The following is a 142,623-nucleotide window of genomic DNA, read 5'->3' on the forward strand; positions in this document are numbered from 1 at the left end:
AATCAGTGTCTCCTCTCTCCATTTTGAATGATAACAAATGCAAAAGATGAAAAGAATGCATACATTGGTAAAGGGAAAAAACTGCACAATGAAAATATAAGAAAGTGGCTCTTTACAGTCTATGCTCCCAACCTGGGGGTCTGGGGCCTCCAAAAGGTCACATGATCAATCTCATTGGTCACAAATTCAGTAACGATGGTAAAAGCACAGAAAAACTAATTCCTGCAATAAATCTTGGGATATTTTGCTTTAGTCTTTTTTTTGTATTTTGTGTGCATCATTTCATAATCTAACACACACTCACACACACACAGACTCTAAAAACTTTAAGACGTCACGACATTACATACATAACATACAATACAACATGAATAAAATGTAATTTGCTGAACATGCAGACAAGAATTTATTATATATATTATACACACACATAGTATGTGAGAATAAAACGGTATGGACAATGACCTCCAATTATGTTCAAATGTCGCTTTCTTGTTCCTGCTTTACAGCCGGTTGTCCTGTTTAGCCTCTTTTCCCGCTGTGCAAAGATTAGTGTCGCTTGTCATGTCTTGCTGACCTTGTCATCTGAATATCCTTGAAGTTACAACTGGGGCTCCTCCCCTTGTAATTCTTTATGCATGTGAGAGTGGGGGGATTGATAAGAACTCGAAGGCCATCCAGCTCTCAACCTCTTCCTCCAATGACAAGCCCATTCGTGATTAATATCCCCCTCATATCTCTCCCTGTCACATTTAAATCTTGTGGGAATATTTGACCACATCGACATGTACCCTCATTCATCTGCCGCTGCTACTTTTGCTGCTGTTGCTTTCACTGGGACATTTCACCCGGGGTTCCATGGCCATGTCAATGTTTTATGTATGATATGCGTGCAATGTGTTCTCCATGTTCCATCACTTAGCCCTGGATCACCAGGAGACCAGATTAAAGATGAATCCCGAAATCAAAGCGTTCATTCATTTGTCCAGGGATCTCTTAATGTCACAACGGGTCAGTTGTTTGACATATGACTCATATTTAATGGGATACTATGAAGATATTACTTTTTTTTTAAATCTAAGCTTGGCAGTCAATTTGTTCTTCGGGAGTCAGACTGGTTCAGTTGTCTCCATCTTGTCCAATGATTTAAGATTTTACCACAGTGGCCATGGGGCTTTCTGGGATGGTAGCATGGTCTTTCTGTCTGCAGCATTTTCATGATCTTGGCATGAAAACTGTTGTAGCCATTAAAAAAAAGAGGTTTCGATCAGTTTTAAGGTGACCTTCCTCTCTTCATCTGTGTGATGTATCACAGTGCCAAGCCTCACTCATCCACAATTTATTGCACTATCAAGAGCGTGGCCTTTGCAGAGGCAGCCACGTATTATCAACCATGGAATCTAATGCCTTTGACTTGGAAAGATGAAAAAGATCTAGATCTGTATTGCAACAGTGTTTATACCATTCAATCATTATTGACAATAATGTACATAAAATGACAATAGTGTATTTTTTTATCATAGGTTTAGATTAATTTAGAGCCATGGACATTATCTGTTCTAATGAGAATGGCACAAACTGGAGCTGTATGGAGGCCATGAGATTAAATGAGTAAAATAAATAATCACAGAGATAAATTGAATAAAACATAAAGATGAATCAACAATTTGTGAAACATTTGACGCTATTAAAACTCATTAGGAAATATAATTTTGTTATTCACATTAACAATAATTCATAAATTTATAATAATTATTGCAACTGGTATTATTTATCTTGCACTATGGCAGCATATAAGACAATAAGATTTAATAAAGAAGGATGAGTCTTATATTAAATGTTGAGTGGGTTGTTTTGTTGTGTTGTTGCAAAGAGAAACAGACTGAGGGTATTCGAAAGTGAAGCCAAGTGTAAGTCTCCCCAGCCATTTATTTTATTCTTCTACAAGACTAGAACACTCTGTGCCTTTACTTGCATCACTCACACCTTGCCCAGGTAAACCAACTCTATCCCTTCTTGGTTAAAATTGTTCAAACATTACTTGCTAGTTATTGCTGCTGCTGCTGCCGGGGACATCTACCCTGAGGAAAGAAAATGTGCTTTTCTTCTGAATGCGCTTTGCACAGAGAGAAAAAGACACAGCTACTACCTGTGGGGGATATAACTGAAAAATAACTTTCTCTCCCTAAGTTAACGTGATTGCAGAAGGTCACATATTAAGTTAGAGAGCACCAGCGCAACATACAGTAAGTAGCTGTCACACAAATTCAGTGACATGGAGGAGCAAATGCTAGCTGATCAACAGTTGTCAATACATTGTTTACGAGTTGGACTCTAGTTAGATTAAGAGTTGGCCCTGCTATCGTGGCTTTCAAGATCAAAACTGACCCTTTGAATTGAGGGCAACAACATTGTATCTACTATGGACTGCTACCGCTCATTCCGGTTTTACTGAGACAGCCACAAGTTGTCTACCTGTGAGACCTCTGTCATCTCTAACTATGGACTGGGGAGTGTACTTACCCAAAGTCACTTGGACAACGCTGTGAGGAATAGCTCTGGACACGTTCTCCTGCTGAGAGAAGCTACGTACCATCAAGTGCTTATGACCCTACTCATATCAAAGGACACTGGTCACGCTGGAGCACAAATCACAAGATCCTTCTGTATGTTACTCACCATCCCGTGACACCTGTTCAGGCTTCCACTGTCTACCACAGGACATGCTTCAGAGGTACTCGTGGTGACTATTGTGTTTATGGTGTTCTTGCATGGCATGTGCCAGAGGTCACCACTGCCTGTGAGACCTGTCCTGGACTGATGCAACCACAACATGAGATACCGAAAGGTCGGCAAGCTGCAGAAAAGAAGGTGCTTTGTACTTTTGTGTTCAAGATGACATATCTGTAGAAACCTCTAAGTTCTGGGTTGTTCCCCCAATCTGTTGTCCATAGTGGTAGACTTAGTACATGAGGAGCACCAGGGAATGGTGCGTACAAAGCACGGAATTAATGAGTTATATTGGTGGCTTGAAATGAACGTGTCATAACAATACAATGACAAAATGGCAAAGATTGCACCTACAGTATACCACTTGACCCATTGGAAATGGACTGTGGGGAAGAGTTAACAACACAGTTAACAAGACAGGTATTTTTGTGTGTGCCACATGGGAATACAATACACTATTGCTCTCATTGACTATTGCAGTTAAGTGGACAGAAGGGTCATTTGCCTGTACTGTCACTACAGAGGTAAATTATTTGTTTTAAGTTTCCATGTGCAGCAGTTTAACAAGAATCACATTCAGGTAGGAGCCTCAAACTGCCAGTGAGTAAAAATCCTCCCACATTAAACTTTAACTGTGTCCAATTCATTATAAGCCCACTGCTTCGTGTGTATCAATGCCACTAGACAAAGATTCCTAACTCGAAGCATGCAGTTAAGATCTTCTCTGTGCAAATACACAGATTTTTGTAAGTGCAATAAAATAAATGCATCCGTGTACAGATTGGAGGAGTTAGATTTTTAGACACAGCCTCTGTGATATCTTTTTCATCCTTGTTACATAGCAGCTTCTTGAAGACTTGGAAACCTCACGATATCAAAGCTGCGTTATGTCTGGCTTCACAGGAGCCACTGTGCTCGCTCATTAGACAGATGCTGTTGCCAGAGGGGACTGTGGTATCTGGGGTAAACTGTTAGTGGCGTCCTTGCTTTAACTTCACAAGAATAGATGTCAAAGGGAGAGAGACTTCCTTGTCATTCCACCTGAGGTTTCCATCCTTTCATTTTCTGGCGTATTAATATTATATTGTTTTTGTGTTGAGTAACCTTGCCTACAAGACGGAATCATGTGTCGCAAAAAAGCTGTGCTGGGTTAATAAATAAATCAAAACATGCATGTTGCATTGGCTTGTCATTAGCTGAGTAAGTCATTACTGAGCTAACAATTGTGTCAATATTCGGATAAATAATAATATCCCTATGCATGCAATTTATTTTGAATAGCTGGAAGGGATTTTGGATCATTATGAGTAGAGCCTCGTGTTTTACTTGCTCATTACTTGAACGAAAGGAAGTTTAAACACGGAGATAAGTAAAAGGAATTTTGTAAAAGTTACTCAAAGACAACCAATTTAAATTGGTGGAGCGGGTAGAAGCACACCCAGGATAATTGTTTCCTTTTTCTTTCACTTCTCTATGTAAATACCTGATTTGATCCCTCTCTCATGCAGCTGCTCTCTATCTTTATCTTTTTTTTTTAATCACATACATTAAAGGCTACACATAACCAGGAAAGATTGGAAATTCTTATTGGACAGAAAGAGATTCCAGGCATATTCAGACTGGGCAGCGAGAAATATAAATATTTCCTATAAATAGATCCATCTACACGGAGGACTTTCTTTTCTTTTTCCCCAGAGCCGGATTGGTGACTAAGGACCATTGTGCTTTTACAGTACGAGCCCCCGAACTCTAAATGACTCTCCAACTGAGATTAGACATGCTACATCTGTTACTGCTTTTAAATCCCTTCTTAAAATGTTTTTGAAAAACTGTCATAAATTTTTTATCCATATTTCCTTTTTAATAAAATCATTTGTTTGTTGTTTTTTAACCTCTTGTGAAGCACTTTGTGACTTTGTCAGTGGTATACAAATCAAGCTTATTATTATTATCATTTATTTCCAAAGTTTAATGTCATTTTTGTCAAAATAGTCTTCATATTACATCACCAAGTCTGTCAGCTTGTGTTTGACAGACTAGATTTTATCTTCAACCCTAAAGTGTCACAAATATAAAATCCATCAACTCATAACAACACATCACTGTTTGTTTGAAAAACATAAACAATATTTTTTACTTTGCAGACACTGAAGTAAATAAAAACCTATAAAAGACGAGAACTCTTTCTCTCTAGTTCACCACGAGATGCACAGGTACAAATGATTCATGGCTCTCAACTAGTGTGTCCTCAGTTGGCAGAGTGATAGCAGCTCGGTTGTTCCTCAAGGTTAGAGATTTCATCTCTGTGGACATGTCGAAGCAAATGTAATTCTGTTTGATGCGATTCCATTTGAGGATTATGCTCCTCTCTGGGCTCTGGTGTTGACATTGCTTAAGAATGCATTGGAAATGGCTGAGCATGATTTTCAGCTCAGGCTCTGCTTTGCCCAAGTTTTATTTTCCTCATGCTCAGCTTACAAACCTTATGCTATAATAACTACTTTATCCGCATCAACTCTGCTGCATTTGGTTTGCTTCATCGTGCAACATGTTTTTTCTGGGAAGAGATGTGCAAAGAAGTGCATTGCAGATGGCAAAAAAAAAGACTTTGACTTTTTAGTTTGGTTCATGTCCCATCCACTAATATGGAGGAGGTGGTGTTTATGACCTTTACTGCAGCCAGCCACCAGAGGGTGATTGAGATGCCTTGGCTTCACTTTAAGGGAACTTTCATGTCGTCCATCTTTATATACAACAATCTACAATCCAGTGGAGGCTCCTGCCAAATTTCTAAGGGGAGGGCAATTGTTGCAATGATGCCTGAGGTTACCTGTTTAATTTGTAAATAAATGTATCCGTGTTGCTCTGGTCACTTTAACACTGAGTCCTGCTGTTCACATTTCCTGTCTGGTAGCGCGCACGTGCACACACACACACCGCTCCTGGTATTTCACATGATGGCCTGATACGATGATGATTTAAAAAATCTACGTGAACGTGAGCGACGTTCACTCTCGCTAGAGTCGCTCACATTCAATCAACGCCGTTCATGCAATACACTGCTCTTCCCGTTAGCCATGTTGATCTTGAATGTGACAGTGGCGAGATCATAGGCACGGCGTGATTGGACCACCAAGGTGCAAGTGCAACAATTTACGTATGACGAAAGTACGTTAGGGCGTGCCCTCCCAGGAGCCATAGATTATCCATTACCTTCACTTCCTAGGAACAAGAACTAGAAAAGTGCTCAGCCAACAGTCCCCCTTTTCAATAAAGCTGCACCAAATTGCACACACTCATAGAAATCAGTCCCCTAAATATGCCAGATTTTTTTCATCAAGATCAATGCATTATACCCAATTGTTCAAAACAAAAAAGAAGAAAAAAATCGCCCTATCTCGCAATGTTAAAGAGAGTGGACAAAAATCCTGGATCCGCACCAAAATGTTATGGGTTTGTTCCCATTCCGCATCCTTCTGCCAAGTTTGGTGGTAATTCATCCAATAATTTAATGTAATCCTGTTTACTAACAGACAAACCAACCAACCAACAAACAGACAGGGGTGACAACATAACCCCCTTAACAGAGGTAATAAAGAGCAGGGAGAGTAACAACATAATATGGCCCTGACACTGCCCATGTATCACTTGTACTGCAGATTACTTCAACATGTGGAGAAAAACCAACCTTGACAGTTCACAAAAACCTGCCCACAATTCTATTTAAATCACACAGGTTTTAGACTTTAAATATCAAATCTATTATTTTATCACTTCAGAAGAAGAAAGAGTGCGGCGACAGCCTCACAGGCAGACTCAGGCCAGAGTAAACCACTTACATATGCACCACTGGGACATTTAAGAGGCAGAAATACAAATTGACATGATGACAAATTGCTTCCCTCAGACAGTCTGGCAATTCTCTTCAGTTTTAAATGACATTGAAGTAAAAAGTTAATTTGAATCAGATTAAACAAGATTTGCTTAACGTCTGTGTTGCTATTGATAGAACTTGATTATTTCTGCACTGATGCATCTGATTAATTTAGTGCTTAGATAGTAGCTGCTCTGCTTGTATTAAGAGGAAGGAAAACATAAATGCCTTAACATTGGCTAATTTTCTAAATTACACAATTTAATTAGCTAATAATAGCTATAGTTGGTGAATTCATAGTCCATCTCCACTCATTAACGCAAACTTCTATTTTCTTTTCTTCGTAGGGGATCTCTTGTCCTCGTTATGAACTGCGTCAAGAAAATCCTAGTTTATATAAAAAAGACGCATTTATATATCTCAAGCCTATATATCATGATTTTTTTCTTCCTTCTTCCTGAAAAACAAAGCATGTTCCTGGGAGTTACTTTCAATGTTGGTTAGTTTATTTTTTTTCTACAGCTTTCTACTTGTACCTTCTTATGTCAAATAACATTGCCTCTTGTGACTTCCTCAGAATTCAGATGTGTATTATCTACTTTGAGAGAAGTACAGTATAGTATAAGCTATGTCAATCAATAAGGGGCATTACTTTTTAATTTTATTTTCGGTAGCTGCACAATAAATGGAAGTTAAAAGACAAAACTGAAAATCTAACTAATGACGAACCTGGGTGGACTGCATAAGGTTAAAGCTTTTGTGACACCTGTTCAAAGCCAGCAGGTTTGGATAGGATCTAGGAGTGGGTCTTGGCTGTGGCTCAGGAGGTATAGCGGGTCATTCACTGACAGGAAGGTTGATCCTGTCCGTGATTCCAGACTCCTCCAGTTCCCATGGCAAAGTGCTGAACCTCAAATGGCCCCTGACGGCTGTGCCAGCAATGTGTGAAATAGAATGCACAGTATCTAGTCCTGCTGTTTTTATGTGTGTGTGAATGGGGGGATGGGGTGTGGAGTCGTTGATAAGACAGGAAAAGCGCAAAAACAGATCAACTCAACTTATGTTAAATATTAAATAAAAGAGAATTGGATGCAAACAACATCAGCCTTGTATGAACACCAGACCAAAACCAATCACAGTATCGACTGGGAACACTGGGAATCACAAAGACCGTTCAAAACGCATTTGTCTTATATCAACATACATTAAGAGGTGTGCTTATAACAACACCAAAGTTTCACTCTACTAGGTAATAACATATTGCTTTGTATGTAACATATGGCAACATCACTGTTGATATAGGGGGATATATACATGTTTCAATTAAAATCAACCTTACTTGACAAAATAAACACTATGGTTTGTATTCTACAGCCTGGGTAATTTCCTTAATGGCTCTTGCTTTGTCTATACAATATATATCATTATATATTTATATATTATTTTTACGCATTAAGCTGAATTGTTTTAATGACAATAGGAAAGAATAAGTTTCTGTTTGGGGATTTTCAACATTGACGTTGACATACCATTCTACACATTCTATAATTATCCTCAATTAGCTCACACACTGCTCACAGGAAACTGAAACACTGCGCCCTGTTTTAGCGAGGGCGCAGTGTGCTTGTGCTTGTTTTGCTTGACAAATAAACCAATGTACTGAGGCAAATGGACAATTACTGCCGGTCCATGTAGGGCATGTTTTGTTTCCATGGCAACATTCTGCATATTCGGTGTGTCCATGTCTGCAGGGGTACTGATAAGTAGGATATGAAGATGCTTTAAAACAACACACCCCAGAGCTCTGACCTTACACAGACTGGAGCTTCTATGTTTGGACGGACGTGCCGGCATCCGTTCCACAGGACAGTTTCACTACGCTGTACCTCCACTATTGTTTGGGTGAGCATTTAGATTTGTGCACATTTTGGTAGTATTCGTGTGACCGAGGGGAACTGTTCAACACCTCTTTCCATGACCACGAGGAATACACATCCCAAGAGAAGTTGATCAGACGAACAGTTCAAGAGATGGATGATTTTAAAAACGTGGGACATTTAAACAATTTTTTTTATTTAAATCTTTTTTTCTTTTTTTTTTATCAAAATGCACACACTAGAGGACCCGGCCAAAACATAAGACCACACACGTGCCGTTTGTAGGGAACCAATTTCATAGTGCCGATTGCAGAGACTTGAGATCTTTCAGAAACTCTCACAAACGTCTACAATATCAAACATGTTAGATCTTTATGATTCGAGATCGGGGAGCCTCCGACACAATTGGAAGCATTAAGATATTTTGTAAACCCCTCACACTTCAGGATTATTTGGGCAGATAATTGTGTCCAACTGGCCTCTAACCAGGAACCCTACGATGGTCGAAAATCGGCTCGCTTATCCTTAATTGTGCACTAGCCCTTAGTAGGTAGAGGTCTTACCTCTTGCCCATCCATCTCTGTTCTCCAATGTTATTTCTCCCCCTTACACACTCTCCCTCTGAATATTTTAGGAAGTCAAAACAAGTTTCAAAAAGACAAGACCTGCATACATTATTTAGAGAAAGGTCTGAATCAACCTCTTACTCCGGGCTGGACAGTAGGTTAGGCAAAAATATGTTATACAAATATAACAACAAATGTCACATTGTACTGTATCTGTAAAGATGATGTATATTTAAAACTAGAGAAAATACCTCAAGAGGCTTGATTGGGACCTAAGTGTGAATAACTATTCTTAGTGTTCAGAAAGTTAGAGTTGAATTGAATCGACTGGTTGAGAGAGTGTCTGTTAATGTGTTTTTCTATCATTGTTAGGTGGCACAGAAAAGTTTGGTGCATCAACCTCCAAGGAAAGCCATAACATTCTGACATGTATCCAGCACATAGTTGGTTTCAGCTGCCTCAGTTCTCCTTGAGATTGCAGCACATAAAGGCTCGGGTACCATGAGACATGTTTAGGCAGCAGTTGTAGCTGAAGGCTCAGCCACACAACACTGCTACTGCATTACACATTACATGTGTGAGAGGAACATGGAAAGGTCGGAGAAGGTCACATTAACAAGGAGCTGCTGCACAGTTTTTGGGGGCAACAACACAGTGTTAGCGCTTGTATGTTGGTGTGTCTATGTCTTCTGACATCTGCTACCTTTGGGGACAAACTGAAAAGAAAAATCTGAGTCCCTGATTGGGCAAAAGCTCAATGGTCAGTGGTTAAGTTCAGGGTTAGGGTAAGGTTAGAGTTAGGAAAGGTGGTTATGGTTGGGATAGGCCTCCAGGAAATTAATGCAAGTCTATGTAAAATCCCTTCAGAGTGACCTTTGACAATGTGCGTGTGTGTGTGTGTGTGTAGGGGTGTACAAGTGTGTAGGTGTGTGCATACTTGTTTTTGTTGCCTCTGAAGGACCTTTTACAGAATAAACATTGACCTTCACAGGACCAACAGACCTCATGGGGACCAAAGCCCAGTCCTGGTTAATGCTAGTGGTAAGATCTGAGTTGTGGTTAGGTTAAGGTTAGTGGTAAGGTTTTGGTTAGGCTGTCAAGAATGAATCGAAGTCCAAACAAGGATAGCTCTGCAAACCTGTGTGATTGTGTGTGTCCACAATAATGCCGTCTGGTATAAAAAAAAAATAAAACAAAAGTAGCACAACTTCAAATACACAAGCCTCAAAACTGTGAACTTGTTGTTTTGGGTGGATTGTATTGTGATGTGTTTTTTTTTGCCGAACAAGAACTGATTTATTCTGCCTGAGGCCACGTAGAGGCCGGTGTGCAGGTATCCGTCTTTTCCTCTCCTCACCTTGGGATGAGATTTTGCCTCATGAATTAGGAATCAGCTGTGATTTACACTGAACTGCCACATCCACTCTCTGTCGTCTTCGGACCAAATGTGTCACGATGTGCTGAAGTCAATCTTAAAATGTGTTTATTGTAGGTGATTTAAGGATAATAAAACAAATGCGTGTAAGTTTACTGCATATTGTTGTATAAATCCTTCAGCCATATTAATGTGACGATGCCAGCAGCTTGAGTCTATGAATGTCAATGTTGACTAGTCAGTCCATCAGTCCAGCACTTTGGACCACACGCAAATATCACAAAATATTTGCCGTGAAGTTTTGTACATTGTCACCAAACAATGAAGTTCACTGTTTTGACGATTGTCTGACTTGTCTTAAAGCAGCACGATGAAGTTGACCGAAATATCTCGATAATGTCTCCTGGATGGATCACACAGCACTGTTGCGCACAAGTTCATGCTATAGCAAGGCTGTCGACTCTGTTTGTGTGTGGCCATATCCCTATGTGATGTAGGGCTAGTGGCCATCTAGCCCTTCAAACACCACTTTCAACCGTAGTGTATTCAGGAGCCCCCTAAAAACGAAGGGTTAGAAAGTAATTCCCGAACGCTTTACGAACGGACGAAGCGAATCATCATGGCGACCGCTGCGGGTAAAATGGTCATAATTGTAAGTATGAAGTCTAGCTAAATAATGTATTAAAAAAACCTACCATTAACATGAAACTTGGTGGACGGATGTGGTTGGGTCAAGAAAGACATTCTCAGAGATCAAACTCCATCGGATGCCACTTGCTGGTACACACACAACTGCAGCTGAAACTATGAGGTATGGCTGTCTGTGTGGACAGTAACAATTTGAGGGACTAAGGCACCAACCAGCACGCAGCGAATAGCGCTGCACAAAGCTAAATGATGTGGCAAAGGAGCAAAACACCAAGTTTGGGATCAAACAAATTAGAATATGGGATCTGGCATCTATCTAATGAGAAACACTGCATTGGCATGGTGAGATGGGCATTAGCCTAATATGCATTTTCAAAGTGCCCTTCTAGTTAATTAATATAATTATAACAAATATTCATACATATGTTCTTTGATTTAATTGATATTACAGTTGTGTTACGTTATAGATTAAATAAATGAATTATCTGTTGACACTCTTGCTATGAATACTTCGAGGACTCTTGTAAAAAATTGCTTAAAGCTACACTCACGTAGCAAGAAAGCTTTACTATTGACGCAAAAGGAATTCAATAATGTGGACATGAGGGACAAGTTGTAAGGCAGTGACTGACAGGTGATGGATGATGACGGATAATTGTTGCAGCTACACCAGAATTATTTAGATGCCTCCTCACAGTCTGCCTCGACTGCGTTGGGGGACTTTCTGCTCCACCTTTTTTTTTTACGGCTGTAATTAGGACAGGGCTTTGCATGAAGTGTCACCATGAGGGACAATCCATCACACTGTCTGTGTCAGTATGCTGTCAACACAGTATGACACAGCAGGAAAGCCTAGACACACACACATATGTATATATACAGTACACTTAGGTAGTTACACATAAGCTAATAAACCCATGTGTGAGGCATTAACATGTACAATGCATACACGTATGCCAAATTTAGCAAATGCACTCCAGCAATGCATCTCAAACATGATGTTTGTGCACTTGCATCTATGAATAACACATGGACACTCGCATGCTGCATGTGAACAGTGACTCATTGAGATTTTACTGACACACTGCAAATAAATAGCTGATCACCTCATGACTCACAGCTTGAATTTCCTCTCCAAAGGGCACCAGGAGCAGTCTCCTTGCACCATGCATTTGAAGCCACTTTTCAAAGAGGCTAAAAATGTTCAAAGTTACCTGAAATAGTTTGTGAAGAGATAAAAATATGCTCAAAGCAAACGTGAGCAATTAAAGTCTCATTGAAGCGCACTAGCATGCTCTCTGTGCGTGTGTGTCTCTTAATGTGGAAACTCAATGCCAAGAAGGAATATGAGCAACTCACATGGATTAATTTACAGAAAAGCAATTGTCTTTATGTCAGTGAAGTAAGATTAATAACCCACACATTGTTGGAATGAGAGTCTTTGTTGAGCATAGACCATTTTTGTGCCTTCGGAGGTAATTACAGAACATGTACAACCAGCAACAATGCACTCTCTACCGACTCCTCACACTGTAAGAGGATGTCGATTGTTTTATCAGTAAATGAGAATCCCGCACAACAACCAATTATAAAGACATTCTATTGATTCATGGCCGGTGAAAATTTAGAGCTTGGTTAACTTTGGAACTCTGTACAGTTCAGTGTGGGTATATGCGTAGATGGAAGCTGAGCTGTGTACATAATGTATTCAAATAATACACACTGATGACCTTCTCAACTGAAACTGAAACTGAAAAGACAAAGTGCCACAGGAAGATAAATGAACCTGTGACAGTTTTATCACACTGGTTTTACCCAATGAGTGCTGCACCTATACCTTTTTGAACGACAGCTCTAATTAAAAACTATAATTTTAGAGCTTATGAATTAAACTCAGCTCTAATTCAAATTACAGTGTTAAATGATGACATTTAATCAAAAAGGAATTTATATAGCAGGTATTGTCTCCTATAAAAACACAGAAAGAAAGAAAGAAAAAAGAAGGGGAGAGATAGAAAGAAAGATTTTCTTGTCTGTATCATTTTGTGATTACTAATATCTGAGAGGCTGCCACAGGACAGAGGAAGAAACAACTCAATTTATATTCGAAACTTAATGAGACAAATTTGATGTTGTTTTCCTTAATGTACCACATCACATCTTCCTATGATAAACTAGAGAGGGAATCAGAATGTGATGCTGATTAAACGACTGTAAACTCACTTGACAATGCAGCTCATGCCTGACTCCATATTATTTGTAGAGCATAATCATATAAATATGCAGTAAACATTCTTTACCCCTAAGCAGGCTACATGAAAAATGTAACTTATTGAAGTTGCTCAAATGCACTGTGCCCACACAGTTATTATACAGCGGCTACTTAATATCTGCTGCCTCCATACCCTCAATTGACTTCTAAAGGAAACTGGAACCACCCACAATAACATATCCCAGTGTTTTCTTTATCAGCACAGAGTTTCCAGTCATGCTCACGAAGGCTAATATGAATTACATGCTCAGAATCGATTCAAACTTAATGCAATTTTAAAACCAATTGCAGAAAGCTGGCAAAAGAAAATGAATTTACATTTCCATCCACTGGTGTTATGTGAACAGTAGCAGAGACCCTGTTTTTAAGAAGGTGGCTGTAGTTTTCCAGCTGAGTAAACACTGCAGAACCGTGATGATGTAATCAACAGTACACCAATAAAGCCTCAAGCAATGGAAAACCGTGTGGAAAATGTGATGGAAATATCTCATTGCTCTTTGCTTCACAATTTAATATAAGGAGATAAGAGGAAGGTTACAGTCCATTTATTTTGTATCTCTTAACAACCATTATTAAAAAAATGATATACAATCATAAATACCAAAAGTGAAGTAAAAATGATTATATTCTATTTCAGTATATAAATATGAATAAAATAGAAGAATACAATTATCATGAATTATAACAATGCTAATGAAATAACAAATAAAAGTAAATTGTACAAATCTATATCACACAAATACAGAAACAAATTTTTCATGAAGAGAACCTCAGTATTCCTTACTGCACAAGATTCACAAACTAAATTGCACAACTTCCATATAATTCAGACCTTTCTAGCCTTCTTTAGGTGGATAGATTCATTGCTAGCCTGCTCCCCCTACATTGGGCTTCCAGTGGAGAGACCTGAGGTCATCCTATCCCCGGCTCCATCTCCTACTTCTGACTATAAGATCTTCTCAGCAGGAAGAGGCCTGCCTTACTCACAAACTAGAACTGGGATGCTCACTCTAACAAGGTGACATTATCTTTGCTGTGATGTGCCATTGAGTGATAGAAAACAGATTCTGTGAATGTAACCATTCTGTTTTTTTTAAGTTATGGCCTGTCCAAAGATGCCCCCGAGATATTCCAGCACAAAGCAGAAGGGGGAAAGATGCAGGCAGGTGCGGTGTTCATGGAAGACAAAGACCAAGTGGCTGGCACAGTGAACAGGAAAACCTGCGCCAAGTACGAGCTGGACGAAACCACCTCCAACGTGCTTGAGAAAGATCCTGTGGGCCTTTCAGATCCATTTTGATAAAATGGTGATGCCTAACCAACCAGAATCATGGTGGTCGACAAACAGCAGAAGAAGGCAGTGGTGATTGAGACAGCAACATCAAGACACAGGTACATGTGAAGCTTGAAAAATACCAAGGGCTGAAAGTGGAGCTGGAGAGGATGTGAAAAGAGAAGGCAACTGTAGTGCCAGTCATAATTGGAGCACTCTGGGCTGTAACCCACAAACGGAGGGTCCACCTCCAGCAGATTCCAGGAACAACATCTGAGATCTTCAGATCCAGAAGAGCACAGTCCCAGAAACAGCTAAGGTACAGTCAAGGAACCGAGCTTGAAGAAAGAAACACAAGATTGCCTTACATGGGGCAAGTGGGGATTTTTTTAAAAATAATTTACTGTATTTACACATATATTAGTTACTTCTTTGTCATTTTTATTAACTTTGTGCAAGTTAAAAACACAATCATGAGATGTTTACAATGTTTAACTTGTCTTTAGTCAAAGGAGGTCACAAAACATTGCAGATAATTAACCAGCTGCAGCGTGTGGAGCACAAAAAGCGTGATGCAGGTTTCTAACTGCATTTCTATATGTGGCACATATAGAATGTAGGAGTCTTCTGAGATAAAGATGTGTTCTGTATGCTGTACACATTACTTCCAAGACAATTAATGAACTGAAAAGCATGCAATAGGCAAAAAGATCTGTAAGCATATGAATTGTAGGGATGAAGCAGTGCGCGGCCTTCCTGTGACCCACGCTATGTGTTGCACATCAAATACATTTTAATAACACCCTGTCCTCCACACATAACATCTTTATCTGGGAGAGCAGAGCAAACTAGCACCAAGGATAACCATGTAACTGCTTACTGTACAGTATTCAGTGTAACCAGGGCAGTACTTCAGGCATAAAAAAGACATGCTGTATGTTTTCACCTCCTGGTCCTCACAAGATGCTCATCGTCAAGAATATGCACTTTGCTCGGTATGTATCATTGTAGCTAATGTTAATATAAGCAGCAGTAGTTCACACTGTGTTAAAACTGGCTGCTGGTGCTGCTGTTACTGACGGGTCCTGGCTAAGGCTGTGATTACTTGGTGATGCTGTAATTATGGCTATGTTGGTCCATAATTATGTAGCTGTTAAGATTATTAAGGCTGTGACAGTGTTATAATAATATGCAGATGTTGTGTTATAGTGAACTGACACTGTTCTGTACTGTAGTGTCTGTTGAACATAATAAATTATGACGTTGTGTAGAAGAATTTGTTGTCCTGGCACACAATTATATTATATTACACTATTACCTTGCTCTCTACAGCAATATAGGGATAGCCACAGCTATGGCTGTAGCCATAAGCTGTGCCCCAATTCAGGGGCCGTCCCCTTTGGAGAATGCTTTGGAAGACCGATTGCGTCACACAGGCACGACTAGACCATTTCAAAGACTCCTTCAAACAAATGCGTCTTTTTGTCCCTGTGCAACCAAGGCTCCATCAGGTGGATCCTTCTCAGGCCAACCTATCCAAGGATTCATTGCACTTCGGTGATGAACTGTTTTCCAATAATTGCAGCGGCAAGCAACCAGACCTAAACATCTGATGCTCATACTTTTAAATGTAAGTATCAGCTTTCAACTCAACTAAAAAATAATTGGGATTAAAAGTTTCTTGTCGAGTCCAACTGCAGCTCTGTTGCTAGCACATCTTCCAAAAGCTCCAGGCGTTTGACTTCAGTTAGCGCTCCACCCTGCCATTAGTGCTCAGTATATTTCTGTCCTGTTTTGTGTGAATTTTTTTCTTTTCTCCTTTCTTTTTGTGCCTAGTGACACATGTAAAGAATCCTTGGGTCTCTTGCCACACTAAATAATAAGTTATTATTATTATTATTATTATCATTATTATTAGGTGACAGGACAAGCTGGTGACGCAAATCGCACAAAACCTCCGAAGACCGAACCATCCCGTTTTGGTTTGGCTTTCACGGTAGACTGCATCGGCCAGACACAGCTATAGTCATGCTATGGCTTTAACTTAGCATAGCATTCATAGCATGATGGCCAAAGAAAAGGCCTTTGTTATAACCACAGGGCTTCAAGTGGAGTTCAAGCACCTGACCCAAAGCCAGAAGTAACCAGCAAGTGAATGCACCTGAGTGAATGCACCTGCTGTCAGACCTTCTTGCTCATAGAAATATGGCTAAGAGGGAATGTAAAGACATAGTGGGATAATTAAATCTACATTTGTCTGTAAGCAGGAACTGTAGGAAAACAAATGCAAAGAATAAGAACACTTACATACTGCAGTGATCTATTGTTGACAAACAATCATGTCCTCAAGGATGGCACTTCAAAATAGACTCTCTACGTGGTGAAGTTTATCATGTAAAACATACTGTACACAAAGTTTATGAGGGCTTGGAAGTGGAGTTAAACATACGACTTATCACTTCAATGCAATAGGCAAATTTAAGTCTGTCTAAGCCTGCACCCAGTACAAAATGCATTGCCTCGCACTGCTCATCTATCATGCATGCACCATCTGTCTGGGGGATTCATTCCATTTTCTTCCCTCCTCTCTCCTCATATGTATTGTTTCTCTCTATCACCGTCTGTTTCCCTCACACTGGGATGCTATCTTTCTAAAATCAGGATTTTGCCAGTCATCAGATGACTGGGGAGTACACCATGTCAGATTAGCAGGCGTGCAATATATCCCGAAATGTGTGGGGGACTACAAAGTCTTGTCAAGTGCCAGAGAGGCACACTGTATAATCTCTCAGTAAAAAAATTAATTAAAAAAAAGTCTGCCACAGGACGCAGCAGCTGATTTGTTTTCTGCTCTATATATAGAGAGAATAAGAAAGAGGGGTCAGTCTTTACTACAGGATTTGGCAAAATTAGGTTTGGCTGACAGGTTTGACGCAAGCAATGGACAATACTGTGTACTATAACTGCAGATATTATGGGAGTGATAACAAAGGATTAGTCATTAGACAGAAAAAGGGAATATCAAGGGAAGACAACAAATCGTACAAAGTCAAATGTTCTCTGAGTCTCATTTAGCTGCAGCTGTTATTAGACAAATCCTTCCTGTGGGAGGGGAGGACAGATCCAGTTTAACTACTGCAGCATTGCATAATCTTTCTTTTTCTTCTCCCAGCCAGAAATGCAGGCAAATTATTGACGCTAATGGGCGCGGGTTAGCTATTTCCTCACATTTTTCAAGTAACATGCCTCCGTCTTTCCTGGGAGTCCATTTCCAGAGAGATTTTTGTGATTGGGAGATTTATTTGACACCAGGAACAGATTCAGCTTTCAAAACGAGTGCGGGAGGAAATCGAGAAAGATCTTGATGATGAGAAGCTTGTTCCCACAGCTCCAAAACACCATGTAGTGACTCTTCAAAGCTCAATGAGTGACCTACTTTTGTGCACCCAATTATATTATGTCTCCCACTTGCGTCCTTTTTTTAAGTGGGTCAAGAAACACGCGAAATCTGAAAATAACAGAGCAAAGTTTGAGCATTCGTAAAGAGACGGTGTGGTATTCAACAATCTTTTCTGACTGATGATTAATACATGTCTTGGCTTGTCAGGATCACTTGAACATGAATTACTTAGATAAACAGAAAGTTGTTGATACAAACGGAAAGATGTGGACAGAGAACTAACATAAAGGAAGACTTTTAGTTCAAGGAATTAAGAGCTGAGTTCGGAACAATTTATAGTCTGTGAAATCTTGTATCTACTTTGAATTACTGGCACAAGAACCATTAGCAACATGAGCACGTCAGGCAAAGACAATGACAGATTACTTCTCGGATCATGAACATTCATGGGAGCAGAAAAAACTGTCAACCCTCAAAACAATCTGCCACCAAACACTTTTCCAGACATGATTAATGGAGTCAGAGTCCATGACAACAACTAACCAGCCTGACTCTCTTAACCCTTTTCTACGAACATGAATATGGTTCCGCTCCAGTTCGTGTACCTAAATTCAAACCGTTTGGAGTAGGTCAACCAAAAACAAATGAGTTTAGAGGCCATGAAAATAGCAACCGTCAATATCAGCAGGTGTGTAGTATTCTGCCAATTGGACAGAGAAGATGAAGAAGGTGATGAAGAAAACATGGGAGGAATTGTTGGAAAGACATTGCACTGGTGTACCGACAAATATAGTGTCTGTAATAACAGTAGCAACCCCCGATTGTTATCCATCAATTAACCATTTTGCTTGACTGTTGTTCAACATTGTTGATTACAATGGTCCTGCTCAAAACTGGTAGAAACCTTGTTTGGTTTACTGTGTAACACCAATAACCAAAGTTAATTTAAAAGGAAAGTGGTTTCTGTGGATGAGTCTCTAAATGAATTAAAAAGAGCATTTATTTTCATAAAGACCCAATCTTAAAAGTGCAGAACAGTACAGTCCACATCGCCAAGGCTGATTAGTTATTAATCACCATATTAGACGTACATGAATTGAGATCAGATTCGCACCAAATTTAACCTGTACATAGCATAGCACTCCATATATCCCTGATTTTTCAAAAAGCATTCTCAGCATTGTTTCTTGCGAATTTCACAAAAAATTTGAAAAATGTCCTATCTCACAATGTTAAAAAAAAAGTGAACGGAGAGTCTTGGATCTGCCCACCTAATCTCAAAGTTAACAAGTTTCTCTTCGGCCCATACCCCACCCTTCTATCAAGTTTCAAGAAAATGGCTTCAGTAGTTTATTCGTAATCCTGCTAGGAGACAGAAAAGGAGCGATGAAAACATAACTTCATTGGTGGGGATTATAAGATGTTGTCTTTTATGTCAGATATTGGACAGAGAATAGGCTTAACAGCAAATGTATGTTTTAATCAATTTATTTATATACGTTTATCAGTAAATAGTGGCTTTCCGAATGCTTTAATTTCACAACACCCAGTTGCATTGTTAGTTTACAATTCAGCTTATTAGGGGTTTATAGCTGGATGTTAAAAAAAACAGTTTGGAGTGAAATAAGGCACAAATTTATCTTTTGGACCTCAAACACCTTCATCTGTTGATGATTGTAGATGTGTGACAAGATGAACAAACAAATAACTGTAAATGAAGTAGAACATTTTGTGTGGATGACGAGAGGTTCACCATTTAAAGTTCCATTATTATTTTTTTCAATCTTCTTTTATCAGTAATTGTTTTTTGTCAACACAACAAGCAGAACTCTCTCAGTAGCTCTGTTTTGTTCGCTTCCAGCTGCTGAGGGAAGAATTCTGGGTCTCCATGGTCTCCATCATCATCATAAACCACGTGTGTATGTTGTTGTATCATAGCTTATATTTGCCCCATAAAGTGCACATAATAGGAATATTTTATAATCCAACAGATTTATAATATGTAATTTCTTTAGACAGGGTTTAATTAGGGCCTGAGCACCTCCGGTGGGAGGCCCTATTGTATTTCGAAGGTTTTTTATTTCCCTTTTGGGGCTTTTTCTGGGCCTAGACATGCTCAAATTGTTACCAAAGTTTGCAGGGAATTCAAAACCCCTAAAAGTAATTCTGGAGTAATTTGAAATGGGCGTGGCAAAATGGCTCAACGGCGCCCCCCGAAACGCGTTCACATTGACCGATCTTCACAAAAATCGATACACAGGTGTATCATGACCAGACAAACAAAAAAGTCTGAGGTGCAATTGGAAAAACGCAACTGGAAGCCCGCCATTTTGGCCATATTCCACATTTTTACTTTGAGGTACTTGTACCAGGGCTTACATCAGATCAACTTCAAATTGAGATGAGTGTCATCGCAACAAGATGGAGATACAAACTAACTCAAAGATCGATTTTTCGTCACACGGTGTGACCGTGGCGTGGCGTGAAAGTTTGATTACATGCCATCAAAACACGATGTTCTGTATCTCGTTATTGGGTTTGGGTTTGGTTTTTTGAGGGCTTTAACATGCTCAAATCATTACCAAAGTTTGCAGAAAATTAGAATGTGGTGAAAATTTACGTATTCTGGAGTAATTTTTAGGGCCCGAGCACCGAACAGAGTGGGAGGCCCTATTGAAATTGTAAGGATTATTATTATTATTATATTTTATTGGACTTAAGTGATATATTTATTTATTTATATTCTATTTAAAATAAAATTGTGACTTTTGAGAACTCTGTCCTATTCAGCTGAATATAGACTGATATATTATGATAGATTCTCAATTATTTTCTTAGATATACTCTTTTGTTATATTCTCTGTTGTATTTCCTGCTACAATAATTTCACAAAAGACAGTTCGATCTAAGAATTCTTGTTTAATTTCTCTCAACAAGAATTTCCACCACACTTTCATATGCTCATACACACAAAACTGCCCTCTCTTGCACAGATATATTATATTTGAAAGAGAATAATAGCATATGTAAGAGAAATAAATAGTACATGTGAATGCAAATAACCATGTCTTAAAAAGAACTGGTCTTAATGTACTTATAGTACTTACATTCCCTTATTGACCTCCCAGTCACAGAATAGGCACAAACCTTAGGGGAATCCCTCAGCCTAAATGATAACCGTATGACTTTGGAACAAGGTTGCCTAGGACACACTCGCACGTGCGTTGCAGCACCACATTGCATTCCACGACCCGTGAGTGACAGAAGTCCTATTCCGCACCGCCTCTCCACACATACGCAGTCTCCCTAGATCCCGACACTTGACACAGCTCCTCTCCTCGAACAGCCTGGCTGGTGAGGTGGCTCAATGCTCCTCCTCTCGTCCGACAGCTTAATTAGCGAGGCAGCTTGACACATCTCCTATCCTATCCTATGGAATGAATAGACCAAGTGGCTGAGGTCACGTGTGTGTTAAGTTTGGGGAAGTGCATGTGTGAGGTGCTGGTGTCAGGTTAAAGAAAGTGGTTAGTTGCATGCAAAAAAAGACCCTGAGTCTGTGTAAAGCAAAACATAACTAAAAACAGCTTTCAATCAATCAATCAAATTTTATTTGTATAGCCCATATTCACAAATTACCTCATAGGGCTTAACAAGGTGCTAGATCCACTGCCCTTAACCCTCAACAAGAGTAAGGAAAAACTACCAAAAACTCTTTTAACAGGGGAAAAAACTTCAGAGAGAGCCACATGCGAGGGACCCCTCTCCCAGGACAGGCAGAACTGTAATAGATGCTGCATGTGTGTGAGAACATTAGCAAAATAACAGTATTTACAACATTGATTAGAAGAAACAGTTTGTATAAGAAAAATGGCTGATAGAGATGAAGAGAGCAGCAATCACAAATGAATTGAGGTTCAGTAATGGTAGAGTATGCAAGTAGAAATATTGTATATCAAGCAGTCTTGTTGAAACGCTTTCAGTAACGCTTTTATTACCAAAATATCACAGCAACATAAATCAAACTTATAAACATCACACTAATTAAATAACAGTTTTTGCTTATTTTAACTAACTAGTCCAGATTTGTTAACAGTCCATGGGAACAGAGGGGGGTGGGTCCATTTGGTGCTGTCCGCGAAGTCCAGTGAAGCGATCTTGCTGGTTTGTGGCTTCTGTTGTTGTGCATCTGGCAAGACTGTGTCGTGGCTGCTCGTGCTGAAGCCCTAAGGCAGACTCTCCCGTGGCTGCCTTTTGGAAAGTTTTTGCAGTGTTGGTACATAGTATTGGTGAACAATAGATGGGCATATACATTTGTAGCAAAATCCTGACCACATGTCTCTTTTGTCCTGAAGCCAATATGAATGAATCAATTAACAGTTCATTAATAACTCATCATTGATAAGTCATTATTAATAACGACCACACAGTGACCAACAGTAGCCGGAAGTTGGGTCCAGGGGCAGGTTTCACACCTAGCTGTGAAGATGTGAATGACTCTGGGAGGCTGAGTTCAGGAAGCTCTCCTTTGTCTTCAATCAGATCTGATCTGCTACGACTTACAACACGTGACAAGGGATTTGAGAAATCGGCCAATCTTCTTGAAAGCAACTGCAATAGGGGAAGGAGTAGAGGATGCTCCTTCACTGCGCATAGTGGACTTTGCCTTGCGCTTGGGTTTTTTCAGTGTGCTCTCCTTACTGGTACAAGTAGAAGTTTCTTCCTGAACTGAATGTGACTTGAATTCAATTTTGGTCGCTTCTTTCATGTGTATTCTGGACTTTCCCTTGTGCTTAGGTTTCTCTGGTGCTTTCTTCGGACTGAATACAGCTTTGATGTCAGCAGTAGTTTCTTTATGATCTGCATGTGACTTATTGAATTTAGTATTGGTCGCTTCTTTCATGTGAATTCTGGATTTTCCCTTGCGCTTAGGTTTCTCTGGTGCTTTCGTCAGATTGCATTCAGCATTGATGTAAGCAGCAGTTCCTTTATGATCTGCAAGTGAATCTTCGAATTTAGTAGAGGATCCTCCTTCACTGTGTATAGTGTACGTTGCCCTGCTCTTGGGTTTCACTGGTGGTTTCGGCAGTCTGCGCTCCTTACTGGTGCAAGTAGCAGTTTCTTCCTGAACTGAATGCGAGTCATCCAAGTTAGTATTGGCTGCTTCTTTCATGTGAATTCTGGACTTTCCCTTGCGCTTAGGTTTCTCTGGTGCTTTCGTCAGATTGCATTCAGCATTGATGTAAGCAGCAGTTCCTTTATGATCTGCAAGTGAATCTTTGAATTTGGTAGAGGATCCTCCTTCACTGTGTATAGTGTACGTTGCCCTGCTCTTGGGTTTCACTGGTGGTTTCGGCAGTCTGCGCTCCTTACTGGTGCAAGTAGCAGTTTCTTCCTGAACTGAATGCGAGTCATCCAAGTTATGATCGGAAAGTGCATCATCGAATTTAGTAGAGGATGCTCCACTGTGTATAGTGTACGTTGCCCTGCTCTTGGGTTTCACTGGTGGTTTCGGCAGTCTGTGCTCCTTACTGCTGCAAGTAGCAGTTTCTTCCTGAACTGAATGCGAGTCATCCAAGTTAGTATTGGCTGCTTCTTTCATGTGAATTGGGGACTTTAACTTATACTTCACTGCTGGCTCCTCCAGTCTGCATTTCTCATTGGTGGTAATACAGGTTTCTCTATTGAATGCTCCTTGTTGGGTCATGTCACAATCTCGAGGAAAATGTTTTCTTTTAAAAAAACTATGCCAAAGTGCATTATCTGGGGTGATTCTTTTTTCCGGATCTACTTCCATCATCTGCTTGAAAAGGTTAACAAAGGCTGTCATGTCCTCATTCTCAGTAGTATTCGGGTGATCCTTCATTATCTCATCAATACTTTTAAACAACAAAGAAGGGAGTACATTGTGGGTTGTTGAATGACCATCGACATGACAGTCACACTCTTCCAGTAGCTCCCATGAAGCCGATTTGACATTGAGAAAAAAAAAGTTTGTGCTGTAAATTCCAGAATTTAGCAGTTTGTCCTCTGGCTGACCCTGCAAGCGCACCATTTCTCTTATTCTATCAAATTCGCAGCTTGCTGAATAAAAGTCTTTGCCAAAGAACATGAAGGCTACAATACAGCCAAGAGACCACATGTCTACAGCCTCATTTAGAGGAAGGCCCAGAATGACTTCAGGGGCCCTATAATCAATGGTCTGCATTTTATAGCCAGTGGTCAGTTTGTCGACAGAAAAAGCCAGACCAAAATCAATCAGCTTCACCTTGAAAGGCCAGCGTTTATGGTTAACCAACATTATGTTGTCTGGCTTGATGTCCAGATGTACCAAACGTAGGTTGCTGAGAGTCTTGAGAGCCATTACGATCTGTTGTGTGATTTCTTGAATCTCATTCAGATACAGTGGCCTACCAGTCTTAATGATTAAATCATCAAGGGTCATGTCAAGCATTTCAAATTCCAGTATATAACTTTCCTTGGTTACGAAATGCCTGTTAAGGCTGACTAAGTTGTCATGTTGGCCATGGCTCCTGAGTCGCATAAGGGCATTCAACTCATTTTCAGCATACCAGGCAAATTTTTTTGGAATGACCTTCACAGCAACTATCTCCTTGGTGTCTAATGTAATGCACTTGTACACTTTACTAAAACCACCTTCCCCTAGTGGCTTCAGAACTTTGTACGTGTTGCAAAGAATGTATTTCGATGACATTTTTGCTGTTAAATGTTAAATGTTAAAAGTTAACGAAAGTAATTCCAACTGTTTGTTGCTAGCAGTTTGTTGAAATATGGCTCACTATCCTACTTCTTTTTCCTCATTTGGTACTCATTCGGTACTGTAACGATTAAATATCAAGGGTAATAAGAAAGACCTATGAAGTATTACCCTTGATATTTAATCAGTATTACCCTTGATATTTAATCGTTTCTTCTTCTCCTTTGTTCATACTTCATAGTTCTTTACAAGGTTAGAATTTCCTTTAATGTTATATGTTAAAACTTCCCTTTAAAGTTTTTGGTCACAATTTTGCCTTTCAATTTTTAAATTACACTTTGCCTTGTAAGTTTTGACGGTGACATCCACTCAATTGGTTTGTTTTGGTTGTTGCCATCTTTTTCTTTTTTTTGTTTATTAAATTGGATTTTGAACTATATTTGGTAGGAGAAATACAGCTCTAGAGTTCTGGAGCTGGGCAGGGCCTCCTGTTGACTACCTGCACAGCTGAGCTTCATCTCCTCGTCGACTCCACCCCTCCTCAGTCTATAAAACCCCAGCTCATCTTTCCGGTCTTCGCCAGATCGTCTGTCCACCAGTGTGGACCAGCTGCTCAGCGTCATCTTGTTTTTTTAACCTCATCTGCTCCGGCCTCAGCCTACCAGCTCCCCCCTTATCACCACCAGCCTGCCTTCCTTCTGGTCTCCACTCCCTACCCCACCCCACTCCAGCTCCAACCAATTGAGCAATAAACATTTTTACAACCATCTATCTGTTTTGTTTGCTTCTGGTCCACTAGAATCAAATTATAACACTAAGACCAATTCATAGTATCTGCATATTAAATATTGAATAAAATGTCCTTAGTTACTGACATGGAACTATCAATGGATTCCTGTTTATAATTTTGTCTATGTCAAATGGCAACTGATTTTACTGTACAGTATGTTATCTTTATGAGGTGACATGAAACATTCTATGTGTGACCCTAGTTTACCCTCAATCACATTTATGCAAGGACACAGATTACAGGTTACACTAACACAGTCAAAAGACAATTTTATTATAGTTGGAGACAATAAAAAAACCCTATAGCTGGGCAAGTTACACAGGCCAGCCGACTACGAAGGACTAGCCACATACACACACACACACAGCAGACTTAACCACTTGTGGGGTTGAATACTTATCTGCAAGAAATTACACCATAACTCGACTGGCTAAATTCGTAATCTGTACAGCCCGGCAACTAAATGAAGGAGAGAGCTAGAGACAGCTAGACCGACGAGGCAGTAGGGTTGTCTTACAAAGGATTATATAAAACAAAACAAAATATAAAAACCTAACCAGCTCAGCCATAGGCTACGAAGAGTGAATAAATATTTGCAGCCGATTTAATCAGAAAATATACAAAAAAAAATCTATAGGCAAGTAGCAAACTATCAAGGTAAGTTATTAAAATACTAAATTTCCTCAGTTGTTTTTTAAAATGGGGAGAACACTGAATGTCTCAGCCTGCCTTAACTTGAAACTTCACATTAACACAGACAAGGACATCTTTAAAAGGAATCAGTAGAAAATATGTCACATTATACGCAATATTTTTTTGAATTTAACATGTGATACTATGTGTTCTTTAATATGTATATAAGTATTAATGTTGTTTGTCTCTGTATATTGGCCCAGAGATACCCTTGTTCTGTAGACCTACACTCTCACCTCACTCATTACACCGTCTAACTCCTTTACCACCCAGTCTTACCACCCCATCATCTTTGACACTCTCTTCCCCATGACAAATATAGCTAAGAGTAAAATAAAGGATTTCATAATTCATTGTCTTAATCGTTATAAATATTTCAGTGAGCTGTTCCAAGAGCATCACTTGTCTAGAGAGAGGTTGTTACTGATGTACATTCAATCATTCAAATATGTCAGGTTGTCCGCTGGCAGTTTACAGACTATTGCACTATGCTAAATTGTAGTATACTTGTAATTGCCTGTAGCTTTCGTGGAGGGGACAGATATTATTGCACGAGACATCACTCGCTCCGGGATAATTAGAGACTTCCTGTTGCTTGATAAAACACCTGCTTCACGTTGCGATCTTGACGATTGCAGGAAACGGTAGGACAGCAGTTGTATGGTGATTCCTGAAACAAAGAGACAAATTTGAGTAGAAGACTATTGTATTTCGAAGGATTTGTATTTCCCTTTTGGGACTTTTTCACGGCCTAGACATGCTCAAATTGTTACCAAAGTTTGCAGGGAATTCAAAACCCTAAAAAGTAATTGTATTCTGGAGTCATTTGAAATGGGCGTGGCAAAATGGCTCAACGGAGCACCCCAAGCCCCCCGGAACGCGTTCACATTGACCAATCTTCACAAAAATCGATACACAGGTGTATCATGACCAGACAAACAAAAAAGTCTAGAGGTGCAATTTGAAAAACGCAACAGGAAGCCCCCCATTTTGCATTTAGTGGCCATTTTGCGGCCATTTTGGCCATATTCCACATTTTTACTTTGAGGTACTTGTACCAGGGCTTACATCAGATCAACTTCAAATTGAGATGAGTGTCATCGCAACAAGATGGAGATACAAACTAAAAACATCGATTTTTCATCACACGGTGTGACCGTGGCGTGGCGTGAAAGTTTGATTACACGCCATTAAAACACGAGGTTCTGTATCTCAGATATATTTGATCCAATCGAGTCCAAACTAGTCATGTAAGACAAGGGTCCCGGCCTGATGACATCTACACAGAAATCATGACTTAAAATCACAGCGCCACCTGCTGGCAACAGGAAGTGACATGTTTTATACTTTGATGCACTGCTCCTGGCTGCTTAACAATATACAGCTCAAATGAGCTCAGTCAAGTCATTGGACCATGGTCAGAATTGTGACATTTCCTCAAACCGTGTAAACATTGAGGTGAGGCGAAGGATCATCCTTCGCCAAAGGACACGATGTTGTCATAACTACAGTGTGCATTGTCCTATCACCGCCAAACTTCTGTCTCATGATCAGAGACCAAGCCTGAACAGCTCTATGTGTCAATATTTCCTCAGTGTCATAGCGCCACCTACTGATTCGCCATGAAACAGGAAGTACTTTGTGAATCCACTCTGCATTATCCTACCGGACCCCAAATGCTGACCTATAATTACAATCCAGACCTGCACAGCTCCATATATTAATATTAGTTCAGGGTCATAGCGCCACCTACTGATCAGTGTGATAATTAAGTTGTTGTAACATTGTCCAATTGACACAAAATTGCTCACGCTACATCAGAGCCCCTTCTTCAACAGATATATTAGTCTGTATGTAATAATAGTGATGGCGCCACCTACTGGCAACAGGAAGTAAGCTTTGTTTTACAACTATCATTCGATTTACATAACATTTTCACATTGTGATCTGCAATTGATAGCGTGGACCGTAATGAGCAATTAGCAGGCAAGGATCGACATCGCGTGACGGACGCAGGAAGTGAAGCGTTTGTCCTTGCCGCAGTGCGCAAAACGCATGCAACGCGGAGACATGCGCTTGTTCAATGATCGCTCTCTCCACTAACCACAACAGGCTTCAAATTGCCTGTGCTCGGGCCCGTTAGTGCTACAACGTAGCCCTAGTTATTATTATATTTTAATTGGACTTAAGTGATTTATTTATTTATATTCTATTTAAAATAAAATTGTGACTTTTGACTTTAAATGAATTTCGTATCGACAAACTGTGATTGTTTTAACTCAGATATCAAATTACATGTTATTTATTTGAGTTGTCTACATCCATGTATTGTTTTTGTAATAAATAATGTTATTACTACTTCGTGACGTCTACGAATTGTCTTTTTTTTATAATCGAACTATGACTTGTGATTTTAAGCGAATTTCGTATAGATAAACTGATTTTTGATTAGTGTAATTTGGAGAATATGTTGTACAAAATATCTGGACTCAGATAAACAAGTTCTCAAGTTAGAATGTTTTAGGTTTAGGTTTAGGCAAAGGTCCATAGTGGTTAGGGTTAGGGCCAGGATCCATGGTTAGAGAGAACATGGGTTAGGTTTAGGCAATAGTAGAGGAGACTTAGGTTTAGGCATGGGTTAAAAATGGTTAGGGTTAGGGCAATAGGCCACGGCCAGTCTTATTTAGTCTAGTTCGGAGTTTAGGTTTAGGCAAGGGTCCATAGTGGTTAGGATAGGGGAACTGAGCCCGCCTCCTCGTTTTAACACCCCTCGCTGAGTGGAATGAGGTACAAAGCGGTTTAATTAGGGCCCGAGCACCTCCGGTGGGAGGCCCTATTGTATTTCGAAGGATTTGTATTTCCCTTTTGGGGCTTTTTCACGGCCTAGACATGCTCAAATTGTTACCAAAGTTTGCAGGGAATTCAAAACCCCAAAAAGTAATTGTATTCTGGAATAATTTGAAATGGGCGTGGCAAAATGGCTCAACAGCGCCATCTAAGGAAAAGCCCCTCAGTTAGCTTTCACCGATCTTCACAAAAATTGGGACACCTGTGTATCATGACCAGACGCACAAAAAGGTCTAGTGGTGCATTGTGAAAAATGCAACAGGAAGCCCGCCATTTTGCATTTCGTGGCCATTTTGGCCATATTCCACATTTTTACTTTGACGAACTTGTCCCAGGGCTTTCATCAGATCAACTTCAAATTGAGATGAGTGTCATCACAACAAGATGGAGATAAAAACTAACCCAAAGATCGATTTTTCGTCACATGGTGTGACCGTGGCATGTCGTCAAAGTTTGATTACACGCCATCAAAACACAAGGTTCTGTATCTTGGACATACATGGTCCAATCGAGTCCAAACTAGACATGTAAGACAAGAGTCCCGGCCTGATGACATCTACACAGAAATCATGACTTAAAATCACAGCGCCCCCTTGTGGCAACAGGAAATATCTTGTTTTTGGAACGTCTTACACTTGGAGGTATTCCTCCTCACCCACTGCCCGCAGCCATGTCAAACTGTATCAAATGGGTCTCAAGACATTGATAATGTAGGCATAAGATTAATGTGACTTTTCGTCAAACGCCATAATAGTAGCGTGGCGTCAAAGTTCATCAACTTGCCGTGACACACGAAATTACTTTAACTTCGGTGTTGGAGGTTCAACCTCCCTCAAACTACATTTGTGTAACAGCCCCCCCCTGCAGACATTCAGATGGTTTTAAGGAATGGGCGTGGCAAAATAACTGACTAGCGCCCCCTAAAGTGCAGCCCCGGCACTACGATTGGCCGACATGTACAAAAATCGATAGGGACATGTGTCTTTTCATAACAAACAAATAAGTCTCTTGGATAGATATGCTAGACCAAACAGGAAGCCCGCCATTTTGACTTTAGTGGCCATTTTGGCCATTTTTCACAGTTACTTTGATGAACTTGTCCCAGGGCTTTCATCAGATCAACTTCAAATTGAGATGAGTGTCATTTAAACAAGATGGAGATAAAAACTAACTCAAAGATCGATTTTTCGTCACACGGTGTGACCGTGGCGTGGTGTCAAAGTTTGATTACACTCCATCAAAACATGACGTTCTGTATCTCGGACATATTTTGTCCAATCGAGTCCAAACTAGACATGTAAGAGTCCCGGCCTGATGACATCTACACAGAAATCATGACTTAAAATCACAGCGCCACCTGCTGGCTAAAGGAAGTGACATGTTTTATACTTTGATGCACTGCTCCTGGCTGCTTTACAATATACAGCTCAAAAGAACTCAGTCAAGTCATTGGACCATGGTCAGAATTGTGACATTTCCTCAAACCGTGTAAACATTGAGGTGCGGCGAAGGTTTATCCTTCGCCAAAGGAGACGATGTTGTCATAACTACAGTGTGCATTGTCCTATCACCGCCAAACTTCTGTCTCATGATCAGAGACCAAGCCTGAACAGCTCTGTCAATATTTCCTCAGTGTCATAGCGCCACCTACTGATTCGCCATGAAACCGGAAGTACTTTGTAAATCTACTCTGCACTATCCAACCGTCTCCGAACTACTGACCTATGATCACAATCCTGACCTGAACAGCTCCATATATTAATATTAGTTCAGGGTCATAGCGCCACCTACTGATCAGTGTGATAATTAAGTTGTTGTAACATTGTCCAATTGACACAAAATTGCTCACGCTACATCAGACCCCCTACTTGAACAGATATATTAGTCTGTAGGTAATAATAGTGATGGCGCCACCTACTGGCAACAGGAAGTAAGCTTTGTTTTACAACTATCATTCAATTTACATAAAATGTTCACAGTGTGATCTGCAATTGATAGCGTGGACCGTAATGAGCAATTAGCAGGCAAGGATCGACATCGCGTGACGGACGCAGGAAGTGAAGCGTTTATCCTTGCCGCAGTGCGCAAAACGCATGCAACGCGGAGACGTGCGCTTGGTCATTGATCGCTCTCTCCACCGACTGCAACAGGCTTCGAAATGCGTGTGCTCGGGCCCGTCAGTGCTACAACGTAGCCCTAGTTGTTATGGTATAACTATATGTCAAATGAATTCAAACTTTTTTCCTATGCACGCTCTGAAATGTGTTAATTATGTGTAATACAGGGTTATGATACAGCAGCGTTGATCATGAACCTTTACCAAGAAGCAGAGCTGTTGACCCGAGACTTGGATTCTAGTCAGACTTCAAGTCGGAGCCTTCATGCGTTACACTGCCTCATTAACGTCACTTTCCTCAAAGACATGACTGGTCCTCTAAAGACCTGAGACTCGACTGGGACTTGGTCCAAAAGGCAGATATCCAAATAGAATCTCACAGAGATCCTTTTCATGAGATTAGACTGCATGTGCACAGCATTATACATTCAAATCTTATCTGACAGCCGCCATCAATCACAATGCTGGTGTATTTTCTTATTAGTGTCAGAGTGTTGTTTACAATCGCTACATGAAACAGCCATATGGAAATTGTGTGCATGTGTAAGGTCCAGGTATTACTCATGTTGTGGAGATCTAAATCTGTTTACAGTCACATTACGTATATAAACTGTCTTCCTTATGGGGACAAAACGCAAGTCCACATAACGTAAATCATTAAATTCTAAGGTGAAGACATTGAGGTTAGGTTTAAGTTAAAGGGATAGTTCACCCAAAAAATTAAATTCACTCGATATCTACTCACCTAAACTATGCCGACCGAGGGGTTTTGAGTACACAAAACACTTTTGGAGTTTCAGGGGTAAACAGCGTTGCAGCCAAATCCAATACAATTGAAATAAATTACGACCACTTCATAATGCCTCCATACTGCTCCTGTGGCGCAGACTGCGATACTCACGGGTTCTCGCGAGGACTGCAGCAGTAACTGGGAGGAGGACATTAGGCTAAAAACATGGTGTAAATGATGCTGTTTCGAGTTGAATTTGAACGTCGGGGGTTAGGGAGACTGGGATGACACCACACAAGCAGTATGGAGGCATTTTATGTTGTTTTTTTTCACCCACCCCTCCATCGGCCTTTTTGGGTGAACTATCCCTTTAAGGGTAACATAAGGGTTAGGCTATGGTTAAGGTTAGAGTAAGTCTCCAGAAAATAAATGTAAGTCAGTGTAATGTCCTCTGTGTGCGTGTGTGTATTGCATAAAAAGCTTTCCTGTCTATCTCTGTAGCACACTGTCCTTCAGCTGTGTATAAAAGCAATACAATAACACTGGGCTACTGGGACCCAGTAAACACGACGGAACAACTTTGCAGCAAATGACTCAGGTTCTTTTTAAACTCCATTACTGTCACCAGCCCCAACAGGACACGCGAGGAAGACAAGAGGTCTGGCGATACACTGGTGGCTCACCTGATAAAGCACATACCAGATACTGTATATCAAGGTTGATCCCTATCAAAGCAGTCAAGGGTTTAAAAGTAGCCTATTTCTCTCTCTCTCTGTCATGGAAAAATGCCATAAATAAAAATCATCCAATAATACAGAGGTCTGAGTGGAGTTTCAAAATGTAATCTGAAACAGGGGGAAAAGCTGCTGAACAAATTTTTCATCTCTGAAAAAAACAACAAAAAAAACAGCTTACACCTCCACCACAACAAAGCATGTGGCTGCTAAAGTCTCTGAGTTAACAAGGCATGAAGTCTCTGTTGGCCCTCCTCTAACTTTATTTCAGTCTTCTGAAACAGTCTGGTGGGTTGAAGACTACAAGTTGTAAGACTGACGCCAGTACTTTTAGGACTAAAGCCAAAACCGATAATCAACACTTGTGAAAGTGACAATTTTTACATAACAGATCCAGATTTTAATTAATAGGCAAAGCAATATTTCAGCTGAATCCCAGTCTTCATGATACCATGGGCTGAGTACAAGGGTACAGACATTGCCTCCAGCATTATACAAGCAGTCATGGCCATTTGGCAAGCAGGACTGTGGTCTCTGTCACCAGGAGGAATACACAACGCAGCCCGAGGAGAGGAGTGGAGGAAGGCAAGGTGCCAGGGGACACTCGGAAATAATTACCCTGCCCCCCCGTCACCCACACACTGAGTTCTGTCAGTGCAAATACAGCCGCCCACTCGCTCCACAAACACTGCAGAGCCAAACCAACACTGTTCAGCGTATGCCTAGTAATCACAAGGGGATCCAGAAAATGGCAGAGGTCACACAATCTATAAGAGCAAAGTAAACAGCACTTACTCTAAAATGTTTAATGAGAATTGGCAAGAGCCTGGAGGCTGTTTGATAGAACTCGATTGACAGTGCTGCAAGACTAATTGGTGCTGTAGAGGGAAAAACACCACACAACGCAACAATCATCTCAAACCTCTCGAGAATTCTGCAAAACCCACAGTCATGTTCACTGGAAAAGATTTTCCTAATTTTAACTTTTAACAGTATCCGTGCATCGCAACAGCAAATTAGAGAAAGGGAAAATTTGATGTCCTGGAACTGTAAGGTTTTATATGCAACTATAGGGAAAGACTGACCTCATATAAACTTCACATTATCACATAAAGCCTTTTAAAACCCACCTTTTCATTTTGTTAGATGAATTTTATTTCCGTAAGAGAGAGCCAGGCTAGCCATTTCCATGTGTTTCCATTATTTGTGCTAAGCTAAGCTAATTTAGCCACCTGCTGACATTAGCTTCATATTTATCACACAAATATGAGTGGTATTGATCTTCACATTTATCTCCTGGCAAAAAAACAAATACATTTTTGCAAGTGTCAGAGTTAAGTCAGATGCACCACAGCCCGTCACCATCCCCTGCTCCATTAGGACACACAGGGACGGATTACTGGTTTTTCCAGGCACAGGCTCTGTTGGAAGTGACTGCTGACATTTCTGTTGGAAAGTCAATCAAATGACAACAAAGAGATGTGAAGTGTTGGAAAATAACCACAGAGAGATGCAACATTAGGACAAAAAGATGTGTGTTTGTAAAAGCCCCGAAAAGGGGAGCAGTTGTATGAAAAATGCACAGATACGATCTTCCTCTGCTCAGGTGTATTGCAACTGACATGTTAATCTAACCGTACCTCAACTTTCACAACAAACTCTGCAACTCTCACATTTGACATTTGTAACACAGAATAAAACGGTACTTTCACTGACTGCATACATTTCAGGAACATAAACACTGAATAGCTTAAACACTAACAGTTCGTTCACAAGGTAACACTTCCTCAACAACGGCAGCATGGTTACCATAGCTCAGGGCTAATGTGACTAGTTCACCTGTCGTCGAGTTTAACACTTAATTACTTCACAACACTTCACCTCACTCGTCCCCCAACACCAATGTACATGAAGCTAACACACAGGTTCACATTGAAACTTATCATGGCGGACTTTTACCTGAGGGGAGTAGTTGTATGAAAAATGCACAGACAAGATCTTCCTCTGCTCACGTGTATTGTTACTGAGGAGAAAGCGGCGTGTCACCTATGTAGCTCACCAACGCTATGCTCCCTCAGCTGGAACACTCTGGTAACAGCTCAGTGCTGTTAGTCTTAGGATGACTTTTTACACAAAAAACACAAAATACTAATTAGCTGGAACTGACTCTGAACCCTTATATTGGTAACATATAATGCATGAAAATACTCAGATGTTAGAATGTGAATAATACAGACTACAAGCCCACAAAATGTTGTTATATCCATCAATCCAATTTTTGACAAATCTTTGAATATGACTTTCTGATAATGAAAATGATTCTATCCGTCACATGTTGACTGCAAAAAGAACACAAAGACATGCAAAACACCCACACAGATGTGGAAGAGATTCCATGATGAATGTTCTCTAAAATATAACTGTACATCTGTCCTAATCTATACAACTTCACCACCTGAACCTTAGAGAATTTGCCACAAGATGCAAATCCCTGATTAAACACAGAAAGACCAGGCTGCAGTTGTCACAAAAGGAAACCAGTAGAAACCTGGAAAAGGTTCTGTAGACTGTTGAAACAAAAATCCATTGTGTCAGAATGATGAAAAGAAAATACTTTGACCCAAAGCCACCACCCCATTTGTCAAACATGTCGGTGGTTCTGTTATGGCTCGGGCAGGTATGGCTGTCAATGGAACTGGCACAGTGGCAGACAGAGCCTGCAATAAACAACAGTTGTATGATGCTGCAATGAATACATCACTGATGCTGTATCTCAAGTCAGGGGCTGCATCCTTAGAAGGCTGGATTTGAAGACCAATTGCACGACAGTGGCGCGGCTCGGCTGTCCCATGACTTTCAAATGCGGCCGACAAATTTGTCCGTCCATCGCCGAGAAGTGAAGGCTCCAACGGATGGATCCTTCCTGGCCCAACCTATCCCACGATTCATTTTGCTTCTGTGACCAACTGGCTTTCCAAGATGTAATGGCCCCGCGAAAGTGACAAGACGTCCAAAGTTTGAGTATCATTCTTCAACTAAACTAAACAGTTGATGGTACAAATACCAAGGGGCAATAAAACCTTCTTGTCGTGTTCAACTTTAGCTCTGTTGCTAGGAAACATCAATAAGGGCGGGACAAGCTGGTGACGCCGATGAAGGAAAGTCTCTGTAGACCAGAAGGATGCAGCCCCTGAATGAGACATAGCTCAAGATACAAAGTGTCTGTGGGATAAGTGTTTTTCCACAGGATATGAAATAAATGGCTTTGACTTTTATTTGTATCTCTTTAATTACTTTTAAATTACTTTAAAACCCACTGTGTGTTTGAAGACTATATCACACCCACATATCTTTATTGGTATGAAGCTAATCAAATTAAAGTCTGACTGTTAGTTTGACTTAAATATAATTAAACTTTCTGTTATTTTAATTCAAACTGAAGAACAGAACCCGAAGAACCAAATAAAAAAAACTTTGACTGTCCAAATTTTTCTGGCCTCAACTGCAGCATGTCTGTGCTTCCCTGGTCTGTGAGCATTTACACTGTCAAGCCTACCTTGAAATTGCATGCAATCCCACGAAAGAGAGACGTTTCAATTAGAACAGAGACAGGGTTTGAAAATGCAATATGTTTTAGGGGAATTGTTTTTTTTTCCATTCCCTCCTGTGTGTTTTGGATGATTGACAGAATACAGAGAGCCGAGTGTTGCAGCGCTGATATGAAACTCAACTGGGACTGCTGAAAATAAGATTAAACAGAAACTTTGACCAAATCAAATCAACAAAAAAAAAATAGATGGTTACTTTTGAAGTTGTGCTTTGCTGATGTTGTTGTCAGGCTGCAGTAGAATGAATGACAGCCGTGTGAAGACAAATCATGAGCCCTAATCTGATTAGGTTTGTTATCTGACTGGATAAATACGATGAGATGCTATACTGTATATGGCCTCCTTTAGAGAAAATGTTACATTGCAGCTCGATATTTATACAAACACTGCACCAAGAACCATTTTTATGGCTAAATACCATCTGTAAAAATACACCTACACTGCATATCCATGAGAAGAAAGGCAGGAGAAAGTCTTGCCTTCCACCAGTCCACTAACAGAATACATTAATATCACCTAGCTCTCTCCCTTGTAAAAGAGAATACAACCGTGACATCCCTGTGTAATGTGTGTGTTTTACTGTGGGAAACTTGTGATACAGCAAAGAAAGAGTGTGAGCTTGTGTGTGTGTGTGTAAATAGATGCGAGTGTAATGGGCACCAGCAGGAGCCGAGATCCACTGATCATTTCAGGATGCATCTGGTGGAGAGGGTGGGTGGAGAGAGTGGAGGGGATAAGCGCGAGAAATTCTAATTTGCTCAGGGTGCGTGGCGAATATTTTGTGCTGATATGTTTACAAAAACACAGGCCGGTGGGAATATTCGCTGCCGCTTCTCGCTGCACTCGCCAGCGTGCTCCAAATGTGAATGTGTCATAACAATATACAGCAACCATATCCATGGGTTCAGCATTTTGTAATCACCCACAAACTTGTACAATATTCAAAAATCCAGGAATGTCACATTTTGGAAATGTTCTTGGTGCTGGGAGCTGATGCTGGTCTGTCCCTTTGCTCCTTGTGGCTCACTCTGGCATGAGAGCTGATGCAACGCTGGTGTCTTGAGGTTTGTGTCACACATCGTTGTCCCGCTGCATCATGAATGGCTCAAAGAAGCGGAGCACTTTGGGACCAACACTGAGATTGCCAGTGCGTTATGGTAGCTGTCATGAAGATGGGAGGCTGGGGGTGGTCGTGTTAGTCAAGCCTGGTTTAAGGATGCTTCATTTCACATGTGACATTGTCTTTTTCAGAAACAAGTCACGACAGAAGAACAAATAAATGCACGTTCAAACTCCGGCTGTGAATGTAGCAAGGCTGCTGTTTTTTTAGCTAGAATCAATAGTAATTAAATGTAATGAATGTTACCTTCATCAGGCTTCTGCATTTCAAGCAATACTTGATTAGTTGGGAGATACAGAAGCTGCATATTTAGCCATGTCTTGGCAAACGTGTCCCTGTTGCGAACATACTGTGCAAACAGATGTGTGGAGCTGTGGCTTGGCTGCTTATTAAGACATCCCCATCAAAATCTTGTCAACACGGGAACCTATTGCATTTCAAGAGCTACATAATGTAACATCATTTTATGGGGGTGGCCATATAACTGTAGATGAATATCCCCTTGATACTAACTTAGAAATATAGGCCTCATAATAAACTTTATATAGCACATTCCATACAAAACATGTAAAATGTGCTTTGCAAAAGATAGAAAAACACATGACAAGACAAATGTAAGATTCTGGGTTTGTGTGTAGAGTTCCCACCACAGTCCAAGGACATGCAGCTTAGGTTAATTAGAGACTCTAAGGCTCTGTCCCAATTCGCCCCTTAGCCCTACCACTCGGCTCTATGTATCTCTGTTTTGGGCGTGGCCTTGAAAGGGTAGCTTTGTCACATCTCTTCAGTGATGACAGGCCATCTAGCCCTTCAAAACACCCCTTCAGCAGTAGTGTATTCAGGACCCCCCTGAATACAAAGTGGTGGACGGAAATTTACGAATTCTTTACAAACGACCAAAGCAAATCAACATGGCGACCGATGCGGCTAAAATGCTCATAAAACTACCATTATAAATTATACTTTTTGGGCAGCTCTCTCGTGCCATTATTGAAAAGGTGGAAGAAATTCAGTTAGCGATACTATATATAGACAAAGAACTGAAATTGAATCATATAGTCCAATATATTAGCATTATATTACTAATATTGTTGATTAATTGTACTGTATGGGGTAAACAATGATGGAATTTTACTTAGTACATTTACTCAATTACTGTATACAAATTTGAGGGACTACATTTTTTGCGTACAAAATATATTAAGAGACAAAAGTAAAATCCTGCTTTTACATTGATATATGTTCAACAATAACACAACATACACAAAGTGCATTCATTGGGAAAATGGCCATGTTAGATCAATGTGGCTAATAACAACCCGATAACTTATAAATCTAACAAATTAAGCCTGATTGAGCTCATCAAACTTCACAGGCATGTTGATAATCTTACTTACTGATAAACAAACAACGGATCTTCATCGCTGTGCGTTTTAATGCTTCAGCACTAAACCTTTAATGACATCACTGGCGAAGTTTCTAACTTTCCCTAACCCTCTATGTATGTGCACTACTTTCATTTCTTGGACTCATTTAGATCCCGTTAGCTGCTCTCTCATCACCAAGAGCAGAGGCGGGTCTCACATATACACACACACACACGGCGGAGCAGTGGCGAGACAGGTGAAGGGAAGATGACGATTTCGACTCTTTACATGAAATTAAAGCATCACAACAAGAGCAATTCATTAATATATTTTTAAAACCCAAAGATGGACTGACATGAACCCCAAACATCAGAAATGCAGGCCAAAATATACTTCTTTTTTTTATATATATATATATATATATATATATAGCGACATTATATTTTTAGGGGTGCTGAGAGTAATTCCAGGGTTGCTCGAGCAACATGCATTTTCTTTCCACTACAGCCCTGCAGCTCATGTTATCACGTTTTGAGTTTGGGGGAGAAGTGAAAATGTCTGTCCTGAAGTTGTCAGATGAGTCACTATTATAATGTTGGTTGATAACATTTGTTAATATAATAATGTCAGTTGATATTGTTTGTCACTGTGATAACATTGGTTGGCTGCTGATTACGTAACAAGTGGTGTCCCAATTCCTAAGGGAAGATTTTCTAGCCCGGCCCCTTGTGGCTCCGTTTGGAGGGGGACACTCCCAGTGAAAGATACTTCATATCTAGGTGTAGGGCCAAGAGAGAGGAACTGGAACAGCACATTGAATTGCCCATAGGTGTGAATGTGAATATTTGTTTGTCGCTAGTGACTTGTCCAGGATGTTCCCCTCCTCTCGCCGAATGGGAATAACTCCAGCACCCCCGCGACCCACAAAAGATAAGCAGTATAGATGATGGATGGATATTTCAATGGCGTCTAGACATTGGTTGTGATTAGATATCTAATTAGATTAGATCGAGTGGTGGAGATGGCTCCAGTGATATGACACTGAAATGAGAAGTTGGCAGCAGTGGAGAGAGGAACAGATTTTTAAGTCTTAATGCAAGGACATGACTGGCTCGCATAGGCTGTGTGGCAAAGTACAATTGGCTGAAGTCAGCTGATAAAGTGAAATCTGGGAAAGAAGTAAATGTCATGAAGAAAACTCATTACAGTGAAATATTAGTGCTTGCACCTTATCAAGGTCTCACTATAACCATGTGGATATCTTATCTCTCCAGATCCTGCCTCCGTGTGTAGCAACATAGAATTGAGCTTTTAGTTGTCTTATGCTTGAAGATATGTTTAATCACCTTCTAGATTAAAATTTTGTTCAAGGTGGGGTTGTTTCTGAAACAGGTTTTATCTTATTTGTTGAAATCATCGTGTTCTGATAGCCTCCAATTAATATAGTTGTCTGAAAAAATAGGAATACAGCCGATGACTGTGGCCCTTGCTGGTCTGTTACAAACATCACTGAATGAAATGATTGGCTGGCGTACCTGTCAGTCACTAACTGACTTGCCTGCCTGCGCACAGTCTGCCCGTGCTCTCACTATGCATGGCCCCAGTCTTCAGCCAGAGAAACTTGCATCACTTAAGCAGACGATTGGCAGAAGTTAGCGAGCAAGTCACCCAAAAGTTGTCTTGCGTTTTGGGGATGTAGCTTTGACAAGAGGGCTGATGGGAACCAGGATGTTATTTGTTGCATTTTTTTCAAAGTATAGGCTGATCTTGCTAGCTTTTACAGGATTACCAATCTGAGCTCTACGGTGCGTTTGTGATGTTAAACTGCACATGTGCGGATGTCAGTAGCTGCCACAATAACTCAGCCATCTGTGCTCTACAGCTTGCAGAACTTCAAGGCTTTTACATTCATGATGTAAACACTAGATGACAGGAGCATCATGTTACTGCTACATATAAAGTGGTGTGTAATGGTAATAAAATTAATCTACATCACAAAACCAAGGACAAGGACAAAATACTGTGCCCGTTCAAAAACTGAACCCGAGATGCATTCCTGTTACCTTAGTCTTCTTAGCATCCAGCCCCCGTCAGTAGTTGAATCGGAGAGCATCTGTGATGGCACCTAGAACAACATTAAAAAAGAAGTACACAATGTAAGTTTAATAGGCTATAGCCAGCAGTGTTTTCAGTGTTGATGTCTTTGCATCTGCTGTAAACAGTAGTCAAGCTGTCTGTTCACAGGAGGTGTCTGCAGTATCCTCACACAACATCACACACATCAAGCTGGGATCTAAGCCCTCAGGATCCTGGGGGTTTCAGCTTCGGTGCAAGTTTCACATTCGGAGGAGGATCTGAACAATTTCCTTAAAAGAAAAAGCTGAATCAGTCTAAACTGGCGATGTTGTTCTATTTTTTTCAGGGTCGCTTTTGTAATATTCTGTCACAACGTCATCTTTAACAGAATACGAGATGCAGAAATAAGCCGGCCAACATTTGAGTCTGTCTTTTGTATGTCTTTTTAATCTGTGTGAGATTTTATATTGCTGTCAAGCCTGTGTGTGTTTGGACTAAAGACTGAGAAGAAACTGCTGGACGCCCAGGTCACGACTGGACTTCCCTGGCAACATGACAGTATCGCGGCAGCTTGGCCAGAGTAACTCCGATCCGAGGAAACACTGAATGAAGAAGTAGCAGAGTTGACAGCCTGACCTTCAGACATAAAAACTGGTGTGGGTCACTGGATGAAATGGCAGCCAGCACTTGGGTAGCAAGGTCAGTGTGTTGGAGGAGGCGGGAGGATAAGAGGGAGCAGTCTTTTTATAGGAGCATGCATGGCTCAGAACACTCGCACCCTGCAGGCTTCTCAAAAGAGTAAATTGAGCGAAGAGATAGCCTGCATTAAGGTTGAACTTGAAGTCTTGGCTCACAAGGGAGAGGTTTTCAGGATCGTAAAAGCCCATCTGTACCCTTACATAAAGTGTTTCTCTCAAGTTGGATTGTGAAGTGAGAAAGAAATGCCCTAATCCGCACTATTCAGCCTGGTGAAAGAAAAGCCATGTGAACCGGAATAATAGCAGGGACCATCCTAAAGGGCATGTGATGAGAGAGAGGTATCAAGCCTCCCTCCATGTCCTCCTACTCCGCTGTTCTTTTACATCCCTTGATGTCATCCTTATAGGCCTTAGTATTTACTGTAAACACAAGGTAACACAGTCAGACCTTGTGTAAAGCTTTGGATTTCTCCACATGTGGAAGTCGGCTGCACTGATCAGGTGTGTTTATCTGCTCTAAAGCAACTGCTGCAAAAGTTGGCCTCTTCAGCTTACTAACACACCAAACTCCGCAGTAACCAAACCAAGCTTAATCATCAGCGCCAGATTCATTTCATAGTTCATAGCTTTGGATAAATAACAAAAACAAGTAGCACATCTACTGTTGTAATTTCCCACTGGGAACAAACCAGTCTTAGATTCGAGTTCAGTGATGTGTACGGATTTGGCAATTTGAGGGGCTGGCATGGTGGGCAGGTTTATTTAAAACTTATAATCATTACCATTAGCAATGCAGAGTGGAAAACATTCACTGGCAGTTTCTCATTATAACCTAGTGCTGAGCGTCGCTGTCACCTCATCCTTGTTTTGGCTGGTTATAATAATAATAATTATAATAGACTGTCAACCATCAGCAATGGGCAATGGCATCATTCATCGACACAATCCAATCTTAGATGCTGCTATAGCAGTGTGTTAGCAGCTCCAACCTGCTCCAATGGGGTTGGGAGGGTGTTCAGGCAACTGAGCCACACTTGATTTCCAAATAAAAATTACACGGATCATGAGCCAGTCAGGATGCAGACCGATCTCGGAGCCCATCGGCTATCGTCTGCTGACGAATTTGGCTTGAGGGGCAACAGCAAATATTTTGAAGCTACCGGTGTAAACAGCAGATATGTGGACCATGACTCTGTCTTCCAATCACCGTACACAGATTACCGTCTACACGGGTCAAACATTTCTCCACACTTTTCGTGGATGTTTTAGGTTCAGATGACATTTCTCCTTATCTCTAACAGCTACAGATATGTGTATCTGAATGCAAATAGTTAAAAAGCTGATAGCCGATGCATGTCGGTCACTGCGTTCCACCTCTTTTGCTGTCCACACAGACTGTTTACCACCGGGCGAGCAAAGCCTGCTCAAACGTGATGCGTCAAACTAGAAAAGGAAACCAGAAGTCTTCCAATCACAAATCTTGTCCCTCGTCTACAGATTCTGCATATTCACATGTTTATAGTGTTCAGATGCTGACATTTTCCTTAGGTGCCTCAAGTATTTTAGTTTGAGTGACAGGAACAAATTAACGCCTTCATCAGACACCAAAACACTGGACAAGCATCTGAAATACACACAGTCAGGATTTTACAACTCACAGCAAGAAAACAGGAGAAATGTTCCATTCACATTCGATACGATGTGGGGTAAGCATGCATATAGGTAAATTTGGTTGGTCAATGCAGTGCTTTGCTTGAAGTTGTAATGCAGTGATTTTAGCCAACAAAAGAGATTAAAAACCTGTTTTTGTCTTAATGCAATCAAAAGTTGAGTGTTTTTTTTTTTTATGGTAAACTACACGCATTCTGTCCAAAAATGATTTGGGTTAGGGTTGAAAAACCAATAACACAGGGGAGGATTAAGTTTATTAGGACTAACATTCCTTTTATCAAATTTTGAGTGGCCTCATTTTGAATGATCCATGTAGAGAGAGCCAGTGGGATGCCTTGTTTTTACAAATCCTGAGGCTAGAGCCAATCTGTTGGGCAGAAGTAGCAACCGAGAAAAGACGGAGCACCAGGCTGTGTTAGCAAACATAATCCATACACAAACAATACATTTCCCCTTAAAACATGCAAATGTGGTAATAACTTGCACAATTTAATTTAGATTCTCTTAAAGTTTTGTTCTGAAACAATACAACGTTTGCATAACAGGAATTTTTTCCATCAAATGTTGCTTTTCTTATCATCAAAGAGGAGAAAAGAGACAGGGTGAGGGGGGCGGAAGGAGGAGAGGGAGCTGCTCCTTCAGAAATGGCTTTCATAACGTGACCGTGATGTGAACTTTGTCGTCAGCGTTGCACGACAACAGCTCTGTCGCAAATCTATGTAAAGTAAAATTACCAGCTTGAAGCCGCTTGATGGTCAGTTGCCTACTGTCACTTGTTGATGTGTTTCTAAGGGGCAAAATCTGTTTTTAAAGAATCGCAGGAGGGAAATAGAAGAAAAATGGACAAAATGTAAAAAAAAAAAAGGCAGGGGAGGGGGTGGTGGGTGCTGTGGCTGGTTACCATGGTACCTGAGCTTGGTGATGTGGCAGAAATATTGAATATCACTGAGGGTCCTTATGCTTTTGATCCAGCTCTTCCAGGCGCAGGCTGCTCCTCCTCAGCAACCCGGCAGGATGTGCACCTGGCTGGAGAAGCACAGCAGCCACCCGTGAAGCAACACACACACACACACATTCAAAGACTCATTCATGACTTTATATATATATATATAACAGCATGATTTAAATGTGTGTTCTCATTAGCCAGGTGTACCATTCTGTGACTGACAAGTTCCTCCTGAAATATTCATGAAAATAGATTATTTGTATCTCTTTGAAAGAAAAGTTTCAGATTTTGTCACAGTTCATAATGTCAAGTCGGAAATGCATGGAATTTGAAAATGTCATATCCATGACACATAGAGAGCAGAAATCTTTTCGTTGTCATTGCTAATAATTAATTCTACAATACAAAAGACCAAGGAATGTGTTTGACATCTCCATCTGTTAGGAATTTCCATCTACAGCCCTTGGGAAGCCAGCATAATATGGATGAATATTTAAAGGTGATATGAAAACATCTGCTTGTCCAGGCCATGTTGAATATGATGCATCCAATAATACAGAAACAATTGTAAAATCCTAAGTCACACCTGCAGCATCATGTGGCACTACTGTCTACGTGGTTCATATTTTCACAGTTTTATAAACACACATCAGCCAAGTGAAAATTTTAGCAGATACTGATGACATTGCTAAAGTCTGCACTGAATAGTCAGACAGTGATACACAAATAATTGGTCCAAAACTGGCAAACAATACCAGTAACTTAAGTACTAAAAAACTGACAAAAATGTATAAAGGTAATCATAAAAGTACCAGATTAACTTTTCTACTTCAGTAAAATGAGTAAATACTTGCTTTTACATATACTTAAAGTTTTAATAGTGTATTTACTTCATATATTTGCTGATATATGTAGGCCAGGTCGTACTTAAAAGTAAGCAAAAATATACAGTAATGAAGTAAATGTACTTTGTTACATCACTCCACTCAACAGTATCAGGCAGGAGGTATGCAAAACTTCACAAACCCCAAAAAACCAGACTAAGTCAAACTTGTGTCATACAAACACATATCACACTAACCTCTTTGATGAGTCTGATGTCAGATGGTAGTAATGATGATGATCATTGTAGTGGATTATAGCCAAGAGTTGTAACTTGTATGTTCAAACAAACAAATGCTACAATTAGTTTCCCCACCCCTTATATACAGGGTTGCCTGGCATAACTACAGGGGCTGGTGAGTGATTTGCAACCAGGTGTTGATGATCAAAGAGCGAGAGGAACCTGAGGGCAGGAAGTGAAATGACTAGACAGGTCAGTATTTCAAAATAAAAACAGGACAAAGAGAGAATTTTATAATAAGTCTCAATATTGGGATACAACTAAAACAAAGACCATCTCAGTTAACATGAGATAACAGAAATACCATCAAACCAAATTTGATGAATCCATCTGCAGTAAAGACAGAGTAAAGCTAGTCAGTCATGCTGCTCTGAAGGTTTATGGCATCCAGAAGGGGACAAACAAAACCAGGACAGCTATCATGCTAACATGAAAGAAGATGCAAATAAACACTTCAGCTGTGAGCATGTTACAGTCAATCACCGAGCAGTCAATATAAGGTTATAAGGTTATGAAAGTAATGTCTAAAGCACCTGGTTTAGACATAACTTTCATTGTCTTGGTTGTGCATCTGTGATGAACTGTCAGGGCGGGTTGCACTTGATCTCAGATTTGAGTTAAAGTACATCCCTGTGTATTACCCTTGTATCGGCAATACTCTGTTTCTCATGTGGCTGCATTGTTTATTCTCACCTATGAAGTGAGCACAACCAAATCCAAACAGACTTCGACTTTTGACTAATGACAGTTGAGTTTAACAGATAATGGTCTTTTTTCCTTGTTACTCCATCATCACAATGAAATTCAAAGATTTCAATAACCAAACCCAGTCACTGGACCATGTATGTTACCATCAGGAAGGCAATGGTCTGTAGAAAGGCACCAGTCTGGAGCAATAGTCAGTTGGGATGAGGAGAGGCTATTTTCTATGAGCAGTAAATGCACACGCTACGGAATATTTATCCAGAACATCAATGAGCATGAATTATAATCCCATGGGTGATGTTACCCAAGGCGCAGTTATGCCAGTGAATATGAGATGCGGTTTATATTCGGGTCAGGCTGTGCTGCGGCATTGTCAGGCGCTGCGAGATGGGAGGCAAAAGTGCAACCAGCATGTCTTTTAAGTGGTTTATTGATGCCCATCAGCAGGGAACCAAGTGTGGCTAATCACAACTGACACTCTGTCTCCGCGCTGAGAGGATGGCTTTGAGAAGGTGGTGATGGAACCTCTTAACAAAATCAATCAGCCCGGCTTATCCTTCCAGGTATCAAGATGGAAACAAGACTCAGAGTCTATGGGCTCGCTGCTCCGACGATCACTGCAAATCACAAAAGTTGTTAGATGAAGTGTTGGATTTATGAAAAATGGGAAGGCAGCTCTTCTATTCTTAGGTTGTCACCAGTAGAGGGGCAACAGTTTAAAGTTGAAATGGTTTATTGTGTTGCGATGGATTCCACTGGCTCTAAAATATTGACTGCATCCATCCACTCATAGCACTTTTACAGTACATTGCCAAACATAAACCCTTCCTCTCTTTAAGTGCAATTAGGATTTTCTGAAATGCCATATATCAAATGTCAAATGACATTATAATGTCATTGTGGTTGGATGAGTGTAATGCCCTTTATTTGGGTATGAGCCATTCATCCCTGCTGCAGCTGACTGATAAGTGGTACCAGGAAGAGAGACAGCATCTCATCTATACTTGCATCACTGCAGTGGCTTCCAGGTAGGTATGGGATTGAGTTTAAAGTTTATTTATTTGTCTTTAAAGCACGAAATGGTCTGGCCCCTAAATACATACACTATCTGAGCTACTCTACCCAATTTACACCTGATCTCTCAGATTCCCTTAATCAGTTGCTCCTGGCTGTTCCTCGGTTGAAGCTAAGGGGTAAGAGTGTTCTCCTGAAATCATTTTCACATCATTTTATTTAATACAATTTCTTTCTTGTATTTTGTATTGTGTCTTCTTTTCTTGTGCAGCACTTGTCCGTTGCGGTTGCTTTCAAATGTGCTGTATAAATAAACTTGACTTGACTTGACTTTGATGGCAATCCCTCCAATAGCTATCCAATGTAGATTAATCACTCTGGACCAATCTAGACTGAATGTCAAACCGACGAAAACTGCACTCCAGAGTCAGATCTTTGCTCTGGCTGAAACTACATGTGGTGAATAAACAGCCTACTTCATCTTCCCTGCAGTGGACTGTACAACTTATCAATCACTTCTCAATGGCTCCTCAATCTCTGTCGGATACATTAGGGCTTTTTAATCACTCTGTTGAGCAACTGCGGTAAAATTAAACACTAAAACTGTCCAGTGATGATATAAGTGTGTGAGCAAAGACCTTGCCAAAGTTTTTATGTTTGCATGAGTACAAGATAATTACACCATAAAGCATAAGATAAGCGACCAGCTCAGTACAACACTTTAGTTTCTTGTGCAGAGTTTATGGAATGTAAAACACAGGAATCAAATAGGCATGTATTCATGTCCATGGCCTTGTTTTGTAATGCTCAGAGCACCTATAGAGAACATGCATTCAGTTTATAAATCTCCATGAACGCATGATTTACAGCGTAGATGTAAAATATATGCAGCAATACAGCTTGAGTGTTTACTCCGGTGCTTTGGTTCGACTTGATATAAATGACTAATCTCTGTGGAGTGCAACCAAATCAGCAAATACATGCCGTGAAGGATTGGGCATCGTGTCAGTTATTGCTAAGCATGCATCCGGGGTGCCATCAAATCCAATCCCCACATCGGTACTGTTTAAACAAATCAGTGACACCCGTCATCTCCAATGAGAGCGTGAGCCGTGAGTCAATACCCTAATTAGGCGTTCGAACACATGCTCGCGCAGATAAGAAACTGTGCATCTGACGGTCCAGCTCTGACACGCCAGATTATTTTTCAAATGTGAAACTGTTTTAAACCAGCAGATCAGGAAACCGAGTCGTCCTCAACGTGTGCATGAGTATTGTGCACAAAGTAGGACACTCGATGAGTACAGTGCAGATGAACCGCTGGGTACACATTTGGAGCAGATGCGACATTAACCCACTCACTGTTACAAAATCGGATTACACAAATCTTGAGGGAATCAAATGTCCAAGCGAAGAACCTGGAAATGATTTATTGCTCAAAATGACTCAGCGTCATGTAGGAAGGGGGGTGTTCTGCGCCAGAACTGCTATGAGGTGTAACAAATGCATGCAAATGCTCTACGGCATGATTCACGACACTAATTACCCCTATCTAATAGAAAACCTCATTCCTTAAAGGAAATTAATATTAATATATACTGAAGTGTGAATGAAACCAGTCAGGATGAGAACATTATAGTCTGCCACATTTTTGTTTGGACAGTCAGTTGATTTCACATTAATAAATTGTTAATTGCGTGCAAAATTGGGATGGGCTAAAAATTTTGCCTGGAGCTTATTAACCAATCACTGACTGTTGTTGGTGTATGTCTGTTTTTAAAGAGGGGGCTTCAGGTCTTCAGAAAGTAATTATACCCAGCTCCACGTGAGCTTTCTCAGCAAATACACAGTGAGTTTTGGATGCTTTCATTTAGATCACTGACGTCTGCTTAAAAGTCCTTCACCGATTGACTCGTGTCTCAAACGTGTCGTGTGGATTCGTTGCAGGCCAGTGTTGTGTTCTTGCTGAATTTGTTTACTAGTATTAACCTGCAGCTGAAGATGATGGAGGCTCCTGTGCTGCTGCTGGTTCTGACTGCCTGGTTAAACAGTCAGTGCAGAGGCCATGCTCTCTCCTCCTCCTGCTCCCTTCCTTGGTTACAGTGCTGCTCGCCTCTGGGCTCAGGTGTCCGGTGAAGGGTTTGGAAGCAGTGCTTTGAGTTCACCAGGTCCCATCAGGCAGCAGATCCGGTCCAGGTGGAGCTGTGTCCCGGCCGCAGACTTTTGGGCAAGAGTCTTCTGTCACTTCCTGAATCTAGGCTGAAAAGTAAAGGGGACAGAGCATTTGCCATCAGGGTCCCTTAAGGCTCTGGAATGAATTGCCTGAGGAAATATAGACTGTCTGAGACTCAGCTGACAATATTCTTTTCTCAGAAGGCATATTCCTGAATTTACTTGGGAGCCAGGCTATTATTGGTCTTTCATCTCTTTTATCATTATTACTGTTTATTATTTTTGCTCTTTTGTACTCTTCTCTGTATTTCAACTATTTGTGTTCTTTTGTGCTGCACTTTATACTTTGTGTTGAAAAGTGCTCTATAAATAAAGCAATTATTATTATTATTTTTGAAGATGTCACAGAGGTGCATATACCACTATATGCACAGTACAATTTTATAGATTTTATATTTATATTTAAAATATCATATTGCATGTGGTTAGCAGCAAAGCCATAATGACTTATTTGGTGTTTATTCTGACCAATTTAAACCAGGGTACTAGAAGTTTGACTTCTCAGTTCAAAGTATTCTGAATCTTAATGAAAGGCTATTTCTCAGTTCTGTTTATTGTACATTTTCCTGTAAATATACAGATAAAGAAAGTGTCTTTTTAATCATAAATTAAGTGTTTTGGCTTTTAACACAAAAGCAAAACATTTAGTACTTATATATGTATCAATATAGTTAAGTATAATGGGAATTGCATTTATGGGGAGAGAAGAATTCGAGCTGATGCGATCACTGTTTGGCTGCTGCCATTCTTGAGTCTGTGGAATTCACATGTGCAAAATGTTGAATTATTGATATCAATTTGAAAATTGATGAATAATTGATTTGATCCTGCCGATTTAACGTCTTAAGGATATGCTGGTATTGTGGGGATTATGTCCAAGAAAGTTATTCCGTCAGATGAAGCAAAGAAGTCTGCTCAACAAATTGACTTTGATGCATTATGGATGAGTGGTGAAATGTGCATGTGCCGAGCTTGTCGTAAACAAATACTTTTGTAGACTTTTTGATGGATAAATGCTTGTTATCAAAAACCCACCACTCTATTTTGATTAATGAAAGTGAAATCAAGTCTATCATAACTTCAATGCATAAATAGGATATAGCTTTTCACTAAACTCTAGTTAGGCAGCTAGTATGGTACCAACTAGCTGCTGTAAATATAATTTGTATTGTTTGAGGATTAGCCTCATTGTAACTTTAAAGGCCTTGAATCAAGAAAATAAAAGCTAATAAATCAGTTCTGACTCATCATGATCATTAGAAATCATGTTAACAATGATCCTCCCGGCATGAGTGTGACTTCAGGGCTTTTGTTAAATGCAATTTCACTACTGGTGGTGCAGCGTTTATCTTTGTTCTCCACCTTCATGTGCATCTGTGCTGGCGACAAGACTGTGTCATGTGGTTGTATCCTCATTAGACGTGGCCTGTGTCTGTGCACATGGGCCAAGATAACTCGCACACACACACATCATAGGCCATCGCTTAATGGCAATTTCATTTCCTTTCTACTTTTTATAAGAGACCGTGACTTAAACATGCAGCATTTCAGCAAAGTAGTATTTGTGATGGTGTGTAAACAGAAGCTGAATGGAACTAAAATCAGCTACTGAGTCCAAACTGGAGCTTAACATCTATTCATTTCAGGGTACTTAAACTCATTGGTCATTTAAAATAAACTAGGAAAAAGTCTAGACTTGTTATTCATGTAATCCTATAGTTAAATCTTTCTTTGTCAATATGAGCCATTTTTGCAACTCCAGTGATAGTGAATTAAATGATATATTCTGTACACGGTGGTTGTATTGACTGTATTTACTGCTATTAGCTCATTTATCTCAACATTACTACTGTGAATGAGGTTTCACTTTGACATCACATAATGAAGCTTTAGTTTTATGTCTCTAGACATTTATTCAATTTAACTGAGATTACAGCAATCTATCAATTAGAATTATGTAGAGTATTATAACACATCAGTAAAGATTCTTGTAAGCTATAGAGCAGGACAGGTGCATTGTTGTACTGCACTGGCTGAACAAACACATTTAGCATCTTAAGAGCCTATTCATCATCATACAGCACCATCTGTGTCGGCCAGATTGCCTGGCTACTGGATCTGTGAAGCCAGCCACAGCCTCATTTGCTACGAATTGATTATATCACTGACAGAAAACAAACAACTTATTCATGGCTTTAGTTTTGGTAAGTCACTGTAGGTATGACACAAAGAGATTATTTTACACTCACCTCAGACATTAATTTGTATGAGTACCCCTGGACCAAATCACACCAGGCCCAGTGGAGATGTTTCTCTATATTACCTCTCTTATCTGTTAGTACTGCATGATATGACATAAATTCTAAACAACAAATAAAAGCACCAACTCAAACCATTAAGTAGGTCAAGTGACAGAGAGAGAAAAAATCTCTTGCAGGAAATAAATATATATATTTCACATTTTAAAGCCTTCCAAAGGGTGAATATTCTCTTTGTGTGTATTTTTAGACAGATCCCACAATGAACTGCTTAACAAATATGCTCGAGGGCCACTGAAGAGCTATCTATGCTGCTTTGAATTACTGGCAGGTATCCTGTCAATTAAACCTCAAACTAGGAACCACCGACTCCATTATGCGGAGAGAGCCTCTGCAGTTTGCTTTGCCTGACAACTTTGTCCCCTGTCACATCAGCAGGCGCATTTTGGTTTGGCCAAGTAAATTATATTTGCACACTGACTGACCCGACTCCTAATGATGCACTTTGAAGTTAAGAAGTGCCGGGACCACAAGCATGGAGAGGTGCATTTTGTATTTGTATGGGTGAGAGAGAGAGAGAGAGAGAGAGAGAGAGAGAGAGAGAGAGAGAGAGAGAGAGAGAGAGAGAGAGAGAGAGATGGCCTGTGGCAATGCTGGTTGCAGCTTTCTTTCTGACACTGTAGAAGTGAGCTATGATCAACCATCAGTTTCTTGCACCAGTTTCTTTCATAATATGAAACAGAATTTGCTTTATTACTCTTCATGTGTGTTGTTTGTATATAAGTTTGAATGCTTTACTTTAATGGTGTTATTTTCGAATACCTTCCATGTCGGCTATTTCGGAGGTCTATTAAAACAATCGACACAATCTTCAGATCCAAGTTCACAACTTTTAAAAATGAAAGCTCTGTAATTCCACACGCTATAAAACACTGGAATTTTCTATTAATATAAATAAATAGGATGACAGTATAAACCTTTTTGTCCCTCGCAACTACCGTAGTTCAAGCCCGGTCTCCGGTTGCCTAGTAACGCTTCCTAACTGTAAACGCGGATGGTGGAATAGTTAAGTACAACATTTCTGTCGGTACCTTCTTAGCTTATTACTTCATTCAACAAACTAATACACCAACACACAATCTAGCGAATAGCCGTATAGTTGTTCTGCTCGTTTGACGTTGTGTCGACTTGTTGTTTCACACACATGTACAGTTTTAATGGGGGTAGCGCTAACATCAGCTAGCCTGCTTGCTAACGTGAGCGGACAGACACAGATAGACGCGCAGAGGCGGACTTAACCCAGAGGCAAAGGACGGCCCCATAAAACACATCACAGACTTATGGTTAAGATTTTATTTTTACCCTTCATCACAATTATGTCATTGTAAAAATCCATAAGCTAAAATGGCATCAGAACGCCTGTAATTCATGAGTAACAAGTGTCTCAGCAACCCCCCCCCCCCCTCCCAACTCAGTCCCCACTAATATGGACTGTTCCATGAGCGCGTCCACGGAAGTGATTCGGGGTGTAAACACAGACTGACGAGCAGTTTAGAGCCAGTTCACACCTAAAATGAACGAGTTCAGTTCATGCAGATGAAAATTAACTAGTTCACGTTCATTTGTTCCAGTTTTTATTGGGATGATTTAGGTGACAAACTTACGATCATGTGTTTAGTTATGAATCAATGGTGTCTGATCATGAATCTGTGTCGCTCCGCTCATTCTAACACTGAGTCCTGACTGTGCATCACGTCTCGTGTTGTACTGAGCACAACATGTTGACGAGTCATTTTTAATGATGTTTAAATGCAGCCTCATAAACTCTGGAGCGATTCAAACAAACACTAAGTTTAAACTTCATGAACTGATCAGGTCCTGATAACTAGTGAGGAGTTGCTTCACGTGAACGCTCCTCACATCTCACTGTGTGTGTCGCTCTGAGAGAGTGAGTGGGGGCGGGTGTGTAAGCACACACACGCGCACACACACACGCACACACTTTCACTCGCTTCTGGTATTTCACATGATGGCCTAAACATGAGGATTAATAAAACGTGAACGCGTTTTTAAGAGAAAGACATTAAAATAAAAACATTCAAGGGAGAGAAAGAGGGAACAGGGTCAAAGGAGGAGAGGAAGAGAAAGAAAGGGACAAAGAGAAATAGTAATCGTTTTTAAAAATATATTTTGTTATTATTTCTGTAACACCATCATTTACCTCTTATTGTCTTGTGTGTTATCTTCTCACTTTATTAAAAAAAGATACAAGACAGAGGCCCATCATCAACATCAATCTGATATCCTGCTGAAACCCAAGGTATTAAATGAGATATCTTCCATGTAAATGGACAATACGATACTTTCTTATTGTACAGAGATCATATTGTTTATGAAAATAATAATTTACTGTGAGTGCATTTGTTAAACTATTAATATGTTTTGTTGGGTTGGGAAGAAGTTACAAGTAGGACTTTCTTAGATAAATAAGGATTGAAAAGGTGGAGAACAACAGATGCAGAGTTTCAACAGTATCTCAACAAGGCAAAAGGAGCAGCAAGGTTCATTGTGCAGTGATTCAGGAGTAGATACAGATGTAGCATCTGTGTTTCATGTTTACAGACTCTGGAGCTCTGCAGTCAGCCTACCGTCTTGTCAGGGACGTGACAGCATCTGGAACCAGCGGACGGACTCCACGCATCGGCCTGGAGTTGTACGTGGTTTCTGCAGAAGTTTCTTTACAGGTGAGACTTTCAGGCAGCGGTGTCTCACTGTGATGTTCCTCAGATTCAGCAGGGCCGTATCCAGGATTTTTAAGTTCTGAACTAGCACAGTAATGTGTGTGGCTGAGGACACTGTTGAAGATATATTTTAAGAGACAGTGGTTTCCTTGAAAAATATATTTCAGAAATACAAGCGATCTTATATATTTTTTTTAATCAGGAAAATGAAAGTCACAGGGCTCTAGTAATGTAATACACATATGAGATTCTAACTATTGTTCCAACATATATGTTCAAGATCCAACTCTAAATGGCAAGTTTGCTCTTGTTATTGCCAATGCTGAATTTATTTTGAACTCTAAACTGCATCTTAATCAGTTTATATTCCCGAAATCCAAATTAAGAGCCAGTTTTGGGCCTTTCTTTTTAAACTAGAGTGTATACTATTTATACTATGTATACACTTTTGAAGAATAAATTAAATACATTTTATTTTGCTAAAACAGACTTTTGGTAACTAATAAACTGTACAATCGACCTGGAAATCATGTCCCTGACACTTTTTACACTGATCTATGATCTTGGCTGGTATAGACTGGTCTAGGGGGGTCAGGTAGAGAGGTATATTGTGCCATAACCTTATCCTCCAGTTGGTCAAGACACACAAAGAACATGAAAGGTGATCGCAGCTTCCTTAATAACTTCTGTCCTTAAACACGTTGCTTTCATCAAATCAATCAATGATAATCATCTGAATACCTATATTGTATAATTAATGAATGATAACGTCTTAACTATTAGCATATCAATGTTAAGTCCCTGTAAATAAAGGCAAAGTCCCCACTGTCTTAATGGCACAATGTCGGGAGTTTAGTTTTGTTTAGTTCAGCTTAGCTTAGATTTGTCAACATACAAATACAAACTATATAAATGAGATATAAAAGTATGTGGTAGAAACAGTAATGGCTAATACACACCCAAAAGATAATTAAAAAGCAAAACACAAAACCCACATTACAATACAATACAATACAAACTCGAAAGCTAAAACTCTCTGTGTAACTAATATGCTATGAATGTGCCTACAACCTTTCCCTCCAAGTGCTGTGAGGAGTGTTTTCATGTTGTGAGGATTTCACACCTGCTGAGAAGTCACACAAGACATGATGCTTCAAGCAGCCCACAAGAATAAAAGATGATTTGCATCTGACTGTGAAAATTGTGGAAACATGCTTGTCTCAGTAAATGCCTGCTGCTGAGATGACGTGCAGGCATCCTCTTCCTTGGAGGGTGCTCAATTATGATTGACATTACTGGCATGTAGAGACAATTTATCGGGTTTGTCAAAATAAAACTACTTTATTTACAGGTTTTTATTGACAATACAGGTACTGTTGTAGAAAATCATGGAAATGAAACCTCTGCAGAGCCCTTCTATGGGGAGAGCTTTATGACAGATGTCAATATGTCACTGTTTTCGTACAGTAACTTTACTATGCTAAGGCTTAACTACTTTCCCAGTAGGGAATAGTAATGAATATTCACTAATGAAGACTGAACTGTCCTAGGGCAAGGGAAACATATTTGAACTAAGGCTGCGAAGCAGCGCTGTGTGGGAAGAGCACTTGCGAACTTGGGAGCTGATGCAGCCGCGGGGGAGGGCGAACAGGGAACGGGCGAAACGGCTCCGTGTTGCGTGCGTTTTGTGCACCATAGGAAGGATAAACGCCTCACATCCTGCGTCCGTCACGCAGCACTGGACCACGCCCACTAATCACGCATTACGGTCCACACCATCAAGTATATACCACACAGTAAAGATTTCATGTAAATCGAATAAAATTTGTCAAATGAGGCTTACTTACTGTTGCCAGTAGGTGGCGCTATCACTACATACAGACTAATAGATCTGTTCAGGTTGGGACTCTTTTTACATTTTCAAATACGACGTTCTGGTGGGGTGAACGCTGCTGTTTACGCCGCTATGTTAAGCAACCAAACGATTCAAGGACATCATTCACGGCCTATATTATTATTCAGTGTCATTTTAAAACCCCATAATAATTAATTAAGTAAAAAATCACTTTGGTAATCTAACCTGTAACCTTGTTGTACACACTAGTTTTCAGTTACGCAGGTTTATCACACTGCTTTATGTTGCATATTGAGCTGTGCAATATGATTTTAGGACTTTATAATTTAGTATATTATATTATTACTTCTTTCATCATCAGTCACAGCAGTTATAATTATTTTATATATATGCTACATTTAAGAAGTTGTCAATACCCTCCTCTGGGGTAAATTTTGATTCTACTACCTACTTACCGTAGTTTACAGTAGGACAGATGTGTAACCTCTGGGTGATGTAGTGCTTTTTCTTAGAATTTCTAACTAAAGTGTTTTTACACCTATAACTCCAAAGGCATGCGTTGTGTTTTATGTAGTTCATTCATGGTCAATTTTTACATTCTGGTTTCTTTATTTCATTATTTTTTCCCTTCAATCACTCTGAACTAATGTATGGAATTTTTATGAATGCATTTCTAGATGGCATCGATTTCCTTATCAAGAAAAGATGTTTGACGAGGGCATGCACATGAGATGGTTTTTGTGTAATCCTGCTAACTAACAGACAAAGAAACGTGTTTAAAACATAACCTCCTCTGCGGAAGTAGTTATCTGTGAATGTGTATATTTTTTTGTACATAGGATGGAAGGCGATACATCATTGATTTAGTTTTTACAACCTGATGTGATATGTATTTTGAAATATGTTTTAATCACAATACCTTGCAGTTTATACCAAAACTGTGGTTATCACATTTATTATCTAACTTAATTTAATCTAATATTGACAGGGTTATTTGAATGGACACCAAGTAGCATCCGTCTGTATCGTTTATTGGTGGGTGGCAACCAACGTCAAGGTGTGTCTTCTCCAAGGCAAGATCAAAGGCATTGCCTTTTATTCATCACTCCATTATTTCAAAGGAAAACCGGGAACGAAGAAGAGGAAGAAGACAGTATATGGACATATAGTTGGATCATATACTTTATATTTGATACGTTTATTCAGGTAAGAATTGAGACAGCTTTATCAGGAAGGTATATGTCAGTATAAACAATTAGTCCAATATTGTTTTCTGTTATGATTATTGATGTGTTCTCTCAAGTTCAGGGTGATATCGGGCGGTCCCTCTTTGCTGGTGATGGAGCCTTGTGGAAAAGGGGAACGAATATTCATCATATTATGGGAGAAAATACAAGAGGCAATTCATGTGGTAGAAAATGGTTATAGGCCTGACATTTGCCTGAATAATCAAACGAAAAGCAATAGGGCCTTCGCACTGTCAGTGCTCGGGCCCTAATAATGGAACACAGGGATTCTCCCTAATGTGCTTTTTTCTCTGTCTTTTTTTCTTTGTATCATAAGGCAAGTTTCTTAGTGAACATACAGATTGCCTTGAAGTCTCAGGCTTAAGTGAATACCGAATTGGCTCATCCTCAGCAGAGCAACATCGCATTCTTCAGTGCTCTTGATGAGCATGAATATTCCTGTTGCTTAAAGACGCCTCCACCATCCTAACATGCAGATCCAAAGTTCAGAACTTTTATGTTTGACTTGTTTTATGAGCAGGAGAAAAACAATTATCACAACACAATGAAAATCTTGCAGTTTACTGTTAAAATTTCTGTTACAGGATTACTTCCCATGGCAGCACTGCAATTCCTTGAATGAAAACGACTGTGTGAATTTATCTGACTGCGAGCAGGAGACATTATATAACACAGCAATGACATACTCCGGGACAGCAGCCTGCATTTAATTCAGTTTTTCATGCATAATATAAGCATGCATCTTCCATCCTTAAATAGTTTTAATGATGCATCAAACATAGAGATGCTGCTGACACGATACGAGGTTGAAATATTAATATGGTTTGGTCTCTGTGTGTCCCTTTCTCTGTGTTTTCAGCTGGGTTTTTTGGAGATAAGCGCAGCGTGTCTAAAGATGTACTTTGAAGAGAATCCGCCAGCTAATCAGCCTTTGTGTCGAGCTTACCTCTGCCAGGGCCAGCTGAAACCTCCGCCGGCCACTGGGAGCGTGGTGAGCACAGTAAATTGGACACATCACCTCAAGGGGGTTGAGTGTCTTTGTGTGTCCGTGACAATGAGGTGTACACGTATACACAATTGTAGAGATACATTGTACTTATATGAACTAGAAATGATGCAGACATCCTAGCTTTGTAAACAAGCTCTAGTGGTTTCAGCCTTTAGGGCATGTTTGCCTTTGTATTTTCTCAGTTGTTGCACTTGGTGCAAAGTTTTTCTGATATTTATGTGTGTATGATGTGACACTGCTCCCTCCCCCCTCTGCATTTCTTTCTATTTTAGGAAGACTTTGAGGAGGCTCTGGTATCTTTTCTTAAAGCCATTGAAATTTCAAAGAATGAACCAAGGTATGTAACCTCTCAGAAGCATGCTTGTATTTAAGTATGCTTTGTTTTAACAGAGTCACTAAGGGTGACCAATGTATGCCCTGTGCAGCATCTCTGATATTGTTTGCTAATTGCACCAGAACAAAGTACAGAAAAGTGAAATGCTCATAACAGTGAGTGTTTTAGGTTGTGAAAGTTCAGTAGCTGCACAGACACATTCTGGGGCATGTTGAAATAAGACACGATTCTTCATGCTTTGCTCTAAGCTTTTATTCAGAAGTGGTGATGATTTAGCGTAGATTCCTTTTAAATTTCTACAGCTAACAGGAAATATTTAGGAGCAGGTTAAAAGTGGCGATTAATATTGATGTAATAATAGAAATTATGAGAGAGATACTGGCTTAGCCTTTATGAGCGAACAGCTCTGAATCTCTTTGCTAATGAACTCATAAGCTGTCAATAAAAGGGCTGAATGAGCAATCCAAATTACCACCAGAGGGAATACATATCTAATACATCCCAGACTAGCGCACAACACATTCTCTAGTGAATAAATTAGCAGCACTCAAACAGTCTGTTCACACAATTTTCTCTTAAACAGTGCCTTGAATTCATAAATATTACTTATTTTACATAGAAGGGCTAATACGGCTATGTAAAATGGCTCTCCTGTGGCTCATTGGATGATGGTTAATCCACACACATTTGCAATTCACAGGACGACTCCATACAGCTCTGACACTGGAAATGGCTTGCATGTGCATCATCTAAATAATTCAGTTTTCTGTGTTTATTCCTTCTTCATGTGGTTCGTGTCTTGCAGATTCCACTTCATGGTGTTCAATGCCTCGGTGCAGTATTTCCAGACAGTGTACCCTCTCCTGCAGCCAGGGTGGAGCCTCCACCTGGTTCCCTCACTCAGGCAGGTGGTCCAAGGTCTGGAGGAGGTGGCGGACGAAGACCACAGCTGGAGGGCTGAACTCATGATGTATGTGACCCCCCAATGCTCTCTTATTTCACTCTCATGAATAGGTTCAGTCCTGATTCTGTCCAGCCTCATGCTGGATTCAGGCAGTTCATTTATAACCACAGCTGTATGGCTCTACAGTTAATGGGCTGCCTTTTTCCTCATTAAAAGGGGAGAGAATATTTTCCAATGTAAACTGTTTAATCATTTTTTCCAGCTCAATCTCATCCCCCTCAAATGTGCTGTATGGTGTCGCGCAGGGTTCAATCCTAGGTCCCATTCTATTTTCAATCTATGTGCTCCCACTTGGCAACATCATCCGCAAACATAATCTCCACTTTCACTGCAACGCTGATGAAACACAGCTCTACATTCCAGTATTATTTTTTTACTCTGATTGTTCGTGAATTTCATATTGTTTGTTGTAAAGCACTTTGTTACTTGTAAAGAAAAGTGCTATACAAATAAAGTAATTATTATCAGCATTGTTTAGAGAATATAATGTACCAGTCATGTACAATATCATGTCAATTATACAGCCAGCCATTCAGTGTCTACAAAAACACTTGAATTGGATTGTGTTGGATGTATTGAGGTGTACATACAGTTATAAAAGAGGGAGCTGGATTTCTCACAAATAATCATCTGATGCGTCAGGTTACCAGTGGAGACTGTAATCCAACTCACGGCACCATATTTCCACATGCGGTGGATATTTTTGTGTTCTTTCACAATCAACTGTCACAAGTCTTTGGATTTGTTTGTGTTTCACCACTCATTCAAGAGGCTTCTTCAGTTTTGACTGACTTGTGGGAGGTTTCTTTTTTCTTTTTCTCTCTGTTTCTATTCAGGCACCTGATCAAATGTCTGGTCGACTCAGGGGAAATGGAGGAGGCTGCAGATCTGGCCAAAACTACAGGAGAATGGATCAAGTCTCAAGCCCCACATCTTTATCCAAGACTCTTTATGATAATGGTAAACAGCATTTATTGTCAACAAAATGTATGTGCCAGTGAGTAACAAGACAAACTGTTTTGTATTCTCCTTTGTGACATAAACTTTTTATGAAGTTAATGAACTTTTGGTGTGAACCCAGAAAAGAGCATTTAAACTTTCAATGTATCTGAATACATCAAGATCAGACTTAACTCATGGTCAGTTAATTAACTTTCCTCTGAGACACAATAGACCTTTTAGTTAAACATTGTACGGTGATAAATTCAGTGTGTCATCTACTTCTACTATTCGTTTCTAAAGGTTCAACACAAACTGACAGAGGGTGATGTCATCAGTGAGATGAGCAGGAAGGATATCAACTTAGCAGTCATTTACAAATTACAAGAATTTAAAAAGTAAGTACAGTTAATTCATTTTTGCTCTGCAGGATTATACTTAAGAAATCATTATTTGTATGCTGTCATGATGAAAGGTGGTTCTATCCGTAGCTAAGATAAACAAGTTTTACTGTAGCTGTTCAAGAAAAGGAGCTCTTGATCTGATTTAATGGTTTTTCTTACATTGAGGAGGCAAGACTGTGTTTAAAAGCATGTGCTGCATTGATTGATTGTATGTTTACTTTCTTTCCTTCTTCCAGTTAATAAAAGATGCAAGTTGACTCATAACCTGAATCTCTAATGACTTTTTTAATGGTCAAATCAAGGACAGGATCTTTTTTTTATCATTCTGTACTTGTGACCTGCAAAGTGTGTATATATATATATATATATATAGTGTTTTCTTTAGCTTTAGGACTTAACAGAGTGAAATTGATGCGTTTTCTGATCGTAAAGCTTTAATACCTTCAGCTAACTGGGGAGCTTTGAAACATTAAGCCTGGGTCAATAGTCCAGTCATCTACTGGCTCTCAGCCCCTGTGGCATCCCATGGTGCACAGGTTTTATTAGCTACCTGTGTTCATGAATAGAATTGCACCATGGCTACTTATAATACAAAATGCAAACCCAGCCCCCATATGTCTCCAGGCATGTACACAGCATGTCAGAGCTCTTTATGGCTTATCAGCTCAGCTATAAACGTTGACAGCGTGACTCAGCAGGACTCGGCCATCGTCAGCATCACATAGGTTATTTTTGCCTGAGATTTATGCAATGTTAGGTTTCAGCTTATTAGTGGGTATATGAAAATACAGAATCATGCAGGCTCTCGTATGTGTGTTTATTGATGTAAACAGACAGGTTTTGCTGTTGTTTGTAGCAGATTGAAAGAAATAACTAAGGACGAGCTGATGAAGGATTCTGTCGAGCTTCAGGAGATTTTCCATCTCCTGGTGGATCGTACGAAAGCATCCTCTGCGCCCGAGAACCTCAGTGCTCTCCAGAGTGCAATCCCCATCCAACCAGCTGACAGGTCTGTGACCCAAAGTGTCCTGATCAAATTCCCTACCGAACAAGCTTACCCTTGTTGCTCCCTGTTCTGTTCCTAAACCTCCCAAAACCATAAACCCACATATGGATATCACAAGGGCAGTACCCGACTCAGAGTACTGAACTGAAGTGTTGTGAAATTGTATAAATTATGTTTTATCTGGGATTTGCAGAGTTGCCTTCCTCCTGGAGTTGGCTCTGCTGGCCTTGCAAGTGAAGCATCAGAAAGTAGCTGCCGACTGTTTGAAAGAGCTGAAGTTGGCGAGAGAGGCTGTGAGTGTCCGATATTCTCTTAAAACCTCAGGCAGTAGCGTTGCTCACTGCTATAACTGTACATACTATAAACACTTTATTTTTCAAATTTATGCATGGACTTTGACATCCTTCTGAAGTAAGCGCCTGACAATAGATTGGATTAATTAGCTGAGCTCATGCTTTAGACCTTAAGCGGTTGCTGCCTTTTTTAGATTTTCCTCTGCAAAGATAGAATTTATTTCACAGAAAGGTGTTTGTAGCTTTTTTTGAATTTTGCCCCATTTTCTCTTTGGGAAATTTGGTGAAATGATAATATAATTGGCAAATTTGCATGTGAAAGATGTTTTGGCATAAATTCAGAATTATCCGTTTATAGTGTGATTTTCTTTTCCATGTACTCCCCTGATGCTGATGTCTGAAATCACATGTGTTTGTCTCTTTTAGAGTCCTGGCCAACGCGTAATAATGGAATGTGTCAACAGTGAAATCAACCGCCTGAAGAAAGAGGCGAAGATAAATGACTATTCCAAAGCCAACGTGGAGGTGCTTGATCATACATGAATTATCAGCCATGTGTTTCCGCCCCACGTTATAATGCAGGCAGTGAACCCAGTGGCTTGAGGCTTGATTAATTGTCCAACAATATTTCTGTAATTCAAAAACACCCATTCACTTGGATAGGTGTCCCTGCTCATAGAAACTGTTGACCCATCAAGATGCACTTCATCAATAAGTTTCTGAATTTTAATTGTTGTAATATCACCTGAATAGATTCTTGTTTTTGTTTATGTCTTTGAGTTTTTTAGTAGGGAAGTTTGATCAGGTATATCTAAGATTTTGGTATGAAAACAGTCACATTTACAAACTATCCAGTCCAATTCCAGTTGACTTGCCCAGTACATAGAAGTTCCCAGGACATAAAAGTGTTGTGTTATCAGTGGTGCAGGTTCTTATCTGTAGTTCTTATTCCGCAGGCCTGGCTGAAGGAGATAGGCAGGCTGGATCAGTGGCTGCAGAGTGCAGTGAGAGAGGGCGACCCTCAGGCTGTGCAGGTGGCGTGCGCGACCCTGTGGAGATTCTGCCTGCCCCTCCTGCAGCACAATCTCAGGAAACACATCAAGACACCCCTGCTCAGAGTGGCTCGAGTACTGGAAGACACGCAGAGGTTTCCTTCTTCAAATTATTCTCACTTTACAAAAAGAATCTCCGCTCAAATTATGTGTTAATGTGATAGTGTTTGAGAAAGAGAAGACATACAGCTCCTGTTAAAGGATTTATTTGCCAATGACTTTAGAACACAAGGCTCTTCCTCAGACTTCTGATAATGAATCAGAGTTGCCATCTTAAATACCCACAATCCTGTTATGTATCAGCAATACAGATAATGTACATATCAGAAAAACTATTCGAAAAAACATGGATCATGATAAATGCTCTTCTGATGACATACGGCAAGAAATGTTTGTTATAATTAAAGAGAGTTTTCATTCAGTTATTTTTCAAAACAACATAAGTAGATGAAATTAGAATCTCACAACTTCCTACTTTCATGATATATTAGTCTCTGCTGAAGTGAGTCTTTGTGTTACTTCCGCAGTTCGTTGCTGGAGATGCGCTGCCAGGTCCACTCCGAGCTTGCTGTGATAGAAGAGGAGGAGGGATGCCTTGAGGCCTCTTTGACTCACCTTCAGAAAGCCATACTGCTGGATAACGGGACCCAAAGTCAGCGCCTGTCGTGGGCTTTGCACCTCTTGCAGCTCAGAAGGACACTCTACCAAACACCCCCCCGGACCGAGGATAAAGCCGCTAAGCTTCTGCAGCAGGTTAACAGTTCTGCTTCAAACAGTTTGATATTATCAAGTTTTAACAAGCTGCATTTGAAATCACAGGTACAATCAAAGGAGAAGAGGAATCTACTGTTGCATGATTTGTGGATGTTGAAAGCAACTATAGCTTTAATGAGACATATATAAGAGTAATTATTATGCCTCATAAAATGACTTCAGCTTGTGTTCTCCTGTGCTTGGGGCTGTAGTAGTGGGTATGGCTGAGGACTGTAAGTTAACTGGGTGACAAATTGATTTTGACATCCTGTCCTTTCGCTTTCTTTCTCAGGCCAGGGAGATGCGACCCCAAGATAAGACAAACATTCATCCCGTTCTGGTTGCTGTTGGTCTCCTTTTGGGCCCTGATGATTTCCAGATTGTGCTGGACGGAGACAATATCTCAAAAAGTAGAGCTTCTCCTCTTTACTTTAAATGTTTCACAAAGACACAATGACATTCCGTTAACTCATGTCTTATTTGCATGCGCTTCTCTTCGAGGGACAGTTTGAGACACACATCTGTACTTACTGAGCTCTTTGTCCCTTTTATCTGCAAAAAACATTTCGTTAAACATCTGTCAGGTGACAGTTTACAGTTCTGGAAGAATATACCCCAGATACCTGATCTGAGATAAATTCAGCCTGCAATAAAGTCCATGTTTCTCCTTTATGCATGAGTACTTGCAATGAAAAAAACCTCTAACAAAAGAACTGACGTCCTCAACTCAAATGTCTTCAAAGTGAATAACTGACCCCAAAGGCACAGAAATAGTAAAAAGCGCTCTTGCACAGAAGGCTTTTGCACAGCAGCAGTAAAAAACGACACATTGGGCTGCAGATCAGGATATATTATAAATGAATGAATAATCAAATTTTATTGTAGGTGTTCTTTGGCTTACAGGTGACCTTCATTCACATAATGTACCTGGAAGGCAGCCGTCTGCACTGACTGAGTAATGAGCTGACTGAGTAATGAGCTGCTGTCTCAGGAAAGCAGATTACATACAGATTATGAGTGAAAACTGAATGAATGTTACAGAGCTAATTTGGTGGACACCGTCCCATATGCAAATTTGGTCCTTGGCCTCAAAGTCTGGACGTAAAGTCTCTCCGTGTTGGCATTAAACTTTGTTGCAAGTTTGTGCGTGTGTTCCTGTGTGGCTCACAGCAAAGCTCCAATCGACTGTGTGCAGCAGATCATGGAGCATGAGGGCCCGAGCTTGGGAAAAACGTACGATCTCAGAATCATTCCCGGCTCCTCGGTCCACAGCATCAAATTAACATTCAGCAGTCCTAATGAGCCAGGGTAGAACTGGCCTCTGACAGCTAGTCAAAGGGTTTCTACTGCAGGCGGGGGTTAAAAGCTTAGGTCCCACAGTGACACCTCTTGTTTTTCTCTATACACCTGAAGGATCCCCTAGCTGTTGACACTTAATCGTTGTGGTCTTAGCTTCAAAGTAAGCCGTGAGACTAAAATAATTAATTAATTGGAGCATGTAATACTGCCCCAATTTAGTTTTGTTTCAATCATGCATGAGTGTGAATGTGTGTGTCTCGGGGTTAGAACTAAGGCACTGGTGCCTCTTGTTTAAACCACTCCAGATTAAGTCACTTGACTGTAATAATAAAACACAAGCTTTTATATCCCTGTTGCTGTAGATGGCTCTGAAAAATAATATGAAAAATGTTTATGTTTTTTATTCAGTCTTAAATGTCTATTCAACTTGAACTGTAGTCATTACTCCTGTTTGAAAGAGGTGGGAATGTTCCATTGCATCTCTTCAGTTGTATTTCCTTATGCCTTCATGAAATGTCATAAGGGCGGATTACGTAACTTCCCCAAGATTCATTCTCACTGTGCGTAAGAGTGTGCATTTCTTACATCCATGCTTTATAAATTATAAACAATCATTTCGGAATGAGAAGTTGTGCAACAGAACGACTAGACTTTTTGTTATGCATGAGAGGCCATAAACCTGAATTGAAAAGTTTCTCCAGCAGTATTAATGAAATGTGACCACTTCATCTATTCTCTAGTTCCTGTCAGCCGTCTTGCATCAGGATCAGTGGCTCAGCTCTCTGCTAAGGCTCAGCATCACTCTGCATGTTTACAGAAGGTGGATGGACACCTGGCCAGACAAGCTGGTGACACTGACCACACAGAGAGGTGTGTGTGTGTGCGTGTGTGTGTGTGTGTGTGTGTGTGTGTGTGTGTGTGTGTTTGTTTGTTTGTTTGTTTAAGTGTGTGTTTAAATGTATTAATTGTTGCTATCTATGTATGTGTATGATTACAAGTTAAAGCCCTTTTTGTTGTCTTCTTTGTAATCATTCTTAGCTGTCAGGCTTCCCAGAAACCCAGTTGGAAAATTGCCTGTATAACCAGCCTTTTATGCCTTGTTGAATTCATTACTCATAAACTGAACATTAGGTATTAATGAATGTTTGATCTATCGCTCCTCTCTGCAGTTAATGTTGTTTTGTGACCATTGGAGTCTGCAACCTTCTCTTACATCGTACTCAGGGTCCGTAATTTAGTTCCCCCTGCCTGCTTGTATCATTACAGTTAAAAAGTGTGCACATCAGAAATTGCAGGCTCATTGGTCGGGAGAGAACAGAGTCATCACATCTTTACTATTCGCCAAAGTAAAACCTTATTATTCATGGTGCCACAAACAAACTATCTGAGATCATATGCAGCATGCTGCTGTGCCCTTGCTGCGACCTCGTGTTTTAAAAAGCAATCATCTCTAATTTCTTCTCTGTTGTGCTTTTTTTTTCTTGGCTGTTCAAGGATGAAGCTGTGGGCAACCCTGGCTAAGACAGCCAGGAAACAGGAAGTTTGGGATGTCTGCCGAGCTGCTTGTCGATTCTGTTTGCTTTATGATGACGGGAGATGGAAGATTTCCAAGGCTGACAAGATGGATGGTAATGTACCAGAAATATTCCTACGAGTGAAGGAGAGTTTTATATTAGAATGATTGAAAGAGAAATTACAGTTTTTTAATACATAATAGCTCTGTGATCTAGTTCGTTTAACTGCTTTTTGATTATTGGTAGGATTATTATTATTAATACTAATAATTATTTTTTTAAATACCATAGCTCGTTGTTCAAAGTTATATGACATCTGATTTACATGAGGTACAATTTGGTTGTTAGCATATTTCATGAAAAGATACATAGGTGGTCGGAAATTAGTATTGGTTGTACCAGTGATAAATTCAGGGGGTGGAGAATTTCTTCCACCATCAGACTTTTATCACTTCTCTCCAGACTGCAGAAGCTCAGGGGAGGAGAGCTGTGCAGAACCTCTCCACAGTTGCAGAGAAAGCCAAAACTCTGTGAGGGACCACCTGCGGCTTTTAGCTGAAATCCGCTTCATCAGTGCTGAGGTGTGTGTTTACTAGAGAAGAGTAACTGATGTACATGTATCTGCAGGGCACAGCAGCCTGTTGCTAAATGTGGCCGTGCCTAACTATTACTCCTCTGTGTTTGGCCAATGGGAATCTTAATGTGAAGCTGCTCTGTTAGGATGATCCATTTGCATTGACAATAACTGAATAGAGTAGAACTCTGACACACAACAGAGCAAAAACTAAACAACAGTGTTATCAATAAGATGTAATTACACTGGTGCACTGTTTCCTGTGAAAGCAATTTAATCCAGTGCAGGATTAGCAGACCATACAACAGACAATAAAACTATGATGTATTCAGTTCAAATGTATTTATCAGGATAAACCCCAAGTATACACTGTATATATACATGTATAAATACATACAGACATAGTGTGACACCTTCATCAATAACAAGAGATCATGCACCTACCCAGCCACTGTGCACTCATTGATGTTCTTCATAATTTGAAGCCTTTCTGAAAAACAATTTTTCTATATGTTTCACTGGAATCAGCGCATCTAAATAATTTAACTGTTATAAGTGTAGTCTAAGGCAGTTCAGGAGGTGGAGCTGGTTGTCCATACATTTCCAGATTGAGCTGTTTTCCACCCAACATGTTTTAAGGTGAACATGCACATGTTCTGCTTTACCAGCTGTTTATTTCTTGCTTGGAGGTGTTTTTTCTAGTGAGATGCTCATGATAACAACAATCTGTCTGAACCATGTGTGATCATAGGAATATTAATTTGGATTTTTTTATCTTGAGTTTTTCTTTTGAAATATGAGATTAGAAACAAACACTGCTTACAGTAGACATTCATTGGAAGGGTTTTAACAAGCCTGTGAGATATGCATATGTCCCAGTCTGAAAAGAAGAAAGGTTCCTCTTGTCGTACCCGAGTTGTCTGCCAAAGTTATAAAATGCTCACCAGTTGTTTCTTTTTGCTTTGATCTGCTACAGCGGAGCTGCAGCTCCGCAGAAGCTGTCGTTCTCATAGTGGGAGGTCTTCTCTTCTCCTTATAGAGTTGTCAAAACAGAAAGGCACCTTTAATTATGAATGATTGTGTGTTACCAGGCCACCGTCCAAAAGCTGTTAACTGAGGGCATGCAGCTCAACAGCCCAGCTGTTCCCCCACAGGAAAGAGGGGTTTATGTGTCTGAAGAGGATCCAGACTGGGTTATTTACAGGTGAAAACACAACATGCACACAGACAAACACATCCATGTTTTAACATCATAAAACTATAATGATATGTCTGTTTTTGTAAATATTTTGTTGATGTGGTGAATATCGTGGATTTAATGCATTTTTTTGTATGTATTTTATTTCAAAAGTGGAAATCAAATGCTTTCACTTTGTGCTCGACCATTTTTAACAGTTTGATATATTTATTTTTTTGTTTCGTTTAAAATGATGAATGCAGAAATCTGGACTAACTTTCAGTGAACATATTTCCTCCACTTTGAAACATTTTGTATTATTTAGTTTTGTTTTCCTGTGTTATCATTAGATAAAAACAGTTCAGACAGAACCATAATCTAATTGTTGGCTAGTGCCTCTACTTACATTGTCAGCTGTGGGTGTTTGTTTGTGGCTGTTAAATATAATTTTATAAAAGGACTATATTTTGTGCTAATGAGGCAGTAAATAGTCTAAGACAGGGTTTTTCTCCTAGCCTTAACTATAACTTACTTTAGAACTGTGGGTTAAGCCAGAGTATGGAGACAGAGTTTGTCAGTGTCATTTTAAATGTCTGAATCCACAATTCGGGACACTCTCCAACCTAAGGGGCACATCACATCTTACATCATAGCACTCTCCCATTGTTTAACATCACTAATATCACATGCACTTAAGCTGTGCCACATTATATGTGTACTGTATATACGTAATTACCATTAATTAAATTAGGTAAATGATCTAATGCAAAACTGAGAGAAATTTGATCATCTACAAAATAAATGTCCAAGGAAATAAATCTCATGTTCAATTATGCTTTTAAAATGAGTACATGTGCATAACTAGATAGAAACGATCATAGGCAGTGATGGTAATGACACAATCTCTTTGTTGACCTTTGTGTCTTCATCCCTTAAAATCACAACTACACAGAGCAGATCTGAAACCATCCAATTATCTGGTACAAAACAAGGCTTCAAACATCATCAATGATGTGATTATCTTTCGAGTTAAAGACCAAGATGTTGTCAATGGAACTCCAGACACGACATGTATTGTACTGTTTCTTCTCCATATCATGAGTCATGGTGGTTCTGCACACATTTATTATAGGATTCAAATGTGGACATTTATTTTCTGCACCAAAAAAACTACTTCATGCATTTAAACAATGCTTTACCTGTGTGACTCGTTTCCCTGGATTGCAGTCAGAACTGACATATCCCATTCAGCAGTGGAGCACACACTAGTGTGCTTTACCTGAAATTGACTGCACCTCCAGCACATTGCATTGTGGGAGCTGCAAGCTTTACATTTGCTCTCAGGAGCTCAAAGAAAATTGCTTCTGAATGCCTCATTGGTTATAACCTGCCTGACACTGTAAAGGTGGGGTTACAGTTTCCCATTTGCATCATGCAGAGGAATCTGTCAGAGAAGTTGCCACTTTAGCAATTGCAATTATTCATGTGAAAAATCTAATGTAGTATAAGTGTAAACAAGAAACCTAACTTAAGTTCACGACAGACAACACCAGGTGGCCACTATACTCCCTCATCTTCATCTCTTCAAACAAACAAACACAGCTTTCTCTCCCCCCCTCACTCTCTATTGTACTTCTCTCCCTCTCTCACCCAGAGACTGGATCCAGGCTCTGTCCACCTACGCCACCTTTAACTTCTTACGGGCAGCAGAGCTTGGATCGGCGATCGGGGAACCGTGGGTGGTTGCTAATGCGGCCATTTACCTGTGGAACTACAACAGCCAATTGCTGGCATCAGGAGAGTACCAGCACCTGCTTCCCTCCTTCCAGAATCTGGTGGAGATGCTCCAAAAGATGGAGTGCCCTGGGTAGGCTGGGTCTCTAAATGACTGTCATTCTGTAAGGCTGAATAACATGGGTGTGTGGCTGCTCCTCTGACAACGAATGAAATACTCATTTTGTGCAGTTGCTGTTATCACATGCATTTTGATAAATAAATTAAAAAAACTCATTCACAAAATGTCACCATTTGTATAAACATGAAACATAGCTGTTTTCAGACTGATGACTAAACATTTTTTAGATTACTCAGTGGGATTTGAGAGCGTTTCATCCGCCCAGCAGTCATTTTCTCACCCCACAGTGAAGTACTGTGTATATTACGCCATTCAGTTCAGGTGGAAATTATTACCCTTTCAGCAATAGCAGCAATATGTGCACTAGTCTTTTGAAAATCATTTTACGGTCAAAGTTGATTTCTGAAAAATGCTCATAAATGTATTCTCTCTTCTACAGTGGCTAATTCACAGAATGTGAGGCAATTTGAGCACCGTGGATGAATGCAAACAGACCAAACTGTCCTTGAGCATTGCAATAGTTGTATGAGTTTTAACATTCATTGTTCATTGTCGTGTAACAATGTGGCAAAGGAAACATAGAGATATCCACATTCGTTGGAAGGGTTCATACTTTCAGAAAGAACCAACAGATAAAAAAGAGGATGTTTGGCCTTCAGGCGAAACCTTGTGTTGTTTTTCCAGAAAGTGTCAGTTTTCTGTTTTCTTTGTGTTGTGCATCTCAGGAATCGTGCCCTGGTTGTGCTACTGTGTAATGCTGTGGCCCGGGGGTTGGTCCAGCCTCCGTGTAGACCAGACAATGTTGAGCCAACCTTGCCACAACCTGCTCTTGGGGACAAGGGCAAGAACAAAGTCGAGAAGCGGGTGGAGAAGGCATCTGCTGTTCATGGGGTTCTTTCAGATCATGCTGCCCTGGAGAATGTCCGCAAGGCATTGGAGGTACGTATGTCACTGTGCGTATGTGAGAGCATGATGGGCACCTGAAGTGGTTTTCAGACATGATTTCAGAGAAAATGTCTGGAAAATTTGATCTGTTCGCGGTTGACGATTTTTCTGTGCAAGTTAAAGACTTAAAGTACTTTGCTCATTTGGATAATTATAAGATGCTTTCCGGGCTCAAATTATGGTCAATAAAGCTGTTTTCAAACTCGGGAAAATTACATCCAGACATTTTCTGAAATTCACACATGAAGAACGCGGTGGGAGATTGTCTGGTTCACACACATTCACAAGATACAAAATCTCTTGTCTTGCCAAGACAGGCAGCAGAATGAGATTTAAAAAATACATACAGACAAAATCTGTTGAAACCGTTAAACAAATATAAACTCAGAAAACAACCTCAGCACATTGGCGGTTTTCAGATGGGCAAGGTTTGGCTTTCACATATGAAAAACACAGCAGGAGTCCGTCCGGGTCAGACGCGTTCAGAACAGGAAAATATCTGGAACATTTAGGCGGGGGGGGGGGGGCTGGGATGAGCATGCAGGAGACAGGTCACGATCAATAAATCAACTGTTTACAGCACTGCATTGGCTCATTGCGCCCAAAACTCTCAAAACTCATTGTCTTTCCAAGTTGGGTTCCAAGTGTTCATCAGCTTTTTCTATGTGTATGTTGCCTCTTTATTCATTTCTTCAAGATATTTGTATTCTTACAGTTTCGTGTCCATTGCTTGAAACTTCATCAAGATGCCCACTCACCTTTGTCCTGCTGTATTCTCACATGGGCTCACTAGGGGGCTGGCAGGAAAATTCCTGGAAAGTGTCCAGAGCAACTGATTCAAACATTTGCGTTCCCTCCGGAAAATTTCAGGAAAAATATCTGGACTTCAGTGCAAGTCTGAAAGCAGCTCTAATGTCCTAATTCATTTAATACATACGTATCAGTCCCATAAAACTATTTATAAAGAGTCGTGACTTTCAATTATTGTGGCATCAGTCTTTGACAATTGCATCGGTGAACTACTGCCTGTGAGCCTGTGTCATTAACATGTCCATAAAACCTGCTAATATCAGCATATATTTGCATACAATTCTCTGACAACATACATTTAAATTAAATGAATCTATCCATCCATTATCCAGCCCGCTTATCCTTTTAAGGGTTGCAGGGGAGTTGGAGATAATCCCAGCTGATATCAGGCGAGAGGCGCGGTACGACCGGGACATGTTGATTTTATTAAATCAGATCCAAAATTGAATTCAAACTTCCAATGTCACAGCAAATTTACATAAACCCACTAGCACTAATTTGCAGAACAAATGAATACGCCTCTAAACTGGGGACTACAGCTCTTAATGTGATAAGACTTGATGGCCGATTGTGCAATCACTGATTTTTTTAAGAAACTTCTCAAGAGGATAAGAAATAATCAGTCTCGAAGAAGCACTGATGAGGTCAAAGTTATAAACCTTCCTCCGGGGGTTTAGAAAGCTCCAAGGATCATATAACATGCAATCATGGCAGCTCAGTCACCAGCTTTAATGGGGCATACATGTGCTCTACCAAGTAATCAGAACATGTTTGCTTGTAAATCTCTTGTCTGGTTTGTTGACGCAGGCGGGATTGACCCTCACTCCCAGACTGATAGCTCCTTTCTTTCACTGTTTGATCTTCCCATTGTGAGGACAGTGTCTGAAATCCCCACCACAAAGCTTACGAAGAGATAGGAGTCTGAGAAGAGTTGAAAGGAGTGTGTGTGTGTGTGTGTGTGTGTGTGTGTGTGTGTAAAATCTCTTAAAGGAGTTTGCAGAATCTTCACATCACATGTTCAGATCCTCACATTTTCATCCTTCATACAGACAAACTGTAAACATGCAAGAAACAGTTTCCACCTTGTCAACTCTTTAAAAGTTGGAAACTTATCAAACCACAGTAAGCTTCTTAATACTCTCTTAATTTGTGGAATCAGGAAACAGGATTTATCAGTTGTACTGTTTCATAGAACAAGTGGAATGATATGATATCATGACACACATTGAAGCATCCAAGGTGAAAGGTTTAAGGGTCAAAGGGCACATTCTGTTGTTTCTTTTATAACATTGACATTACTCATTTATATATATGTATATTCACATGTTACTCTCATGAGTCTGATATCTCTCATCTCTTTGCTGCAGTTGCCAATTAAAAGCCTGTTTCCTGTCCCCTCTTCCATTCAAAGGCTGCACCATTAATATCTGCTCTAACTTCAGATGAAAGGCACTTTATCAGTGAATTATTAACTAAATATCATCGTATCTGTTTCCTTTTTGAAGGGAAAATCAAAAATGAGCCTCTCTGATCAATTTTGTATAACTAGTCTACAATACAGCAGGGTCACATGCAGTGTCTGACTTGAAGTGTTAATATGAATCTTTTGTGTGTAAGTCTGTGGTGTCTGCGACTGACAGGCTGGCAAAGGGCCTCGGGCGAGAGGAAGTAGGATGTGCAGTCAGTCTTACAGATTTGAATCATAATGTTTAGTAATTGATAGAAACTTTGATCGATAGAAACTTTAAAAAATATGATTTAATATTATGGATAATAATTAGGACATAACCTGAAATGTAAATGTCATGTAATACTTATCAAACCCCTCAAGCTGCCAAGTACTTCTATCTGATTGCTGTTTTTCTACACTTCCTTCCAGCTGTGTGACTACGCCCTTCATATATCCACCTGCAACGTCCCAGGAGAGGCGGTTCCCATCGCAGCAAGGAAACAGGTGGTGGCCACATGGGTGCAGGTCAAGTGGTTGCTGCAACAGCAGATTGGTACAAAGGTTGATGTCAAAGATGAGGTACTGATCTCTGCATCCGTCACCAACTTAATTAAACTGTTCAGGGTCCTAATCAGCATTTGAAAACACAGTTCACAACATATTGCACTGAAGTCAATACCCTGGCACACTGTGCATTAGGCGATTAGGATTTTGAAAGGTACATGGCATTAGTGTAGTGTGTTTTTTTAATATTATTTCAGCAAGGTATATACATATGATAGTACTGCCTAGTACTAGTTTACTGGTCACCGAGTAGTCTTTGGACAATTTTTACTTAAAGTACTGGGAGAACTGGTTAATGAATTGAAATTAAATCTATTTTCCAGTTTTTTAAACAGCAAAAGCATTTTACAAATTTGTTGTGTTGCCAAAACTCTCGTAGCAAAAAGAAACATGTTGTCAACACAAAACATAAATCCGCTGTATATTGGTCTTTATCCTATGTTCAATACTGAGAATTCCCTGACATATCCGTCTTTGGTATAACAGCAGTGATGTCGTCCCAGATGAAGTCCATGGTGTCAGTGAGCGAGGTGTTGAAGCGAGGCATCACTGTGATTGACTTTTGCAAGCTCCACTGAGTAGCTCTACACAATGATGAAACCTCACATTGTCAATTATGACAGTAACATAGATGAACAAATGTTGCTCCTCCCTGAGTTCTCCCAACTTACATTCACACTCTTATAGCACAGCTGCTTTCTCCCCCCTCTCAGCACCAGGAGACCAGTGTGGTGTTTCCCTTCATACACATGTCTCCACAGTGTTAATATGTCAACACCACTGAACGTTCACTTTTGAAATGTATTTCAAACCTAATCTCTGCCACAGGGAAGGAGAGAAGAACATTCTAGGTTTAAATGGATACATCACCCAAAAATGAAAATTCCCTCATTATCTAATTACCCTTATGCCAATGGAGGGGTGGGTGAAGTGTTTGAGTCCATGAAACACTTTTTGAGTTTCAGGGTAACAGCGTTGCAGCCAAATCCAATATAATTCAAGTAACTGGTGACCACTCCTTCAAATGTAAAAAAAACAACTGAAACAAAACCACAACATGCCTCCCATTGTGTCATCCAAGTGTCCGTAAGCCCCGACATTCATATTGGACACGAAACGGTGTCATTTACACCATGTTTTTAGTGTCCTCCTGCCTGGAGCCGCGCTCACGTTCACGTTCACACTCTGCACAAGCTCGTGTGCAGAGTAGATGATGAGCGAATTCTTATTTTTGGGTGAACTGTCCCTTTAACATGTGTGATATCTGTACTCACTGCATCACTACATTTGCTGTGAAACAATGATGAAAAAGTTAAACAAAATCGGTTTCAAATAACAACAAGACATCAAAAATACTTACAATATTACAAAGTACTACGAAGCTACTTCCATACATTTACATTTATTCTTTTTTTACTCGTAGAGGCGGACATGTAGAGGAGGTTAAATCCTTGCTGTGACAACTGTGCGGCTCAGTGTCACAACATAATCATGTCATCATGGATCCTGTATTGTGGTCTACTCACAGTTCTTGTATAATGTGCTTAAGATATTGTAGGCTTATGCTGCCTGACATTTTAATTAATCTTCTTGATGCTGTAGGTGTTACTTACGCCATATCCACATCATGGCATTGTGTGCATTGGGTCTGTGCTCATCATGGGGATGTCATGACTCCCGATTGTACTGCTTCACAGTGACAGGAAGCACGTATGCAGTTTAACATACCATTTGATTAGTCGCCATAATCCCATGGTCATTTGTCAGCCACACGTTTCCTGCCCTACATTAGTCCCTTTAGCCTGATGAGCTTTAAGTCGCAACCTAATGAGGTTTTTTTTCTTGCCATGCAGATTAAGAAATGTATATATGAATCTCCGCTGCAATCAATAAATCATCAACTCATTTCCTACACAATGGGAAGTCATGCATTATCAACGAGGCTAGCCCTGCAATATTTGGGACACATGATTTGATAATCGTTCTGGAGGTTTATGTATAATTTATAAGCAAATAGTTATACATGTATATGGCTTTTCTATAATTAAACTTAAGGGACTGTGTTTGTACTCGCGGAAATACTCAGTGTGCATTGTTCTCTCCCCCATTTGCAGTGTGTGAATGAAGGAGTGTCGGCGATGACGCGCGTGCTGGTCGGAGTGGAGATGCTCCAGCGCAATAGGAACCCGGGGCATATGGAGTTCTCCGCTCCCTGTCTCCAAACAGTATGTACTCCTCCGCTCCTGTTTTCCTACTGTAGCTGTGGACCAGATGGTAGCCGCAGATGCTGAGATGACCCATGAGCTTTTCCAAATCCATCTGCATCTCATTATGTGTCAATTCCTTCAAATATAGCCATAGCTCCCTCGATAGCCATGTTTTAATCGGATAAGGGTTGTCAGAGTTTCTTTTGATATATGTGATGTGATTTTTTTTTTCTTCCTGCTGAGAATTACTCTCTCTGACATTCAAGGCCCTTTGGCATTTTTCCACACCTATATTTTTCACTCTGTCTCCTCCATCCATCTCCCTTTGGATTTTTTCCCCCTCCTCTCTTTCTCCTCATTTTCATTCGCTCCTTCCACTGCTTTTAACTTTTTCTTTTTTCCATCACTCCCTATACTTTGCTCTCCATGTCTTATCCTTTCCTTTTTATGTTCTTCTGCCTCCTACTCGTTCCTCTACTCCCTTCCTCCCTGCCTATGGTGTCTTTTCCCCTTGCTCGCCCTCACTTTTTTTCTTACTCTACCCCTGTGTGTCTTCTTTCCTTTATTTACTTCCCCTTCTGTCTTTTCCCTCGCCAATCCTTTCTTCATCTTTTCACATTTGTTTCATCACCTTTTCCCCTCTTCATTCATACTTCCTGTGTTCTGCCATCCCTGAATGTATTAATTTCTTTCCCCCTGATTTATCTCCCTTTTCCCTCCCGTCTTTTCCATCCCTCCCCACCTCCATCCCCTCTTTCCCCCACCATCCTTCTTTTCACATCTTTTCCCACCCTCTCTCTCATCATATCTTTTCCCTCTCAACATTTCCTCCTCTCTTTTCCCACACTCAATCTCCTTATGTCTTTGCGCTGCCTCCCATCCTCCTTCCTTTTTCCCTCGCCAACTCAATTTTTCCTCCCCTCCCCTTTCTCCTGTCTCCTTACCTCTAGCTGGTGAGCATGGCGTCAGAATGCAGCTGGACGGATGCTGTGGTTGAGTTGCAGGTGTGGAGCCAGCTGGCTGCCTTCTGTCACTATGCCAAGGACCACAGCTTGGTGTTGTGCTGCAGCAAGAGCGCTCTGCAGCTGGAGGAAGCCGCAGCAAAGATCCTCAACACTATGCCCTGTGCTCTGTAAGTGTGTTTGAATGAGTACATATCATTTAAAGGAAACCTGACAATATTAGAAGTACCTTGGCAGATCAGTCTTTTTGGTCTAATTTGTGAGAGAGGCACTGCATTTGAAGTGGATGTGTGAAAAGCAGTTGACATTTTTGCTTCCAAAGCTCTCTGAGGGGCAGGTGACATCTTGTGCATAATCAAGAGTACTGCAGTTGATAAAAAACAGCCATTTTTCATACATGTCACTTTTTCTAGCTGCAAAGTTTGAGTGAAGTAGCAAAGTCTCATGTTTCTCTATGTCAGTTTAACATTTTGGTTGATTAATGAGTTAACTGGACAGGTGAATGACAGCTTTTGAATATTATTTCACCCATAGGTATGACCTGACTGCAGTGAATGAGATGCTGAGCAGTGCAGCCTGTTTTAGGGGTCTGAGTTTAGTCGATGTGTCCAATGGAGATCTACACACCTACAGGGACGCCATGAAGGTGCTTCTTTCCAGCGTCAGGTGCAGTCACTAGTTCATTTTTGTTTTCCTTAAAAACATCCTCATAATCTGCTCTTATTGCAATTTTTTTTATCTGTTTCTGCCGTTTCTCTTGTCCACAGCTTTGCGGAAAAGGCTGAGAATCCAACATTGTGTGTCACAGCCGCCAGACATTACTGGAACGCTTGTGTGTCCCTGACACAGACTCCTGAGGGAAGACGACACCTCCAGAATCCCTTGGAGGAGATCCTGAAGGCTGTGGTCCATACCGCTACCAAATATGCAAAAGTATTATACCTTATTATCCAGATTTTTACTGGCACATTCATCCATATAAATCCTGTGTTGGTGTCATCTTTGAGCAGTCTATTAACTGCTATTAAGATTAAGACAAGAAAAAAATCCTTTGAAGATCGTTTGTACTCTCCCAGGTCTTCATCAGAAAAATGACTCCCACGGTACAGGACATAGTTCCGTGTATAAGGGGACAAAGACAATGACATCCTGTTGTAGTCAGCCAAGAGATCCGACAACAATTACTCTCCTGATACAGAAAATGGAAATGGTATAATATTTGCCACTATAATATTTAAATATATATTAATATTTTAGTAATTTAAAACTGAGATTACAGGTTTTGGGAGTTTTAATCCACTGTGCAGGTATTTTTCCTTCACTGCATTTGTCATCTAAGCACCTGGCTCAACTGTTGGAGAGTATACAAATACCGTTTTGCATTTCTTGCAGTAAAACAGTACAGCAACAAAGGAAACCACAGAAAGTCTTTTCAAAAAACTTAAATCTTTAGCCAGGCCAACTGCTGACAGGACACAGATTCAGCCTAAAGTATACTAGCAACAAAATGAAAAGTAAGTGAGCAAAACAAGAATTGATCAACAGCAAGAACTTTTTTTTTCCTATTCTAATTATTTATATTTCGTGGTTTGCTTGCTATCACATATAGTAAAATATATGGCAGGGTTATTAAACATGCTCTGTTATCTTTCGCTGATGATGAAATCGATTAAAATTCTTCTTGAGGGTACTACAGTATGAAGACTGTAGGTGCTCTAGAGAGTGAAAAAACATCTCATCGCTGCCTTTGGACAGCCAGGGGGATAAACACTTGTTCAGCTGAAAAATAAGTTAGAAAATCCATAATTAAAGGCAGCTTATGAGGGATTTTAGAACGATGCTTCTAACTTGACAGGTTTCTCCAGCAGTGCTGTGATCCACAGTAAGCAGGGGGAGAAGCCTGATTTATCACATGCAGTCTTTTTTTCTATGTGGGAAAGTGTGAAGACCAGTTACAACTGCCTCAGCCAGATAGTTGAAAGCAGTAATGTTGCAGGCTATGGATGTGGATGGGGAGGTACAGGGGGCAGGGTCATATACAGGCCGAGGTCAGAAAGCAATTTGTCTTCTAGATCAGTGAGCTTGGAGTACGACCATTTTTCCACCACCACCATCACCACCAACCCTTTTCTATCACTCTGCCAGCCACTCAAGTTTAAACCCTTCCCCTTTTTCTATTTCAGAAACAGGTCACAGGGAAAGGCCTGCTCACCTTGACAACACGTCCTCCTGGGAGTTCTAAACATGAAGGAACAGGTGAGCTGTGAAAGAACGGAAAGAACCCTTACCCCTCAGAAATGGCTTCCTGTTTGATTTGCTCTTTATCTCTACTGTAAATTATTGACAGCAAAAAAGTATTGAGCCCTTTTTTTATATTGAGAACTTTAAGCCCAAAGATATTTACCTTTGGATATTTTATTTTGATCTTTGGATTTCTAAGATTTACATTGATGCATACATACACACACACGTGATATAATTGCTTCCATTGGATTACAAATCAATCTTTTAAACATGTATTTTTGTGTATCTGTATATGTGTCTCTATGAGTAGATGAAGAGGACCTAAGCCTGAGATCAGCCATTTACAGTCTGTTGCTCCAAATCCGTGCTGATAAAAGTGACTGGAAAAGTGGTCTGCAGCTGCTGGACAAGGCTGAAAGAGACATGCCTCCCACAAAACACAGCCTGTGAGCAAGAGGAAAAGCTATGACAAGATCTGTAAAAGGTAGAACGACGGAAATACAAAAGGAAATCATATTGTCCTCTTGTGTGTTACCAGACCTCTGCTGAAAAGCCGCGTACTGGTGAAAGCACGACTCGGAGAAAGCGTTCTGACGGACATGGAGAAGCTTCAAGATGAAGGAGAGCAGTGCCATTCATCTATGTGGCATCAGGTGGCACTGTGTGCTGTCAATATAACCCAGCAGCTGACCGGCTACCAGAAAGCCATCACATCTCTCCAGGTAATACATCTATTCTGCCACCATTTTTACATCACTACCAAAAGCTGCTCCATCAGCAGATGATTGCAGATAGATCATGTTGGAATCTTTCATATGAGTAGAATTGTGGTAATTAAATCCATCATTTGATTTTCTGTGTGGCCCCTTTTCGCTTTAAGGACACACAAGAATGAACCTGAGGCTCAAGCACCACCTTGTGGAGCCTGGGTGTCATTACAACAAAATGGTTGCACGAGAGTGAAAATATGAATCCTTGTAACGCCTCACAACTGGGGCTAAGTTTAGTTTGAGCTTTATAATACAACATTAGAAGTAAAGGTTTAGGTTTGGTGGCATCTGTGACGTGATTAAGAGCACCCAGAGCTCCTGGAAAAGTTATAGAGTTGGTTGGTTAAATACTACAGAGTAGAAAATTGTCTCGACTCACTCATGAGTAGTTAACACTACATGTACAAACAAAGTCAAAATATCAAAAGAGGCTACTTTGATAGATTTTTGTGTTTCTGATGCAGAGCTCAGAGACTCAGTGGCAGAAGGTCAACCTTTTACTTGAGTTTGGAGAGTGGCTGCACTGTCACAACTTTCCCAAAGCCGATGCCCAACACCAGGTTCAGTCGGCCATAGATATCATGCTACAGCTGGAACCTGAACAGGCAGAAGAAGCAGGTAGGATTCATCTTGTTCATTGTATCATGAATGACTGGTTAGGTTTTTTTAATTATAAGACGGTGCACTCTAAAGTGTAGCAGATCCACCTCAAGGCATACATGCGAGCATGAAACACAGAAATCTCACGGGTCCTTCGCCATATGGGTTCAGCTTTTGTGCGGTTGCACATGTGCACTTTAATTCATGGAATCCTTGATTTTTTTACACTGTGTTAGTCAAAAGGGAATAACGTATGATCCAGCTGCCACAGCTTGAAATGCAATTCAGTGATTGTTGTTTCTTTTTTATTTCAAACTGTTCCCTGAGTAAACAATAAAACAAGCGAATATTGTCCAGAGGTTCACCTGACAAACAGCAGAGCAATCTGTTTTCAGTCTTGTGCTATGAGTCCATTGAAATCCTCTAAGAGACTAATTTGACATCCACGTCAAACAAAAAGTAAAGATTTTACAGAGATACTGTTTGTTTTAATGGTTTTAATTGTCTGTATTTGTCTTGTTGTCTCCTAAAATTATTCGTTGCAGTGAATGATATATGTACATGTACATCCTTCCTCTAGACAACGTGTCCAAAACGAAGGGTTTGAGTGAAGTGGAATGTGAGCCTCTGTTTGCAGTCGAGGGCTTGTTCACGCAAAATCTGTCCAATCTGAAGGATATGCGATGGCTGGACTGTTTGGTGCGAGCACACACTCTGCTCGCTGTCATGATGGACAGGACGTCACCTGAGCACCAGCTTAACCTGCTCAGAGCCTACACCTTTGTGCTTCAAATATGGACGGTATAGTCTCCTATCAGTCAAATACTACCGTCTCCAAATGCAAGCCATATTTGAGATTAGTATTGAATGTGCATGTATGTTGCATTGCTTTATTTTACTGCAGGTTTCCATGGCTGGGGTTTCCAGTTCCAGGGCAAAGAGTCCGCCACAGCAGCCTAATGGATCCAAAAAGGTCAAAGACAAGAGCAAGAAAGTTGTAAAAGTGAAAGATGGAAAAGAAGTAGGTCATACAGCTCAGATTCGGATGATTTACAGTTTACACAAAGAGCGTTTGGCGTACAAAAGTTGGTCTTTACTTTTGACGAATAATGCAGATATTTGACTCTAGTTGTAAGCCATTGTTTAGCCTCTCTGTCTTTATGATAAAAAAAAAAAAAACGTACTAAATTTTTTATAAATGACATGAAGAGTACTTGCTCGGCTTGTTCAGGAGCAGTAGCAAAAAAAGGCAGGTCACAAAGTAATCATTTTAATAAACTAAATAAATTCATTCTTATTTTTACAGATCCTAAGTTTCCCCTTGGGATCAATAAAGTATTTATCTATCTATCTATCTATCTTATAAAGATAACTCAACACAAGAAAACACAGACATAATGAGCCTGTTAAAAGTTGTGTAGTGGGAGTGTCAGATGTGAGGAAAAATAAAGATGCTGCTGTAGATTACCTACAAGATGAACAAAGGCCCTAACTCGTACACAGACCACATGAAACAAAGCAAAGCTGGGGAGAGAGAGACGGCCATTTTGAAACCATACAGGTTATATAGGCTCCAAACAGGTAAGGCCAATTCTTCGATGAGGTGGGAGGGGCTAGGCAATCAGGAAGGTCCTGAAATTGAGACAGACCATAACAATAACTGTTATGCAGCCTAACGCCATCAAACCAGGAGGTTAAGATTACCACATGGTGCTTGATACTACATGACGGAACATTGTAAATGTGAAATTGTGGGTATTATTGAATAAAATATATTTGAGGCATTACAAATTCTTGATAAGTATTTACTAAACAAAATTGAATGTGCTCTATTTTAAAGGCTGACTATACAATAGTACAAATAACAATATGATATCAATTCTATGTGTCACTCTCTAACCAGACAACCCCTGCAGAGGAGAGAGCTAAACCTGGCTCCCCGGTTCAGGCAATTCCTTCCTCGCCAAAGGACTGGGCTCGCTACAGCTGCCCGGACCACACCAGGCAGATATTCAGAACCGACAGTAACCCGGACTGTATCAATACACAGTGCATCACAAAGCAGGCGAGCACCTCCTCTCCCTCACATATCTCTATGTCATAACTGTTTACTTTCAATGGTACTGTCTCGGATTTTCAGTCTGTCTTCAACATAACAAGAAATGGCTTCGGTATAAATGTCACTTCAAGAAAGTTTCATTTCCTGGTCAAAAGCAGATGCACTTATTGATGTTTGTTGATCACATTAAAATGCTGGAAAAGCTTGAAATCCCAATATTCTGAATTGAATATGTGATGAATTACTATTGGTCTCTATTCCTCCAAAATTAAATGGAAGTACAGGATTGGATTTCAATAGCAATCATAGGCCGTTTACTGAAAACATGAAATGGTTACAATATATTTTTCTTGTATTTGTTTGTCTGCAGACTCAAAGCTTGTTTTATCTCAACCTGCTGGAAAAAGAGCTTCTCTCGCTCTCGCTGGATCACATGACGCTGCCCATACTGCATCTAGCTGAGGTCACAGCTCATGACCTTCTGGATAACAGGAGCCTCTGCTATGTTTACCGACTCAGGTGAACAAATGGCATTTATCAGGAACTCCTTGGATATTAAATAACTGTTCACAGGTGTTGTTGAGGGATTTGTACAAATACTGTTTAGCTGCCTTAAGTGATGTCATTTGAGTCAGTGTCAATAGGGGCTGAAGACTTCAAGTTTGAGGTGAGAAAATGGGGTGAGAAAGAAGTGACCTTACCAGACTTCTATAGTCTATATTCCTCATCTCTGTCTGAGGCCCGAGGCACGGAGTCACTTAAATTCAGTAATATACGTTTAGTAATATAATAGTCGTATATCTTAAAAGATGTTACACGGGTTACTTATAACACTATAACTATTATAACTTAACACACAAAACAATTTTCCAAACAATCTGTCAGGGGTATATTTTGCTCATTTTTATATATGTACATTGCAAGTCTTACAATTGAATAAAGTGCAATGCTAAACAGTTTCTTTATATGTCAGACTGTTTCCAATGCATTTTATCTAAATTGTGTACCACTGTGAGACAATGATTTGACTAAAGTCAGCTGTTAACACAGAAACCTGAGGGACTGACAACCATCGACTTGTGGCAAGATTAGTTGAGTGCAGAAATCCTGTTGCATATTGACTTTGTTCATTTCCTGGTGTTGTTTATTCCCTTAATCAGAATTCTGAGGACGTGTTTTCAGCTGGGCTTGGAGACACATTCACCATATCAGGAGAAGTTCCCGGATTTGTGCAGAGTCCAGGAAAAAGAGCAGATGGAGTGAGTCAACTCAGTTATAAAGATTTCATGTCCTTACATATTTCTTTAATACCCCTTAATCATGTCATATCATATTCTTTATTTTCAGGTGCCACAAAACGATTGCTTTCTCAAAAGAGAGGGAAGTATATTTCAAAGCTCACAATCAGGTCAGTGTATGCTCGTAAAATAAATGTAGGTTTTTATTTTGCACCAAAGGCTGCACATTTACAAGGATTTACAACGTTTAATTAACTCTAGTTTTATTACTTCTTAAGATGATTGGCAAGTGCCCACAAGTGACTAACTGAAGTTTATATTGTCTAAGGAAATTTACTGCATGCTCTTAAGTTCTACTTAAAGTAATGAGTGATGGCAGATTAATATATTTCTTTAATGACAGTCTAATCGCTTCTCTCATAAACCTGGAATGCGTGTTATCACTTAATGGTGTGAATTTCATATCGCAGTGGACAGCTCTCATCTCATAAACTTTAACACCGTAACACTACAAGCTTTTAGCAGAGAACATAAGAAAGATATTTGTTCTGTTGTACTCTTTTTAATCACATTGTGTTGCTGTGTTTGTTGGTTTGCATTTGTGTTAACAGCTTTGTGCTGGATGTTGTCTATCCAATGCATCAACAATTGAATTTTTCAGGAAGCTAAGATGGATGAACCTGTCAGTCCTGGGCGACAGAGAATGAACATGTGTGCTCAGGAAATTTGGCTGGACAAAGCTGAGGTTCTTCTCAGCATGGGGCTCTGTCAACCAGCCAGGCAGCTCCTGGCAGAGGCTCACTTTATGGCAAGCGTGAGTTGAAAGAGAAGAAGAACACAGTGCAAAAAACAAAACTCTAATTTCATATTAGACTGAAACAATATTACATCTGCAATGATGCCATGTTAGTTATTGAACTGTTACCCTACAATATGCTGTTGATACAGATACTCTCTCTCTCTATTATGACGCTTTTCAAATTCTCTGTTTAGAAGTCTGGGGATCAGAAAGCAATGGCAAGATGTTTGCTCAGTCTGGCCTCTTTGGCTTGTGAAGAGCAGAACCATGCCAAAGCTCTGATCCTGCTGGACGACGACCAAGCCCTCGGTGGGGATGAAGAGTTCTGGTACCAACTAGCCCTCAACAAGGTTAGAGCTGTAGCAGGGCAGAGACACCAGGATGCACAAACCAAGGTATAAAACCACCACCTTCTAACCCTAAACCTCTACATTGCAGTTACCTTGTTTTTTAAATGAATCCCCATTTTATTGTGCCTCTATTTCATCCACAGGTTGATCAGATTACAAAGATTACAGATCAAAGCTGTGGAGCTCTGAAGCAGATGTCGGAGCAGCAGGTTAACAGAGTGTCGAATCTCACCTTCTTAGTCACTTCATTAGAGATGAGGTAACTCCAAACCTGCCTGTCTTTTCTTGTTTAATGCTGTGTTGTGTTTTATTAAGATGTTTAAGAACATTTAAGCTGCACTATACAGTTTTGGCGGAAAATCTTTCTACACAATTTACAGCAAATATTTGACAACAGCTTTAGATTTCTCCACACAAATAAATGTCAAAAACAAAGTGACGCAACTGACGCTTAAAGACACCATCATTTTGTAAAGAAAATGCCAAAAACCAGAGATGCGGAGGCTTTATTAAAGCATTTCTATAATGATCTATTATCCATGATTTTAATAAACCCCACTTTTCACATTGGGGAACCTCCTCTTCACATCGTACAGCGTGTAACTGTCTATAATTGCCAACCAAACTCAAATAATCTACATTATAATCTTGATCTAATGCAACGTGTTGTGCTCCAGAGGTGCCATGGAATGTATTCGTGCTGTTGGTGGTGGTGAACCTGGAGAGACGCTCTGCAGCGAGGTGGTCCTGATGCTCAGGACTGCCTGTGATACACTCAGAGAGTGTGCCAGCAGTTTCACTAAACTCAACTATAAAAAACAGGCAGCAGAGGCACATGCAGAGTACGCACACGGTGTCAGGTAAAGTCACCAGAATTACTTCATTTTATTTTGTATTTTTCAACCTGGGCCCTATGTTTATAAATGTTTGTGTGTAAATGAACGGTACTTACAAGTTTCTTTGCAGCAACATGGGGGCAGTAGCTGCAGTGTAATCTTATGGGGCAACTGCGACAGTCAATAAAATGCTCACTAGTAGTCCTGTTTTTCGCCAGTAGGGCCCTGGAATTTCCTGCATATCAAACAGTATACCATTTGTAAGAGCAGTTTTAAGTGTACTCAGATCCCTTTCTATGGGCTTTGACAAATACATTCTTGAAAATCCACACATAAATCAACCAAACAAGTTAGCTGTGTTTGACTGATTTCCTGTCTCTCTCACACGATCATACTTTGTGTTCTCTGTCTTCGTCAACCTTCATCCCTCAACAGGCTTGTATCCGACCATACAACTGATAAAGAGGAGAAGCAGCGCTTCCTGCTCGATGGCCTCTCCCAAATGGAGCTAGCTGTCACCGTGCAGGAGCAGGTGGTGCTGAATGCTCAGAGCCTGCTCCCCCCACAGGAGGAGGTAAAGAACGTGCACATATGTGGTCCCTTTAACAAATCCATCTTTCATTGTGATGATGCTTCCTCGAAAACCATAGGAAGGAGGTATTTTTATCTCTCACATGATCTGATAAAACTTCTGTGATCTACCCTCTTAAACTCTTTACAGCCACTTAACTTGATTTAATTGTGGAAAAACATTTAATTGGCTGTTGCACCCTAGCTGTTACATTTTGGCTAAAATCGTTGGCCAGTTAAAGATAGCAAGATTTTCTCTCCTCTGTTTTTTTAGTAATGAGAGGGGAGAAGGGTTTTGCTGTGAAATGTTTTGTATATGGCAAAATATAAGAGAGAGAGAAGCTTTGGTTTTGTTTATTTCCATATTTGATTAGCTGATTTTTGAGGTAATTATGTCCTTTATTGTGTCACATTCATGTGTCATGTCATATTCTGAGGGTTTTGGCTTTGTGATAATGTGGCTACATATCTGTCTGTATGGGTGTGTGTCACTGTTTATATCTGCAGTTTGACAATGTCCTCACACAAACAGATAAAACCTCCATTACTGTAACTTGTCAAGAGCAGATGGGTGTCAGAATCATATTTTATCCAGGCACTCACGCTGATACAGATGAGGTTATCCGAGGGCCTCCGTGTCAGAGATGGACTGACTGCAAGCTTTAAATTACATGTTGATGGAATCATGGGGGAAAGATTGATGGAACAACTCTTACACTTGCTGCAGATCCTTGTTTATTTTTTCTTTAATCAAAACTCAATTGGAGTTTTTGATTTAATCGTCTGTGGGTGTTGTGACTCTGCGGGCCGGAGGCTGGATCGTAGCAGTGTGCTCTCAGCAGATGGTGCTGGTGCCTTAGTAAATCCTGACATCCAACCTGCAACCTGTGAACGAGAGAAAACAGCTCTAATCACTGAAGTCATGCTCATTAATTCATCTTCATGAGCCAGGCTCACTTTTGTTCCACATTCAAATCTGTGTGGTCTAAATTAGTGGTTCACAACATTTATAATTTGCAATAATTCACATTAGTTGATCAGACGTTTTACTTAACTCACTATTTGTTTGTGAATTCATCATCCCAACCCCTCCTGCACCCTAACAGGCAGTTTTCTTTATCATTTAAAAACTTACATTATATACTTAATGATCTAATACCTGCGTGTGTTCGTACTATTATGTATTTTTGTTCTCATGCTGGCGCTCTCTGTCCCAGACTCCTGGAATTTGGCTGGCAGCTATGCAGAGGCTGCTGCGCCTGCGGCTGGTCCTGGCCGCATATTGTCTGGCCATGCTGGAGGAGCGATGTGCTGAGGACAAATGCCAGGCTCTGTCTCATGAGAGGAAGACGCCTGCTGAGATAGCACTGGAGGAGTTCACACGCTTCACACCTGAGCCGGGCTCTGTACAACAGGTAAGGCACGCAGCCTGGGCCAAATGAGAAATCCTTAATCTATTCAAGTAAAAACTCACCTGGCATGTTAAATATGAACAGCATCTTTGCTTCAAATAAGACTGGCCTTTTTATTATCAGCAAATCCCATAAACACCAATAGCAACAATACTACAATTTATTCTACTCACAAGTAATATTTATATTCTCAATAGAACTTAATTGTTAACAATCAACTACATTTAAAACAATGTATTAGATGACGTATTTCTTATTAAAATTAAAATTAACATGGCTCATAAACTTCAACCATTGACTATATCAACACACATGAATTAAATTAATTCTTGTAGCTGCAGTGAATTTCAGTAATCCTAAACATAGATGTAAACCTAAGATATGAATCTGAACATCAAAAATAGGAATACATCAGATAAGAGCAGTGGGCCTGTAGTTTGCTTCAAGTGTAACTTCACCCCTAAGTTTTAGCTGAGGTTTTTATAATCCAGTGTCGCACACAGACACACAAACACACACACACACACACAGACCTTAAAAAAACATATACACACTCACACATACGACATTCTAATTATCTTGATAGAACTAAGTTATTAAGAAGAAAGAGTTTCCTGACAGACCACAGTCGTCCTGAGCTGTTCGAACCGCTGGCACAGGTGGCTGTTTTAGCCAGAGGTTCAAACAGTGTGTGTGAGGGGGCGCCCACTAGGTGACGTTATGAACCATGTTCAACCAATGAATGTAGATTTTTTAAATAAATTTGGTAATGAATAAGATTTTAAAACCAGCATTAATGTATTTCATCAAAGAACAGTCCTATAATTAAGTTTACAGCTTACAAACACATCTAGGTGGGCAGTATCTCTTTTTTTCAAGTGGTTCACTCGAGCACATCATGACCAGACAAATTAAAACAAACTCCTCAGTAAACATAAATTGAAAGTTTGATGAAGTTTTCCTTGTTATAGATCAGAGGACTGTGCAGGTGAGTTTTGTATTACTGCCACTGCGGGACGCTAAAATGCGAAGCAACACTAAGCTATTTTTTATTTTATAATATTATTATCGTTATTATTATTATTATTATCACAGTCATAACCAGACAAATGCAGCATCAAGCAGCATTTAGGCCTTGTACCGCTGTTTTGGGTTTAACTTGGCCAGACAGCGTTTTGTTTTCATTCAGACTATTTTTATATTTTATAATTATATTCTGGATTTTGGAGAGGCAGATAGAGCAAGTGCGACTAAAATGTTTGAAAGGTTGCCAAGGTGCACGGGCCAGTGTACACTCACTGTACTCTGCTGTAAACCTCTGCTGCTGCGCTGAATAACAGAGAGTAATAGACTTTCTGAACATCATCTCATCCAGCATTTAATAAAGCATGTATTTCTCCTAATGCAATTTTGATACAGATATAAAGATTTGATTTCCCAAATAACAATATACAGCAGTTAGTCCACACAAACTCCAGTCACTGGGTGTATATATATATATATTATATGATATATAACAATATCCTCCTCTCTTGTTGTGCTTTTTGCCAGTCAACACGTTTGAAATTGCTCATTTAATATTAATGGTTTAGGGTCAGATGGGCTTGCAGAGCTGTGAACATGACAAATGCAGTCCCATGAATTATATAACGTTGATATATGTAAGATTCTGTTGTTTATTCTCATTCTTTGTCTCTCAATTGCATTTTTTGTCTTTCATTCCTTCTTGCTTTCTCCCTTTCTTCATCTTTCTCTGTCTTCCTCTGCCTCATATCACAGGGACTAGCACTTAAAACTCGAGGACTTACTTTGTGTCTCACTATTCCTCATTCCCATTTTTCTGAACAGCTTTCATAACAGCTTTCTGGTGAAAAACGTATTCTTGCCAAAACGGGATTAAACCCAGGGTTGTATTTGCTTCCAAAATGAGTTTCTGTTCAGCCAATTCCTTAACATCAATCAGTTTTTTCCAAACAAAATTAGAGAAGTTTGTGTCTCCACATGAGGTACAGTGCTTGTGATCCACTCCTCATTTCACCTTAGTTCTCTTTGTGTTTCGCAGCAATGGGTGCATGTGGGCAGTACTCTGGGGCAGGTGGCTCTGGGCCAGCTGGCTGCGGTCAGCGCTAACTCCTCGGACAACGCAGAGACCAGAGCTCGCTACCTGAGTCTGATGGGAAAGTACCAGAGACTGATGGCTGTGCAGGAGGACCCCCTTTATCTGTGTGCTCTCTGGGACCAACACAAGCATGTAGGCAACACATGTCTTTGTATAAATTTAAACATAATGTTTGTGTATACGGAGTGATGCTTGCGAGCTAGTTGACTCGAGCTGCGCTGCTCTAATCATATACCTCACTCTGCCTAATCCTCTATCGTACACACCCTCCCAAGTTGGCGGTCTATTTAAGCAGCAAAGATTTCCTAGATCTCCCTTTGCTTGTCAATGCCTCTGCTGCCCTACAATATATTGTATATTAATGTAATCATGTTAATGTAATCCCTGCGGCAAATTGTCTGACTAAAATACAGTATGTTTGGGCTCCACAAGTAAGCTATTGAAACCAGACACTCAAGAGACATCCATCCGTAATCTATACCGCTTAGTCTTTAAAGGGGTACAGGGGGAGCTGGAGCCAATCCCAGCTGCCAAGCGTATCCCAGGTCCAACATACAGAGTCAAACAACCACACCTATCGACAAGTTAGAGTCTCCAGTTACCCTAACCCCAGTCTGCATGTCTTTCACTAATAGTGAAACGTTTAGGCCAGTTCCCACAGTGTGACTGTGTCGAAAGTTTATTCTTTAAAGAAATATGTTGATTAACAGAGAGGCTTTACCGGTCAGTCATTATTTCAACGAAACAGTAGTTGATGATGCACTTCCTTGTCAATACATCCCAATGTGGGAAGAGGGGCTACAACACACTTACAGTGACAGTGCTAACCACTGCACCACATGCTGCCTCACAAAACCAACACAAGAGAGGAAATCACTAAAGTCAGTTAAGCATTCTCTTTTAATTATGGTCATAGAAGTCACTGAAGTCAGTGAATATATCACACAGGCCTTTTGGGGACTACGGACAGAAACATGCACATGTACACCAAAGATTACAGTGTCAGAGGCTTAAAGTGATTAGAGAGATGGATGTCTGCTTACATCTTTTAAGAGCCTAAGTCTTCATGGTTTGTGATCATGAGGGGATTTTATACTAATAATTAACATTGTTCTGTGATCTTGAAATAACTTTGTGCAGAAGGAGGCCTGGTCTGACCCGAAAACCATTTCTGTCGAGGAGGAGAATTCAGAGAAAGAGAAAGACGGAACGAAGCAAAGGAAGATCTCTGCCAAAAGTGCTGAGCTGCAGGTGCATACCTCCTGACAAGTGACCCCATCACTCCTGAGTCGTGTCTAATCTGAGCTCTTTATCTTGAGGTTCATCTCACCTCTCAAATCCCCCAGTGGTAGATCCCTGGGTGTTCTCATTGTTTTCATTGTCAAAGTTAAACGTAGAGAGATCCAATGTCCACCTCAGAACCGAACAATGGCAATGTTTTATTTATGTCAAATCATTTTAGATTGAGTTATTAAGGATGTCAAATTGAGTTTTGTCTGGCCTGTCTGTATTCAGATTCAATGTAACAAGTTTTTATTGATATCTCGATGCCATTTGAATCATATCAAAATGAGATAAATGCCTTCACAGACAGTTTTAATCTGCCAATCAGCAGATTGTTTCCAGACAAATACATTTAAATAGCGCTGAAGTTTGTAGCCTTATGTAAAGACATAAATTATAAATGTGAAAACTATTATGTGTCTGTTAAACTATTCTAAAATATCAAATATAAAAGCTAAGCATTTAATCATGAAAACCGGGCAGAACAGAAAACTGATGCTGTGAGCGAAGGCTGGAAAAGTTTGGCATGAATTCCTGTTTGGGGTTAAACAACACACGCCGACACAAGGTTTAAGTGTCCTTTCAGTTTGATTAAACTAAATAGATGCACAGCAGTAGGTAAGAGCTACAGTATGAATAACAGCAACAATCCAGCTGAAAATATTTTTGAAACTATGGCAGAAACTTAATTTAAGCTAATGCCTCATAGTTAAGTCTGTTAAAGAAAAACAATAACTGTTAAGAATACTCCATTTGTTCTGACTTTTACATCCGATTTAATACAAAGACACAAATGTTAAGATTATAGAAAGTTATTATTTCCTTAATTTAAATTTTAAGGATAGTAAATCAATACTCACATGCCCATACATATATTTCCAGAATAACTGCTCACTATAATCTTTCCTCTTGTCTATACAGGCTGTAAAGGTATTCCTCTCCTCAGATAATTCCAGAGGAAACGATCAGAACTGACAGTCCTCATTATGTGCAAAAAATGCTTTGTAAAGATTAAGTGATGCTAATATGAGGCTTCAGCCGTCTAAGTTATACACATGAAAAGGATATCTTCTGACGTCAGTTGTACTCAGACAAAGCCCCGTCTTTGTGTTAAACCCCAACCACGTGTGGACTTACTTGCATACACTTTTACAATGTACAGTCGTACTGTCTAATCTGTCTGCATGCGTTTGTCTCGTAATTGAGCAGCAGAGAAGGCAACAAGCCCAGCAGCTGTTGGCAGAGGCCACCAAAGCGCTCACTGAAGCCATCGACCTGTGTCTTCAACATAAGCTGCCATCTTCCATCCTGGCTGACGCCTCTATCAACATGTTGGAGTGTCAGGGCCAGACGGAACCTGCAGCGACGGGCCAATATCTTGCCCTGTTCCAGGTATTCTGGACCAGATCATACAGTTTGTGTATCTTTGAGTTAAGCACCTGTACTTCCAGGTACTGTCTGGAGTGTGCAGTGTATACAAATGACATGTTTCACTGTCAGTCTTATCACTGTTGTGCTCAGAAAGCTCTGCATATAGTGCATTCTGCATGCATAGCACAGGTGGCTCTATGCACTTCACAGCCAATCAATACCCACAAATCATCTCAGCTTACTTAATGGCATTCTTTAAGATATCGTGCATCGATTGTAATTCCTGCTATTACATTCTTCTGCTATCTCCTTTATCTCCCTTCATCCGTCTTCTCTTCTCTTGTTCCCAGAGCTGCTCCTCCGTTGCTATGATGGCCGAAGTCCTGAATTCTGCCTGCACTGACACCAGCGTGTCCCAGCTCTCAGCTCTGCTCAACCTCCGCAGGAAACGGCTTGGCTCTCAGGAGGAGAGGCCCAGAAGCATGCTGAAGGGAGCAGAGGACTCCCTTAACAGCCTCTCCAAGGTACCGGGTCACAAACCTCCCAACTCATGATTTATGGATGCTGTCATACCCACCATGGTGAATTCCCTTGATGGGGAACATGATATTGGTGCCGTCATGGCCTTTGCTCTGAGTGGACTGTGTGATTCCAAAATCACACAGAGCAGTGGAACCAAAAACATCCTGTACGTTTCTCATGCACGTGCCAGTGTGTGGGACTATGTGACGAGATATACTGTTGATACTGTGCATTTTAAGAGCCATTGATCCTGGTGAGTTTAACTTAGTTTTACTGAAGATTAGCTGAAGGAGTTAATGTTATTTAGCCGTCCTTTAAAAGGAAGGTGTGTCACATTCTGTTATCACAAAAAATATCAAATATTTTTGTTAGTCAATTATTTTGATAGTGTAACTGATATATTTTATGATGAGGATTATAATGATCGTTCTAACTCTAGTTATTAACAGATGCATTTAGGTCCTCAGGATTAAGATGAAAAGATGATTGACATTTTATGTGATAACATGATCTTGACTAAAACGTCATCATTTTATGTGTGATGCTTTCGAGATATTTTGACTGACAGTTTTTTTAATGCAATATAATTGCTCACTCTTTTCAGAAAACATTTCAAATTTAAAATCCCTCTATGTACCTTATCTCTGGCAGCACCTTTCTTGTGCAACAGGCTTAAATTCTGAAATCAAACATCAAGGACCATTTTTATGCTTTCCTTAAACTTGTGAATGATCTTGAAATGACCTTCTGGTTCGCAGGCCTTCAGCCAGCTGACCATTAATCCCAAACACCTACAGATCCTCGCAGAGCTCCCATCCAACCTGAAAATCCTGCTGCTTCAGCTCTCTGAAGATGGGTAATTTCTCATTTAAATTTATGTTTGTTCTCACTACTTCCCATTCGTTCTGCCCCTGTCTGCCTCTGACAGTGTCATGGGACATGAGTAAATGATCGAAGAGCACATAAGTCATAGGTCTACTTCCCTTCATAACTGGAGTAAGAGGAGTGCTGTGTGGTATACCTGCCACTAGAGGGCCAATAATTGAAATGGCAGTATTTGTGTTTGTGGATGCAGATAGAATCTAAGTTATTGAGTAACTTGAGGAGTATAACATACAGTATACACATCAAGTTTTAAATAATTTATGTTGCTGTGTTTCAATTTGAGGTCTGAACTTTATGGGGCTTTCTATGAGATGACCAAAGCTCCAGAAAATCCAAAAGGAAAGACGACACAGCTAACAGGTTTGGTGCTTGTTCATTTTTTGGTCCCATACAAAGTGCAGTCAGGCCTCCTACTTATATAAGAATTGTGTGCCATTTCATACATGACATTTACTACTTTTGTGTATTTTTTTTACCGCATCTAATTTGTCCCATTACTCCAGGAAATATGGTCGTCATCACACACACAACGCTGCATTGTTGTTGGCATATAAATGGAGCCAAATTAATTAAGTATTCCCATGTAACATTTGTCTGCGAGGCAGATACAATATTCAGATTTCATGAAGATGTGAAGAGAGGGGGAAAAAAGGCAGTGAAATGTAGAAAAACCTCTGTGCGACCGGCCTGGAACGGAACACCAGCTGTCACAAGTCATCACAGGGTTTTAGCATATTGTATCACCTGCTCACATGACCTTTCCTGGGAATAATCTGACATAAGCAGTTATGAGTCTATATCTAGACTCATTGCTTGATAATGAGGACAAATTCATAAAATAGAAAAAAAACTAAAAGAGGGGATGAATGCTGGAGAAGACCAGCGGAGGCGCTCGCAGCCATCAATTACAGGACTCGTATGTGTCTGTATGTATACATGTCTAATTGTTTGTTGGTCCTGTTGTCACAGGTAACCTGGCGTGCTCTAGAGTGGCAAAGGTGTCAGTCAGCCCACAGGCTCTGCTGGCACTGAGGGAGCAGGTTCGGGCTTTAGGTCAGGAGAAGACACATGCCCCACTGAAGGAAGCCGCTTGGCACGGTGATGAGGGCAGACTGGAGGCCTCAGAGAAGCATCACCTCCTTCCTCGGGTAAGTCTTGTTGAGATCCATGCAATTTCTTATTTTTTTGCACATTATCTACTGTAAGCTTCATAGATAAGCTCTTACCACTGCAATCATTATTATTTGTCCCTGTTATGTCCCCTTTCATAGAAAACTGCTGATGATGAAAAGTTGGCGCCTCAATTCTGCAAAATTGTACAAGAAATGGAGGATTATTTGAAACCACTGCTCGCACAGTTTGATTCTTGTTTAAGGTGAAGTTCTGTATTTGTCATCACATCCCCCTTTTGTCCACTGCAAAGACTCAATGAGGTTCATTTCATTTTCTTAGTGGTGAAACTTTTATGTATAAAAGTCTGCAGCTTTTTCATGATTGTGGGATTTATGGTTCAAACATTAGATACAGATCACAAGTCTTAATCTCCTGATTGCAGTCGTGCGATGCAATTCCGTGCAACACAGAGACAACTTGTTCATTTATTCAACTTATGTAATGAAAATTGAACCAGGAAATCGAGAGAGGGGAACAGGGACGGCTCACCCTCAAAGTAAAGGTTTCGGGTTGTTACAGGTAGCACAAATTATGAATATAATAACTGATTTATATACCTGACTCTTTTTCCACAACATATTGTGAGTAAATTGCCAATGGGTACAAACACTGTAATATGGTGATTTAGTTAGGTATATTATTGGGTGGCTTGCCGGCTGTTACAGAAATGGCCTTGGTAAAAGTGAAACGTATACTTTGAATGTAAACTGTTTCCATATAGACAACATCGACTATATAACAATAAGATCACACCCATCAACAATAAAACACAAAAGACAATGGAATTAGGAAATACCCTGCTAGAGTGACATTTAACACTAACGTGAACAACTGCAGATTAATTATACTTGATGGTACATATTGGTAAATACTTAATACTGTATATAATGTTATTATAAGCTATAACTCTATCTCATTTACTGGTACACCTAAATAGGGTAGAGACATTATTGATGACACCAGTTAAACTTGTCTTTACCGCTGCGGCAGGTACAAATGTCCACTGTGAAACATCTATTTAAGTGCTTGTACCAGTGAGACTGGTTTTCTTAATGTTGGCCTGTCTGGTGTGTCCTGCTCTCTATATTCAAAATAACAGCATGCAGCAAGCTTACACAGCGAGTGCTGGATGTCTGGATCTCTTGCACATTGTTGCATCTTACACAATCTGCCTGTATCTTGTGCTTGTAAGACATCAGACATTATAGTCCTACTGATCCCCACCTGTCCTTATCCGCCTCAGGCTCCAGGATGCATCAGTGCCATGTATTGAAATGACCAAATCCAAAGATAAAGAAGATAAGGGAAACTCAGGTAAGGGTAGAGTATGGTGGGTGTGGGCATGAATGTGTCAGTGTCACCCTGCGGGCTTTGTCGTTATCTTTACAGTGAATTACATGAACCACTATTCCAACATCTGCTGGGACTCCTATCTGGCTGCCCATCAGCAGGTCTCTATTCAAGCAGGCCACAGCTCATCCCCTCTAAAGCCAATGTTGATGCTGTCCATGTGCTTTAATGTTATAAATGATCACTTACACAGATGGTCGCTTGTTTGAACACTATAGCTCAATACCTTTAATCGGCATAATGGTAATAATTCTTCCTGTAAACTGTTCCCAATTTAATTACAGTCCAAATAGTTGGACTTCATAAGTGGACCAATAGTTAAAGGTTGTTGTCGTAGCACAGATCTTAAACATTCTAAGCTAAATAATGGTTACACTGTCATAAAATACACAATACGTGAAAATCTATTTGCTTTTCTGTGTATGTGTGTGCATGCAGATAAACTACCAACAAAATCAGGGGAGTGTGTGGTGTTGCTGGCAGACAGAAAGTTGCTGGAGTTGCCACTGGAATCCTTGTCCATCCTGCGGAAGGAAAGCTTGAGCTCTGTGTCACGAGACTTTTCCCTCCAGCTTCTCCACAGTCGACTGAACAGAGAACCAGACAAAGGTGCCAAACACACACACATATACTTTTTACATTATGTTTACGTTAAACATTAAATGTTTACAACGGTTACCAGCAGTCTCCTAACCATCCCCATGAATATACAGCAATAAGTGTCGTGATCTTAGTCTGCTGATCTTGATATTTGCCTCCACCAAGGAGATTATGTTTTCATCTTTGTTTGTCTGTCTGAATGTTAGTTAGCAGGATTACGCAAAAACTACCTGATGGTTTACCAGGAAGAGATGTGGTATGGGTCAGGATAGAACACGTTTAATTATGGTGTAGGTCCAGATCACGGGATGGATCCAGAATTCTTTTGTTACTTTCTTTAACACTTTGAGAGTGAGGGTGTGTTTCAAAATTTGTATTGATCTCTCAGATCATGTTAAGGTGGGTGATATTCATGAGTGTGTGTAATTTGGATCTAGTGAATTTAGATGTGGTATCACAAGGTGACTGCTGGGCCCTGGCAGAAGTATGCATGCCACTGAGTGCCATTCTAGTTGTTGAATTAATTTCATTATACTGTTAAATTTCACAGTCTATTGAAGTAGAAACAGAACGACATGTCTCTGTTTAGAAAACTAAGAGCCAACTACAGAAAGTACTTGACATTTTTATGGTAAAGCTAAGGATAATTTGTACAACTATATTACTGTACTGTACTATTATTTTTAACACAATGGCAAGCAAGCAATAGATGTGACTATGAAGTTGCAAATGTGGCATTTGTTAATCTTGTGTGTGTTTCACTGTATCTGTTAAATATGCATTTAGTGTGACAGTGTGTACTGAACACACAAGGTGCACAGACACATGTACTTCCATATTAACATTTAGAAACACCATATTAATGTAATGTAACTGTAGTCATTAGTGTAAGCAGAAGGCGTGAGTGATGCAGCACTTTAAGCAGCACATGGAAGTACAAACGACTGATGGCAGTCATATTATTTCAGGCAGGTCGAAAGCCATTAGGAGAATTCTGGCTCAGCATGTTATTACATCTGTAATCAAACAGGGTCCTTGTTGAAATACAATGCTGATATGTTTTTAATTACCCAAAGAGGGTTGAATCAAAACCTTCTTGTTTCCTCTAATTTCTTTTATAATTTAAGAAGAAATAGTTACATATCAAACCTACAAAATATTTTTTTCCTTTTAACTCCAAGAAGGCTTTACTCATGACCTATGATTACTTATTTCCTGTTATTTCTTTTTAGATCTAAGAAATAAAAGTTACATATCTTATTAATATTTTTTTCCAGTCACTGTATTACCGTCAAAGCTGCATTAAAGGGATAGTTCACCCAGAAATGAATATTCACTCATTATCTACTCACCCCTATGCCGATGGGGTGGGTGAAGTGTTTGAGTCCACAAAACACTGCTGGAGTTTCAGGGCTAAACAGTGTAGCTGATTAGTTATCTATCTTCAGACGTAGTAAAACAACAGAAAAAACACAACATGCCTCCATACTGCTCGTGTGGTGTCATCCAAGTGTCCGCAAGCCCTGACATTCATATTAGACTAAAAACGAGGTCATTTCCACTGTGTTTTAAGCTTAAAAGTCCAACAGAAGTGGGTAAGCTCGCGGACGTTAGCATTTACGACAGTCCCTGAATGAACCTCGTTGGAAAATATCAGTGTACATTTAGCCTAAAATGTTAGTGTAAATGACGCCGTTTTGGACTCAAACACTTCACCCACCCCCATCGGCATAGTGCTGAGTAGATAATAAGTGAATTTTCCTTTTTGGATGAACTATGCCTTTAAGTAGGATTAAATACAGCTCTCACCAGTTTCTTCAGAGGTAGGCCTTTACTATGCATTTAAAAAAATATTGCCATAAACTGCATTTCAGATTGTTTTTTAATGTGGCCAACCACATAGAAAGAGATACAGTTTGATGAATAGGGAAAAGGACAATACAGTATAACTGTCTTATCCATCAACTATGAATAATTTGAGTGGGGTTTCGGGGCTGACTGGATGTTTGCTTCACATAATTCCTTATCATATTTAAGTAAATAAAGACTTACACAATCCTGACGGATCTAGACTGCAGGCAGCCATCTGAAATGGAATTTGTTCAGGAGAGAGGGGTCATTTCACATCTTGGTGGTATGTAGAAGTTCATGCGGACATCCGAGAACGCCACAGACTGCTTTGCTTAAATGGAAGTCCATTAACTGTGGCCATTTCACTGTTCTTGTTAAAACATATTAGATTGTAGAGATTGTGGGTTTGATTGTCCAGGGGTAACATATGTAGGTGGAGGCCAATGGTAACTGTTGACTGAAGCTTTAATTCTAAGTGACTGTATTTGTTCCAGCTGTCAAGCTTAAAACAGAAAAGGTGTGGACAATAGAAAAGTGTTACATCCAGCACCCTATTGAGATGTTGCAGATATACCCCATTGGCCTTGGTTAAGTTCTGGTGTCATTTTTGGACAGTGGCAGGAAAAAGTCATCCGTTAAATGCAGACTTTAATCTTATCAACATTGATTATTATATCCTCCTTAGGAAACATAACCAACCATGTTTGATATGTATGTCCTTTATCCCTGTTGAAAATAACTTCACTCTCTGAGACCATAAGCCTGAAGAAACTCCTGCAGGTTCAACTGGACTAACCAAACACTTTTGTGACTGATAAACTCTCAAAGACTCATTGCTCATTAGCCTAGCAGCATTACAAGGCTACAGACAACCCATTGTGCAACACTGTTAAAGATCATAGAAACACTGGTACTTTCTCAATTCAAAAGAATATCTTTCATAACAAATACGCATCTAATTGTCTGTAGATCTGATTTATGAGAAAACCTAATTTTTGGAAGTTTCACCTGAGCTGCAGAGAACTCAATTTCTCAGGGTTTTATTTTTGGAGGTCCGAAATAAGTGTAGAATCCCAAGGAAAAAATCCTGTTTTGAAGTGATGATGCTTTAGTTCTTAGGAGAATTATGCTCATGAATATTTTTGGAGAGAAGAGAAAAGGGGGCAAAAATAGCATCGGAGCTGATGCTGCAGATATCTTTACCTTTTTAAAGGTTGAATCATTTGCATAAGTTGAGTGAATGTTCAAAGGTTACATTTAAACTTTGTGTGTGTGTGTGTGTGTGTGTGTTTGTGTGCCACAGATAGCAAAGTACACAAGCATGTATTTTACATCTTTCAATACCTGGACCACATGTGTGGATGACAAAGCAACCAGAATAAAAGTGATATTTTCTGGAATATCATTACCATAATTTTGACATCTACAGTTTAGCATTGTGTCAAGAAGATATAGTGCCCGAAAGCACTTCTGAAAGGCCTATTTGTTATTCTGTGCAGAGCTTTGCATGTGGTATGCACAGGACAAATTAGCACAAACTATAAAAAGACTGCCTGCAGGTTGGAAATGTTTGCCTTTGCATGACCGTCTGTTCCCTTTGCTGTCCTGTTCAACCCTTTTTTTTTTAAGTACAGTTCCAAATAATTTTACATGCAGTGTTAGCACCTAGAATGAAAACCTTGTAGTTTGAATTGGGACAATTTCAGCAAATGGTGGCATCGAAAATACTGTCACATATAGAAACTCAACTAGAGCCCAACTGATAAACTATTTGGCCGATAAAATGGGCCGATATGAGCCTTCCACAGATTGATATCTGTGTTTGTGTTTTCCAATATGCACTGATATGAAAACTTTTGTTTTACATAATAAACAATGCAGGAAAGATGTTTATCTATGTTTATATCATGAATAAAAATCTTTTATTCTTAATTTAACATGTCGACTGACATATCAGTATCAGTATTTTTTTAACTCCTAAATATTGGCTACTAGAAAAATCTATGGAGCTCTATACTCAAGTCGGAACAAACTGTAGCCATTTTGTCCTCAAAAAGTGAAGCCGGACAGTAGATACGAAAAATGTGTCACCAATAAGTTATTTTGTGATATAATATGTTCACATGTCAGGGCAACAGTCATTTGCACCAAGGGGTAGGGTTAATTATATATCAAAATATGGACAATGTAGGAAAATAGAAAAATACATTACTTTTCTAACCCTAGCCCAACAGTTCAAATCAAACAGTCTGACTGGCAGGGTCAATGAAATGAACTAACAGGAGGAGAAATGCTGGAACACTCACAGAAGACTGAAAAGACGAACTGACTGAGACTAAATACACAAGGGAATGCAGGATAATAACACACTGGTCTAACTTATCTAGGTGGGACAATAGACTGTATAGGGTGGGACAGGTAATCACAAAGGGGAGAAACCAGACAAAGACAGGAAGTAAAGCTCTTTGAAATGAGAGACAATGGTGGCCACAAAATAAGAGGATATAACTTAAAATGCACAAACAGAAAAACCACGAACAGAGATCTTGTGGACATATTCAGGTCTTAGGATTCATAAAGGGATTGATTATTTCAAGCATTTTCTTCATATTAAAGGAATAATTATCAGAAAAATGAAAATTCACTCATTATCCACTCACCACTATGCCGATGGAGGCGTGGGTGAAGTGTTTAGAGTCTGCAAAATACTTGCTGCGGTCAACATTGATTTCAATTGTATTGGAATCGACTGCAACGCTGTTTGTGTTTTGTGGACTCAAGCACTTCACCCACGCCTCCATCGGCATAGTGAGTCATTTGTTATGCGAAACAGGTTTGCCTTGAGTTTGGCATTAGAGGTTTGCACTGGTGGCAAGGTTCCTGGGTCATTGGTGCTAGAGGGGGAAAAAATCTTTGATTCATCTTCTTTTGGCATTGAAATTTTACAGCAAATGTTGGTATTGATTTTTGACATCTTTTTTTTCATGAATTAAAATTGTCATCATGGGGATGTTGGGGATCTGCTGGTGATCAGCATTTGTTTTGATTCATCCACAGGGAACTTTAAATATCTGCTAGATATCGAATGATCAAAATAGATGTGATACATTATGTCCCTTCTCCCAGTCCAAATACTGCATAATATCCACCGTACACTGGTACCTATTCTTCTTCTTCTTCTGTTCGTCTTTTTGGCGGGTGGCAACCAACGTCAAGGTGTGCATTACCATCCACTGGGCTATACCCACTGGATCTGCCTCTTCTTCCTTACTGCTCCAGCGATCTCCTAACTGCTCTTTTCCTTTTCATTACTTCACACCCCCCAAGGGGGCACATGTGTACATATTAATTCTGCTTCCTGTTTATGGCAGCTGACAACAAAAAGGAGACCAAAGGTGGCATACCAACTAAGGGGAAGGGAGATCAAAGCCAAAGCATCAAAGTGGTAAGTTCAGTAAATTAATCTGGGCCTCCCAGATACACACAGCAATATTACTTTTACCTGCTATCAGCATAGGCAATTATTTGAATTCCTCTCGCCTCTCTTTTAAGTGTGGGTTTTCAATCAATTACATGATGCGTTTTCATAAAGATGCTATTTCTAGCTTCCGAGCAGTGATCCTCTGTCATGCATCACTTCTGTTTTTCTCCATCTCCCCTCCCCTCTTTGCTTCCATCGCTCTTGCTGTCTCCTCAGTTGAAAAATCCATACTTATATTCTCTCTGCTAACTGGTATTTGAAGATGTACATGTCCTAGAATCAATATTAGCATGTGTTTATATATGTTCTTAGCTAACTACTGCTTTGAATTAACATCATTAACCCAGGTCTCCCCTGTCGACCCATGCAACTTGAAATGTATCTTTTTTGAGCAAGTATTTATAAGTGTCTTGTTAAATATTATGTCTAATTCTGAATGACTTGTGCAGTGTCTGTTCTAAACCTGCCTTTTTGGAATGGGCTGTTTTCTTGTCCTGTGTTAATGCTCCAGAGCTACTTCAGAATTATTCCTCGTCATTAGTGAGTCCTCCTCAAACAGTGACTTTTTATTGTTTGTCGCTGGACGTTGTGTGTCTGTCATTAAATTAAAGTAATTTACTTTATTGTAGTTTACATGTGAGGTTTGTATATAAGAAGAATGATTTAGTGTTATTCTTTCATACATTGCATGTCGACTATTTCAGAGGTCTGTTAAGCAATCGACACAATCTTCAAACCCAAGTTCACAACTGCTTTTAATCCAGCTGGATAAAGCATTGCTGCAACAAAATGAAGAGTGTGCTTAAGCTTTGTAGTCAATGTGCGAAAGAGAGAGCAGTTCTATGAATCTTGTTGACATGCTGGAGATGAAGGTTTGTGTCTCAGCCCAATATGGTGAAATCAAATAAAATGATGATCATTGTCTGGCGGCAAAATCGCACAGATCTCAGCACTCCTTTTTCTTGAGGAATTAACAATACACAGGACAAGTGTGAAGTAGATAAGATGAACGGTTCATGGGATACGTGTTCCACACACAGACAGACAGACAGGAACTTGTAGCTGTAGACTGTAGAACAGGGTGGCACTCTCTTTTAAAGATGATTATTCTTAACACACCTCTACAGATATTGTCGACCCTGACAATGTGGGAATCTTTGGTAAGTAAATGTTCACACCTTACTGTACCTACTGTAATGGATGGAAATATAGTGCTTTGTGGAAGATGTATCGGGTTGTTGCTTATGATCCATTGTATTGCAGTATAGTTCAAGCTGCTTTTATGTCAGTGTCTATGTGGGTGGTGTGCACTGGACCAAAGTGTTAGCAGAGAAAATCTTTTAGTGCACCCTCTTGCAGAGATGAAGGCTCTCTTTATGTTGTATAGCAGCCAAATGGCTCAGTATGGGATCCTCTCAGCATCTAGCCTTTTAAAGCATCCTTCATTTACATTTACAGTGAACTATTTTACAAAAAAAATCCAAATTACTTTTTTCACCTGTCGCAAGTGGAAGTTTTGTTTGATTTTGTTGTCTGTATGCGGAACAGATGGGACCAGTCTGAGCACAAGGATGCAGGAGATATTGCAAACCCACAGCAAGCATCTCACCCATCCGCTGGAGGGCTTCATGGGCAGCAAACAGACGCCCAGGTTAGAACCTTTAAGTACAGAACCTTTAATTCGAGCAAATCAATGCAGCCTGTCCACCTTGTTACTCTTCAGTTCACCTAATCTCTTTTGCTCTGCCGTCTCTCTCATATCTGTCAAGTCTGTCCGAGATGGAGCAGCTGCTGTGCAAAAGCAGCGCCTTCATTTACCTGGGAAAGGAGCGCTTCATGGCAAACGTTCCACCTGGCAAACTAGCAGCCCTCAATCTATCTGGTAGTGTACACACGTGCACTGCATTTTGTCTGGATGGTTTATAATAGGACCTGAGAACTTTTTTTTTGTGAATGAATACAATGTGAAATTAAGGATTCATATCCATGTTAATATTTATATGGACAGAAATGTTGCTCAGGTCTGATACTTGCTATGTTTCAGTTTATTTACACATAACACCAGCAACATAGACAAACATAATGTCTAACACATCCGCATAAAAAACTCGTTGTCAGTAAAAAAAAAAGCACATTACATTTTTTATTTTTAAATGTGAATAGCTCAGGACACATGACCTCTTTCACTGCATGGGGACCCTCTAAAAACAAAAATAATCAATATAAATTCAATATGATAAGACTGACAGAGAACTGGTCCGTTTCATCAAAGGGAGGTAAAAAATAACATTTGTTTGATGTAATGTCTTTAGAATAATGTCAGAATCAACAGTTACATTGGTCCCTATAACTTTGCTTTCACTATGTAACGAAGACATTTCACAAACAAACAGGAAGAGGACAGAGCTTTTATTTTCCCCAGTAGCTGTCTGCAGCTTGGCCCAGACGGAGGAAATGACGGGTGGTGCTGCGACTGATCCAACTGTGGAAACGTTACCCTGCAATAAACAAGAGCTTTTTTGTAGGAGAAGTCAACAAAGGGGAAGAGTAATATAAACAAAAGGATATATGGAGATATTGAATAGGGTTCAAAAATGGCATTCAGTTGGCGTTATTTCTACTAGATCAGTAAGCCTCAGTGTTACTCTTCCTCTACCAAAACAGTGAAAAAGGAAAACAATCCAATCTTTGCGATATCAGGGCCAATGGTAATACCACTTTGAAACACTGAGGGTGAAAAAGTTGAAAAGTTGTCTGTGTACACTTGAATGAAATCGTACAACATCTTGTGTTTTATAAAACATTTGAAACAGTTACACGGGAAGAAAATCGGTAATTGGCCAAATAGTGCAATGAATGAATTGGGAGCAGAGCTGTGATTATGTAAGCACTAAATGGGGCAGTAGACTTAATCTCCTCAAACACATCAATCTTTCATTTGTTGAGTGGTATATTTAGAAATAGCCCTGATTTGCTGTGTGAAATCAATGAGGTTTTACTTTCAGATGCTTTTACTGAGGATTAATGATTGTGTATTTACAGTTGAGCAGAAAAAGCAGTTGAAATCTGACTGCATTGCAACAGTATTTATTTTCTCATATAGTAACTTTACACAAGCGTTACTTACACATGCTTATCATAATGCTCAAGACAGATATTTGCTGAATCATTTCAACCCAGAGTCAGTGTTGTCTCAGTTGATAAATGAGTATATTTTCACTGATGTAGCCTCTTTGATAAAATAGTTTTTACTTGGGAGTCATAAAAGAACTCCTGAACGTTGTCATTTATTTACAGTCAGGGGAAAAGAAGTCTCTCAACCCAACTCCCCTCTTCTCAATTTTTCGACAAGGCCTTTTCCCTTCTACTCTTTAAATAAATAATAGCCCACCTCAAATCGCCTTTGAGCTCTTACACCTTCAAAAAAAGGTATTTCACAAAACAACTATGGCCTCATGTTCAGTGCTCCTCTCTTCTCCTTCACCATCAGACAAAGGGATGGGCGGACTCTCCAATGTGAGTGATTGTGTCAGACTGGCCTTACACATCGCCCCAGGCCAGACATATGTGGCACCCAGTAGCCTGCCGTTATTGCTGCTAACTATAGTGTGACTGACAACAGGGTCTGCACTGTTCCTACTTAATTGGCCACCGAGACATGATTAGACGATGGCAGATTTGTGTTTTCTGAGAAAAAAAAAGGTGTCATTCAGTGCACGTTGCACCATCTGCACTCATGTCTTTGTCTTGTTTAGGTATTATGAGTATTTATAGGAGGAGTATTTGTTTTTGAGCAGGACTCTTGGAGGACAAAGCTTAAGGAACGAAACACTGATTTGACGATACCTGCACATACGGCAGCCTCATATTAAAGATGGTGTTGGGTTTCATTTGGCCTTTCTCTGATACCGGTGCTAAATTGATACAATTATGGTATCGAAATGGTGCCAGAACTTTCCTTTGAAAAAAAGCACAAAACGTCGATCACTGATAAGAATGGCTTTTTTTTATTGCTATGGCAAATTTAAATTTTAAAATTAGCTGATAACAGTTTAAAGTGTACTTAATTTAAATATAAAAATCTAAATAAGTGCAAAACTCTTCACATCCACATAACAAAATCACATAATAAATAAAAATGTAAACCAACAGTGCCAGTGCTTCTTACAGCAAAATTCTCCAGCTCCAAACCTGTCATCAATTGTCCCCCCACTGCTGGAGCCAGGGACGTCCACACTGCCAGCTAATGTGCTTGGCATGTCACGCAAACAGCCAAACACAATGCATCTGTGCGTAATTAAGTTTGTTGTCATCCTCCCTTCACACAAAATTGTTTTCAGATAATTGCTGCACGTCTTGCTTCAGACACACACACACACACACACACACACACACACACACATAATTGTCAGTGAATAGGAAGATGGCTAGAACAGCTGCATGGCACTGGACAGCCTTACTGCTGTAGAGAAGATTTTGGACAGCGGATGTCCTGACTTACATACACCTGGTGTCAGACACAAGCGTCACACAGTTTATCTACAGTCAGTGGTCTAGTCCAAGTGCTTGTACAGTAAAAGCCTGTCTGTGTGCTCGTACATGAATGAATTGTGTTGAAGTAACAGTATGTCTGTGCTTGACAGTCCTGCTAAAAGCTTCTTTGGCCTTGTGGCAAGATTTACCACATTATTCTGCTCTTTTTGTTTGAAATACACTGAAAGCTTTGTCTGTTCTACTGAAGGCACATGGCAAATAAGTCATGTTTTAGTGAATAAATGGAGTTACATATTATGTCCTGTTTTGTAGCCAGAGTAGCACTCTGTCTTCTGCCTCAAAGTCATTTCTGGAAATTTTACAAATAAATAAAAGCAGAAGAAGCAGAAAAGTCTCAAATATAAAACCTCTCACCCTCCCATACATCAATCACAACCTCGTGATGACACACACCAGCCTGAAGAGCTGATCCACTGTGTGTTAGGAAAGAAGAGTTATGGATTAGTCGAATGGAAAGTTCAAGTTTTTATCCATCAGTCCAGGTTAATTTGGCAGCGCGTTTGGTGCTGTATAAAAGTCCTCAGTCAGTATGTGGCCTTTTCATAGATGTCACTCATTAGAGCCCACACCTCCGCCAAGGCCCAACACACACATCAGATTTTTTTCATCAAGATCCATGAATTATCCTTTGGGAAATCAATGAAATCCATGAAAACACCCAATCTCACAATGTTAAAGAAAGTGATAAAAAACTCAGAGATCCGGCCCCTGAAGTGGATCTTCACCAAATCGAATGGGTTCTCCCCCGACCCACACCACATCCTGTCACTAAGTTTCATTGTAAACTGTCCTGTAGTTTTCAATCTTTCTAACAAACATAGACCAATCAACAAACAAATTGGTTTTGGAGTTTGTCTTATTTTTGTATGGCTGTTGATGAATAGCTTCCTTTCATTAAAAGCTTTATTTTGTTCTGCTGTCTGATAATCATGTTTTCTCCTCAGAGTGCCGGATCGCTCTGCTCTTTGAGCAGCTTCAGAACAACAGCAGCGTTCACTGCCACTCAATCCTCGACACGCACAAGAGGTAACAAAGCAGCTTAATTAAATGAAGCTCCTACTGAATTTCAACACCGTCTTCTCTTTTACACTCCTGATGTCTTCGTGCATTCTCTTTACTGGAGTGACAACTGATGTTTGTGTTTGTCAGTGTTTTGGTTTCACCTCTTCCTCCCTCTAATAATCTCTCTGTTCCTCTCCTTTCCAGTGGAGGAGATTTTGCCCTGGAGAAACCCCTCGAGACGGCTCTGCTGCTGAGTTTGTGTGGTGTCGGCTGTGTTGTCCTCAATCAGTGGCACAGCAGTCTTCAACAGAACACGCACAATATGGCCACTGTCCTTGATAGTAGGTTTCAGATATAATGCAGTCTCTAATTTATCATTGTATCTAATACATTGCATTTAAATGTCTTCAAACCTTTACTTGATGCCTGTGTAACCATGTGTTGCAGATCTACTGAGGGTGAGACAGACCTCAGGTCAGACCATCCACACTTTGAGGAGAAGGAACAGTTCAGACTTCCCACATTGCAAGGACAAAGGATCACATGGTACTGAACCGTATATCCAACCATTTATTTCTATTCAGTGTAAATGCATGTCTTGCAAGTCCATGTGCTTTTGAAGGAGTAGTACATCACAGACACCCACACCTCTGTCCTTCTCTGTGAAGGACACTTGGGTTTCTTTGCAAACAGGGAAACATCAAGTCATATCTCTCAGGTATAGAACAGTAATAACAGCTTCCTCTGGTTTTCCTCTGCAGATACATTTCTCCTCACTGACTCAAAGGAAGATGATGTTCACCACAAAATGACTCTCAAGCCATCAGCCTTCAACTGTGTTCTTTATGGACTCCCTCACTTAGTTCTCAAGTGATACACTCCTGATACACTTATATTTCCCAGCTCACAATGATTTCAGGCAGATTTGTAAGCCAGCTTTGCAAATAATACTGTCTGCAAAACAACTACTGAAGTATGAGTGGGTTACAAGTTTCATTAAAAATGATGCATTACTTCCATTGTCTACTACATGATTTTATGAGGGTAGTGATTTTATGCTTTATGTTTTTAATATTGTTTGAACTATACACACCAGACGTATGATACAATTTGTAATATGCCTGACTCCTCAATATAAAGCCCGAGCTCTCAATGCTCTCAGAGAGGGAAGCTTACAGAGATACACCCTATACATGGCTTGTATATCAACGATACTGCCGACCATAGTGCTGACAAATTGTACCTTTAGGATTTCTGTGTCGAAAATTAAACTCAATATATCGAGTGTTTACAACGTTACATCCATATCCGTCACTGGGATTGCAAATTTTTTATTAATGTACGTTTGGATTAGACTTTACCAAAATGGATGTGAAAAAAAATAAATGGATGAAATCCTATAATAAGAGGGTTTAAAACACTGGCCCGTGGCTAAGTATGTTATGAATGTCTCATCTTGCAGCTGTAAGTTGTGTTAATGTGTTTTTGTAAGTTCTGTTATGAAGGCTCTCTCTTTAACGTCCATTTACTCAAGCTGTGTTAATTGTAGCTTCTACAAACACTCAGTGCTGCTTAAGCCTCTTCTTTACAATCTTTAAAACATTGATGCCACAATTAATAAGCTTGTCCTCTCTGTGCCTACATTGGTATGTTCATCCATCCCATATTTCTGAACACGATATCTCACGACCACTTCAAGGGAATTTATTTAACCTTGGTACAATGTTCAGCTGGACTCAAGAATGAACCGATTAGATTTTGCTGGTCCTGGGTCAAAGGTCAAAGTTGCTGTGACCTCACAAAATACATCGTTTGTGGGAGGAAGGCACGGAATCCCAGTCAGTGGTGGAAAATTCATGCAAAACCATAATGTCATGAGAGTTATCCAGCAGGATGCCACAGGTTATGGGAGTGCGAAGCGACTGCCTCCCCTTACGTAGAGCTGACTGGTGCTTTAACCCCGAGCAGGAGCCAGGGGGGCTCTTCGAAGGCGACGGCAGTAGCAGCAGCGAGTGGCGTCGAGTTGGTACCTGGAGGAGGAGCAGCGATTGGAGAAGAACTAACGGGCAGGAAGGAGGAAGCGTGAGGCCGATAGGGAGCAGCACAGACTTGTGCCGGGCCGAAGAGGATAGTGTTCAGGTGTCTCTCCGCTTCTTGGATTTTGTAGAGAGGAGATTCTCTGCTCCAACTCAGCGATCTTCTGCCAGACGTAAACACAGTTGGGGCAGCCAGAAGGCGAGCTAAGTAGAGCCACGATAATGTAAGGAGAGAGTGCAGACGAGGCCTGAACACCTTGGGAGAGTTCTTTCAATGTTGGCACAAATGTTCACTTAGACTCACAGATTAACTGAATAGATTTGGGTGGTCAAAACAATGACTAATTAGATGTCAATGTTGAAAAGTAAGGATCATGGTGCCCTCATATTATTGTGAATGCGATATGTAAGGACAAACTGCACTGGTTGGCACAGGCATACGTGCTGTGATGAAATACATTGATGAGCCATTGCAGTGCGAGCGTAATCCTTGTATTTCTTGCTGTATTGCACAAAACATTAATTTAGCAACCTGGTAACTAAGAAATAAACCCCTTCAGAAAAAAATCTCATTACTCTAAGAACTGCGTAACCTGAGCATTGAAGTGGCGCCCTACTTATTGTGATTCTCTCCAGTTCTCTCCTCAAACTGCACTGAAGGCAGGATCTGGTTTAGCAGAGGGTAAAAAAACATAATACCTCCTGGATTCCTATTAGTTTCTTCTCTTTTTTTTTTTGAAAAAAAAGCACTGTTATTGTGCTGTCTCTCAATTATATATGAGCTTCTAGAGGACTCTATTCTCATATCGCTGGCTTGTCAGATGACAAATTTGTATTGATTCAGCCAGTCCCCGGCACCCTGTCCACAGCAGCATTCAGACTCAAGCAACTCTGCTCACGTCTGCATAGCTGATGTCTGGACGGCTTGTTCTTCAGCAGCTGACACTCTGCTGCCGGAGTCCCACCCATCTTCTGCCCTTATTCTGATAAATAACTACTGCTAACTGTCAGTCTCAGCAGCTTGTTTGTCTATTCAGCCGGGGACAACTTGGGTTTTCACCCCTCTGGGCAGATAGCAGATTCTCTCTCTTGCTGTTTGGCTCCCAAATCCCACACACAAACTGTATGGAGATATTGTCAGTGGTAAATACTGTATAGATACATGCAGTATAGATAAATTCACATTTTAAAAGACTTTATATGACATTCATTTTGTGTCTATGTTTTTACTTCCTTTTCCATCATCAAAGTTGATTTAAGCCAAACTACTTAATCAGAACCACAATTAAAGGTTTCATGATTGTAACTTAATTTAGCTTCATTTTAATGAATTGACATACTGAAGTCTGTGATGGAGTATAAGGGTTGAAGAGAAAACTGTATTCGGAGATTTTGATAATAGTCATAATATTATTAGGAAAAAGTAATAATTTTATCTTATGAGCTATTGTAGAGAGTAAACCTCAGAAGATCCGTCTGTTGCCTGCGTTAAAATGAGGACTGACAAGGTCTCACAGATAGAACATAAAACTTAGAAAAGATTGTGCAAGAAACTGTGTCCATTTTGAAGCAAGAATCCCACAGACTTGAGGTAAATTGCCTCTTGTGAAGGAAGAAATGTTTGGTAGTTGATGACTGTATATCATTGCTTATATCTGTGTGATATTCAAAGGGGTTTCATAGTTTTACAATCAGATTGGTTCAAGACTTTGGATCTGAGGGAGTGAATCTTCGCCAAACGTGGGTTCTCCTTGCTGCCTATTTCCTAAAAACATTTTTTTTCCCTATAGTCTCTATTATGACTTCATTTTCATAATCTTTTTCATAAACATGGATTTTATTCTCTGTTGTCGTAGTTGAATTACTGATGAACATTTCAAAACAGTGGCACGTGGAGCACACTGCTACTACTACAAACCACTACAAACACATTAATAGAGATTTTGTTGTGTCCTACATCTCATGTTTTCTTTATCGTTGTTTGTTTTGACCAAAAACAAGAACTACAGCCAGGGGATGTTCTTCTACATTCTGTCTTCTACATATTCTCATTCACAATCTAAATCTATTAACCAGTTAATTTGCTGTAGAGGTCCTGGCCAGATAAAACCAAAATAAAATCTACGGGCCTTGTGTCCTTGGCCCAGGTTTGACCTTTAAGCTCCCAGATCTGGACTGACTCTGGCTGCTATCCTCCATAGTTGGCCGACAGCCAGAAAGATTTCCTGAGTGTGTGCCAGAATTGGTCTAAATGTGCGAGTAGAATCGGACAGTCATGCTGTACATGGTACAGGGCTGAGAAACCGGGATCTTACAGAACCAGAAGAAACAGGAATATAAAGCCTAGGTATTCATCAGGTACATTTTGCTGTCCTTTGGGAAGAGCCAGTCTATAGCTGCCTCCCTATAGTCCAATATCAATTCCCTTCTATTCTTTCTGTTTTCAAAAAAAAAAAAAAAAAAAGGGGAGAGTGGCATTCCAATTCAACTGGCATGACCAGCTTCTTGCCCCACCATCTTAGAGCAGGAAGCAACGTGACAAAGACAAATGAGATGCACCTCCTGTTTTTGTAACCGTGAGCTGCATAATGGAGGGATGCTGCATGTCTGGCAGTGAGTGCAAGGGCAGATATAGAGAGTAAAGACAGTATCTGATAAGGTGCAGGATTCTCAACATGTGGAATACTAATGTCCGCTACCGCATGCCAGCCAGAACAGCTCATGTGAGTAGGTCTGCCCGTACTTTCCCCACCATCACCCATTTTCAGCCAGTCCACCAAGTTTGTGCTAACTGGGGTAAGCAATGTTGGGCTGCATGACTGTGATGCACAGCCATTCTGTCATGCAAGGTTGACGGACGTAGCTGAAGTACAGGAAGCCTGTGCTACTTTATTCAAGGCCTAAGCGGTCTGTCTGCGAACCATGGGTGTCCACACAGAGCTCTGATTTATGGTAACACTGCATCTGACAGCCACCTTTCCTTGGCTCAGTTTGGGGGGTTTGTTAAAATAAGTCTGTTTTTGTCTGGCTGTGCAGAAAAATGCACATTACAGACTTTCCTGAAGTTAATCTCCATCCATTAAGGCTACGGTCTGGCTGTCCTACACCAGATTAACTATCATGTCTGGTTGATATTAAGCAAATTGAAGACAATATGTGACAAATTTGAAGTTCCATCTCCAATAAGCAGATTATTATCTTTATAAAAAAGGTGCTTGATTGATCTTGGCATAGTCAACCCGACACATCACTACTACAATTAGAGCCCAGCTCACAAAGGATATCATGGATCCTGGTCTCAATGTTTTTCTGTTGAACACTCTAACTGGCTCCTGTTTTCATCATGTTGCCAGGTTGCGCTAGAAGCCCTTACCAAATCAGAAACAGAGCAGTAAAGCAGAGTGATTGCCTCTTCACTTTGAGCAGGGAGGAGAAACACATCCAGTCATCAAGCGTCATTTTATTACCAGCGAGTCCCCTTACAGTTTCACTGCATGGCAAGATTTGGGCTCCTCACATTTGGTCTCCAGTCATATAATCATATTAACCACGCTAAGAAATGCAGTTACACCGTGTAATCAGATCAGAACAGCAGGGGTTGCAGCTCACCCTGAACACACATTTTTATTGATTTTATAATTGAATGTGTTGAGAGATGCTGTGCACAATAACTTTCTGTTCTCATGTGGCTGAAGTGGCTCTACTACTTTATGGCCAAGATCACATGATGGCCATTCGTTTCTAGTTAGTTTATAGGAGAAGGGTGGGGAGGAAAATGTTTTAATTACAAGTCTCATTATTTCACACGACAGGAATTTACCAGGAACAGTATGAAAGGCACTCAAGCAGCCAAACAGCAAGGTGTAGTCCAGCTCTTCCTGTTATCAATACTCTCACAGCCTGCTTTGACCTCAAGGTTAAACAAATGCCTAAGCCAGCCATTCCCAAACTTAAGAATGCCGCGGCCCAATTTGAAAACTGAAAAATGTGTGCGGCCCACCCACACCTTTAATCAAAACTATATGATCCACACACAGGACTAGAATCAACTATTACCATACATATTGTAAGCTATTTTATTGAGTGGCTTTATTATGGAAGGTTGGTGTGTAGTTCCTGTTATAAGCAGGGTATTGGTTGGGACTCTTGTTTTGAAGGGTTTCTAACAGAAGTGGGTTCTGTCGGGGAGAGAAGTTTTGGAAGAGTGAAGGAAAATAAACGGGTGTGTTGTCCACGATTCAATAACCATCTGTCGTGTCCTTTTTCGGCTGATGCCTGACAGTATGAGAACAAAACGCTCATTAAACTGATATTAACACTGGATTTCCTCTGGTCTGACACCTCAAGCAGTTTATCTCGATATTGAATCACATATCGCGTAAAGTGACATTGTGTCACCTGTAACTCACCCGATGAGAGGGGGGATGTTGCCGCGTAGCTGGCTCCGATGCTCTCTCAGGGTATTTTTAAAAGATGCTCGAGGCTTGGATAAATATTGTCCATGTTTAGTTTCTAAATGGCGGCGCACTTTACATGGTCCCAGGGTCTTGTTAGCTAGCATCGCAGTGCACAGCACACACACACACACACACAGGCTTGGGGGTTTTCCTCTGGGCCAGCGACAGGTCCTCACTTGAGTCCTCTTTTTAGTTTTGAATGATTCAGTTGGACTTCCTGATTCCCCTTCGTCATCAGCAGCTTTCCTCTGCTCCATCTTACGCGACCCAGCTCATAACAAAGTTCTCCCTCACCTATGATTCCCCCGCTAATGATGCGTTCAAGTGTTAATGTGACGGTCAGCAAAAACAATGACACCTGCTATATACGTCAGATAAAATAAGAACAACGTGGAATTTCTTTCTCATGTCTTTGTTTCATTACCTGTGATGATTCTTTTTTTTTTTTTTAAATCAATCATACATTTTTTTGTGGTAATCAACGCTTACTTACAAATCTGAAACTTTTTTATCTATTTATTTTCTGATGACCTCTCACGGCCCACCTGCAGTGGCTTCACGGCCCACACTTTGGGAATGACTGGCCTAAGCCATATCAATGTCATGTTGTCCAACATCAGCTTTGCCGGTGGATGGGTACTCAGTCAGTAACCAAGAGCAACTCATTCTGAAGGTCTTGTTCTGTTGTATGTTAAAATGCTGAAAAGCTCAATGTGTATTCATACCGCAATCCTCAGATGGGGGCAGTTTATTCTCGTGCTGGGGACTGAGAGAACAGTTGAGTGAGTTCAGCTATTAAAGGGAACAATAATAATAATATTTTCAGTCAGAAAAGAGCAATAATCCACAGTACTCTCTTTAAAAGTGCACTCATAAATTATATAGAAGTTGTTTCACTCCAAATTTCCTCTATGCCACCAGAGATAGGTGATAATTATTATTTTGCTTTTTGTTTAAATTAATTTTGTCATGCTTCTGTTTCATTACATAGTGTAATGGACAAAGAAATATACTGTCCTCACCAGAAAGAAAAAATTGTTTATTCTAATGCTTTAAAAACAACCTGAAGACAGGTGACAGATTACAGGAAAAACCAGAATAAATGAGGGGAGCAGTATAATTATTGCTTCCATACAGGGCAAGATGGGTCACTGAACAGTTTGATAAGTATGATAATTACATGATTTACAAGCTATGGCTTCATAGCCACCAGATTTCAAGCAGAATTAAGAGCTTTGGAGCAATGTACTAGACAGGACTCTGTATCACCCCTCTAAAAATAAAATTGTGAATGTCTTTGAATACTATCCATTTTCATATTTCTTATACTTCTCTTAAGCAGTCTCGTTCATTATCGGAATTAACTTAGAACACCGCTATCTAAGAACAGCCAGGCACCACCATCCGCAGTATTGAGAAAGATTCTGTCAATCCTTTCCGTGTCCAGGCTGGCTGAGGTTTCCCGTGTTGAGTCAAATGAAGCCGCAGGCTTCTCTCCTGGTGGTGCCACTCCGTCAACTCCTTCAAGTTTCAGCTGTACACCAAACCCCTCCCGGAACCGAAATACTTTGGTTTCTCGGACGCTGGGTCATGGGAATAACGCAGCCGGTTTCTATCTGGCGTCGCTTTACGAACTGAACTACGATGATATCTTCAAACCCTGACTTTCGTTTTTGATTGATGAAAACAGCCCTAGGCTATATCGCTGATCTTTTAATTCCCCATTTACCTCTGCACAGCTTGCGATCATCGGGAAAGGTTCTGCTGTCATTCCCTGAATCTATGCTAAAAACTAGGGGGGATTGAGAGTTTGCCATCAGGGCCCCAAGGCTCTGAAATGAATTGCCTGAGGAAATAAGGTTGTCTAACACTGTCTTCTTCTAAGTCTCAGCTAAAAATGTACTTTTTTTCTGGAGGCATATTCCTGACTTTACTTGGAGTGCAAGGCTAATTGGTCTTTAACTCCATTTTTATTATTGCCATCATTATTTATGTACTTCCTTCTGTATTTTAACCATTTGTTTTCTTGTTGCGCAGCACTTTGTATTTTGTGTTGAAAAGTGCTCTATGAATAAAGTATAAAGGTCCTGGATGGATTTTAGACAAAGCAAGAGTTTATTTTCCTAGCTCGCCAATTTGGCGCACAGACATGTAATCGTATCAATCTTCTCATCTATCTCTCACTAAGACCCTCACCAATGGCACACTTCCTAAAATCCTTTTGTGACTAATGGTCATGTGGCTTGTTTGAGCTTATTTTGCTAAGTTAGTGGTAAGTTGCACTGAGGGATAATTTCTATGTCTGCTCAGCCCAAAACCTCTGAGAAGATATTGAGACCATGAGAGCGCAGGCAATCTTCTGCAGTTAACCACAAGCTAATTAGTGGTGAGTCTAGTGTATATTGCTCGGCCATGAAGTGCAGTCATTGCAGGTGAAACTGTATTTGTGTGCGTGTGTGTGTGTGTGCACATCATTCAGCAGCAGAGGAGTGTATTAGGTGAAGCCATAGGACACACAGATGAGGGTAAAACACATTCTAGTCTACTTCTGTTTCTTCTCCAAAACTTCACGTTTGATTTGCTTCACTCAGCCATCAAACATTCACTCAGACATTTCAGGGAGCGACCTGTGCCAGCTCAGTCCAGATGAGGCTCGGACACGTCACGTTCACCTTTCAGTCGTTGCTTGGTATGCTGCAGAGGAGCCACGAAGGTGCATCAGAGACAGTGTCAGGAGTGCTCATGCTGTATATAAGATTCGACTCCGACATCCTTCCTGCCCTCTGCTCACACGTAGTGGGCTCATATAGGATCAGTGGATTTAGGACAGTAAATTATCTTTGCAGTGATATACAGGGAATATGGCACATGAATAAAACAGGAACAGTTCCTGCTGGAAATGAACACAACAGACATTTGTATAACACAAGTATTACATCTGCCATTTCATTTGTCCTACAGAGTCAATATGGCATTTGGCAATGAGACTTGATTCATTTCTTTATCTTGAACAGTCACATAATACGTAATGCTCTTCAGATGCTGAGTTGCAGGGTTCACACATCAGAGTTCGGTTAATAGCATCTCCTGTGGTAAAAAAATCTGTAATTAGCACTGATTCATAAAAAAATGATTTTTGATTGCTATACAAGTCATTAAGCTGCACCATGCAGAGCGGCTCAACTGTGATGAAGTCATGATACAGAAAAACAGTGTGAAGTGTCAGGCCTGCACAGCCTGCTCAGGAATGAGTCCTCAGTCTAGACTCCTACTTCACATCAGAGGCATGTTTAAAATATAAAATGATTCAAATTGTGACAAAGGAAGATCAGGTTTTGGCTATAGAGCCCCCACCCTTCTGTTTTTATTTTTGTTTATTCATTTTTACTGCTTTATCTCTTAATTGGCCAACGTCCTTTCAGTCAGCTGCCTTGTCTGGTTTTTATATTGTTAAGAAAAGAGCTACATAGATAACGTTTATATAAAGATATAGTTTATTTCACTGGCAGTGAAAACATACATGTATGTTTTTACTAAGAATCTGTAACTTTTGTTGCTTTAAAACTGTTTTTTATTCCTACAAACATACCACACAAGTGTCAGTGAATATATATAATACAATAGAATTGTGGCATATTTTAAAGTCAACATGATGGGTTGTGGGAGCTGGCAAAAAGTCTGAAAATAATTTTATCTGTCAGAAATTACTCTTCCTGCAATTCTCCTGCAGCTTTACACAAACATGTTATAATCAACCTCTACAATAACAACCAGTCTGATGGTAAATACAACTGACCCTTGTGTCTCTCTCTCTCTCTTCTCTCCCCCACTTCTCCTCTCAACCCGTGGAAGCAGATGGTCGCCCACCCTGAGTTTGAGGTTTCTTGTTTCTTATCCAGAGTCGGCGAGCATCTCATTGCATCAGGACGGTGATGAGGCACCCCAGGCAGCGCTGACTGACAGGCTGGGTCAGTCTCACTGATTAACCAGCCAGCAGTGCGTCAGTCACGGCTGAGGAGAAACACTCTGATGGATTGTGGTTGACACTGTGTGGATGGAGGTGTGGACCTCAGGCAGGGAGCTGTGCTTGTGGCAGCCCTCTGGGGCTTCACACTCCAGGTGCAGCTCCCTCTGCTTGCTCCTCCCTGCACAGAGACTCAGGAGACAGCCATAGTTGGCCATGCATTTTGATACAGGCTGGCTTCTCTCTGTGGGGCCATGGCTATCATATAGTAAAGAGTAAAAACAGCAGTGGAGGATGGGGAAGATTTCCTCAGTTCAAACACTCAAGTGTCATCAAGTTGTGGAGGTCCATTAAAAAAAACAAATGTAAAAATCCTGTCTGTTTAGTTTCCAATGTTAGTAATGATCAAAGCTTAAAATTAGCACAAGCAGAACCCAAAACAGACACAGAAACACTAATAGTGGAGAATTTGATAAACAGTCTCTAAACGAGGGCAAACAACTCAGGAAGTCCAAACACTCAATCTCAAATGATCCAACACTAAAAACTGTAAAAGCAAAACATAAGTGGAACTGTGAAACATGGCAGGAACAAACAAGACTGGACCAAACTGAACAGACGACCTGACGAAGAGAAACACGGAGACTAAATACACCAGGAGGCAGGGGAACACAGGTGAAACACATTAGGTGCAGACAATCACAGGGGCAGGAAACACTACAAAGACAGGAAGTAAAGTAAGAGATATAAGGAAAGACGTTTCAAAATAAAACAAGAAACAAACAAAGAACTCAAAGTGCAAACAAATACCCAAACAGAGGATGTCATTCAAGAAATCTAAACACAGGTAAAACAAGGTAAATGTCCATCAGATAAAAGAAATCCAGAACAGGAAAAAGACATTACCATAAACAGGCTATGAATTGTTCCGAATCGTGACAAAAATAGTATCTTGCATATTATAATGCATGTAAAAGTGTGTTAAGTTTAAAATCCAAAAAAGAAAGGTGTATTTAAAACAGGTTTCATTCTGCAGACCCAGTGGTAGAACTGACACTGTCAGTGGAACATCTCCTCACTTCCTTTGTTTTACTCTGTTGCATCAGCGTTGTCAAGCTGCTGGAGTAAAGGCAGAATGATTGATAAGATAACAACTCACCTCCAGCAGGAGTTCTCCTGTGTGAGTGTGTCCTTCTTCTCACTATTACTTTGTATCCCTGTCTCCTTAAAGTATGTTTAAATGCAACAAATACATTTGAAGGAATTGTAATTATGACCATATTTTAATTGTAAAGTCATCCAAGTTGTTTTGCACAAATGAAGGAATAATTTGGGATTCTATACCAATAATAATAAAAATAATGGGGGCTGTTTCTTATAAAATGTATGACAGTTAAATGGCTGTAAGTTAATTCTCAGGAGACGGAGTTGAGATTTTATAGAAATGGAAACTGTAGCGTAGCCCAACTGTCACATATGACTTGTCCATCTTGTGAAAATTCAAGGTCTTTAAATGTGTTTTTTGGTTTTACAGAATATAAAGTATGAATGTATTATATACATCTGTATGAGTTCCATTGATCTTAGTACCCATTGACGGTAAGTGTGCTTCTGTCAATTATCTGCACCAGCTCATTGAGTCAAGGATGAAGCATGCGTTTTTTGAAGGTCACCAGATAACCCTGATTCCCTTGTGTCACAGAACCTCTCTGCTCCAAATGGAGTATAGAACACCAGCGGAAGACTGTCTCAGCTGAGGGATGGCGGCGGAGCAATCAGGCCAGAGAGGTGGATCTATGGGTCGTCTGTGGCGGTTTCAGCAGCTGTGGAAAATCATGCAGGAGACAATCCCTGAAGTTGTCACGTCGGTGATGAATCTCACCAGGTTCACAGTCAATTTTGGGGGATTTGGTTTCACAGCAGTTAAGGGGACGATGTGTGTGCCCCAGATGTCAGAGACTGAAGTTTTTCATCATGGCTGACTGAAGTTTTTTTTTTAAATGTTAAACATGATATTTGTCCTTCAAAACATCTCGCAAGGGTTCCGGCAAGCTGATTTATTGCCTATAGTCAGAAAAGCATCAACGCTCACTGAATGATTCACTATCTGATACAGGAGCAGTTGACTGACAAAAGAAACATAGAATACAATAATAGTAATCTATTCATAGTGCACTTTTCAAAATCAAAGTAAGAGTGCTTCATAAGGGAGCAGAACAGACAAGTCATAAAATCATCATTAAAAAGAGAATACGAACAACTTGCGTGTTTGAAACTGATACAATAAGGAGTTTTAAAAATACTTTTAAAAAAGGAGGTAGAAGACAATTCAAAGTAAAATCAGACTCAATAAAAGTATGTCTTAGAAAAAGGGATTTAAAAATAAAAGTCAGTCAACCTGATTTTCTCAGGTAGATCATACCAGAGCCTTTGGGTGCTGACTGCAAAATCTGTCCCCTTTAGTTTCAACTGGGTTTCTTAATACAGAAAAGACTCTTGACGATGATCTTCCAGGACATTAAGTGTGTTGGGTAATAAAAGTTCAGAGATACAGGGAGAGAGGACACAGAGAGCCTTAAAACTCATCAGTTTAAAACAAATCTATTCTAAAAGATGCTGAGAGCCAAATAAGAAAATTCTTTCAAGATGAATTAAATTTGGCTCTTAATCCACGCTGCAGCCATAAAGAAAACATTTCATTCAGAAAATGTACACAAGTAAAGTTGGCTCACTATGGTTTGTCCAGTCAGCTACAGCGGCAGTATGATCTGAGAATTTGAAGATGTAATTGTTGGGCTTTTATCTTCTCGACCCATTGGTCTATGTTATGATCTGTTTCTTGCGGACCCAAAGTGCAGAACACAAACACAGCAGGAATATGGTAGTAAAAAAGGTTTATTGTTCAATAGCTGGAGCTGGGGTGGTGGTGGAAGGCAGTGGGGATCCAAAAGTCCTGGCAGGGTGAGGCCGGAGCAGATTAAGTTGAACAAACTAATGGTGCGCAGCTGGTTCTGTGGCAAAAGGGAGCACGGGGTAAATAAGCATAAAAAAACAAGAGAGGTGAAATCACAAAGCCGAGATAAGTTACCACACTGGTGAACGGACGATCTGGCGACGACAGGGGAGATGAGCTGAGGTCTTATAGACTGAGAGGTGGAGTTGATGAGGAGATGAAGCTCAGCTGCGCAGGTATTCAACAGGAGGCCCCTCCCAGCTCCAGGTAGAGCCACACAGGAAAGGAGAAACAGTGGGGGAAGGGAAAACACAGAGCACAAAAAAGGAGGTGGAAAACCTGGTCCTAACAGGTCTATCAGTGGTCACCAACCTTTTAGAGCCAACGATCACTTTTTAATACCTAACGTAAGCTGAGGTCTACCACTATGATATCTTCCAAAAATAAACACTAAGGAGGGTCATATTTATTATTTTGGGAATTTCTGTGAAAGGCTGAATGTACAAGCATATATATACACAAAGAAAGGCAGTTGTGCAACTTCTATTCAATGCACAATATTCACATTAATATCAATTCATATTTATAGCATCTGTTCAATGCACAATATTTAGCTTCAGTTGAACAAAATGTTATGCAGAGGAGCTGCCAGAAATTTGAAAACAAGGTCTTTACAACAGAAAATCTTACAAATAGGTTTGTAACAATAAACAGACTCTCAAAAGTTCAGAAATGGGGCAGAATCATTACAAAAGAACAAATAGAAACACAGGACCCTAGGGGGCTCCTGTGTTCCAGGCACTGAGATCAAATCTACAACTAAAAGATGTACATGAGATAAAGTTCTCTAAGTGCTTAGATATATGTACCTTCACTTTCGTCTAGCCCATTTCAAAAACAGGACAATTTGAAGTGATGTATGTCAAACATAAAAAAACATCAAGACAAAATTTAAAAGCAACATAAGACAATAAAAGCTGACGTCTCTTGGTTCTGGTTGAAAGCCTTGCAGCTGATTTCTTCACAGTTTGGTATCAATCAATAGATTTGTGGTTCAGGCAGGTAAAGAGGCTGTTACCGTTATCAATAAAGTGGTGAGCTGAAGGCTCTGTCTTCAATAAAATTGATCGTGTTTTCAAGTTTTTTAATATTCCTAAGATGATAACATGCTTTGTGGTGAGATACTCACAACTTAAGTTACAAATCAATCCAGACACAAAGACTCCTCGCAATGGGCTTGATATGTTCAGCTAAGGAACTGTCAGATGTCAGATATGTCATGCCATGTGGTCATGTCCAATGATAAAGATCTCTGCTTTGTTTGAGTTGAAGATAATTTTGGGCAGTCCATGGTCTGTGTGTCCAACAGACAGGTATATCTGTGTAACATCAGCATAGCAGAATTACCACTTCAATGTTTTATGTCTAAGGAGAAGCATGTACAACAGTATAAAGAAAATAAAACTGGTCCCAAAACCAACCTCTGAGGCACACCATATTTAACAGGTGAAAACCAAGATAAATAGTTGTTCAGAGAGACACTGAAACCTCCTTCTATCTGTCAAGTGAAATGAAAACCATACCAGGGTTGTACAAATTCGCACACATTGACTCAGTCTGTCTCAGAGGACGCTGTGATCGATCATGTCGTTATGGTTGTTACGACTGGTTGTTATAATGCCAATATTAATAGTGATACTTATAGAGGTAATTATGTTATTAATGAAAGCATCAACAGTCAATAATAATAATATACTGTTAAAAACGGAGAAAAAACATGCTTTTACAGATTCCACTACTTTGTTAAAACCTTTGTTGGTATCAGGAGTGCTGGGAGACACTGTCTTGTAATAATAATTAATATTATTATTTCTATAGCACCTTTCAAAACTAGAGTTACGAGATACTTCACAAAATAAAATATAAGTGCAAAGTTAACTAATCCTTAAAATCCAACAAAAGAAATATAAAATGAAAAAACACATGATCCTGTTTCTGGGATAAAACTGGAGTATGGTAGCGTTGAGGGTGATAGGGGCTGTAATTGAAGCCACTCTATCAGTATAAATAATGTAAAAACATTTCCAAAATCTGCATTACTTTCAACTTTGGCATCAATCGCAGGGTAAACAGCTGTAGGAAAAATGTAGGGTTGTGTTGATGGGCAGAAAGATGAGAAACTCTGCTCTTGCATCCTTAATTACATATGTATGAAGTAATAATAACTTGTTCATAGAATTGTCTTTTTATCTAAAGATCTGCTTTCCTGCATCAACGACAAAGCTGGTCTGTAACTACTTCTAAGTTCCTGTGACGTCCAGGGCATATGGGAAGCAACATTTAAAAGATTAAACCAGGCAAAACGAAATGAGGGAAATGGATTGTGGCATAGGTCGATGCCACCGGGGTCTCCCCACAGCAACCAGAGATAAAACAATTACATTCAGCATCTTTATTTTTAACATAAATTCACAAAACTCTTTACTTAAATGCTCCAGCAGTTTCTGCTGACATGGCAGCTCAGCTCTGTTACTCTCATGTGCTGCTGCCTTTTGTACCAGAGGATCAATCAGCTAACAGCACTCAGCTGCACGGACTAATCCCCTGGCACAGGTGGAGGTTCTCTCTGAGCCCACACGTATATACAGAATAATTCAAATTTCAATCATTGAAATTTTATTTACAATTTAAGAAAAATAACTCAACAGTTCAGTGCAGAGGATGATCACAAAACCTAAAAGACGACACTGTTAAAGTTTAGGCCAAGTGTCAATGGAACAATCAACCTCCCTCTTAAAAAGAAGTGACATCAGCTCCAAAGAAACACATCATGAGCAAACAACCGTGCTCAGACCAGCAAAGCACAGTGTGCGGCCATGTTTGCCGGCAGCCTGCGTAGAAAGTCCTGACTTTGTCTCTGTAACCTACTTTCTCCCAACTGAGCTAAAGTAAACCTCATGGCTCAAATACGAAAGAAACAGAAACAAATTTTTCACCCATGTCCCCTCCACCCAGTCAGACAGTCCAGTTTAAATGATCGACTCTCCAGTCATTAAGTCATTAGCCCAATTATCTAACTTTCCTTCAGGCTACAACTAGCCCCATAATTTAATTATGTTTATAGAACTTGAGAGAACACACTAAAAGAAGGAGAATGCCGCGTTCTTTTATACCATTAAGATACTCCTACTCTAATGTGTCTAAAGTATTTTAAAATGTTTGCACATTCTGATTGGTTTGTGCTCCCTTGCCTCGGCTGCTGTCACAGAAATAATGCACCTGTGTTTGCGGTAATATATCTGTATTTTATTATCCATTTATTAATTAGATTTGTTTATTATTTATAGTTATGAGCGTTCCAAAATTACCAAACATGCAGGGAGACTCATTTTGCACAAGAAAACCAATGTGAAATCGCTCAAACCTTTAACAGCATAGAGACAAAGCAGGTAACAAAAATGATTATATTCAGACAGCCCCAGGCTTGATTAAGTCAAGGTTCGTCATTCAGCTGCACAACTAAATGTAGTCAAAAATACTTCAGAAGTGTACAGGGTACAATGCAAAGTAATGGATGGACAGTAAAAGTAGACTACACTGACCCTGGAGCACCCCGCACCCTCAATTTAATATAAACCCTCGGCAACATCATTCCATTTTGTAAGCGAGCTGCGACGTTACCTGTTTATATTTACATTATTACTCAGATATTTATGGGGTCCTGGCAAGGAGAAGTAGGTCAGTCAGGATGCAATCCTTTCCAAAACGCTGCACACGATAATGAGGTCAAAACGATGTCTCATGCTCAACGTCAGAGACAGCACTAAATCAAATTTCATATTTGTTGTTTCTCTGGATCTGTTTCAGTAGAGGAGAAGTTGTGAATGAGAGGTAGAAATAACAAACTGAGGGGTTACACAGTGTAGCGTCCTCCTTTGTCCCCATTTAATCATTCTTAATAATAGAGGTGAGATTAATCACCTGGCCTGTTTGCCTGTAGTGCCAAAGGGAGAAAAATCGCAGTCAGTAGGAACTGAACCAAGTCAATCTATTTTCATTTAGGTATATTATGCTGTTTTTTTTAATCACCTGTAATAAATGAGATTATTATATGAGAGCATGGTATTGAAAATTATACAAGTCTGATTAATTACATTTCATTTAGCTGACACTTTGTTCCAAAGCAACTTACAATAAGTGCATTCATCCATGAGGGTACAAACAAGCCCGGCGTGTGCAATTGTGCTGCCTGAGGCAAAACATTTTTTGCTGCCCCTCTTTTTGCAACGGACCATACCAGCAACAAGACACAAACGCCAATATGCCGTACACATAAAGTGCCAATGCAATGCTAGTGTGCAAGTGTCAAAAGTAAAGGATCCATATCATGAGTCATGACAGCACAGGTACAAAGGCTGAATTATCAGCACCGCACCTGTAGAGGGAGCGACACGTGAAGGAGAGGAACAGAGAGACAGAGCAGAGAGAGACAGATGTCTGTCTGAGACCTAACCATGCATACCACGCCAACACCCCCCCCACACACACACTACGCCCAGCCTGTTATAGGCATAAGTTATTGTACTGTGCTGTTGCTCATTAAAGGAACTTAACGAGAGAGAAGTCTGACTCTGTGTTTTAGCAGACACGCTTGTTGTGTTAGCGGTCTCTAGGCTCGGTAGTTCAGCATCATCCTTGCCGACACTCCCGGGATCAATATATTTAACAGCGAACCCCTGTTTTTGGGATGCTTGCTCTTTCAACAGTCGCCTCTGTTTGTATTCACAGCCAGACAATTTCAGTCGTATAGACATGCTGCTGTCTTATCCTCTGTGTGTTTTTTCCTCTCAAAGACAATCTCTGATAAAGTTAAACAGAGTTAAATTAAATCACACATTGGCTCTTGAGAGCTTGGGGTGGGAGACGGTGAAAGAGGCAGCTGCAGTTGCAGCGTGATTGACATGTTCCTCAACCATTCAAATTTCAGTCAAAACAGTCTTGTTTTTATTTCCAAAGCTATCCTTAATAAGAACAAAGATGGGGATTCCACTGTCAGCAGAGGTTTTAACCCTAGAACACTAATGTGGGGGGATTTTCACCCATGCGATTGTGGTCAAGGGATTTTCATTGTGTTGCTGCTGTCTGAGTGGCGTGGGTCCTTGGGTAGCTTCAGTCTGCTCACTGACGTCAGGCTAGTTTCCCTGCTCCCATCCCTGGTTTTTTCAATAGTCATTTTTTGTTTATCTCTCCCAAAGTTGTCAGTGATGCAGGGAGACTGTGCCTTCACCGGACAAGGCTCACATGTCCCAGGAACGGGTGGACCGAAGAACAAGTTAACAAGAACATTATTAATTTTTTTAGGAACTTTTCATTAACGATTCCCTAATTTTTCACTAATTTCCCCCATGATACCTTTTTTTCGTTTTATGAAACGTTGTATAGGGGAAAATAAAAGAAGAGTACTTCAATTTGCCATGTATTGTTGTACTTTAATATATTTCGATGAGAAGTATATTATATCGGGTAAAATATACCCGACGTTAGTGATGGTGTTACTAACTGTTCGTTAGTGGTCTAGGGTTAAATTTGATTCTGTGTTCAATGAGCTGTCTTAGTTTCATGTATGTCAGGATTACCTCCTTGCCTTGGCCATGATCTTTTTGAAGGTATTGATTCATCTGATCTGGCATTGTACATCAAGCATCTCATCAAAGTAGACAAACAGTTTACCTATATTGAGTTGAATCCACCAATAAACCAGTTCCATTATCTTGGCAACATCAGAGCATCAGTTGCACACACACTTTTGAGCCTGAAAACACTGTTATAACCCATGAAGTAACTGGGGAGGGTACAAAATACAAAAACAAACATGTTCATTATGATTGATGGTGTTGATGAGGGGCTCATTGTTGGAAATGTTCAAATAATACTCATCCATAGATTCAGAAATACATTTTATTGCTGAGAAATATCTGGCTTTCCATCTTCCTGATAAAGGTGCTCGTTGCCTAACACAAAGTCAGAAAAGCTACTGCTGTGTTAACCAAGAAAATCTGCTGGATTACTATCCCTTGCCTGAATACACTGTTGATGGCGTTGCACTAATAGTTCTCCACCATTCTTCCCTCTCATTTTTAGGTCAATGTCTACTTTAGAGGAAGAAATCCGGGGCATCATCCTCAAGGCATTGACAGATCTCTCTGAAGAGACTCAATCACAGCTAATTTCTAGGCTTGAATGCCCTGGTTTAGAATCAAAAGACCTGAAATATGTACAGCAGGAAGACCTGACTGACCTCTTGCCTGTTATTCAGCTCTGGAAGCTGTTGAATGCATTTAAATCAGGTAAGGCAAATGTGTCTAAATGTGAAGTACAAGGCTTGCAGTGAATGCTAGACACCAGCTAAAACTGGGAAGTTTTTATTTTATTTCTACAAACCACTTTGTCCGGTTACCATATCCAGTCCAACATCACCAGCAGCTGCATCGTCTTCATCAGACTGGAGCAGCACGAGCAACAGAAGTTTCCAGATATCCAAAACTTGGGCAAAAAAGTTCAAAGTGCCGTGGGATCGAATGGTGCTGCAAATCTGTTCAGCCATTGGGAATTGCAAGAGACCCACCCCTGCAGAACGGCGGCAGATGAGTGCTGGTTGACGAAATGAGAAAATTTGAGGCTAGCCCCACATGCTCCCAGTGTCTCCCAGTTTGTCAAAATATTATGAGGCAATACCCCCAGAGTTTTGCTGACGTTTTTACAGATGGCTCAATCTAGGCTGGTGGTTATACTTCACTCCTTATTCTAGTGAAAACTCGCATTGAAAACTTAAACCGTGACGGCAGCTTTGCACACCACCAAGATGCTCTGGATCCAGCTCTGGAGCTTGCCATGGAAGAATGTTGGCAGGCAATAATAGAATACTTCCGCAGCAAACCTACAAACAAAGATGTCCAGACTGCCCTTCACCAGGGTGAGAACTCTGAGGTGGCACTCCATGTTGTCCAACTCCTGATGTCTCACTTTGCAGAGACTTCAGACGGACTTATCCTTCTTGCAGACATTAGTTTTTTTTTTTTTTTCTCTTTCTCATTAATATTGCATTGAATAGTTGGCATCTTATAAAATCAACTTATGAAACTAATATTCCCAGCACAATTTTATCATCTGTGCTGTGCAGTTGTCTTCCACTGTGGCTGAGAGAACCCTTAAGCCGGAGATAAACTTTCTGTTAACTTCGCCTACGTGTGCGCATGATGGCTGCTTCGATGATGGAGCGTCGGTTGTGCACGTCCTCCGAAATGAACGCTACGCTTACTCCAGATGCAATATGCACTTGACTGGTAGGGGCAGTGTAGCAGTGTCAATGGGCACAAAAGCAGCGACAACTATGGCGTAAAGTTTGGAAGACAAGCATATTGACCAAGTCCGCACTTACCTGCATCTGTACGATGTGTCATTGCCGCTGCACAGTGACAAATATGCTTGTCAAAATAGCTGGCGACAGATCAGTACCAAGTCGATGTGGAAAACATCGACTTGGGGGCAGTGCCAATGGCGGGTTTTTTCCACCAATCATCAGATGCCTCAGCTGGCTTAGCAATTTCATCAATCATCGGTCCACTGAGACCAATTTTTCACAAAATAATACAGTAAGTGTCTTCCCACCAATAATGTAGCAAAGCTGTAATCACAATGTTTCAAATGTTAACGCCATCAACAACTGTTTTTTAGTTTAGTTTTACAAATTTTACACGTGTCAGATATCAACATTCACATTGCGTGCCAGGTGTTAACTTGAAACTGCGGCTCTAGATGCCAAATGAAGAGGACATTGGCAGTCCTTCACCGAGCCCTACATGTGACCTGGATCCTTCCCCCGGTCCGTCTACCTCAACATCTGAGCAATCATGTGAGTCCTCCTCTGACTCCTCTACTTCATCCAGAAAACCTACAGTCCAAAAAGAAGAAGCGAGCCCAGGAAATGGATGCCGTTGACACTGCCCTCCGGAGGCCACGGACTGACAAAAACATACCTGGATATGGACAACACCTGGATCTGTTCAAGTCCAAAAAAAGGACTCACCCTACCCCACTGTCTAAGTGCCCCTGAGCAAGGCACCTTACTCCCCCAACATCTGCTCCCCGGGCGCCGTCCGTGGCTGCCCACTGCTCTGTGTGTTCATTGTGTGTTGAGCCCTACTGTGTTCACACGGATGGGTCAAAAGCAGAGGACAAATTTCCCCCATTTGCATGTAGTGTGTGCATGTGTGTGGGACCAATAAAAGGAATCTTGAATCTTGAAAATCAGAGAAGAGACGTGTGTATGCCAGAATATATACAGCAGCTTTGGAAATTACATCACCATATTCCTTCAGGGGCTGCCTCCACCTGATTCACAGAGACTGATGAAGGCAATTAAGCAGCTTATGCAATGTTATGAATAAACACACAGCACCTTCAGACTACTGTTTTTTTCAGGTGCTTTGTTGGAATCAACCCAGAAAGAGTAACAAAGGTCAGTCTCCAAGAGGACAGGGAGAGTCATTCAAAAGAAGTCCGTAACAGTCAATACTCATGTCTCCACTCACCTGAAGAAATAAATTGACTGAGTGGAATTTCATTGGTCAGTCAAAGCTCGCTACCCAGGTACAGCCACGGTTATTTACCATTCTCTTCTTCTGTTATGGTTAGGGCCACCAAATATGCTATAATGTACACAAAAAGAGAACATGTTCACCAAGTTGTCCCAGGGCAGAAATGTTAATGCAGGATTTGATCAGTTCAGCCTTTTAACGTTACTGTGTAACGGTCAGTGGTGTAAAGTAACGGAGTAAAAGTACTCTGTTACAGTACTTAAGTAGTTTTTTTGAGGATCTATACTTTACTTGAGTATTTATATTCATCAGGACTTCCACTTTTACTCCACTACATTTGAAAGAAAAAATATATACTTTTACTCCGTTACATCGACATTGGACACCTCGTTACTCATTACAAATTAAAATCTGAATATAATTGTCAGTCTCTCCTCACCATATTGGATTATCTGGACTGTGCGTGTTTGCACGAGAACAGACGGTGCTGTCGCGAGGATAACCTGAAGGCGGGACGGGAGATTAAGCCATCAACGCGACTACACAACCATGGCTACCTCGTCTAACACTGATGAAGAAGACAAAGCATCTTCTTTTGCAGAAGAACAAAATGAACCACACCCGTGGCCGTATCTAGCTATAATGTTTGCTTTCGTAGGGATGAAAGATACATTCTACAGAATGAAGTGCCTCTTGTATCTGCCTAAGGACACGGAAATAATGGCGTTTCAAAACTCTCCGTCGAACCTCAAAAAACACATTTCAGGTAAGTGAATTAAGTAATGGCAGCCAGAGTCATGTTATGTCATGTGCCAGTAATAAGTAAAGATGCAATATTGTTGATCAAACATAATTCGCCAACGTTGAGGCCAGCAGTTCACGTGGACAAGCGCACGGACACACACACATTATATTTACTTTTTGTTGTGTCGACAGACTGTGTAGGGTAACTACCTCTAGTGAAAGCCGACAGAGAGGTAACTCTAGCGAACGTTGACTACTTTATTCACATGCAAGCACGCAAAAACACACTGCAATTCCGAAAACCCCAAGTGAACACTCCTGCAAAAGTCTAGCTAGTAAAATATAGTTTGCCAACAGATACAATTGGCCATTAGGCCATTACAAAGTAGACACGTGCATGCGCGTCCAGGTATGGTCCAAGTGTAGGCGTGCATACACAAATTGTATGTTCTTTGGATTGCATGTAGCTCATAATTGTTATAGTTCACCACATTTACTGCTATTTGTAGAGTATAATCTTTCTGCTGAATGTATGTATATTCTGTATGTCCGTTGTCTGAGTCCAGTTGCTAATTTATTCTCCCATTTATATTCTCTGGCTGCAACATATAGTTACATATCCTACCTCAGTAACTTAGGAAAGATGCAATTCTATTTATATGCAATTTCATATATACCATCGGCCGATATCATTGGTAATAACTGTTTACCCTACCCAACTAGTTTTAGTGTCAATTTCTGCTGTGAAAGGGGTATTAAAATGTATTAACAATAACATTCATATTAAAACAAACTGTAGGCTGCCTGTCATTGTAATAACTGCTGTGATGTCTTGAGCATCATTTAAACTGATATTTTTCTGTTATTTTTTTGATGTAGAGAAAGCATGCAAATCATGAAAAAAAATACGAGGAGCTGACGTCACTGAAAAGAAAACAGGCTTCGGAAAATGGGACTTCCATCCTCAGACAGACCGCATTGGTGAATGCCAGATGTTATGTGCAGATCTGCTCCTTGTTTTGCAGTGCTCCTGGAGCTCCTCCTTCAGCCCCTCCTTCTACCTGGCACCTGCTGCTGCCTTAAAAGCCTGGGAGGCTTCACTCATGGGGGTTCGCTAAGCAGGGCTGGCCGCATGGCTCCCATTCACCAGTCTGATTACCATTCGTAACAATAAACCCAGTTTTCTCATATTTAATCCTTGTTTGTCTACTTTATGTTACTTCCGTCGAGCCGGGTTGTAACATATTGGGGGCTCGTCCGGGATCAATCTGGATGAGTTATTTTTTTTTCTATTTTTCCCCTAGACAGAGTAACCCGGTATGCTTTGGTGGTGTTTGGTAGGGTGGCTGTGAGCAGCTTCTTGTCATGGTGAGTACGGTGAGCATTGAATCTGAGTGCTATGATTTTAAGTTGTGAGTGATCTCCCTGGTTAGTTAGGGAGTGTGCCAGCTGGGCAGAGCAATCTGTCCTTCCATCGGTGCACTATTTGTTATATTTATTTATTCATTTATTTTTTTTCGAGGTAATCCTGGGTGGAGACTTGTTCTCTGGTGGGGGCGAGCATTTCAGGGACTTGGTCACATGGCTGAGGTTAACTGAGTTTTGCTTTAAAGAGGCCTCGAGCCCGGCACGCCTCAGAAGACAGTTAGGGTTAGTTTGAAGTTAGGCAGGTACCAGGGGGCTTGCTTAGATGATCATTTGCACTCGGAGGCTTGCTCACTGTGCTCAGCAGTGATTGATTTGTAAAGTTATTTGAGTTAGTGACTGCTTTATGGGGACAGTTGTGGTAACATGTCCAGGGTCCTAACTTTGTTTTGTATAGCTTGTGGATTTGTCAGGTGCGGTGTGTGTGGTGTCTAGCTTGACTTGGTGGGCTAGTTCTCCCGGAGGTTGTTGTTGCCTTGGTCTTGATTACCAGCAGGGTCCATTTTGGTAATGGGTTTTTATGGGTAATATTTTGTGCTACTTAGTAGCTAGATGGGAGTTACTAGGCCTATCTCTGTGATCATGGGTTCAAGAATCATTTAGTAGAGAGAATTTGTGATAAGCTGTAGTGTTGGATGAGGTGTGTACTGGGCGTACTGGTTTAAGTTTAAACCTTGGGTAACGGCGATTGGTGTATTTTGGTTATGTTTGGTTACTGAAGTTATCTAGTATGGAGGCTATCGATGACTTTATTAGTGCACCCTCGGAGGAGTTGCTTTGTCAGCTCACTAAAGGACAGCTCCTTAGCCTTGCCAGCCATTATGACATTGAGATTGCCAGTGGTGATAAACGTCTTAAAGATAATTTAAGAGAAGCACTTAAGGCTAGCCTAGCAGAAGGAGGCGTCCTAAAGCCGTCTGCTTTACCAGCATATCAGCATCAACTTGATCTTCCTCAAATGTCAGATGCTGTGCTGGAGTTCAGGTTGAAGGAGTTGGCGTTTCGAGAATTAGAACTAGAGGATAAAGAAAAAGAGCGTATCCTTAGGGAAAGACAAATGCACCTAGAACATGAGCGTTTCCTAAAAGAGCTTGAATTTAAGCATGCTGCTTTGAGCTCATCCAGTTCTGCCTCGGCTCAGTTTAATGTAGCGAGCAACATCAGACTAGTACCTCCATTTGCTGAGAAAAATGTTGAGAGGTACTTCGCTCATTTTGAACGAGTGGCTACTGTGTCCGACTGGCCAATACATGCCTGGACATCGCTTTTGCAAAGCGTTCTGGTGGGAAAAGCACAAGACGCTTACACTGCTTTAAACATTGAGGATATCAAGGACTATGAAAAAGTTAAAGGTGCTATTCTAAGAACTTATGAGCTCGTTCCTGAGGCGTACCGCCAGCGTTTTAGAGGCCTCAGTAAGCTGGATGAACAAACTTATGTTGAGTTTGCAAGAGAAAAGGAGATCAGTTTTAGCTCTTGGTGCAAGTCACAGAAGGCGGAAACTAAGGAAGATCTTAGACAATTAGTTCTGCTGGAGGACTTTAAAGATTGTCTGCCTACTGCCGTGTGTACTTATCTCAATCAGCAAGAAGTGACCACTCTTGATAAGGCTGCTGTTCTAGCAGACAAGTTTGTATTGACGCTCAAGGTAAACTTTGATAACGACCAAGGTGAGCGAAAAGGAAGGACTGGTTTTAATAGACCTCGGTTTCCAACCACTTCCTCCACCAGCTCAAAACCTCCTCCCACCGTTTCTACAGCTTTCACTAGAAGATCGGCTACTGTGAGTACTCCATTAGAGAGGACTTGTTTTTATTGCAAGAACAGTGGTCACTTCATTGCAGATTGCCCTGTCTTGAGTAAGAAACAAGAGTCTTATAAGCCTGTTGCCTTACTAAAAACTGTGAAAAATGGTGCTGTCATCCAAAACATCGACCAACCCGCTCAAAAGAGTGAGCTGCCTGGTTCTTCGTCTTTTCTTATGGATGGTTTTGTGTCTCTTGTCACTGATCCTTCAACCAAGCAACCGATTAAGATTTGGAGAGATAGTGGAGCTTTTCAGTCTTTGATTCTACAGGACCTCCTACCGTTTTCTGACCAGTCTAAGTTGGGTTCCAGTGTCCTCATCCAAGGGTTTGGTGGGGGGTATCTGTCTCTACCTATGCATAACCTTACCCTTGAAACTGGTCTTGTTTCTGGGGAAGTAGCTGTAGCTGTGTGTTCAAGCATTCCCATTAAAGGGGTGTCCTTCATCTTGGGAAATGACCTAGCCGGTGGTAGGGTGCTTGCGGCTCCTGAGGTTGTTCCTTTTCCTGTAGTGTCAAAATGCCCAGATGATCTTGAGAAGCAATACCCAGAAGCATTCCCTGTCTGTGTCACTACCCGTGCCATGTCAAAGAAGAAGAAACAAGACAAAGAAGCTGATTCTGATATTGCACTGTTTGACACATTTCTGGCGAAGGGTGACATGTTGGGATTTGGTAAAGTGTTTCCCTCTGGTAACGAGCTCAAGTGTGAGCAGGGGGGAGATGAAACCTTATCTTCTCTTTTTGACCAGGTTGTTCCTGATGATGAGATGACAGCTGTGTCTTGTTGCTATTTTGTAAACAATGGTGTGTTAATGAGAAAGTGGACTTCTCCAAAACTGTCCTGTCATGATGATTGGAGTAGTGTGTTTCAAGTGGTAGTGCCAAGTGTCTATCGTCAGGATGTCTTGCAGTTGGCTCATGATCATTGTCTTGCTGGTCATATGGGGATTAAGAAAACTTTAGACAGAGTGCTGAGACATTTCTTTTGGCCTGGTGTGAAATCTGATGTTGCTGAGCATTGTAGAACATGTCATGTGTGCCAAACTATTGGTAAGCCCAACCAGAAGATTCCCCCAGCTCCTTTACATCCTATCCCTGCCATAGGAGAGCCTTTTGAGCGTATCTTGATTGATTGTGTTGGTCCCCTTCCTCGTACTAAATCAGGTAACCAGTACTTATTGACAATCATGTGTACAGCTACCCGGTTTCCTGAAGCTACCCCTCTACGTAGAATCACTGCTTCAGCCATTTCCAAGGCCCTTATTAAGTTCTTTACAGTGTTTGGCCTGCCAAGAGTTATCCAGACCGACCAGGGTTCAAATTTTATGTCCCGTGTGTTCTCTCAGGTTCTCCAGCAGTTGTCTATTGAGCACCAGACTTCATCTGCTTACCATCCAGAGTCTCAAGGGGCCCTTGAGCGGTTTCATCAGACCCTAAAGTCCATGTTACGAGCCTACTGTAAGGAGTTTGAGAAAGATTGGGATGAGGGAACCCCTTTGCTCCTCTTTGCAGCTAGAGAGGTCACTCAAGAGTCCCTTGGCTTTAGTCCAGCTGAACTGGTGTTCGGTCATACTGTGAGGGGCCCTTTGAAACTTTTGAAAGAGAGATGGTTGGCAAACCAGTCCCCCGCCACAAATTTGCTAGACTTTGTTTGTAATTTTCGGTCAAAGCTGAACAAGGCATGTGAGCTGGCGAGGCAGAACTTGGGGGAAGCCCAAGGACGGATGAAGGGGTGGTATGACCAAAGGGCAAAGCATCGAGCGTTCTCTCCTGGTGACAAGGTGTTGGTGCTGCTGCCACCTCCGGGATCTGCTTTGCAAGCTCGATTTAGCGGTCCATATGTGATTGAGCGTCGGGTGGGTGAGTTGGATTATGTGATAAAGACTCCAGAACGAAAGCGTAAAACACGTCTCTGTCATGTTAATCTGTTGAAACAGTACTGTGAGAGGAGCCAGGCTGGGCTCTCAGGGGTGAAGACGGTTGCTGTGCTGAGCACTTCGATTCCTGTGGGTGAAAAGGACATTGATGGTGTTGTTGAACGTGGGGTCTCTCGTGCTAGGCTTCCGAACTCAGAAATTGTAGCCAATTTGGAGGTCCATCTGTCTTATCTCGAGTCATCACATCGGTCCGACGTTATTGAGGTTATTTGTAAATATCCTGCCCTGTTCTCTGATGTGCCTACTTGTACCAATGTTCTCCAGCATGACATTGATGTCGGGGAGGCTGCACCTATTAGGCAACACCCTTACAGGGTAAATCCTGAGAAACGCCAGCTGATGAGCAAAGAAGTGGATTACATGTTGCAGCATGGCATTGCAGAACCTAGTGTTAGCCCATGGAGCTCCCCGTGTTTGCTGGTTGATAAGTCAGATCGCACACCTCGATTTTGTACTGATCTTCGCAAGGTCAACTCTGTCACAAAGCCTGATTGCTATCCTCTTCCCCGTCTAGATGATTGCATTGACAGAGTAGGGTCTGCAGCTTGTGTCACTAAGTTAGACCTCCTGAAAGGCTACTGGCAGGTCCCTCTTACTCAGAGAGCTCGTGAAATCTCTGCCTTTGTGACTCCAGATGACTTCTGTCAGTATACAGTTATGGCTTTTGGAATGCGAAATGCACCTGCCACATTCCAGCGGCTTGTTAACCTGGTGTTGAAAGGGGTTGCAGATTGTGAAGCATACCTTGATGACATAGTTATTTATAGCTCCACCTGGTCTCGGCACATAGCTCAGGTGGAGGAAGTATTTGGTAGGCTGGCTGCTGCCAATTTGACTGTGAACCTTGCCAAGTGTGAGTTTGGACAGGCCACTGTGACGTATCTAGGGAAGGTTGTTGGGCGGGGGGAAGTCTGTCCTATCGGCGCTAAAGTAGAGGCCATTTGTTGTTTCGGTGTTCCTACTTCTCGGCGTGAGCTGAAACGGTTTCTTGGCATGGCCGGCTATTACAGAAGTTTTTGCAAGAACTTTGCTACTGCGGCTGCCCCCTTGACTAGCTTACTTAGCCCAAAGGTCCATTTTGTGTGGACAGAGATGTGTCAGTTGGCATTTGAGAATCTGAAGGCCCTGTTGGTTAGTGCCCCAGTCCTGGCTGCCCCTGACTTTAACAGGCCATTTAAACTGGCTGTCGATGCTAGTGATGCTGGGGTTGGTGCTGCCCTACTTCAAGACGACTCGTCAGGGGTTGAGCATCCTGTTTGTTATTTTTCAAAGAAGTTTGACATTCATCAGATGCATTATTCTACCATTGAGAAAGAGGCCTTGGCTCTTATCTCTGCTCTGGACCACTTCGATGTGTATGTCTCTTCCAGTCAGGTCCTGGTGGTCTACACCGACCATAACCCACTTGTGTTCATCGGCAGAATGAGGAACTCCAACCACCGGCTGATGCGATGGAGTCTGTTTCTGCAGGGCTTTAACCTGGAAATAAAGCACATCCGTGGAAGGGACAATGTGCTCGCAGATGCCCTTTCAAGGTCATAAGTGTCAGAAGCATATGTGATGCAACATTTCAATTTATTTTGGTGTTAATTTGTTGTGTGTAACTTGGCGGTTGCCTAGAGCAACCGTTTTAAGGGGGGGGGTGTTATGTGCAGATCTGCTCCTTGTTTTGCAGTGCTCCTGGAGCTCCTCCTTCAGCCCCTCCTTCTACCTGGCACCTGCTGCTGCCTTAAAAGCCTGGGAGGCTTCACTCATGGGGGTTCGCTAAGCAGGGCTGGCCGCATGGCTCCCATTCACCAGTCTGATTACCATTCGTAACAATAAACCCAGTTTTCTCATATTTAATCCTTGTTTGTCTACTTTATGTTACTTCCGTCGAGCCGGGTTGTAACATATATCCATCTCTCAAAGCTCAATAGACAAAGCTGTGGTTAAGTTTGTTGTCAGAGGGCTCCAGCCATTTTCTACTGTGGAAAATCAAGCCTTTAGAGACTTTGTCACCGATCTTCAGCCTAATGCAAAATTCATCTCAAGGGCCACCCTGCATTCAAGAATTGAAGATGTTGCCAAGAAAATGAAAATATTGGTAACTGAGGCCATGAGGGCTGTGGATCACATCGCCACCACTACAGACTGCTGGTCCGTTAGAAGAAGGAGCTTTATTGGTGTGACTGCCCACTGGGTGGACCCTGACAGCCTAACTAGACAATCAGAAGCCCTGGCCTGTAGACATTTGAGAGGTTCGCATACCTTTGATGTTTTGGCCGCCGCACTCAATGACATCCATTCAGAATATGGAATCAGGAACAAAATTGTGAGAACAACCACCGACAACGGTTCCAACTTCCTAAAGGCTTTCAAAGTTTTCGGGGAGGAGACAAACAACAATGAAGTCCGTGGTGATGCAGAACCAGGGGAGGAAGAAGAGAATGAGGGTGAGGAAGAAGGGGAGTTTGCTGAAGTGTCAGAGATCCTAAATTAGAATGATGGCTTTGAATTTGAGCTCCCAAAGCATCAACGCTGTGCCTGTCATTTGCTCAATTTGGTCTCTACAGTCGATGCTGAAAAAGCAGCTGCCAACGATGCATACAAAAAACTGCATCGCTCAGCATTCAGCAAGTGTCATGGGCTGTGGAATAAATGTGGGCGATCCACTCTAGCAGCTGAAGCAGTGGAAGACCTCTGCTCCATCCAGCTGCTACGCCCACCCGGTGGAACTCACTGTTTATGGCTGTGGAAAGGCTGCTCAAGATTCTGAAAGACAAGGGAGAGACAGCTTTGAGAGATGTCTGCACAGAATTGAAGGTTCCAATGTAAATTGGAATTATGTGTTACCTATTACAGTAACACATACATTTATATATAACTACTTGACTGTGATGGCCGCACCAGCAACCACACACACTGAAACTCTGTAACGTGGTGGTAACCTCTCTTAATTCCTAATTTGCTTAGTTTGTTTCTCTTTGCACACTTTGTTTATTATATAACTGGACACATTTTGGTTTCATACAACATACTTTTATTTATTAAATCTTTTTTTCTGTGATAATTAATCAAGTTTTCTTTGAGTTACCAGCTCCTGGGGGTTGCTGCTGCATCTGGCCATTCATCAAAAGGAGGCCCAGCTGCAGCAGACAACCCTAAATGGCTTTAAGCACTAATTGGACTGCACCATGTCTCGTGTAATCATGGGGAGGGACATTATTTCCTTATTTCAATTTTTAGTTGTTAATCTTTGATTATTGTTTGATATTTATATTTAATTATTTTCCCTTAGTTAATATTATATGGTCTTATACTGGGGTGTTATGTTGTGGCTGTAGTTTGTTTTCAATGTTAGTATGTCTAAGTCTATCCCCCTTTTTTGTTTTGAGTGGCTTGACCAGCCACCATATATGTTCCCCTGGGTCAGTTGAGGGAGTTTTTTTTGTGGTGCTGTTAACTGGTCTCCATCTGTTACTGGAGGCTAGTTTGGTTAATTGACCTTTTTACTGGCCCAAGGGTTGTGAAATTTATCTTCTTGTATTTTTGTTAATGGAAACAAAATTAAAAGACCATTTGTTCAAAGAAACTATCTGTGGCTCTCTGGTCTTCCTGCTCGGTCCCTGACATTGACCCTTTTGAAAAAATCGGGCATATGTAGTGATCCCTAAGGGAATATTATTTATCCACTTTTGACCCATCATTACACATACTGTTCAGCTTTCACCATCCTACCCACTACTGCACTCTAGTAGTGGTAAAAATATTTTATTGCCCGAATAAACTGAACCACAATAGGAACCGGTAGACAACCCCAGAATTGGCTACATGATTTACTTTCAAACCTTAAACCTTATAGATTAGTAAGCTATTGATTATTTGGATAAAATATTTACGCACAATGGTAAAACACAGTGATGTTTTGTGAGGTTTAATCCAGTTGAACTCACGTTCCTAACTTAGTATGTCACCACCATGAGCCCAGTCGCCCAGGCCATCAACATCCTTCAGGCAGAAACAAATGTCCAGATGGGATGGCTGCTTCCGACTATTACCCTGTTGAGTTCAAAACTGGAGAAAGCCAAGTTCCATCTACTGCAAGCCGTTGGTTGAAGCCTTACAAGTGGGAATAAACAACCGCTTTGGCCACATGTCAACAGACCCTGAATAGGTTGCCGCTGCTATTCTCCTCCCTAAATTTAGAACTGCATGGACAAAAGATGATGCTACAATCAGAATGGGTAAGACAAATGAAGATAATAAATGTTGACACTTGTAAAGGAAAATTATAGAAATGTAGTGAATGTACATGAAATTAGGTTAATGGTATTTCAGCTGTACTAATGCTACTTTCAAACTCCCTGTATTTCAGGAATGGACTACATCAAGGAGCAGATGACGGATCCTTCCTTGTCAGGAGAAGCCACCAGATCCAGCTCATCTGATGAGGGAGACTTCTTCTCTTCCCTGAAGAGCTCTCACGTTACAAAAGACCGCTCCAAGCAATAGATGGATACCTGGCTGTGGCATGCAACTACACAAGCCAACCCTCTACCAAAGTTTAACCACTTAACCACTGCATTGAGTTTTTAGATCTGCTTATTTCAAAAGAAAATTGTCAACTTTGGTATAGGTTTGTAGTTGCACGGTGAAACGGGTCTCAAAATCAGACTTTATCAATCACTGTTAATATAAACGAAAAGAAAAAAAACGCTGTTGGGTTTTGTAATTTTATGCACTGTCAGTTCGTGTGCTACAAGTGTGACTTTAAGACCTGTTACATGGCATGGTTGTCATGGCAAAGTAACAATACAACCAAGTGGTTAAAGTACTTTGTTAAAAGGTTAAAGCTCTAGATTTCGACAGTAAACATTGCCATATAGTGTTTGTTCAGTAACAGGGGTTTCCCCGTCTCTCCAGCTCTTTAGTAAACAGAAAAAATATTTTCAGGTGGGTGAGAAAATGTTATCTAATCAGAAAAGAGTAATTCAGAAAGATGATTTATCAGCTTCAATTTGATAGTTTTCCAGTAACAATTTTGACTACTACATTTTTAGTTTCATCACTTCCAATGCCACTTGTTCATCATGTATGAGTTCTATATTATTTTATAAATAATAATTTAATTCAGTCACTTGAAATAAAGCATGAAGAGAACAATTTTCAGTTGTTTGGCTGTCTAGGCCTACTATAAAAAGCACTTTGCACTTTAAATGTTGGTACTTTTACTTTTGATACTTAAGTACATTTCAACACCAGATACTTTTGATACTTAAGTACATTTAATATGAGAATAGGTGACTTTAACTTTTACCGGAGTCACTTTCAGGGAAGATATCTGTACTTTTACTCAAGTATGGCTTTCAAGTACTTTATACACCACTGGTAACAGTCAATAGAATCTGAGCATACCCTGGATCAGTACTATTCCTAGGCCCAATCCCAAATTATGGGAAAATATTGGATTATCATGCAAAAAAAAGAGCGCTAGCATTTTTTGTATGGTTTTTGTGAAAAAAAATCACTATAATACATTATATCAATATTAAACTAAGATATTACAATCATTATCGTACTTTTTAAATCCTTATTAATGGAGAAAATACTACATTTGTGGGTCTCTCTCCCAGCTTGAGGTTGATTCGCAAGGCATTCTGGTAGCCGAATGCCGAGGGCTGTACGGCCCTAACACTTGGCCCTACCCCTTTGTCCCGCCAAGTATTGGGACAGCCTAGCCCTACCTGGGAACGGGCAAAACAGAGGGTAAGGGCTAAGGAGTGAAATGGATGCACCTAAGAGGACACAAAGCCTTTTTGGTTATTTTCTCATGCATCATTCCCCCCAAGTGTATGAAAATGTTTATTACTGTTATCACATTTAATGAAAAAATTATAACTACCATGTTCTGTTGGCACACTAAAATTTCCAACTGTAATGGACACCTAATTTGTTAAAAAAGTATTTCAGTTGATGTTGCCTTTTGATAAATAAATGTTGGGTAAATTGATCTTATATTTTGTAAGTAAGTCTCTTCTTTCTTAGATGTTTTTATAGCTTCATTTTAGTTAACAAAATCATTCAGTGTGTATACTTTGAATAGAGAATCACTTTAAAATAGCTAATCAAGGTTCTAGTAAAGGGATATAATTCGTTTGAAAGCTAATCTCCACATCCAGCAGGTTGAGACCCAGAGGGTCAAAGAGGACATACTTTTAAAGGATGAAGTGATCAGCAG

At 40.4% G+C, this 142,623-nt stretch overlaps 1 protein-coding gene and 2 long non-coding RNA genes across 3 annotated transcripts in view; 2 read left to right on the top strand and 1 right to left on the bottom strand.

The window, feature by feature from the left end:
• Positions 1-48,265: 48,265 nt before the first annotated feature.
• LOC117775641 (cilia- and flagella-associated protein 46) lies at positions 48,266-109,629 on the top strand. Its single transcript, XM_034608974.1, has 61 exons — positions 48,266-48,292; positions 48,916-49,018; positions 52,525-52,545; positions 54,081-54,202; positions 58,161-58,292; positions 58,583-58,647; positions 59,450-59,614; positions 60,445-60,568; positions 60,851-60,945; positions 61,808-61,960; positions 62,151-62,250; positions 62,677-62,775; positions 63,207-63,397; positions 63,830-64,055; positions 64,348-64,465; positions 66,095-66,224; positions 66,849-66,982; positions 67,331-67,449; positions 68,534-68,646; positions 70,274-70,486; positions 71,200-71,413; positions 74,109-74,258; positions 76,358-76,468; positions 77,401-77,582; positions 77,947-78,078; positions 78,180-78,345; positions 79,596-79,668; positions 79,967-80,102; positions 80,195-80,378; positions 80,888-81,044; positions 81,607-81,827; positions 81,931-82,047; positions 82,930-83,091; positions 83,456-83,604; positions 84,246-84,344; positions 84,433-84,493; positions 84,985-85,137; positions 85,317-85,517; positions 85,616-85,731; positions 86,150-86,332; positions 86,744-86,897; positions 88,096-88,293; positions 90,353-90,541; positions 91,550-91,660; positions 92,903-93,085; positions 93,415-93,588; positions 94,345-94,442; positions 94,755-94,831; positions 95,441-95,619; positions 95,743-95,846; positions 96,888-96,958; positions 97,433-97,603; positions 102,817-102,890; positions 103,274-103,304; positions 104,054-104,086; positions 104,475-104,577; positions 104,696-104,808; positions 108,425-108,506; positions 108,687-108,823; positions 108,930-109,028; positions 109,244-109,629. Exons 1-61 carry the CDS (start codon positions 48,266-48,268, stop codon positions 109,354-109,356), a joined length of 7,911 nt encoding a protein of 2,636 aa, XP_034464865.1. The 3' UTR covers positions 109,357-109,629.
• A 10,088-nt stretch (positions 109,630-119,717) lies between these two features.
• LOC117775226 lies at positions 119,718-130,162 on the bottom strand. The gene is made up of 3 exons (XR_004616217.1): positions 129,919-130,162; positions 124,366-124,369; positions 119,718-119,729 (listed from the first exon to the last, which is right to left on the bottom strand). It is a non-coding gene; the product is annotated as an uncharacterized LOC117775226 (long non-coding RNA).
• Positions 130,163-141,033: 10,871 nt separating this feature from the next.
• The window catches only part of LOC117775225, a 4,108-nt gene continuing 2,518 nt past the window's right edge, over positions 141,034-142,623 (top strand). The window contains exons 1-2 of the long non-coding RNA XR_004616216.1: positions 141,034-141,207; positions 141,880-141,887. This is a non-coding gene — a long non-coding RNA (uncharacterized LOC117775225). The remainder of the gene's footprint in view (positions 141,208-141,879; positions 141,888-142,623) is intronic.

Source organism: Hippoglossus hippoglossus, chromosome 15, assembly GCF_009819705.1.
Source record: "Hippoglossus hippoglossus isolate fHipHip1 chromosome 15, fHipHip1.pri, whole genome shotgun sequence".
Classification (NCBI taxonomy): domain Eukaryota; kingdom Metazoa; phylum Chordata; class Actinopteri; order Pleuronectiformes; family Pleuronectidae; genus Hippoglossus; species Hippoglossus hippoglossus.

Excerpts from the sequence above, each read along its gene's own strand:
- LOC117775641 (XM_034608974.1), top strand. The coding sequence starts at position 48,266 with ATGAGTACAGTGCAGATGAACCGCTGG. Across the intron at positions 85,732-86,149 it reads GTCACTTCATTAGAGATGAG|AGGTGCCATGGAATGTATTC; the intron begins GTAACTCCAAAC and ends GTTGTGCTCCAG. Across the intron at positions 96,959-97,432 it reads AGAAGATAAGGGAAACTCAG|ATAAACTACCAACAAAATCA; the intron begins GTAAGGGTAGAG and ends GTGTGCATGCAG.